This window comes from Mesocricetus auratus, unplaced genomic scaffold (genome assembly GCF_017639785.1).
Source record: "Mesocricetus auratus isolate SY011 unplaced genomic scaffold, BCM_Maur_2.0 Super-Scaffold_100042, whole genome shotgun sequence".
Taxonomy (NCBI): domain Eukaryota; kingdom Metazoa; phylum Chordata; class Mammalia; order Rodentia; family Cricetidae; genus Mesocricetus; species Mesocricetus auratus.
In genome coordinates, this window is record NW_024429219.1 from 6,614,016 (window position 1) to 6,755,578 (window position 141,563).

The window sequence follows — 141,563 nt, forward strand, 5'->3', positions numbered from 1 at the left end:
CCCCAAAGCTTCGTGAGTGTTAGGCAAGCATTTCGTCACTGCTACGACCACAGCCCTGTTTTTTTGTTTTTGTTTTTGTTTTTTTAGTGGCATCCATTCAGCTGCCTAGTTGTTCATTTTCTGCTTTGCTTTAGTGAGACACAGTGTACTTTTTTAGACATGGCTCACATTGTTCTAGCCTTGGCCACTGGAAGATTCTCCGTTCTGTCTCTCCCTCCCCATCCCTCTCGCTATCTCCAGCCTACTCACCCCTCCACTCGAGCTCACTGCCCTGGGGTCCTTCTCAGAGTCTGGGCTGCTGTAGACTTAAGCACCCTGGTGACCCCCATCTCACTGAGGCCATGGCCTCGATCTGAGGGTTCAGCAGGTAAAGACACCTCCCGCCAAGCTTGATAACCGAAGTTTGATCCTCAGGCCCCACATGATGGAGGGGGAGAGCTGACTCCCATAAGGCTGTCCTTTGACCTTTGCGTGTGCGCTGTGGCTCAGATAAATAAATAAACCCAATAAAACAGACAGCCAGGTACGGTGGCACACGCTTTCAAGTCCAGCTCTTGAGGGTCAGATGCACGCAAATCTCTGTTAGTTCAAAGCCAGCCTGAGCTACACAGAGAGAATTTTTAAAAAAGTTTAAAGGCGGTTTTGCTGTTGTTGTGTTTAGAGTCCTGAACTCAAGAGGACCCTCCCTGGCTTACGGTCAGATACTGTATCTTTTTAGTCTTTTCGCTCTTAGTGTGCACCCCAGCGTGGCTCAGAGTCAGTGTTACACATCCAGGGTCAGTCCGAGGGTATGAGGGTGGGAGCCTCCTGATTCTGGAACCCGACATCACCCTCTTACCTCACCCCAGAGGCCGCCCAACTAGGAAAACGGTTACCAGATTTTTCAAACCTGTTGATGCCTGACCTCAGAACCAAGAGCCAGACCATGGATTTAGGCCGCACTTGCCAAATCCTAGTACAATTTTAGTTCCCTGGACATAGATGGGGAAACTAAGGTTGAAGTGACTTCCCCAAGGTCACAGAGTGGTAAGTGGTGGCTGGGATTTGAACCTGCCAGCCTGGGATTTCGGAGCATGCATGGGTGTTTGTGAGAGGGTGTGGGGACCGGGCTGGGTATGTTAGGCAAGCATCTACCACAGCAATGCCCCCTAGGCCCCACCTTGTTCATTTATTCATTTATTTATTTATTTATTTTGGTTTTCCTTTTTTAAAAAAGATTTATTTATTTATTACATATACACCAGATTGAATTATAGATGGTTGTGAGCCACCACATGGTTGCTGGGAATTGAACCCAAGACCTCTGGAAGAGCAGTCAGTGCTCTTAACCTCTGAGCCATCTCTCCAGCTCCCTATTTTGGCTTTTCAAGACAGGGCTTCTCTATGTAGCCTTGGCTGTCCTGGAACTCGCTCTGTAGACCAGGCTGGCTTTGAAACTCACAGAGATCCGCCTGCCTCTACCTCCTGAGTGCTGGGATTAAAGGCGTGCGCCACCAACTCCCAAGTCACTGTCTTATTTTGAGATAGTCTCTTGCTCACTGCAGTGTACTGCATGCCAGCCGGCCCCTGAGCTTCTGCAATTCTCCTCCCTTTACCTCCTACCTCACCTTGTGAGCATGGAGAGTGCAGATGTGTCCTCCATTGTCTAGCTTTTATTTGGGTTCTGGGGATTTGAACTCAGATCCTCACACTTGCCCAGCAAGCTCTTTACCACAGAGCCAGCTCCCCAGCCCGCACTATAAATGTTCTATATGTATTAAAACTTAACCCTATGGATTATCAGCATTGCCTATTACTAGCATTGCCATATAACAGAAAGAAAAAGGAAGACACAGGGAGGTCAGGCCATTTGCCCAAAGTCACACAGCGCCACAGCTGCAGCCCTGGGCAGTCTTCCTCTTGACCCAAATCCAGCTGTGCTTCGACATATTATTCTTGCTCAAAGGGTAATGACCTGATCTGGGTAGTCTCTGCCCTGCCGGAAAGGATGGGGTCTGTAGCAAGATGGGTATCCTGACAGACTGGGGCATGAAAGACGGCTCATTCTTACCCCACCTCTGCACCCTGAGGTAACCCTGCCTTTGGGTGTGCGTGGGCGTCCGTGGTGAAGCCACTGGAGGTTGAGCAGAACAAAGCTGTTTGCTGGTTGCTACATCCGGGAGATGCTACGGACGTTGGTTGGCTTCAGAGGGGAAATTCTGCAGGAGAAGGTCCTGGGGACCCAAGGGTGCAGCCTGGAGACCTGTGCCAGCCGGCTCTCCACAGAGCAGCCCCACCCTCCAGGTTAGGACTTCCTTTTCTCTCCCGTCATGCAGGGCCAGAGCGCTGTCAGCTTTCATCACCAGAGAAAAGGACCCATGTGAGCTGGCAGCAGCACCCCTCCCAGGGCTAGAGTACCGACTTCTCTTAGGTCATCCACCATAGAAGTCCATGGAAGTTACAGTTGAGACAGCCTAGCTTCCTCACACACGAGTGACAGCCGTGAGACAGATCAGAAGCCAGAGAGGGGAAGGCAGGAGGCCGCGCTATCAGGAACTTGAGGAAAGAGGACGACTCTACTCAAAGGTCAACTTTAGTTTGAGTTTTCTGGCACCCCGAGAGAAAAGGGGGGACACCCTCGGTTCCTGTGGTTAGGCTCTCATTAAGAAGGGTGTTGGGCTTTTAGGAAGGTGGGGTTTTCTCAAGCAGGGAGACTGACAATGACAACAAGGCCAGTAGGGGGTGGGAAGATCTGGGCAAAGTTGGGTGTTTACTGACTGGCCACCTAAAGTGACCTAGTGTCCTTAGTGACAATGAGACTAATTGTCCTGGGCTGCTGTGGATTCAAAGAAGACAATAGAAATGCATGTGTCAGCACATGGCAGCATCTTGCATAGTGAAGGTGAAATTTAAATTCTCGTCACCCACACAGACCCACTTAAAATTTTTACTGTTTGTTTGCACATGTTTGTATGTGACAGAGAGGTGATGACGATGATGAGGACGATGATGAGGACGATGATGATGGTGATGATGATGACGATGATGGTGATGATGATGACGATGATGATGACGATGATGACGGTGATGATGATGACGATGATGATGAGGAGGAGGAGGAGGAGGACGATGATGATGGTGATGATGATGACGATGATGGTGATGATGATGACGATGATGACGGTGATGATGATGACGATGATGATGAGGAGGAGGAGGAGGACGATGATGATGGTGATGATGATGGTGATGATGATGACGATGATGGTGATGATGATGAGGACGATGATGATGGTGATGGTGAAGTTCAGAGGAAGATCTTAGGAGTCAGTTCTCTCTTTGCACCAGGTGAGTTTTGAGGATTGAACTCAGGTCATCAGGCTTGGTAGCAAATATCTTTATCCACGCCAATTGCTAGCCAGCTTTTTTTTTTTTTAAACAAGGTGTCCTGGCTAGCTTTATGTCAACTTGACACAAGCTAGAGTCATCAGACAGGAGGGAGCCTCAGTTAAGACACCACCTTCATAAAATCTGGCTGTAGGCAAGCCTGTGGGGTATTTTCTTAATCAGTGATCAGTTGGGGGAGGGCTCAGCTCATTGTGGGTGTGGCCTACCTTGGGCTGGTGGTCCTGGCTTCTATAAGGAAGCAGGCTGAGGAAGCCGTGTGAGCAGTACCTTTCCACTGCTTCTGTATCGGTTCCTACCTCCAGATTCCTGTCCTGACTTCCTGTGATGATGCTATGGTAGGTTAAAAAAATTAACCCTTCCCTCCCTAGCGTACTTCAGTCCTGGTGTCTCATCACAGCAATAGTAATGTAACTAAGGAAAGTTGGGGCATTGCTGTGACTGCGTTTTGGGGAGGATCGTGGAAGGACTTTGGAGCTTTGGGCTAGAAGAGCCATTGAGTGTTAGGAGCTCAGTGAGCTGTCCTGTGGGAACTTGGAAGATAAGACTGTGGAGAGCTGTCCTGGAGATGGGGGCCTGGCTTGCGAAGTTTTGAGGGAAACTTAAAGACTCTATCAGGGCTGTTTGCTATTTTGCATTAAGATTCTGTTGTTTGGGTCAGCTGGGGCTGAAGAGTCAGCCATGATTAACGAGAGACCAGCACCGTTGAAGTGAAGCCTTTGTGTAACTGGGACACTCGATGCTGGTCAGCTGGAACTAAGAAATTAAAGGTGGTTAAAGGGACCGGCATCCCTGAGATGAAGTCTTCCGGGAAGTATTTCCTGAGAATCACCACACAGAACTGAGCCTCAAAGGCACCATGGTCACACCTTGAACTTGGTGGTATAAGAGTCACCCAGATGGTTCTGGTTCTGAAGGCATGAAGGGTTCATGGAGAGCAGCTGAGGGTTGGCGCTGTAAGAGTCTGGGAGGGGCCATTGGCGAAGGCGTAGCCTTGGTAGCAGTTAGAGGCCTGGGATCGAAGGGGCCATGCAGAGAAACTGAGGCTTGGTACCAGGAGAAGCTATTGGTAAAAGTGCAGCCCAGTTGCAGTTGAAGACCCCGGTGTTTTGGAGATGCCAGCGAATTTGTAAGGCTATGGGACTTTTTTAGGTTTGTAAAATATTTTACATTGTGATGATTTATTAATGTTTAATCTTGGAGATAAGCAAGAAAGGAAAGGCTGAGAATTAATAGTGATGTGTTTGTATGTCCGCTTGAGAAGGCTGTCTTGGCTAGTTTCATGTCAACTTGACACAAACTACAGTCATCAGACAGGAGGGAGCCTCAGTTGAGAAAATGCCTCCATAAAATCTGGCTGTAGGCAAGCCTGTGAGGCATTTTCTTAATTAGTGATTGATGGGGAAGGGCTCAGCCCATTGTGGGGTGGCTTACTCCCCCCCCCCCGTCTGGTCTGGTGGTCCTGACTTCTACAAGAAAGCAGGCAGAGAGCAGGGCTGTGGTGGGGCACACCTTTAATCCCAACACTTGGGAGGCAGAGGCAGGCAAGTCTCTGTGAGTGTGAGGCCAGCCTGGTCTACAAAGCAAGTTCCAGGACAGCCATGACTGTTACATAGAGAGCTCTGTCTCAAAAAAAAAAAGAAAGAAAGAAAGAAAGAAAGAAAGAAAGAAAAACCAGGCTGAGCAAGCCAGTAAGCAGCACCCTCTGCATCAGCTCCTGCCTCCAGGTTCCTGTCCTGTTTGAGTTCCTGCCCTGACTTCTATGGTGACATGGAATGTAAGCCAATTAAAAACCCTTTCCTTCCCAAGTTGCTTTGGTCATGGTATTTCATTACAGCTATAGTAACCCTGACTAAGACACAAGGATGACTTTGTACTGTTTCTCCGGAGTGCTGGGATGGGAGGCATGTAGCGCCAAGTTTGGCTTATCTGGTGCTGGGGATCGCACCCAGGACTTTGTGTATTCAAGGCGAACACTCCACCAACTGGGCCACAGCTCCAGCTCCCGGGAAGTTGTAACTGTTTTCCTCACCTGACTGTCTCACAAAGATTTCTGTCGGGGAGCAGTGTTTAAATCGCAGCCTAGCCAAAAACAGGCCTAGGGACAGGTGTTGGCCTGGTCTCGGCTGGCACATTCCCTGCAGCATTCCTTCCTTCCTTCCCTGGCTTTGCCAGATTCTCCTCAGCTTGGGGTGGAAACCTCTGCCATCATCAGAGACTAGAGGGTATAAGTGAGGCTGTGAGCTTGGACGTCCTAGTGAGAAGGACATCAGCTGTATTCCTTAGAATAGACCTAACTCTCCCCTTAAAGGAACCTGTCCTTCCTCACGACTCCTCTGAAAGGCCCTAGTTTAAGTCCAGGGCCTACAGAATCCGTCTGAGACAGCGGGGCCCACACAGTAGCTTGCACCAAATCCTCTTTGCTTTCAGACAGAAATGGAGCAGTGTCAGATGGTCCAGACTGGTGCTGGCCCTGACTCTTCAATCTCAAGAGAGGCTGGGAGCGAGGACCGGCCAGCCTCCAACGGCACCACACTGTCTCAGTGGGGCTTCTGCACCGGCACCCGAAGAAGCCCACCCCAAGGACCTCCTGAGGCTTGGGGCCTCTGTCCTATTTGTTCACAGGAACAATCATAGCTACTTCACGGGAGCCGGCTTGCTTCATGGTAGAGCTGGTTCTTAGCACATTGAAAGCCCCAGGTTCCAACCCAGCACCAAAATAATTAATGAAAAGAATAAGAGTTTTCACTGGGCAAGGTGATAACGGCCTTTAAACCCATCATTCAGAAAGAAGCCAGACACAAGTGAATCTCTTGAGTTCAAGGCCATCCTGGTCTACAGAATGAGTTCCAGGTCAGTCAGAGCTATGCAGAGAAACCTGTCTAAAAAAAAAAGAAGGTGGCCGGGCGTTGGTGGCGCACGCCTTTGATCCCAGCACTCGGGAGGCAGAGGCAGGTAGATCTCTGTGAGTTCAAGGCCAGCCTGGTCTACAAGAGCTAGTTCCAGGACAGCCTCCAAAGCCACAGAGAAACCATGTCTCAAAAAAAACCAAAAAAAAAAAAAAAAAAAAAAAAAAGAAGGTGCTTTAGTTCCCAGCCTGAGTTGAATATCAAGTGAGTTATGCAGGCTCACCCTCCCGCATGACCCCAGGAAGGTGGAAAGTCATGGTCATATGAGAGGAGCCTAGATGTCCACTGCTTTCATCTGTTTCTTTATTGGAAACAGAGTCTCACTGTGTAGCTCTGGCTGGTCCGGAACTCATTATGTGAAACAGGCTGGCCTCAAACTCACAGAGATCTGCTTGCCTCTCTGCCTCCTGAATGCTGGGACTAAAGGCAAGCTCCACTATACCCAACCAACCATCTTTATTTTTAAGGCAGGTTCTCTTTATAGAACCTTGACTGTCCTGGAACTCACTATGTAGAGCAGGCTGGCTTTGAACTCAGAGACTCACTTGCCTTGGCCTCCCAAGTGCTGAGTTTAAAGGTGTGCTCGACCATGCCCAGCTACCTAATGTTCTGTTCTGATCTGTTTTGAGACAGGGATTCTTTGTGTGGCCTTGGGCAATCTGGAACTTTCTCTGTAGACCAGGCTGGCCTAGAACTCAGAGATCTGCCTGCCTCTGCCTCCCGAGTGCTGGAATTAAAGGCTTGCGCTGCCACTGCCTCGCTACCTAATGTTCTTCGAGGTTTCCAGGCTCTCTGTCACTCCTCTGCTTCTTCTTTCTTGTGTGGTCGCCTGTCGCCTGCACTAACTTCTTTGGGTGCCTACGACTGCAGTCAGTCATCCTACAGCGATCCCGACCTGTCACCGTTTGGTTTTTGTTTTCTGAGTGACTGTGGCGGTGTTCCTGGCTCTTGGGATCTTTATTTGGCGGTGTGCCTGTGCCATCAAGAGAAGACTTTGGTTTTGAACAGTGCGAGCTGCTGCATGGTTCAGAGGCACCTGCGACACTGCCCCTGCAGGGCCCGCTGCACTGGGGGCGGAGCTGGAGAGGCGCCTGCGAGAGGGGGTTAGGGGTAGGGGACCAGTTGTTTTTCCTGTTATCTGTAGAAAGGAAACAAAGTGGGAAGTGGAGTGTGCGGGCTGTCAGTGGGCGGGCCGTCCTGCCATGCGCCCCGCCTCCTGCTCACTTGCGCCCAGCCTCAGGGCTGCCAGCTGCGAGGGGCCCAGTTGCTCCGCTCCGGGACCGGTAAGTGCTCTCCACCGGTGGCATCACAGAGGAGGGAGGAAGACCGGGTTGGGGGTTCGGGAAGCGCGGGGCCAGCCCTCCCACTTGTCTGAGCTCGCACAGCCTGTGCTCCCTGACTTTGGGTGCCTCCTGGCGACTGGCAAGTGGACAGTGGATCCCTTCAGAGCTGGTCCGCCCGGACCTGGATCTGAGCTGTCCTCGGGGCTCCTGATGTCCGCTGTGCCAGCATCTCCCCTGCGCCAGCATCTCCCTTACACCTGTCCTTGCGCACCCCGATCGAGGGACCAGGGGCTCTCCGTCCCGGCCCCAGCCGTGTTGCGCTCTAAGTGTCGGCATAGTGCGGGTCTCCTGATCTTGGTCGCAGCAAGACTAAGCCCGACCGAGCAGGGTCACCCGGGTATGCCAGCCCAGGCGTGGGAACAGGGACGCGTCAAGATCCTCTACACCCTGGCCCTGAGGTCCTCCCAGCCTCTTCTCGGTGGGTCAAGGCTGCTTAGGGGGGCAGACACTGAAGTTTCTGGGCCCTCCTTCCCTCCCTCTCTCCTCCTCTGGTGCTGCTCCCCGCTGAGTTTTGGACCCAAGCGAGGGCGAGATCACTCTCCAGATCTGCGGCTGAGCAGGGGTTACGGCGGCAAAACCGCCTCCAGTTTTGCATTTCCGGACTTTTTTTTTTAATACTCTTGCCGGTAAATCAGCCTGAATGGGGCTCTTTTTTTTTTTTTTTAAGTTTCCTGTTCTTATTTAGGCTTCCTCCTCTGTACCTCATCCTTAAGAGATGGGGGAATGGGATGGCTTTTTGTGGACCCCAGGATGGAGGCGCTGCTAAGGCGGCTATGTGAGAGACGGCGACGCTGGAAGGGACTAACGGCAGGCGAGGACCTGCGTGCTCTGGGTTAGAAGCAGAGGCTGGAGATAGATAGACTTTCCAATGTCAGAGTGTGAAGCTCCCTTAAAACTACCCCAGTTTGCAGATGGAATCGGACACCCTCTGAGCTGTGCTCCCACTGGGTTTGGGCTCTGCCAGGAGCGGAGACCTGTCAATCTGCACCCTTACCAGACAGTCAGTGGAGTTTCTGCACCAGGACTCCAAGAAGCCCATGCCTGTCTCTGAGACTCTGGCATAGTCTTGCGTGTATGTGGTGGTGGGAGAGGGAGAGAGAGAGAGACAGAGAGAGAGACAGAGAGAGAGACAGAGAGAGAGAGAGAGAGAGAGAGAGAGAGAGAGAGACAGAGAGAGAGAGAGAGAGAGAGAGAGAGAGAGAGAGCTCTTCCCTAGTCACTCACTACTCTCTCCAAAGGGACTTGGAAAGTAAGGACCTATTCCACAGGTTCTTATCCCTGACACCACGGGTTCCTGCTAGTGCCCCTGGGTTCTTGACAGTTGAAGTCTACCATTGCGACTTTCCCCTACAAACTCGGCCGTTTTACATACAAGCACATGCCTGAGCATCCTGCTGTGGGCTCCGTCCCTTTCTCGGCCTGGGCTGCTTTGTACCGATGCGCACTAGTATCCATCAGCACTAGGACTGTGCTAAGCCAAGGCAGGTAGGGAGGCGCCGGCTTCTGGGGCTGGGGCTGGGCACGGGAGGGTGGGTCGTCACAGGACAGGGATCCGCAGCAGAGGAGCCAGAGTGGCTGCGCATGGGGAGCATTGCTTCCTGCTTGGTGTGTTTTTCTTCAACTGCACCGTAGGACAGGGAAGTGAATGTGCCGTGTATGAAGCAATTCCCCCTCTGGCTGCTTTTTTTAAAATTTATTTTTGTTTAGAGGGCAGTTCCCCAGCTGTTCTCTGTGGGTCCAGAGCCCTAGCACGTTTCATTAAGATGGGACCTTAGGAAAGCTTCCGCCACTCCCCAGGGAACCCGAGCTTCTCAAGAGGTCTGACTGTGGGGCTGATCCCTACGGCAAGTGCCCCTGGAGTACGGACAAGGAGAGCCCTGTAGCAGGGCACGTGTTGCAGTGATAATTGACTAGCCGCCGGCACGGAGGACAGCGGGAATCAGGCTAGTTTTTGGCACTGAGAAAAACACAATTTTGTTCTAGAAACAGGTCTCTGCTTGGTCCTGCCTTCAGCCCTCACACCGAATGGTCATTGAAGTGGCTGGTGGAAATCCCCAGCCATCATATCAGAAACGCTGCCAGTTTCAAGGTGGAAAAAAACATCAACCTGGGAACCTCCCTACTCTTCCTTTGCAGCCAAACACCGCGGGTGACTTTCTGTGAGGTGCACCAAAGCATGACCCACTCTGCGCCGCCTTGCACCCCTACCCCCCCCACCGCTCAGCGATGTCCCCTGGAGCCTAAGACAGTTCCCTTTCCGGTTGAATATGCATGCAAACCCTTTGAGGGAGGGTGAGGGGGGGTGCTTTAGAGGGGTTTCCTGGGCTGGGTGTGATCTGCCTCCTTGATGGATGTGGCAGCTCCAGCCAGGAGCTCTACCCCTGGTGGGGAGATTGCTTCCATTACAGAAGATTTGAGGGGGTGGGTAGAGAGCCGTGGGAGTGGGGAACAGAGGAGAGGCCCAGGGAGGGGCTGGGGGAGCAGCTGCTTGGGAATTTAGGTGCCCTCCGCATGCTGTGTTGGTTCAAGTTTTGCACCTTCAAACAGATTTCTATTGGAGGCCGGAGTTTGAAGTCAGGGTCTCGGTGTGCCCATTCCTGTCCTCCCCACCAATCTCGGGGAGACCTTGCTGCTTCTGGCTGCCAAAGACGCCAAGTGGCCCTTGTCTCGTGACTCGTCACTGCCATCTCTGCCTCTGTTCTCAGGGCCGTCTCCTCCCATCTGTGTGACCTTTTCTGTCTCTGAGAGCACTTGTCCCTGTGTAGGGCCACTCGGGTAACTCGAGAGGAAGTAGTTTTTAGGTCTTTAACTTATATATGCAAAGATCCTTTCTCGGGGTTGGGGAGATAGTTCAGTGGAGTACACTTTACCTGAGTTCAAGCCAAAGAACTGAACTCATGTTTAGAAACAAACCAGGAAGTGGTGGTGCACGCCTTTAATCCCAGCCCAGCATTCAGGAGGCAGAGGCAGGTGCATCTCTGCAAGTTCGAGGCCAGCCTGGTCTACAGAGTGAGTTCCAGGGCAGTCTCCAGAGCAATACAGAGAAACCCTGTGTGTGTGGAGGGGGCTCTTAACCCTATTAGAGGACCAGAGTGGTTCCCAGCCCACCATGGACAGCTCACAGCAGCTTATAACTCCAGGTCTCAAGCATCCATAAGCCCTTCTGGCTTTCACCACACCTGCACCCACAGCATATACTCACAGACACAGACATTTTTAAAAGTCAAAACTAATTTTTGTTTTGTTTTTCAAGACAGAGGTTCTCTGCATAGTCCTGGATGTCCTAGAACTCACTCTGTAGACCAAGGTGACCTCAAAAATTTACCTGCCCCTGCCTCCCAAGTGCTGATATTAAAGGTGTGCACCACCACTGCCTGGCAAAAAATTAAAAATGTTAATAATTTCCCATCTAAAACCAGGTGGTCGGCATTGCTGAGGAACAGCATGGAGGTCATTGTCTGACCTCCCCACACACGCACGCTCTCACACCCGCATGCATGTACACACATGCGCATTTACTCATACTCATGTGCTTCCAAACGCAAACTTTTTTTCAATCATTGGCAAGGTTCTAGGGTCAAGCGCCCATGGTACAGCTCTGGGTGGCCACCCAGCAGCTCACCAGAGCAAAGGGAGTGTTCTGGATGCATTTTCCAAGAAGGAAGCTGGTGTCTTCTTTCTATTCTGTCCTGCCTCTTCCGCAGGGTGACTTTAGGCTGATGTTTCAGTTTCCAGTGATCTCCGCTGAATGGCCGTCCCAAGCCTCCCTTCTGCTTCCCTTTCTCTGGCTTTGTGACCCACAGAAGCTTTCTTGTTTCTGGGACCCTGGGAGGAATGGGGGCCCTAGTACATCCCCTCTCTCCTGCACACCCTTCTCAGCAGCTGCTGGCTGGGACCTTCCTTACAATCTGAGGAGGTGACAACGGGAGCTTTGTTTTTCGTTTCTTTGAGACAGGGTTTCTCTGTGTAGCTGTGGTTGTCCTGAAACTCACTCTGTAGACCAGGCTGGCCTCAAACTCTCAGAGATCCGCCTGCCTCTGCTCCCCAGGGCTGGGATTAAAGGCGTGTGCCACCAGCGCCCGGCTTGTTTCAGTTTTTGTTTTTGTTTTGACCACTTGAGTCCCAATCCTCCTTGGGGACCATAACTTGTCTGACAGCTGAAAGAGTTCATGACATGGGGCTTGTGGCATTGGAAGGGACTTGGGGAGCCCCCATTACTGAAGCAAGAGGGAGAGCATGGCGGGTCATGGGTCCCAAGGGGCCTTGGCGGTGCTGGGCCACTCTGTTGTCTCTGCTCTAGATGGGACATTGCTTTTCTTTGTTGTGGATGGTTGGAGCAGTGTTCCTACAGGGAAGGGAGAGCTGAGCGGTGTTGAGACTCTGGGAAGGCCAGCGGGCAGGGCAGGATTAGCACGCTGCCGAGACAAAGGTGTGGTCTTTAGGGTCACAGATGGTTTTTTTTGTTTGTTTCAGTGTGGAACCCAGGCTCTTCTGCGAGACAGCGGCAGGCTGCCTCTCTGAGTAGCAACCCCAGAACTGGGTTTTTAGCTTCAGCTAGTTAAAAAAAAAACTTTTTGCTGAGTGTGGTGGCACACACCTTATTTCAGCACTCAGGAGGCAGAGGCAGGAGGATTGCTGAGTTCAAGGCCAACTTGTCTACATAGTGATTGTCAGTACAGCCAGGGCTACATAGACTATATGTCAAATTTATTTTTATTAGTTGAAAATGATTTGTGTGTGCCTGTAATGGCACACGGTCATTGTATCCCTTAGAGCTGAAGTTAAGGTGGTATGAGCCTCCCTGCATGGGTGCTGGAACCTAAGGGGTTCCTTCCAGGAGCAGTTCCCTTCCCCCACCTGCTGAGTGACCTTGGGTTAACTGCTTAACCTCTCTGAGCCTCAGAGGCAGTTGTTATGACAACGGTATAGCAATACCTATCAGATTCTAGAATGCCATGGATGGGTAGAAGGAGTAGACACAGCAAGACAGATGTCTGCAGAGTAGCTGAGTGAGGTCCCTTTACCCCAAGCATGAGCCTCCCACCCCCACCTCTAGCCCCTAACAACTGCTCTCTTGTTTTTATGACCTTGACACAACTCTAGGTGCCTTATGGAATGCAATAATATAGACTAGCATAGCCCCATCTTTTAGACAGGGTCTCAGGTAGCCCAGGTTGGCCTCAAATTTCACTTCACAGCTGATCTTGAACTCCTGGTGTCCTTGCCTGTGCCTCCCAAGAGCTGGGATGACAGGCTGGGCCCACCATGCCCAGATAGGCATATGCTTTTGTGTTTGACTCTGTGTGTGTGTGTGTGTGTGTGTGTGTGTGTGTGTGTGTGCGCGCGCGTGCGTGCACGTGTACCCGTGTGAACACATGGAGGCCAGAAGAGGACACAGCTTATCTTCCTCTATCATTTTTGCTTCCTTATTCACTTAAAACGGCGTCTCTAAAGCCAGGCCATGGTGGTGCGCGTCTTTAATCCTAGCATTCGGGAGGCAGGGGCTGGCAGATCTCTGAGTTCAAGGCTGACCTAAGGGAGACTGATTTATGCAGAAACATCAGCTGCCAAGGATGTCGATGACCTTGGAGGGAGTGCCAGTAAAGCCTTTCTGTCCAAATGGACCGTCCTCTTTATTAGCCGTGGCCATCCGGCCGGATTTGCATGGCGGTTGCCCCAAGGCACATGAATGGCCTGTGGCGTGGCAAGGTGCGTCTCACAGAGCGGATGAGGGGTTGATAGACTTTGGGCTGCTTCTCTGGGAACCTGGGTACCCAGTGATCTAGCAGCCTCTGAGTTGTGGAAAGTAGAAATAAAGGTTGTGAATGACTCCTGTCAAGAACAAAATTCATCTTGGGAGCTGTTCTGCTGTTAGCGTGCACACACACCTTTGCGCTGTTGGAGAAACTCAGGTCGGGGCTGGGATGTGGCACAGTTGATGGTGTTTGCCTAGCATGCCAGAAGCCCTGTTCATTCCCAATACCACCTGAACCTGGGTTAGTGGTTCTCTCCTACACTGCCAGAACCTGGGGCAAGGACACAGGAGGGTCAGAAGTTCAAGGTCGCCCTTGGCTACAAAACCAGTTCAAGGCCAGCCTAGGTTGCAGGGAACTCTGCCACACAATAAAAAGAAAACATAAACTGAGCCTGCCCTATGGATGACCCAGAGGGTTCGGACAGCGGAACCTGCCCTATGGATGACCCAGAGGGTTCGGACAGCGGAACCTGCCCTATGGATGACCCAGAGGGTTCGGACAGCGGAACCTGCCCTATGGATGACCCAGAGGGTTCGGACAGCGGAACCTGCCCTATGGATGACCCAGAGGGTTCGGACAGCGGAACCTGCCCTATGGATGACCCAGAGGGTTCGGACAGCGGAACCTGCCCTATGGATGACCCAGAGGGTTCGGACAGCGGAACCTGCCCTATGGATGACCCAGAGGGTTCGGACAGCGGAACCTGCCCTATGGATGACCCAGAGGGTTCGGACAGCGGAACCTGCCCTATGGATGACCCAGAGAGTTCGGACAGCGGAACCTGGGTCTTGGGCATCAGCCTGGCCTTTTGCCCGTGGTGTTAATTACTGAAGCCCTCCCCCACCTTTTTTTTCATTGCTAGGGACCTCAGGCTTTGTACATTCTAGGCAAGCTATCTTCTACTGAACCGTACTGCCAGCCTGACTAAAATCCTTTATTATTTTTTTAGATTTTTTAAATTTAAATTAGAAACAGTCTTGTTTCACATGTCAATCCCAGTTCCTTCCCCTCCTCCCCTGCCCCCACCGGCCTCCTATCCCAGCACCTTTCTGCTCCCCAAGTAGGGTGAGACCTTCCGTGGGGGATCTTCAAAGTCTGTCATATCATTTGGAGCAAGGCCTAGGGCCTAGGCCCTCCCCTCCCCGTGTCTAGGCTGAGAGAGTGTCACTCTATGTGGAATGGGCTCCCAAAGTCCATTACTGATCCACTACCAGAGGCTAGGCGTTGGTGGTGCACACCTTTACTCCCAGCACTCGGGGGGCAGAGGCAGGCGCGGATCTCCGTGAGTTTGAGGCCAGCCTGGTCTACAGAGTGAGTCCCAGGATAGGCTCTAAAGCTACACAAAGAAACCCTGCCTCGAAGGAAAAAAAAAGGCCCTTTATTTTTAAAAGATCTTTTTAATAGTGTGTGGGGGTGGGTAATGAGCTCTTAAAGGCCAGAGGCGTCAGGTCAGAGTTGGAGTTCCAGGACAGTTGTGCCGGGAACTGAACCCTGGTCCTCTGCAAAGGCAGTAGGCTCTCCAAGCTACCAAGCCCTCTCTCCTTAGCCTCATGGAATGAAGTGGCCCCTGCTTTCATCCCAGGTGGCCCAGGGCAGCCTTAAGTGAGGAGACAAAGCCAGGTGGGCGGTGTGTGCTACACAGGTGCTTCTCTCCCAGGCTGACCTGCTGCTGGCAAGGAATTACACAACCAGGAGATGGGTCTCAGATAATCTGCTTCATGAGAAACTTCCTCCTAGGGGGAGGACCACCAAAATCCCCTACTTTCCCCCTTACTTGTCTGTCTAGAAACAATTGAGAAATAAATAAACATCCGTCCCTTTCAGAGTCAACAAAAGCATAGCGCAGGACCCCTGCTTCTGAGGGCGAATACGACTCCCCACAAACCTCAGCTTTTCTCCCTGTGTGTGGTGTGACAAATATTTGAATGATGTGACTCCTCTGTCGTTTGGAAACCTGTGAAGGGTGGTCTGTTACTCAGCTAAGTGAGGCACGTTTAACAAGCGGCCATTGCCTGAGATGCTGCCGTTGCCCGAGGTTTCAGGTGCGAGCGGGCGGTGCTTGGAGAAAATGAATGGAGACAGCTTCAAGCTAGTGTCCAAACCACAGGCCTTCCCATTACACGATGAAGGCTAGCGACTAAGCTCCGGGGTAGGGCACTGGCTTCAGGTGCCTGGGGTCCTAGGCCTGATCCCCAGCATTGAAGAAGGAAAGAGTTAGAGCTGAGGCAGTGGCCCCCTGGGTAAAGGCGCTTGCTACCAAGTCTGACGACCTGCGTTTGTTCCCTAGAAATACGTGGTGGGAAGAGAGAGAACAGTTTCCCAAAGGTTGTCTGCGGATCTCCACCCTCTTCTGTGGCGTTCTTGTGCCTATACAAGTAAGTGTAATTTAAAATTTTTAAAAAGAAGCAGGGTGGTGGTGGCATACACATTTAATCTCGGCCCTTGGGAGGCAGAGACGGAGGCAGGCGAGTCACCATGAGTTCCCGGCCAGCCTGGTCTACAGAGATAGTCCAGGATGGGCCCCAAAGCTACACAGAAGCTTTGCCTCGAAAAAGCAAAAAAAAAAAAATTGTTTTTTTTTTTAAAGAATTGGACAGACGGGCTGGACATAGTGGCATACACCTGTAACTCTAGCACACAAGAGATAGAGTCTAGAGGAGCGTGAATTTGACGCTGACCTAGGCTACTTAGCAAGAAGCAGTGGTTTGTGTGTCCTGACACTTAACATGTATGTGGACTTGCTGAGTGCCCAAGCCAACAAGCTTCCATCTGAAAAACCAGAGCTGATGGTGTCTCACTGATTTGTGTTGATAGTCAGAAATAATTGAATCCCGTGGCAGCTTATGGCTCCGTGAAAAGCCCCAGTTTTCTGCCATTTGAAGTCTGAATTTTAGAGGCCCACAATCTGGGAGGGAATGACTTCCGAGTGGCAGGTGTCCAGGCCACAAGTCAGCATTTCAAACTGTGCCTGAGCCCTGTCTCTGTAGCTAAGACATAAGCCAGTGCCTCTGGGTGGGCAGGTAACTCCAAACACGGCCACCCAGGATCCCTGTGTGCTAGGTTTGTGGGGAAGAGGTTTGGGGAAATGGCTGAGTCTCCGTAGTAGTAACCTTGACCCCGATGGACCATTCTCCTCCAACTTTCCCACCCACTGCGCTGGCCAGAGAAGATGTGATGTATAACCCAGTCAGCAGCACCCCACCCCAACCGTGACCTTGCTTTGAAGATTCAAGCCCTATTTTTAAAGCTGACATCCATGATCTGTGCATGTTTATTTTACTATAAAGATTATTTCTTCTACTTTTGAGTCAAATTGCTGCTCCAGAAAGATGTTTGTTTTCTTCTGTGGCTTCTTCTACTCCCAGCAGTGACTCCAAGCTTAATTTGAAAGTAGGAAGATTATGAAAAAGATCAGATGAATGAGAGACAGAATTTTGACAAGGAATATATAGTTTTTTTCCCCTCTCATATGTGTGGTGTGTGTGTGTGTGTGTGTGTGTGTGTGTGTGTGTGTGTGTACAGGAGTTCTCATATTCAAGGATGGGGGAGGAGTGTGTGTGTGTGTGTATGTATATATAGGAGTTCTCATGTGAGGGAATGGGGGAGGCATGTGTGTGTACATGTGTGAGTGTGCCTGTGGAGACCTGAGGTCCATGTCAGCAGTCTTCCGTCTCCACCATGCTCCTTGAAGCAGGGTCTTGCAGTTGAACCCGGAGTTGTCTGTCAGGCAGTCTAGCTACCCAGCTTGCTCTCGGGAGCCCCTGTATTTACCTTTTGGCCTCCACCTCCAGAGTGCTGGGATTAAAGACGTGTGGCACCACTGCCCGGCCTTATTTATTTTTATTTACCTGTGTGTTCACGTGAATTTGTCTGCGTCATGCATGTGGCGGGGGCTGTAGGAAGACAGAGGGCATTGTGTCTCCTGAAACTGGAATTACACATGGAGTAAGCAGCCAGATATAACAGGCCCTGGTGATGATGAGGTTGCCCACCATGGCCCCAAGGCCTTGGGAAAGGGAGACAGAGACTGAGCTGATTTTACAAGTTCTGGGGCAGAAATGCCTGAGACCAAGCAGGAGGAAGGGAGCATGGAAGCCTTGCCAGGGAGAGACAGGCACACATGATAAATGATGGAATGGGGTATGCATGGGGTGGCCCATGTGTCCCCAAGGCCTTTCTTCCCTTGTCTCAGTGGGTGCAGAGTTATGTGAGATATGTGACCCCCCCACACCATACATACATACACACATACCTCCCACACATAACACACCCCCACACCATACACACATGCATACATACCTCCCACACATAACACACCCCCACACCATACACACATACATACCTCCCACATATAACACACACACACACACCCTATACCCCACACAGAATTGAGAATTTATGGTTTTTTAGGGGGGAAGAACACCAAGCCTGCCTTGAGAATTTGCAATTTAAATAAATCTTATTTTTAAAGATTTATTTATTATGTATAAAGTATTCTGTCTTCATGTATGCCTGCAGGCCAGAAGAGGACACCAGATCTCATTACAGATGGTTGTGAGCCACCATGTAGTTGCTGGGAATTGAACTCAGAGCCTCTGGAAGAGCAGTCAGTGCTCTTAACCTCTGAGTTATCTCTCCAGCCCACATCTTCTAAGAGACCGAGATGGTCTATATTGAATATTTAGATACTATATATGTATATAATGTTTATACATTATAATTATATAGTTAACAGTGACATTCGTACATATAGCATATGTTTTTATTACACAGATTTTAATGCAAGTTACTTATAAAATATAAAAGCTTGAAAAGTACAAATATAAGAGAAATTACAAAATGAAATAAACCTAGGCTTTATTTCCGGGGGGGGGGGGGTAAAGTGTGACCCACACAGGGAACGGCCCATGAGATGTCCTAGCAAACACCCGGCTTGCTCTGGCAGGGGCTACCCTGCTACTGCTGCACCCCTGGCCACCAACTTGGCGCGCCCTGTCTCCCCTTCTACTTTAAACCTGGGTGACTGACCCCTCTGTGTTTACAATCAGGGAGTTGAGGATGTGGGTGTACACAGCCTCGAACCTGTTTCCACAATGCACCCCTTCTACTAGCATGATCATTACGGGCATTGTGTGCCTCTCCAGATGTCTGTGGGTTTCATTTGCATTTCTACTGAGCCAAATAGCCAGTATGGACATTTCGTTGTTTTTTTTTTTAATTATTCGTTTATTGTGTATGCACTTGTCAGAAGAGGGCACCAGATCTCATTACATGTGGTTGCTGGGAAGTGAACTCAGGACCTCTGGAAGAGCAGCCAGTGCTCTTAACCTCCGAGCCATCTCTCCAGTCCCAGACATTTCGTTTTTGTTGCCAGTAATAATGTTCACAACAGGCCTTCCCAGCGGGTATGGAAGCTGGTAGTTCCTATTGCAGCCCTGGGTTGCTGTGAAATTGTGAAGTGTGTATTTGATCTTTTTTTCCCCCCTCCTTATGTGTTGTCACACAGCTCTTAAAAATCCTGGAACCTGGGGCTGGAGATATGGCTCAGTGGTTAAGAGCACTGGCTGCTCTTCCCAGAGGTCCTGAGTTCAATTCCCAGCAACTACATGGTGGCTCACAACCATCCATAATGAGATCTGGCGCCCTCTTCTGGCGTGTAGGCACACCTGCAGACAGAACACTGTATATATAATAAATAAAAAAGATCCTGGAACCTGCTAATTAATAAATGTCTTTTTGCATCTAATGAGTTGACCGATAGCTGCTCCCCCAGTAGATCCAGGAGTGGGCCTAATCACTGCAAAGACTAAGTGTAACCAGAGTTTTAGCAAAGCCTGGGCTGTGGCTGCCTCCACAAGCTAGGAGAGGCCGCCGTCCCCATTACACCGATTAAAGAGGAATGGTGAGATGCATCCAATGCAGTCACCCTGGGGAAAGGAATAGACAAAGTTCATCTTTTTTTTTTTTTTTCGAAACAGGGTTTCTCTGTGGCTTTGGAGGCTGTCCTGGAACTAGCTATTGTAGACCAGGCTGGTCTTGAACTCACAGAGATCCACCTGCCTCTGCCTCCCGAGTGCTGGGATTAAAGGCGTGCGCCACCAACGCCTGGCAAAGTTCATCTTTTTTATTAAAGTCTTTTTTTAAGCTAGTTTTATTTATTTATTATGTATACAGTGTTCTACCTGCATGTTTTGCCTGTACACCAGAAGAGGGCACCAGATCTCATTACAGATGGTTGTGAGCCATCATGTGGTTGCTGGGAATTGAACTCTTGACCTCTGGAAGAGCTGCTAGTGCTCTTAACCTCTGAGCCATCTCTCCAATCCCCCCCCCCCAAGTTCATCTTTAAGGCACAGATGTACGCTTTCTGTGTCAGCGGGGGAAGGGTTGCAGGAAGAGATAGGTGTGCATCTTGAGGAGTCGTGGTCCAGATTCATCTCCCTTGCTTCAGCTCTTGTTCTGCGTGGTGGTCTGAAAATGCTTTATTGCTTGAGGGGACAAGATGGCTTTCAAATGATGACTGTCCCTCTAGTGTGGTGACTGACCTCATCTAGGGGGTGTAGGGAGGATATGAGGGAATCTGTCTATGAGGCTTTGCTTCTCCCAACATCCAAGGTGGCTGCAGATGTAGATTTAGCTCTGTCTTCAGCCAAAGAAAAAGAGAGAGACACACCAGGGTTTCCTCCTGTCCTTATTCAGTGCTTTTTGGTTTTTTTTCCCCAAAAGCAGTTTCTAAATGCAAGTTCCAGGCTAATTGAGGGTATGAGTAAGACTATGTTGAAAAGAAAAAAACCTTCCAGGCGTTGGTGGCGCACGCCTTTAATCCCAGCACTCGGGAGGCAGAGGCAGGCGGATCACTGTGAGTTCGAGACCAGCCTGGTCTACAAGAGCTAGTTCCAGGACAGCCTCCAAACAATACAGAGAAACCCTGTCTCGAAAAACCAAAAAAAAAAAAAAAAAGAAAAAGAAAAAAGAAAAAACCCATAAACAAAAAATAAAGTCTAAAGTTCAGTGTTTGCTTCAGATGGCTGCACAGGACAGAGTCCTGGAGGGTGGCACCCCCACTCAAGTGTGACTTTTCACACCCCTCTCACCTCTGTCATTTCTCTGGCTCCTCAGAAGCCTCTGGGGTGTCACTTGTCATACACTGAGAAGTACAGTTAGCCATTTCCCAGAGTGCTGAAGCTACTCTAGGAGGGCCACAGCTCCAGGACAGGTCATAGAAACCCCTCTGTATGGTATGAGTAAAACAAGCTGGGCATTGTCATTGTCCCTGAAAGTGGAACATGGATCAGTCTTGTGCATCATGTCCAGATAGAGACTGTCATAGCTGACTTAGACAATGACCAGCTGGTGTCTGCCCACTACAGAATCCATCGGCTGCTTGGTGTATGGGCAAACTCATCACATCTTCTGCGTCAGCGTGGTGTAAAAGTGGAGTGGGGGGACAGTTTGTTCACCCCTTTAAACTCTGTCAACCTTGAAGTGGTTCTCACTATCCCACAGAGACTGCAGGAGCCATCTGCTTCCCTTGGGTGGTCTCTTAAGACCGTCTTGAGGAAGAGGATAAAGCTTCACTAAAGTGGCCATATATCATGCTTTAAAACTAGCACCTTGGACCTTGCTGATGCTTTGGTGATTGAGTTTCATGTTATTTGATTACTTACTATATTTTTTATGTGCATGTGTGTATGCCTGAGTGTGTGTATGTGTACCATGTGTGTGCAGATGACCACAGAGGCCAGAAGAGGGCACTAGAGCCCCTGAAACTAGAGTTACAGGCTGTTATGAGCCATTGTGTGGGTTGGGGAGGAGGGAGAAAAGAGAAGGTAGGGGAGAAAGAGGTATTTAGATTATACCACCAGGCTAGGGCCTGACCCATGGTACAGTCTCTCTGATATCTGGCCTTTTTTTTTGTTGTTGTTGTTTGTTTTGTTTTCCGAAACAGGGTTTCTCTGTAGCTTTGGAGCATGTCCTGGAACTCACTCTTGTAGACCAGGCTGGCCTCAAACTCACAGAGATCTTCCTGCCTCTGCCTCCTGAGTGCTGGGTGTTATAACAATACTCGTGGGGGACCTTGGCAGATTCCACGGTGAGGTAGAGCTTAAGTGAGAACTTTTATTAGAAGAGAAAAGTAAAGAGAGAGAGAGAGAGAGACAGAGAGAACAAGAGAAGAGGAAGATAGGAAAAGTCCTGTCTGCCCCAGAAAAGAGAGAGCATAAGTGGGCGGGGGTCTATCTTTTAAAGGATCCTTTGCATCTGCATGCAGAATAGTACTCCATGAACCCTGGGCTGACCAGGGTACTACCTGAGTGCATTCTGCCAGGTTACAGGGACAGGCCAGCATAATGCCTGAGTCCTCACACTGGGATTAAAGGCCTGCTCTACCACCGCCAGGATGATATCTGGCATTTAACACAGGCCACTTACTGTTATTACTTTGTGACCTGGGAAACTTGTCTGCTCTTTAAGGACAAATTTGTGACTGTTTATTTAGCTTAATGCTGCCAGGTTCATTTTCTTAAAACCATTTTCTCCGTCGGGCGTTGGTGCATGCCTTTAATCCCAGCACTGGGTCGGCAGAGGCAGGTGGATCTCTGTGAATTCAAAGCCAGCCTGGTCTACAGAGCGAGTTCTAGGACAACCTCCAAAACAATACAGAGAAACCCTGTAAGGTGATTCTAGAAAATTAGGTCAGAAAACACTGGTGCCTTTCCATTATTCTAACTTTTCCTTCAGTGAGCATTCACAGTAGGTCTTTTGCACAGACAGTGTGTACTTTTCCATTTGTGGAAGAAACAAGTCTTGTTGGGAACCTGAGACTCCCAGAAACCGTGACAGACACTCCCCGGTGAATACTTCCAGAAGCTGACCTTGTGGGCTGTCCGATTGATCCTTGCTTCTGAGCCAAGGTCAGCCCTGTGTGTGCTGTGCCGGTTTTCCCTTCCTAGACCAGGCAGTGAGGCGTAGAGAGCCTAGAGGGCCTCTCCAAAGCCAAAAATGTTCCAGAACTTTCTTCCTGGAAACACTAGTGCCTTTTTGGTAGACACCTGAAACAATGAACAATACCAATCCAAGCATCATTTTCCCTGGCCTGTCCACCCTTTCCAATGCTCAAAGTCACAAACTCACAAACTCTGGGAGCCTTGACTAAGACAGACGTGGAGTCAGAGCTCAGGGAATTGACCCCAGAGGAGAAGGAAGCTTCAGGTTCTGATTAACTTGGTTTTTTTTAACTACAGTTGAGTGACTTTTTTTTAGCTTACTGGAGGGTGCGAATTCAAAGATTAATAAAAACATTGAAGATGGCAGGAGAGAGACTGCTCTTGTAATTAGGCTCCCCATGAAATATCAGAAGAGCAGGCCAGCACAGGGACAGGCATGTACCTCTAATCCCAGCAACTCAGGCTGTAGCAGAATCACCGGCACTCAGAAGTCAGAAGACAACTCGAGCAGTGCTGCAAAGATCCTGTTTCTAAACAAAGCAAAACAGTGTGTCAAGGGGACAGAGCATTAGCGAGATTATGCAAATAAATACACAATCTTGTCCCTTTGGGGGGGGATAATTCTGCACTGCCCTCCTGTTTCCCAATTCGAGTTTAACATACACATTTGACGTGTTTTATTGTTAGCTGTATCTGATTTACCCACTGACTTTTGTCTCTGTTATACGTTCATTCTGTTGCTGTGACAAACACTGTGACCCATGTGGGGTTTGAATAAGAGTAACCCCACAGGCTCTTAGGTTTGAATGCTTGGCCACCAGAGAGGAGCATTATTGGGAGGGGTATTAGTCATGGTTCTCTAGATTAACAGAGTTTATAGAACAAATCTCTCTCTCTCTCTACACACACACACACACTCACACACACACATGTTATTTATTAAAATGACTTACAGGCTATAGTCCAGCTAATCCAACAATGGCTGCCTGTGAGCAGAAAGTCCAGGAATCTGGTAGTTGCTCAGTCTACAAGGAAGGCTTCAGTATCTGCTGGAATCCCGAAGAAGTAGACTCTGGTGCTAGTGACTGGATGACTATGCCAGCAAGGTGAGGACAAGCAGGCAAAAAGCAAAAGCTTCCTTCTTCCAAGTCCCCACACAGGTTTCCAACAGAGGGTGTGGCCCGGATTAGAGGTGGGTCTTCCTAACTCAAAGACCCAGATTAGAAGTGCATCACCCTGCTTCAAATAGGAAAAAGAATCCCTCGCAGTTGTGCCTTCCGTCTTATGTAGTCAAGCTGACAACCAAGAGTGTCCGTCACACAGTCCACCATTCGGGAAGCCAAGTAGGAAGTCAAGGGAGCCGTGGGGAAATGCTGCTTGCTGGTTTTCCCTCTCCGGTTGGCTTACTCACGGGCGCGTGCTTAGCTAGGTTTCTTATGTAACCCAGGACCACCTGCTCAGGGAATGGTGCCACCCGTAGTGGGCTGGCAATCCAGACAAGCCACCATGCGCATTACTGGTACTCTGGCAGTGCTGGTCTTCTTACCTGAGCGCTCCTAGGAATGCCATGGTGCTTCCAGAAGGAAGAAGCAAGCAGGGTTCCCGAAGGGAAGGCAGTTGGGATATGGGCAGGCATCTGGCAGACGTGGGGTTGCATCACAGAGGCCTGGAAGTGTCAGGGCAGGAGGGAGGGGGTGGAGCAAATAATCATCTTGAGTGGAACAAGGACTCCTATGAGTGGGAGTATTTGGTTTCCTGCTCTTAAGATAGAGTACTTACAGAGAATTGACTCCTTTTGGCAGTAGCAAACAGGGGAGGAAATCTAATTTCTCTATTTACGCTTGAGTTTTGGCAGTAGTGAAACCCCTGTGTGTGTGTGTGTGTATGTGTGTGTGTGTTCATGTGTGTGTGTGGATGCATGTGGAGGTCAGAGGTCAACAATGGGCACCTTCCTCCTCCTCTCAAGTTTTCCAGGCATGCACCTCCAAGCCTGGCTTCTCTCCAAATACTTTTTAACACTTTATTGTGTAATTGCTGTTGGGAGTGGGGCACATGCCACTGCGCATGTGTGGAGGTTGGGGAACCACTGTGTGGAGTTGGCTTTCTCCTTCCTTCCATCTTTACAAGGGTTCTGGAACAGACCAGGTTGTCAGGCCTGAGCGACAAACACCTCTACCCATTGAGCCATCTCTCTGGACTTTGCCATTTTTTTTTTAATGGTGTCTATCTTTCCCTTACTTGCCAGCACAGATGTGTCACCTTTTTGTGGGTTTGGCCATTTCAAAGAAATCCTCTTTTTCCCATGGACTCCAAGAGAAATTAGTACCTGACTGTTCAGTTTGTATCCCAAGCTGGTCACCGGGGCTTGTTGATGGGGTTCGTTGTTAATGCCTTTGATTGTGGAATTCACTCAAACCTGCGTTATCAGAAATTGGAGGGAAGGGTAACACTTTGCATGGCTCCTGTTGGGTGAGGGGAGCCTCCACACTTGGAGAAGAGGGTAAAGGACCTTGGAGTTGTTCTGCTTTGGGAAAATCTCTTTGGTGGCTGACACTGGGAGTCATGAACCTGTGATAGGCATCGCTCCTCTATACCCAGGTGGCTGTCTGAATTCCTCCCTTCCCTGTCTACTCAGTTAAGATAGAGCCATAACTTTTCTTGGGCTCTGGGGTCTGGGTGACCTAGGAGACCAGGCTTCACACTTTGGAGAACTTAGCTGGCCTCAGGATTGCCAGTTCTTCCTTAGAGGATGGCTCTGCTCCCAGACTAGCTTGCAGGCACAGAGGGCTCCTGGAGGCAGGACTCTGGGGTGGTCCCCATACTATCATTGGGCTGGCCACACCCAGTGGCCCTGGTTTCAACTGCTGAAGAGGTCAGCTTCTGAGCAACACAGCCAGCTACTCGAGCCCTAGAGGCAGGATGTTTGCATTAACAGCACCCGGGGAGATGTCTTCCTTTTGTTTTGTTGTTTTGAGACAGGGTCTCACTCTTAACTCTGACTGACCTGGAACTTCCTTTATAGACCAGGCTGGTCTTAAACAGAGATCTGCCTGCCTCTGCCTCCTGAGTGCTGGGATTGAAGGCCCAGTGCCACTATACCTGGCTTGTGGTGTCGTTTTCTGAGATGTCCATTCCTGGAAGTGAAGATGTTTGGGACATCTAGACGTGGTACTGAGAATGAATTGCACCTTGCCCTGTGTCACTCTCCTAGGGTGCTCCAGCACGAAGGCCCCAGGCAGTGCTGCTGGGGGCCGTGGGAAGCTTCTGGCCCGGGCTTTTTGAGTCTTGCCTAGGGACCTCCCACATCCTGGCTGTCTCAACAGCCTCGTCCTCCCATGCTGGGCTTAGCAATTCCTGGGAACGTTCTAGCCCAGCGTTTGTCTTTTCGCTTTTTGCTAACTCTAGGGACCTTCCTGGGATTCTTTTTTTTTTTTTTAAACTATTATTATTTCGAAATAGTCAAGGCTACACAGAGAAACCCTGTTTTGGAACCCTCTCTGTAGACCGAGTTGGTGTTGAACTCATAGAGATCTGCCTGCCTCTCCTGCCTCTGGGGTGCTGGGATTAAAGGTGTGCGCCACCACTGCCTGGCCGTTCCTAGGACTCATAACACTGAGAGCCGGTGATGAAACTGGCCTCATCCGGGGCAGTTGTGGGCCTGGATCCCCCTCCGCCTCTGAGCTCTCCGCCTTCCACAAAGGGTTAAGTCTAAGAACATGGTAAGAGGACAAGAGGTTCACGGGAAACCAAACTGGTTCCGCTGTGTGAGCTGGCCCTATAGTCTCAGCAGCTGAGGGAACTGAGGGTGGAGAATGCAGGGGCAGCCTGGGCAACTTATAAAGACTGTTTCAAAACTAGGGAGGCAGCAGCAAGCAGATTTCTGGGAGTTTGAGGCTAGCCTGGTCTACATAATGAGTTCCAGGTCAGCCAGAGCTACATGAGACCTTGTTTCAAAAATAAAAGATTTAAAAAGGGCTGAGGATACCGGGCATTGGTGGTGCACACCTTTAGTCCCAGCAATTGGGAGGCAGAGGCAGGTGGATCTCTGTGAGTTAAAGGACAGCCTGGTCTATAGAGCGAGTTTCAAGACAGCCTCCAAAACACTACAGAGAAACCCTGTCTCGAATCCCCCTCTGCCCCCCAAAAAAGGGCTGGGGACATAACTCGATACGAATGCTCACTCAGCACACTCAAGGTGCTAAATGCAACCCCCGCCAGTACTGAAAAAAAGCACAACAGAAAAGCTGTGAGGATTGTGTGTGCATGCCAGGGTACCTGGGTTTCCTCATTTATTGCCCCAGGGAGAACAATAACTAACTACCATATGGTTCCTGGATGGAACCCTGGCCCTAGTACAACATAGTTGTAGCAAAAGAACTTGAATGTATGAATGAAAGTCTTGGATAAATCACTTGTTTCTAAGTCCATGTGGGGGAATTCCCACCAACAGACACAACCAGCGTGCAGGATCTGAGCCCAGAGTCCAGACTCACGGAATGAATACTTGTGTGACAGCAGCTCCAGGTCTGACATGTTCTGCCCTTCCTGGTGATACCCTGAGAACCAAGGGGGCAGAGTCCTGTTAGTTGGGGGTTTTGTTGTTGTTTTGCTTTTGTCAACTTGACACAACCCACAATTATCTGGGCAGAGGAACCTTGATTGAGAAAACACCTCCCACATATTGCCGGTGGCTAAGTCTGTGGGGGTATTTTCTTGACTAATGATTGATGGGCTCAGCCACCCTTGGGCAGGTGTTCCTCACTGGTCCCTAGAAAGCAGGCTGGGCAAGATATGGGGAATAAGCCTGTGAGTAGCATTCCTCCCTGGCTTCAGTTCCTGCCTCAGTTTCCCTCAATAGACTGTGACCAGGGAGGGATGTGTAAGCCAAATAAACTCTTTCCTCCCCAAGTTGTTTTCTGTCATGCTGTTTTATCACAGCAATAGAAAAACAAACTCCAGAGGCAGGGTAGATCTCACTTTATAAATAGCGCCGCTGTCTGCTAATTGTAAGAGACCCTAGCCAGGACTGCCTATGCTCATCTCAGATCATTCTGCTGTTCTAGGGCTCCGTGGTAGGGAGATGCCTTAATCCCTGGCCTCCTGCGAGAGCAACCAAGGTGTCTCCACCTCAAAGCGTTCCAGCCGCTACTATTCCTTCCTCCTCCCCAGACCTGGGGTATTAACGCTTAGGGACTGTGCAGTGGTACAATGGCCCCGCCCCATCCCCGGGATGCTCCTCCTCCGACCGCGCCCCGCCCCGCCCCGCCCAGCCTGGTCGCCCTCTCCAGCCCGTTGTTCAGCCCCGCCCCGGACCGCGCCCCTCCGCCGATGCCGGGCTCGCTCGCTCACTCAACCGCTCACTCACCGCCACCCCGGGCGGGCTGCACACGGCCGCCAGGAGGCTGGCGCCCTCCGGTCACTCCGGGACCCTCCCGCTGTATCCCCTGGGCAACTGTCTCCAGGGAGACGGAGCCCGCCCCTGCCACCGACACCGGGTACGAAACCCACCTGTGCGGGCGTCTGTGGGGTCCCTGTGCCTCCCCACTCCCACTGGCCAGATGCTCTGCCCCGCCCAGAACTGGGCTTTGTCGGCCTGGCTTTGGGAGGGCAGGGTAGGAGGTCATCAGGACTCCAGGGTGGAGGGGCTTGGAGGCAGGAGCATCGGAGGCAACTGCACCCCACTGGAGAGGCCGACCCTTACGTAGGGTCGCGCCTGTCTGAGATTCCCTGGGGTGTGTGTGTGTGTGTGTGTATGTGTGTGTGTGTGTGTGTGTGTGTGTGTGTGTGTGTGTGGTGGATAGAGTACTGAGTTGCATCTTTTTGTGGCTCTCCGAGGCTGGAATCCTGGGTGTGTCTTCGGCTGCCCTTGATGGGATGAGCCGGACCCCCCCAGTGTGTTCCTGCGAAGACAAGGACGGGCTTGCTTAGGGCGAGCTGAGCTGTTTACTTCTCAGGAACCGAAGCAGTTCAGTGCGCGCTCCCGGTCATCCCCCCCCCCGCCCTCCCCCATCCCTGTCCCCGTTTCCCAACCTAGCAGTCAGTCCTTCCATAGCTTTGCCCTTGAGCCAAGAGGGGCTAACAGAAGTCATACCCAGGCCTGGAGATCCTGTTTATCTTCTGCCAAGAGACTTACTCCTTTCTACAAAACCCTGGTGCATTTTCTCCCTGGCTCCTTGTCTCCCGTCCTGAATTCCTGAAGATGCAATCCTGAGCTCCATCATGCTTTCTGCTCTGTGTTTCCCGTTTTCAAAGCGCTTTCTTTCCGTACTTTTCTTCAGGTTTCCCCGGGTCCCGTCCCATTACTGTTTGCTATTTTCACTGGTCAGCATGTTAAGTTATTTCTTCTTTTAGTCTTTGGCCAATGCTTCGGGTGGCTCTGCTGAGAGTTTCTTGGAAAGCCCCAGTGATCCTCCCTGGATGCTGAGCTGAAGGGAGGCTGTATCCACACCCACCCAGGCTCCAGCCTCCTGCAGCAGGGTCGCTGAGCATCCTTCCACGGTCTGTGCTGGCAGACTAGAGGACTTCCGCTTGGGCCCTACAGGACGCACTGCTTCTAGTGGACTCTTAAGGGCTTTGCTTTTGTCTTACGGAGAGGCCAGTAATTTGTGAGTTTGTTTTGTGTATCTGCACCAGCCCTTCCCTCTCAAGTCGCCCCACTGAACAAGGTGCCTGGGACGGGGTGTGTGTCGTTCCTCCTAGGTCAGGTTCTTGGTAGGGGTGCCTGCTCTTCTCACAGCCCTCCTCTTCATCTGTAACCCAATAGAGATGGCTTTTCCTTTAGGCTTGGCTTTGAAAACAGATTTACATGGGGAGTCAAGGTCTAAAGTTCAGGAGCCTACTTTTTTTTTTTTTTTTTTGCAACCATGAGATGACATTCAAACTCAGTCACGGCTCAGATCGGCTCTAAGAAAAGGCAATCCAAGTCACCTGTATGCACATCCCTACTTTAGGTTGGGAAATGCTTCCGTACCACCAAAGGGAGCTGGGGTGGCATCCCCATGGGCAGTGAGAAAGGCCATCCCAGCAAAGTGGGGTTGGTTTGAAGAAGGGAAACAGAGATGAAATGGCCCCCTTCAGTGCTGGGGGCTTTCTGCATGTTAGGCAAGCACTCCCACTGAGCTATATCCACTGCCCTGAGATACATCCCGGACTAGAATGCACTGGTTTCTGAAATTCTGAGTCTCAAATGCTCTTTCTCTTTTCAGTCTGGTCAGAGCATGAGTTGCTGAGAGTCCGGCAAAGGCGGGATGAACTTCACTGATGGCAAAGCAGCTTTAACCTCCCAGGCAGAAGGGCGGAGGCTACTCGTCTTTCTTGGCCCATCCCAACAAGGTAGGTTGGGGGGGGGTGATATGTAGAGGAAGGAAGAGATACTGTGTTACAGATAAGAATGTTGAAGAAAATCGGCCCTCTCTGACTTGTCCCTGGGACTAATGAGCGTTCTCATAGGAAGAGAATAGAATGGTGGCTGGGGTGTAGCTGGGTGGCAGCATTAAGGAGGGACTTCAGTGTCTACAGAGCCTTGGATGGTCACAAGATCAAGGTGTAGGATTCTCTTTTGAGTTTCTGGGCCATTGACTTGGGAGAAAAATGCTGTATGTTTCGGTCCTCAGTTTGTGGGACTGTTTGGGAAGGATTAGGAGATGTGGCCTTCTTGGAGGGGTGTGTCACTGGGAGCAGGCATTGAGGTTCCAGAAGACTCAGTTCATTCCTAGTGTCTCAAGATGTGTGCCCTCAGCTTTCCGAACACTGTGTCTGCCAGCCCACTGTCACGCTGCTCGCCATTGTGGTCATGGACTCTGCCCTCTGAAACCATGAGCCCCAAATCTACTCTCCTATAACTAGCCTTGGTTATGGGGTCTTGCCACAGCAATAGAAGAGTAGCTAAGACACCCGCCATCCAGGCAACAGGCGGCTGGGTGTGGTTACTGAGCTCTGTGATGGAGAAGTCTGGGGTCCCCTTGCAGTCTTTGTGGGTATATGATTATTCCTTGTGCACGGAGAATATCTGCCTGAGTAGTTGCTGTCATTAGATCAGTCAGGGCCCGTGCCATGGGGGAAGTTTCCCCCAGCCTCGACCTCATCATCTCTAGGTCTTTCTTGTTGCTTGCTAAACCTCTTTGTTGGCTGTGATCTCTTTCAAAATTAAACTATTAAGCAAAACTTTAAAGTTAGAAGTATGTAGAAACAGAACTCTCACGGTGAAAACTTAGTTTCCAAAATGCCTTAAATTTTTTTACACTTGTTATCATTGTGCCAGTTGGGCACACTTCTGCCATGATGGTGTATGTACAGAGGTATCAGAGGGCAATTTTTGGGAGTTGTTTTTCATTTCATCTTTATGTGGCTTGAGAGGGGTGAACTTGGGTGACTGGTCTTGGCACAGCAAATACTTTTACCCTTCATCTCCATGGCTCAGGAAATACCTTTAATAATAATTTTAGCACACGCCTTTAATTCCCAGCACTGGGGAGGCAGAGGCAGACAGATCTCTGTGAGTTTGAGGCCAGACTGGTCTACAGGGCAAGTTCCAGGACATCCGGGGCTACACAAAGAAACCCTGTCTCAAAAAACAATCATTAGCAACAAAAGCATTTTTTATGTGTACAAATGTTTGCCTGCATATATGTATGTGTACCATGTGATTGCAGTGGACATGGAGGCCAGAAGAGGGCAGTGGATTCCCTGAAACTGTAGTTCTACACCCTCGTGCAACTATGCAGCCATTCCAATATGAACTCTCACAGTGGCTGTGGTTACCCACAAGAGTAAGCCTGACAAACATGCTCCACCACACCTCGTTTATGCAGGGCTGGGGACCGAACCAGGGCTTCATGCTTCTAGTCAAGCACTCTGCTGACTGAGCTATATCGCCCCCTGCTACCTCAGTTTTAATTCGCAAGAGCACTTTGCCTCTCCTTTTAAAACAGCCATGTGGTAATTAACCCTGGTTTCCTTTGTCTGTCTGTCTGGGTGGTTCCGGCTAAGAACTTACCTGCACAGGACCATCCCAGGCTGCCAAGTCAAATGTAGGAGCAAGGCTCTGTACCGGCTCCTTTTGTTTTATTGTGACAAAGTATCTTGCAGAAATGGTTTAAGAAGGGAAGACTTACTTTGGCTCAGTTCCAGGGCGTCTCAGTCTCTGTGCCTCCATTTTATTCCTGTTTGGAGGTAGGGTCTCACTATGTAGCCCAGGCTGACCTTGAACTCATAACCCCCCTGCTTCTTTCTGCCTCTTGGGTGCTAGGATTATAGGTGTATGCCATCATGTCTGCCTAACTTAAGACATTTTTAGATAGGAATTTTCAGATATATGATGGAAGTGACGGAAGAAAGTCTTCCACTAATGTAAGGAAAACAAGGAGTGTCAATCAGGCGTCATTCCTGTCAGGCGTCATTCCTGTCAGGCGTCATTCCTGAATGTCAGTACTGGGAAGGCTGAGCCTAGAGGTCAGTCTGGGCTACAAAGCAAGAAGAAAAACTGAACGCAAATGGAAACAATGTACAAGTGTATCTATTTCTCATTAGGCTTGGCTGCCCAATGGCTTTCAGTGTTTCAAATGCTATTCTCTGTTTGAGAAAGACTGGAAAACATCACTGTTTTGTTTTCAGTCACTATGACTAAATACCTGTGGCAGGCTGCTTATATATAAAGGGTGTTTATTCTGTCTGTAGTCTTGAGGGGCAGAAGGTCCAAGGTCCAGTTGCTCAGTTGTTGGTTCAGACTCCAAGCCTGATGAGTGGCTTTGAGGCAGGAACAAGATCAGGAGAGGGAGATCCTGGCGCTGAAGTGGACTGGAGAGTGAGGGGCAGGGCTAAGCTCTCCTTTCCTGGCCGTTTCTCTGAGGATCTAGGATTTCCGGGTTTCCTACCATATTCCTAACACCTAGTCCCTGTTTTACCCATCATGCTGGCCCCTTCACTCAATGAGACTTCCCTTTAATGTGGCCTCACCCATGGATCATTCCATCCCGTCCTTCCATGCACAGGACACCTCCCTACAAGTCCCTTTTTGTTACAGTCCAGCTCTTTGGCTCTATGAAATCATCCCGTGGTGGTTTTCCATATAGGTTGGTCATGACTGAGAAATGGACACCTTGGTTTGAAGGGCTTTCTTGAGGTTGAGGGGCTCCTACAAATAGGCCGCTTGCCAGCATTGCCACACAAGTATCTTTGCGTGGTGGCTTCTCTGCTCATGGTTGAGGTGGATGCCAGTTTCAGATACATAGCTTATGCGTAGCCACCTTCTAGAAGTTTCTGTGACTCAGATCTTGAACTAATTAAATTGTTGTTTTGACTCTGAAATGCAGGCTTTGGACAGATGGCTTATCTGTGGGCTCAGTGTTCTGTCACTCCACAGACATGTAGGGATGGCTCCCTGGGGAGTCTTTACACCCTTGTTCTAGGGTGACTCTGAGCCCCTTTGCAGTGGCACTGAAGGAGCCCCATGTAGCTTTCCCAGGGCTCCCTGCCTCAGGGAGAAAGATGGTTATCACCCAGAGAAGCAGGATACTACTTCCCTTCTTTTCCATGTCGCCTGTCCCCAGTGTGGCCTGGTGAGGTGACTCATCCGTCCCAGCTCATGACTGCAGGACCCCAAAGATTGTCTTTATGTTGACAAAGACTGGGGAAAATCAGCCATATTTGTCATGGACTCCAGTAAGAGGTAGAATTTAATAGTTCAGAGATCTGGCACTGAGAGATCTGGGAGAGGTTCATAAGAGCGGCAATGAACGGAGTTCCCAGGGCAGCCAGTGCTGTTACACAGAGAAACCCTGTCTTGAAACCACCTCCTCAAAAGGCAGAGAACTCCCCAGGAGCAACAAGTTTGAGCCAAGACTCCAGCCATCTGGGCACTCCTTGCTTGTACGCTTCTCTAAAGTCTCCTGGGGTCCCTGAAGTATTCCTGGGTGCTGATGGCAGCCCAGGTATGTCTGTTAAAGTCTTTGTAGAAAATTCTCCTGCATCTGTTGTGTTCTCTGAAGTCTCCTGGGGTCCCTGAAGCGTCCCTGGATATTGATGGTAGCTCAGGTATGTCTGTTAAAGTCTTCTTTGTAGAAAATTCTCCTGGATCTATTGTGTTCTCTGAAGTCTCCTGGGGTCCCTGAAGCATTCCTGGGTGCTGATGGTAGGAGCCCAGGTATGTCTGTTGAAGTCTTTGTAGAAAATTCTCCTGGATCTATACATGTGTCCACATGCATGTACACAGATGTGTGTGGAAGTCAGAGGACAACCTCAGGTCTTTTCCTAGGAAGGCTTCCACCAACGGTTTCCCCAGATAGACTTCCCCAGCCGACCAGTGAGCTCAGGGTTCACAGTCTCCCCCTCCCATTCCATGTTGCCAGCTCTGGTATTATAAGTTTTCGCTATGCCCAGATTTTTATGTGGGGTCTGAGGAGGCCTCCGGTTCTCAAGGCAAGAGCCTTACAGGCTGTGCCTCTCCCCAAACCCCATTTCTGTTGGACCTTTAAGACTCAGAGGTCAGAGCACTGGCTGTTCTTCCAGAGGACCCAGGTTCAATCCCCAGCACCCACAGGGCAGCTCACAACTGTCTGTAACTCCAGTTCTAGAGGGGATCTGACACCTTCACACCAATGCACATAAAATAAAGTTAAAATAATAATAGTTATTACTTAATAATAATAATAATAAAGACTGTCCCTCTTGGGCCAGAGAAGACTGGTTGGGGACATCCAGGAAGTTGACAGGAGACTCGTAAGTCTACCACAGTGCTGTCTCATAGCTGATTTTGTGGCCCACGTGGCACAAGCTGGAGAGGTTGAAAGAACGGAACCAGTCCTGTCCTGTGACGTTTCCCTGACACTTCAGAATGACTTCGGTATAGACAGAGAAGCCAAGATGAGTGTCTGAGATTTGGGTATTGTTCATGCTGTCTCGCAGTGACACCTCCCCAAGTGACTTGGGACAGTCCTGACCCTCACTGACTCTCTGCCTAAACTGTTTCACCTGCCTTCCTGGCTCATCATCTGAGGGCCGCACGGGGCAGAACTCGTCTGTCAGAGGCAGCCGGCTTGCGAGGCGGGAACTTTCTAAACAGGAAGAGTGACAGGGGAAGGCTTCACTCGTGGAAAAAGATTCTTCTTGAGGGAGGTGTGGGAGAAACCAGCTGATGAGGTGTAGGGGTGGTCCACGGGTAAGGGAGTGAGAGCCGTGCAAGCCTGACGGCTTGAGTGCGGGTCCTCGGAAGCCGTGTACAATGTCGTGTGCAGTGGGAACCGGAGAGATGGGAAGGAGACGTCACTGGCCGCCAGCTCCATGGTGAGGAAGCTTGGAGCACTGCAGTGCAACAGACACAAAAGACAAATAAATAAATAATCGAACAAGTGTAATTAATTGTTTTAATGACGGGCTTCCCCGTGTCTAGCTGGCTGGCCTAGAGCTCGATATGTAGACCGGGCTCAGAGGTTCATCCATCTCTGCCTTCTAACTAATTAAAAAAATAAAACAAAAACAAAAACAAGCAAACAAACTCCAAAGCTATACAGAGAAACCCTGTCTCGGGGCCGGAGAGATGACTCAGTGGTTAAGAACATTGACCGGTCAATTCCCAGCACCCACATGGGAGCTCACAACTATCTAACTCCAAAATCCGACACTCTCACACAGACATATGTACAGGCAAAAACAATACACATAAGCTAAAAATAAATTAAAAATATAAAAGAAAAAGAAAAAAATCAAGCCCAATTCAAATGCTGTAAATTAAAACAAAACCCCTGAAAAGAGCAGAACTAGCTGTTTGTGTGGCTGAATCCAGGGCCACAAAGGTGTCCTGGGGTAGGGGTGGGGGTGGTGGCGGTGCTTGGAGGACAGAGAGCTGACTCAGCACTTAAGTGACTACTGTCTTACGGCAGGTCAAGTTCAGTCTCCAGCACCCATGTCAGATGATTCCTAATTGCCTGTAAGTCCAGGTCTGGGGGATCTAGGCCTCCAAGGACTCTGGCATTCATGTGTTCATACCCAGCACAGCCATGCGCACATACCCATACTTTAATATTCAGAGAGAGAGAGAGAGAGAGTCTCAGCTCACTCCCCAGCATTACAGAAGCGGGATGATGGTGCATGCCTCCAGACTCAGTGCTCAAGGGACAGAGATGGAGGATGAAACCCCATGGGAGCACACACACCGGGGCCGCAGAATGTCTTGTCTTTTGAGACAGTGCCTCATGCGTCCCAGGCTAGCCTTGAACTCGTATGTATTTGTTTTCATCCCCAGCTTCTGTAGCTCAGCTTTCTGCCCATGAGGTTCATTGTCGTCATTTTGTGTGTCCGTAGGTCTTCATTCGTCCTTGCTGCTACCCGATTGTCCGTTGGGAAAGGACAGGTTGCATTCTACACCAATCTGTACCCAAGAAGTGTCCTGTGGGGCGGCTATTCAGTGATGCTTCAAACTCTGTCATGTGTGTCTTTGGCAGTGTCTGTACTCGAGTTCTGTTGGGTGTGTGCCTGGGCATGGACTATGACTGGCTTGGTCCTGGGGCACAGGCGGGCTCTGCTCCAGTAGAGCCTGACAGTTTGCCTCGACGGCTGTACCACTGTGCATTCTTGGGATAGTTGTGGACCTGCTTTTCTTTTTGTCACATCCTCCTGGAAAGGGAAGGTTCTACACTTCTCCCAGGGAAGAGAGAAGGGGTTCCCCCTTTCTCCTGTCTCCATGATGGGCCGTGAGTACCACGGGGTCTTCCCCATGGTTGACTGAGGTTGTCGATGACTTCACTCCCTGGCACCAGCTGGGTAAATGCAGGTGAACCCTTCCTTTTCACGGAGCCGAGGGACAAGAGCATAAGGTGTTCGCTTTCCTCAGATCCAGACCTTTAGGAAGGCTCCTCAGAAACGCAGGCCTCTGTGTTCACGTGACCAGAAGCACCCTGATTCCTGACTGCACCCCTCCCCCGTTTTAACTAAAAAAAGGAAGACTCTGGCCTCAGAAAGAGGAACCCCAAGTAGGACGCGGTTTCACACTCAGAGGAAGTGGCTACCAGCAGCAGCGGGGGTGGCCCAGGAGGCAGCCTGATGCTGGAGCAGCTACTGTCCAGTGAGTTAGCCCAGCCCAGTCAGTACCGCCATCTAAAGGGTAACTCTCAGAAACCAGACGTGTCATTTAAGTCCGGAAGAATGTGACCTTGTGGTGGGCACGGAAATGTTCGGTTTTGTTTTGGTATTGGACTCTGGTTCATGGCCTCAGGCATGCTAAGCATGGTATTCTTACCCTCGGCCACACCCCCTCAACTCAGAAGTCTCTGTCTCTGTCTCTCTGTCTCTCTCTGTCTCTCTTGAGACATGGTCTCATGTAGTCCAGGCTGTCCTTGAACTTGCAATGTAGTAACTGAGCTCCCGATCTTCCTGCCTCTGTCTGCCAAGCACTAGGGTTACAGATGCCCATAACCAAGCCCAGTCTGTCCATATGGTGCTGGGGATTGAATGCAGGGCTTTGTGAATGCTGGGCAGGTACTCTACCAACGGAACCACACCTCAGCCTAGAATCTCGAGATCTCTAAGAGTAAGAATAGGCTGGGTGGCCGGGCGGTGGTGGCGCACGCCTTTAATCCCAGCACTCGGGAGGCAGAGGCAGGCGGATCTCTGTGAGTTGGAGGCCAGCCTGGTCTACAGAGCAAGTTCTAGGACGGGCTCCAAAGCCACAGAGAAACCCTGTCTCGAAAAACCATCTTGGAAAGTGGTGAATAAATTTTGCTTGTCGAAGCATTAACCCTTCTGCTTACTGTTTAGCCTGAAACTGGAAATCATGGCATCCCCCACCCCCACCCTAGACTGTGTGGTGGGGGCAGCAGAAAGAATGTGCAAACCCGAGGTGGGGCGCGGGGATGAGAAGTGCTGTGAAATGATGTTTTCTCGATATGACGTGGTTGCTGTATCTATGAACGCACAGCCACAGCCAGTTCCTTGCATGAGACCTGCACAAGACTGGGCCTGTCTGCATCCCATCACGCCGGGCAGCGAGGCCGGAAGACGCACTAACCTGGAAGTTTAAAGCACGTAGGAAGTCCCAGGGATTGCTTGTGGATACACACACACACCAGTGATGAGAGCCTGAGAACATGTATGCGAGTGATGAGTGGCTGGGTTCCAGACTGGTGACCTAGAAGGGGAGAGCTGGCAGTGGTGGGGAGGGATTTGGTGGCCAGGGGGGCAGGTGGCACACACACTCCTGTGTCCTGTTATGTGTAGTGTTTTGTTATTACTGTGGCGCTGTGGTGGGGGCAGGGGATTACAGAGGAGGTGGCATGACAGATATTGTGAGATCTTAGATAAAGTTGTTTATGCTCCCTGTCTCTCTCTCTCTGCCCCCCTGCCCCCCCTGTGTGTGTGTGTGTGAGATCTCACGGACCCCAAGCTTGAACTCCTCCTCATCAGCACCTTTTACCTCCTGAGTATTGGAATTGTAAGCAGGCCTGACTAGTTAAAACTGTTTTTAAGCTAATTGGTTCCTGGTTAGAAAGTTTCTAAGAGTTGCAGACTTTGGTCTTCATTTCTCAAATGTCTGGCCTTTTCTTCCTGTGTCCCCCTCTGGGTTATCTGTTGACTGTAATGTGGTCTTTTGGCCTATGGCAAGTCCACTTGTCATGAGAGTTACCTCAGCCCAGAGAGTGGTCTAAGGCAAGCTTTGTGTGCCCCCTGCAGCCCAGGTCTGGCCATCTCACTTTCCAAAGTCCCTGTCCCCCACAGCAGGGCCTGCTCATTCTGTCTGCCTTTCCCTCAGGACAGCGGGTCTCCGAGCAGTAAGGCAACAGAATGCCCCCTGGGGTGGACTGCCCCATGGAGTTCTGGACCAAAGAGGAGAACCAGAGCGTGGCTGTTGACTTCTTGCTGCCCACGGGGGTCTACCTGAACTTCCCGGTGTCCCGAAATGCCAACCTCAGCACCATCAAGCAGGTACGGCCTCCACCTTAGGTCAGTCCTCAGACTGTGATGTTTACACACAGAAACCCTGAGTGTAAACTGTGCATGTGTGTGTCAGTCAGAGGGTAGCCTGGGCTATTATTTCTCACATGCTGTACACCGTGTTTCTGTTTTCTTTGGGTTTTTGGTACAGGATCTCATTGGAGTAGGCTAGGCCATCTGGCCAGCGTGTCAAAAGGAGGAACCTTCTCGGCTTCTCAGCATTGGGATTACAGAAGAGTCTCTGCACACCCCACTGCTGTTTTGTTTTAAGACTTACTTATTTTGCTGGGTACATGCTTTTAATCCCAGTGCTCAAGAGGCAGAGGCAGGAGGATCTCTGTGAGTTCAAGGCCAGCCTGGTCTACAAAATGAGTTCCAGGACAGCCAAAGCTGTCACGCAGAGAAACCCTGTCTTGAAAAACAAAACAAGGCTGAATTGTTTTTATTTTATGTGTATCCACTGTGTGTGAGCCTGGTGCCTGCCACGGGCTAGAATAGGGGTTTGGATCCCCTGAAACTGAAGTCACAGATGGTTGTGAGCTGCCATGTGGGTGCTGGGAACTGAACCCAGGTCCTCTGGAAGAGCAGCCAGTGCTCCTAACCGCTGAGTCACCTCTCCACCCCCCCCCTTAATTGTGAATTCTGAGGAATTGACTCAGGTGAAGTGGTCGTCTTCACCCTCAGCCCTCAGATGTGAATTTTACAAGATAAAATTTCTAAGAATTGTTTAAAAACCCGTGGTTAAACTCCACTTATCATCCCAAAGCCAGCTTCCCCTTTGTCAGCAAGCATTTCCCGTCACTAGATTACTAGATTTCGAGCCAGTGTCGAGGCTGCCTCTCTCTGGCTGGGCTCTCATCCCACCCATGACTGTTTGGTCACTTTTGGAACCACTCTATTTACAGTGCTTAAGGCCTTGTGGCCTACCCCTAATTTGAGCTGTCACCACCACAGTGAGCACAGTTGTTAAAAAGGGTTTGGTTTTTTGTTTTGTTTTTGGTTTTTCAAGACAGGGTTTCTCTGTATTGTTTTGGAGACTGTCCTGGAACTTGCTCTGTAGATCAGGCTGGCCTCGAACTTACAGAGATCCGTCTGCCTCTGCCTCCCGAGTGCTGGGATTAAAGGCGTGTGCCACCAACGCCCGGCAGGGTTTGGGTTTTATTTAATCATTTTCAGGGTGATTTTTTTGAATCAAAGCACAGCACACACGTGGATTGCATTTGGTAGTTGCTGTCTGTGACTTGGAAAGGGCTTGTGTAACCCACTAAGTGTGGCATTTACTGGGTTAGGATTTCAGCTACCAAAGGTTGAGACCTTACCTCAGAATTTTTGTTTTGTTTTGTTTTTTAGACAGGACTTCTCTGTGTAACAGAGCCCTGGCTATCCTGGAACTGTCTGTAGACCAGGCTGGTCTTGAATTCACAGAGATTTCCTGCCTCAGCCTCCTAAGTGGTGGGATTGAAGGCTTGCACCACCACGTCCAACTCTTACCCCAGAATTTTAAAAGCCATGAGGGGAAAGCAGGAAAGCCAGCTAAGAAATAAGAATTATTTCTGCGATCTCCCTGCTTTCCCGAGCAATTTCCTTTAATAGTAATTTCTCCCACTAAGGAAACAATAGAGACACATTAAAATGTCGGAAAATAAGAAAAAGGACGTTGGTGCAGGCGTTGGTGGTGCATGCCTTTAATCCCAGCACTTGGGAGGCAGAGGCAGGTGGATCTCTGTGAGTTCGAGGCCAGCCTGGTCTACAGAGTGATTTCCAGGACAGCCTCCAAAACAATACAGAGAAACCCTGTCTCGAAAAACAAAACAAAACAAAGAAAAAGGACGTTGGGAGTGTAGCTCATTTAGTTAGGGAGCTTGCCTAAAATGCATGCTGTCCTGGCTTCAGTTCCCAGCACATCATAAACCAGGTGTGTTCATACACACCTGTACTCCCCAGCATTGGGAAACTGGTAGTTCAGAAGCTGTGGGTCGTCCTCAGCCACACAGTGAGTCTAAGGACATTCTGTCCTCCTGTCTCAAAAAAGGAAAGGCAGTCTGGCGAGATGGCTCCTCTAAATTATCCTCTGACCTCCACATATGTACCAGTATATGTGTTCTTAAAACATAATAAACAAACAAACAAATGATACCTACAAATAGGGAAAGAGGAGAAATAACAGTACCTATGACTGGGCCATATGAGTCAGTTACTGACAATATCCAGACTAGTTCCTGGTTTTGTCTTTTAATTAAAAATCTTAGGTTTTCTTATTTGTTTGTGTGTGTGTGTTGCATGTTTGTGTGTGCGCCATGGTATGCATTTGGAGATCAGAGGACAGCTTGCAGGAATCTGGCATCTTCTTCTATCATGTGTGTTCTGGGGACCAAGCTTGGGTTGTCAGGCTTGGTGACAAAGCGTGTGTGTTTACCTGCTGTGTCACCTCGCCGGCCCCCAACTCATGTTGTGCCTGTGCTCTGAGTCTTAGGACAGTTCTAGTGATAAGCTTTTGTATCTCTCTCTTTTTAAAAAGATTGTTTTAATGTGTATGGTTTTTTTGCATGTAAATATGTGTGTGTACCGTGTGTGTGCTTGGAGCCCACACAAGCCAGTGGAGGGTGTTGGGTCCCTTGGGACTGGAGTTGGGGGGTGTGAGCTGTCATGTGGTTGCTGGGAACTGAACCCAGGTCCTCTGCAAGAGCAACCAGAGCTCTTAACCTCGGAGCCGTCCCTCCAGCCCCTTGTATCTCCTTTTTTCCGAATGGACATTGTAGCACCTTGACGTTGGCTATAAACCTGATATAAATACACTCTAGTCTGGCAGTTCAGGCCTGTGGTCCCAGCACTTAGGAAGCAGAGGGAGGGGAATGACAAGTTGATGACTAGCCGGGTCTACAAAGTGAGTGATCGTAGTGATAGCCATAGTAATCATCTGGGGGTGTTCAAAAGTCACACCTGGTTGTCCCTCTGCATGGCCAAAGGTCATCCATGAACGCCACGGAGGAGATGTAGGACCCACTGCCCTGCCCCCAGTCTCGGCAAACGCAAACGCTGACACCCCGCGCAGAGAGCAGAGGCAGGAAGTTTCTTGGCATGTGTCCAATCCTCGGGGTGTGAGCCTTTGTCTTCTTGGGGTCTCCTTGTGTCTCCGGGGGTGTCTTGGAGAGGCTCACTGTGACCCTCTCTCGCAGGTGCTATGGCATCGTGCACAGTACGAACCTCTCTTCCACATGCTCAGTGACCCTGAGGCTTACGTGTTCACCTGTGTGAACCAGACTGCCGAGCAGCAGGAGTTGGAGGACGAGCAGCGGAGGCTGTGTGACATCCAGCCCTTCCTGCCAGTCCTGCGCCTGGTGGCCCGCGAGGGTGACCGTGTGAAGAAGCTTGTCAACTCCCAGATCAGCCTTCTCATCGGCAAAGGTATGCTTGCTGGGGGCTCGAGCTGCCTAGGCTGACCCCGGTGGCCTGGGGTCGCGCTGACATCCTCCTCCCCCCATGTCCCCGAAGGTCTCCATGAGTTCGACTCCCTGCGGGACCCAGAGGTGGATGACTTCCGCACTAAGATGCGCCAGTTTTGTGAGGAGGTCGCTGCTCACCGCCAGCAGCTGGGCTGGGAGGATTGGCTGCAGTACAGCTTCCCCCTGCAGCTGGAGCCCTCGGCACGGAGTTGGCGGGCTGGCATACTACGTGTCGCCAACCGAGCCCTGCTGGTCAATGTGAAGTTTGAGGGCAGTGAGGTGAGCCGTGCTTCAGAACCCTGGGGAGGCTGGCCTGGGTGCTTCACTCAGCCTGCCATGCCCCTGAGGGACTTTCTCCTGTAAATCCCCCAGCCATCCGAAACTCCCCAGTTCCTTCTCCCGGTAGCAGAAGATGGCATTCGCCAGGTCTCCAGGCATACCAAAGGACTTAGCTGGTTGTCTCACCAGGCAAATTTGGAGTTATTTTACTGGTCTGAATGATTTGTCTCATGTATGTAAGTGTACGGCATGCGTGTCTGGTGACTACAGAGGTCAGGAGACGGCATCATCAGATTCCCGAGAACTAGAGTTACAGATGCTCCTGAGCTACCAGTGGGTGCTGGGAACCAAGCCCAGCTTCTCTGCGAGAGCAGCAGATACTCAACAAGAACTGTCCCTCACCAGGCAGATTTGACAGTGCAGAGTGACCCGATTGTGTCAGACACACACACATACACACACACACACACACACACACACACACACACACCAACCCAGTGTTTTCTGGGATGGCTGATCGGTGAAAACCTAGACATGTTTTAGGGGTGGGGCGCTCTCACAGGCAGGCCTGCCTCTGTGCCCCCAGAAGCCACAGGGACTACAGCGCAGAAGGCTGACACCCTTCTCCCTACAGGAGAGCTTCACCTTCCAGGTATCCACCAAGGACATGCCCCTGGCACTGATGGCCTGCGCCCTCCGGAAGAAGGCCACGGTGTTCCGGCAGCCTCTGGTGGAGCAGCCTGAAGACTATGCACTTCGGGTGAACGGGAGGCACGAGTACCTCTATGGCAACTATCCACTCTGTCAGTTTCAGGTGAGTCCTCTGTGCGGCTAATCCTTGCCACCTCATGTGGCCCCCGGGAGCATCGGGGAACTGGCTTTTGGCCTCTCTGACCACACTGATGTAGTCGCCATGACAGCATTCCCTTCCTAACCTGGTCCTCTGTGAGCACGAGGAGGGACCGCCATCTTTAGGGGGAACCAATAGGAGGCCCCTCCTGGGGTTTGGGATAGGCAGTATCAGCTTGGGGAAGTTTCTGGAGCCATTTGTCCAGGAAATGGGTAAGGGCCACCCACCACCACCTTCCCCTGCGCCTCCATCCTAGTACATCTGCAGCTGCCTGCACAGCGGACTGACCCCCCACCTGACCATGGTCCACTCCTCCTCCATCCTTGCCATGCGGGATGAGCAGAGCAACCCTGCCCCCCAAGTCCAGAAACCACGCACCAAGCCTCCCCCAATCCCTGCTAAGAAGGTGAGACAATGTACTTCCTTCCCTGTGGTCCCCCAGTCAGCTGGGAGGCACAGCAGGAGGGCCTGGGCTCAGGGGCCCTTGGTGGGTGGTCAGTGTCCTGTTGGGATGTGTGTGACCTGCAGGACAGCCTCCTCCGTTGTCCTCTTGTGGATCTTGGGGGCACGGGGGGCCCTTGTGCGTCTTGCGCAGTGGTCATTTTGGTAAAAGACAGTGCTGGGGACAGGTGTCTGAGATTGCCACCAACCCTGCCTCCCTCCTTCCCCAGCCATCTTCTGTGTCCCTGTGGTCCCTAGAGCAGCCATTCTGCATTGAGCTGATGGAGGGCAGCAAGGTGAATGCGGACGAGAGGATGAAGGTAGGGCTCCCGGGCCAGGTGACAGACGGACGGACGGAGCCACTGTTTGCTGCACAAACAAGGTGGTTGTGGCCGGGAGGGGTGGCAGCGGAAGAGGAGTGGGAAGATGTCACACGAAAGCCACCTGACCACATTACCCAGCATCCCTGACTGGAGTGGTTGTAAGCCGCTTCAAAACAGGAAGAGGGGAGTGGGGTGGGCCAGCCAGCCAGAGACTGATTCGTGGAAACCGGGCAGAGCCGATTTCTGTGTATTTGACTTTGGTGGAGGTTGTGGGGATGAAAGAGGTGTCTGGGGAGGTGAGCTGGGAAGAGCTGGCTGTGTCTGGTCAGGGTCTGCCTGCAGCGTGGACGGGCAGTGGCCTCATCCCCTGGGGCCTGAGCTCCCTCTGGGCTGTGAAGATAGTGTAGGGGCTCTGTGCTCTTTGGCTTTAAAAAAAACACAGCCACAATCTTCACATCCCCTTTTCTCACCGCTGCCCTTCCAGGCGGAGGAGTTATTGTTCCATTTGTGGAACGGGAAGCCCACAGAAAGGCTGGGATTCCCTTCTGAGCGCGGTAGTTTTACAAGTCTGGAGGGCTGGCTACCTGTGTCTGGAGTTGATGGAATGGTGGCGCTCCTGGATAAGAGCCCCAAGATAACAAAAAGGCAGGCAGGCAGGCAGCCTCAGGATGACAGAGCCAGGGAGCCCTGAGGCCTGGAGTGGGACAGGACAGGCCTTGAGGTGTCGGTGCACAGTCTGTGTGGCCTCCCCTGTCCCATGATTCCTCGTCCTACTTGGCCAGTGGCTTTCCCTCTGAGGAGCAGCCGTCTCCCCGCCCTCCACGAGGAAGTAGATTCGGACCTACTTTAGAATGAGGACATTTGAGGAGAACATTGGTGGGAGAAGCAGGCGAGGGAAGGGGTGGCGCAGGGCCCCGCCCCCCTTACTCTGTGTCTGGCACCCCCACCCCAGCTGGTTGTGCAGGCGGGGCTCTTCCACGGCAATGAGATGCTATGCAAGACGGTGTCCAGCTCAGAGGTGAGCGTATGCTCGGAGCCCGTGTGGAAACAGCGGCTGGAGTTCGACATCAGCATCTGCGATCTGCCGCGCATGGCCCGGCTCTGCTTTGCGCTCTATGCCGTTGTGGAGAAGGCCAAGAAGGCGCGGTCTACGAAGAAGAAGTCCAAGAAGGCGGTAGGTAGCGCTGGCTGGGAGGAGCCCAGGCCTCCCTGCAGTGCCCCACAGGCAGGTAGTCCTGGGGGGGGGTGAAACCCTAAGCCTCTCCACCACCGCAGTCTGCAACCATACCCACTGTAGGAAGGGGTAACTTGTGAGCAGCCTGCTTGGGACTATCCATCCGCTCTGGACCTGTAGCCCCTTGGGCTTTTGCAAGCAGCTCCCCTGGGTAGAGAGTGTCCTCAGTGGGACTAAAGGGCCTGGAGCAGCTGTGGCCTTGAGTGGCTGTGCCCCCTCACCCCCGTGGCACTTCTAGAGTATCAGCTGACCCTTGCCCTGCTAGTGCACCCTGGGAGCTGAGCCAAGTGCTGGGATCTGGTTTCCATTTCTCTGGCAGCCAGGAGCAGGGATGCAGGCCTTGCTGGGTTTGCAACTAGGACAAGGCCGTTGGCTCTCCTGCTTCTCAAACAGGGTCTTTCCTTGAGTCCTCCTGGGAGTCCTCCCGTGGAGCCCAGACCCCTTCCCCCACTTCAGGTTTGTCTACTCTGAGGTGAGCAAAAGGGGCTTTCGTGACTGGCCGTAACTCACTGATGTCATTCTGCCAGGACTGCCCCATCGCCTGGGCCAACCTCATGCTATTCGACTACAAAGACCAGCTCAAGACTGGCGAGCGCCGCCTTTACATGTGGCCCTCAGTCCCAGGTGGGCCCAGCCCCAGGGGATCAGCTAGTGGCAGGGGAGGTCCCAAAGCCAGTGACCTCACGCATACAACTCCGTCTGTCCCCGTGCTCAGATGAGAAGGGAGAGCTGTTGAACCCTGCGGGGACAGTGCGTAGTAACCCCAACACGGAGAGTGCCGCAGCCCTGGTCATCTTCCTGCCTGAGGTGGCTCCCCACCCAGTGTACTTCCCTGCTCTGGAGAAGGTCAGTGACAGCCCTGCCCTCTTTCCAGACCAGTGGTTCGCAGCCTCCCTAACGCCACGACGCCTTAATACAGTTCCTCGTGTGGTGGTGACCCCCCCAACCATACAATTATTTTCATTGCTACTTTATAAAAGCTGTAGTTTTACTGCTGTTATGAATCATAATGTAAACAACTGTGTTTTCCGACAGTCTTGGGTGACCCCCGTGAAAGGGTCATTCGACTCCCAAAGGGGTTGCGACCCCTGAGTTGAGGACCATTGTTCTAGACCTCTCTCAGTCCAGTTCTACAGTTCTTCAAAGAGCAGACCCTGGCCACCCTGGGATTTGCCCCTTGCTAGGGCGTATGTCATTATGCCAATTCAGGAGTTTCCTAGAGCCATTTTGGCCGCCGTTGGGTAAAGTCTGGTGTGGGAAAGCTGCCTCTGCATTGCCAGGCCGGGCAGTGCCCAAATCGGTTTCCATGAGTGACAATGACAAGCACTAGTCTGAGGTGTAGATGTCCTGCCTCGGGGCCCTGCCAAGGGCTGCCCCAGACCCAGGATATTGAGAGCCAGACGCTTGTTACAGATCCTGGAACTGGGGCGTCACGGGGAGCGTGGACACATCACGGAGGAGGAGGTGAGCTCGGGTCCCGGAAGTGGGGAGCTGGAATCAGGTACAGGGCGGAAGGCCTCACCCTGTCTTCCCTTCAGCAGCTACAGCTGCGGGAGATCCTGGAGCGGAGGGGGTCTGGGGAGCTGTACGAACACGAGAAGGACCTGGTGTGGAAAATGCGTCACGAAGTCCAGGAGCGCTTCCCGGAGGCGCTGGCCCGCCTGCTGCTGGTCACCAAGTGGAATAAACACGAGGACGTGGCCCAGGTGAGTAGAGATGGGAGTCTGGGGAAGGAGCCGCGCGTGGATGGACGGCTGCCGCCCACCCCCACCTGACCACCAAGCTATCCCAGATGCTCTATTTGCTGTGCTCCTGGCCCGAGCTGCCCGTGCTGAGCGCCCTGGAACTGCTGGACTTCAGCTTCCCCGACAGCTACGTGGGCTCCTTCGCCATCAAGTCCCTGCGGAAGCTGACGTGAGTCCTGGCCGGGTGCTACCTCTGGGGACACAGACTTCTTCTCTTCCAGAAGGCGGCTCTGCCCCAACTGCCGGGAAGTGGGTTCTGGGTTGGGATGAACCTGGCCTCTGCCTCCCACTCTGCTGTAGACCATCAGCCCTCTTTTCTCCACAGGGATGACGAACTTTTCCAGTACCTTCTGCAGCTTGTGCAGGTGCTCAAATACGAGTCCTACCTGGACTGCGAGTTGACCAAATTCTTGTTGGACCGAGCCCTGGCTAACCGCAAGATCGGCCACTTCCTCTTCTGGCACCTCCGGTAGCTGGATGCACCCCAGCCTGTTCCTTGGGAACCCCATGAGGGCCACGGGGAAGGGAGATCTCAGGCTTACTGACCTCATGTTTCTAGCAAGCCCAGATGTTCTGGGTGTCCTGGGTCTCACCCCGGCTGGGGTGTGTGGCAAGGTACTGGGCAAGACTCATGCCGTATTTTTTTTCCAGCTCTGAGATGCACGTACCATCCGTGGCCCTGCGCTTTGGCCTCATCATGGAGGCCTACTGCAGAGGCAGCACCCACCACATGAAGGTGCTGATGAAACAGGTAAGGCTTGGGCCAGGCTCTACGTCTAGACTTTAGAATGCTATGTGTGCCCCTGTCCCCCGCTACACCTCTCTCTCTCTCTCTCTCTCTCTCTCTCTCTCTCTCTCTCTCTCTCTCTCTCTCTCTCTCTCTCTCTCTCTCTCTCTCTCTCTCTCTCTCTCTCTCTCTCTCTCTCTCTCTCTCTCCCCCCCCCACCTGAGGCTGGCACTGGCCACTGCCTTGCCTTTTTTGCTGTCACCACCAGGGGGAGGCACTGAGCAAGCTTAAGGCGCTGAATGACTTTGTGAAGGTGAGCTCTCAGAAGACCACCAAGCCCCAAACCAAGGAGATGATGCATATGTGCATGCGTCAGGAGACCTACATGGAGGCCCTGTCCCACCTGCAGTCTCCACTCGACCCCAGCACCCTCCTGGAGGAAGTCTGGTGAGCCCTATGCCTGTCCCCCGCCCAGGGCTCCTCCCACCCCTCCGGCCTGCGGAGGAGCACCGGTTGACCCCAGTCTCTGGCCTGCAGTGTGGAGCAGTGCACCTTTATGGACTCCAAGATGAAGCCACTGTGGATCATGTACAGCAGCGAGGAGGCGGGCAGGGCTGGCAGCGTGGGCATCATGTTTAAGAACGGAGACGGTGAGCAGGCGGGGCTGGGGAGCCTGCCAAGGCCCTGCCCGTCCCCATGCTATCTCGAGGGGGGTGGTCCTGGAGATGGGAGTTGAAAAATTACCCTGGGACCTAAGGGCCTACACACCCGGGAATGCAGAACCCGCCAGACGCTTGCGGTCTCCTTCCCTCCCTGCAGACCTCCGCCAGGACACGCTGACCCTGCAGATGATCCAGCTCATGGACGTCCTGTGGAAGCAGGAGGGCCTGGACCTGAGGTGGGAGCCCGTCCCGAAGGCTGCCATATCATTACCGTGTCAGCTGGGAAAAGGAGGGGCTGTTCTCAGTACAGCGAGACGACAAAGCTAGGAGGGAGGGGGGGCGGGGAAGGCGCCCAGGCGGCCACCTGGCCCCGTCTGCACCCCCTGGCTTCCTGCCTGTCCTAGGAAGCAGCAGTCTTCTCCTAAGTCCTCATCATCTTGGGTGCCAGCGGTGGAGACTCCCGAGTTCCCCTCCTCAGCAACCTGAGTGTGGCATCATCCCCTGGGGCTATTTGGAATGTTGTCCCCAGGGAGAGCCTCTGGTCATGACATTTTCTCGGTTCACCTCCCCTTCATGTAGGATGACCCCCTATGGCTGCCTCCCCACTGGAGACCGCACAGGCCTCATTGAGGTGGTCCTGCACTCAGACACCATCGCCAACATCCAGCTGAACAAGAGCAACATGGCGGCCACGGCTGCCTTCAACAAGGATGCCCTGCTCAACTGGCTCAAGTCCAAGAACCCCGGGTAGGGTTCAGGCCTTCTCCTTCCTGGGAGGCGTGATGTGGGAGGAGTCGGCCTGTCAGAGACGAGGCAGGAGGGAGGGCTGTAGGTAGGAGGGGCCAGTCTGAGTCAGCCAGGCTGTTCTTATGTGTCTGTCAATGCCACTCAAAGCATAAGGCTGCAGGAAATCCACCATTCTGAGCGGGCTCGAGTGAGCTCACCTGGGATAACCTAGGATAGCCTGCATGTGTTGCTTGGGACAACTCAAACCATCTAGGGCTTTCGCCAAGCCTGGTAGGTCTAAGATGGATTCGATTGAATGCCTGGAGCCTTGGTACTGCCTCTGAGCCTTACCTCTCCTCCTGGATTCTGCTCACGGCCCCAGCTTCTTCCCCATGATGCTCACGGGGACAGGTTCGAGGCCAGGGAGGTACCCTAGGCTGAGGCTCTGGAACAGGGTGTACTCTGTGTTCTGTTGAGTAGAGCAAGCCAAAGGGGCTAGACTCAAGGAGGGGGAAGAGCAGCCCTAGACTCAGGAGGGGAAGAACAGCCCCTACCTCCAGTAGAAGGAGCCGCAGTATTGGTGTGGCCGTGACCTTTGTCTTCCCTTTCCCACTCAGGGAGGCCCTGGAAAGAGCCATCGAGGAGTTCACCCTCTCCTGTGCTGGCTACTGTGTGGCCACATACGTGCTGGGCATCGGTGACCGACACAGTGACAACATCATGATCCGAGAGAGTGGGCAGGTAGGGAGGTGTAGGCGGGTGGGTTCCCCATGGCAGCCTGACCTCCAGTCCTGGCCTGCTGGCCCCTCTGCCCTGGATTCAGTATCCCAGGCGATGCTATGAGCCCTGCCAGTGTCATCTTTGCCTGGGGCTCTTAGAAACTGCAGCCCCGTGTTCTCTATAGCATCTTTTCCCTCCTCCCAGGGTTCCCCGGGGCTCGGATCCATCTCACACCGAGGCTAGGGCTCCGCTCTTGAGCCACACCCCCTTGAGCCACACCCACACACACTGCCACCCCACCCCCGCCCCTCCTTTGGGGCTTCTCACGGTGTGCCCTCCCCTCCCCTCAGCTGTTCCACATTGATTTTGGCCACTTCCTGGGGAACTTCAAGACCAAGTTTGGAATCAACCGTGAACGGGTCCCCTTCATTCTCACCTACGACTTCGTCCACGTGATTCAGCAGGGGAAGACCAATAACAGTGAGAAATTTGAACGGTGAGGGTGCCGCCACCGATTATCCGCCCCGGACAACCGGGGACCCCGGGTGAAGGATGAGGACGGAGACCGCTGTCTCCCGGCCCCTCCCGGGGGTGTGTCCTTCTGTAGGGGGCAGGGCGAACAGGTCCGCCCGAGGAACTCTAGGGGGCTTTTGTACACCACCCATCAGTGGAGCAGCAGCTCAGAGGAAAGAGCAAACGTGCCCTCTGGCCCTTGGGCTGGGGGTGGCAGAGAAAGTCCAGAACCTCACCCGGCCACGCCCCTGCAGGTTCCGCGGCTACTGTGAACGAGCCTACACCATCCTGCGGCGCCACGGGCAGCTCTTCCTCCATCTCTTCGCCCTGATGCGAGCCGCGGGTCTGCCTGAGCTCAGCTGCTCCAAGGACATCCAGTACCTCAAGGTGGGTGTCCTTGTGAGGTCGCCGTGGCTGCGATAAAGACCCTGACCAAAAGCAACTTGGGGAGGAAGCGGGGGTTTATTTCAGCGTACAGGTGTAGTCCACCATGATGGGGAAGCCGAAGCCAAGGTTTGCTCCACTCGGCTTGCTCAGCCTGCTTTCTTAGACAATCTGAGACCACCTGCCCAGGGGGGGGGTGGCACCATTCACGGTGGGCTGGGCCATCTCACATTGGACATCGAACTTAACTACAGGCAGCCTAATTGGAGGCAGTTCCTCGATTTTGAGGCGTCTCAGTCCCAGGTGACTCTAGTTTGTGTCGAGTTGACAAAACTAACCAACAACTCAAGACAGGGTTTGAATCTACCTACTCTAGGGCTGTCTGCTTCCCAAGGCCTGCCTGCCTGGGCAGTCTGGGTCCTCGAAGGGCCCCATTGGTGGGCTTGGTGGTGGTACTGATGCTGTCCTAGCAACGGGGTATGGATGGTGGGAAGTGGGCAGAGTGGTCCAGCTCACGGGGCTTGGTCGTGCTGGGTTGAGATGTGGTAACCTCCTTAATCCACATGTGCCTCACAGGTGTCTACACACACACACACACACACACACACACACGCACGCACACACGCACGCACACACGCACGCACGCACGCTCATGCACGTGCACACACACACACGCATGCAAGCACGCTCACGCACGCACGCACGCACGCATGGGATCTGTGTGAGCTAAGGCTTCTCCTACATCTTACAGAATGCTTCCTTCCCACACTGTTTGTGGTAAGCGGAGCAGAGTGAGGTGGCGACAGACCCCAGAGCTAGCCAGGGTATTTCATTCCCTGAAGGCCACCTAGCACTCCAGGGCTTCTGGCTCCAGACACTTTTGGCATCTGAGTCAATGGGTGGGCTGGGTGGGCCACCGGGGGCCTGGGGTCTGAGAAAAGAGCTTTCCCTTTGAGAGAGGATTTAACAGCCCATTGGGCGTCAGCAGAGAGAGAGAGAGCAGGATCCCTCAATGTTGCCCTGCTGTGATGTTTGCCCAGGACTCTCTGGCACTAGGGAAGACAGAGGAGGAGGCGCTCAAACACTTCCGGGTGAAGTTCAATGAAGCCCTACGGGAGAGCTGGAAAACCAAAGTCAACTGGCTGGCGCACAATGTGTCCAAGGATAACAGGCAATAAGGGGCCTCCCCTCCTGGTGCCACACATCCTTCCTTCTCAGCCCTAGAGGTAAACAGTCGGTCCTGGGGACCGGGCACGCTTAGTGGTCATCAAAGAGGCCCCAACGCCTGAACAGCTCCTCTAGGGGAAGAACCACACAGTTGCCTCGTTTATACTGGTTATTTATTTATGACTCAATGTTTAAGGGACAAAACAGCCATAAACAGAACTGTCTTTGTGGAGGGGAGGGGTGCTGTCCTCTTGAGACACCCCTAACCCTGCCCCAGTCAGCACTGTAAGCAGCGCCTTGAGGATTGCACCCCTAGTCTTCCAACCTATGGATCTAGGCCCAGAAAAGACCGTTCTTCTCGGGGCCTTCTCCCCAGCAGGCTGCCTGGAGCCTCCCCTCCAGACAGGACACTTCAATCCTCAGCTCACCTCAGTCACCTTTGTGTGGCCCACCTTTGGCAACCTCTACCAACCAAGCTTCCAGCAGCTTCCAAGGAAACCAGAAGCCAGGGCGCCCTCTAGACTCAGGCACACTCGCTCGGCCCTGCTCAAGTGACCTCTTGGATAATGGGGACAGCCTCACCTTTTATTTTCGGGTAAGAAAACGGCAGCCAAACTATGTACAGAACTCTACAGCTGGGGACAAGGACCCCGCCCCTGCTATGTCTTGTTACGTGCTAGGCCTCAAAACACTCCCGAAACTGGCGGCTGATTTAGCTCGGTCACAAGACAAAAGCAGGTCAGAGTGCAGTCCTGTGCAGTGAGTGTGAACCACACCCAGAGGCAGCTTTGTGAAAGGGCAGGATTGGTCTCTCCTAGAGCTGTCCCCCCAGGAGGCAGCTGGGGAGCCAGGTCTGCAGGGAGAGCAAGAGTTGAGGGTTCGAGAACCCAAAGTTGTCAGGGCTTTTATCCTTGAAAAGGAATGGATCAGAGCGACTCTAGAAACGCAGGTCTGACCCTCTTCCCGAGCTTCCCGAAGCCATGCTGGCAATGGAGCTAGACACCTGGGCTTTCAGAAGCTAAGTGATCCGGGGACACAGCTCAGTGGCACAGCGTGTGCCTGGTGTGCCATCCCAAGCACATCTCGCTCCGTGTATCAAGTGCAACCTCAGGTAGCATTCTGAGACTTGTAACCATCACTGCCGTGTTGCCAGCAGCCCAGACCATGGCTCAAGGAGGCCAAGTGCCGGCTCCCCCATGGTGGCGAGCTGAGCGACCAGCAGCAGACTGTTCCTCCTCAAAGTACCTGCTTAGTCCATAGTAGCTGAAACCCTCTGCCTGCCCCAGCAATTCTGATAGGAAATGAGCGTGTGTGTATGTGTGTGGCATGCGCGTGTGCCTGTGCTCTTGTGAGTGCGCGTGTGTGCGTGTGTGTGTGTGTGTGTGTGTGTGCGCGCGTCAAGTTATTTATTGAAATGAGTCTAGGTGCTCTCGTGTGGCTGCAGACTGTATACACTCAGCCTTCAGAGAGTTAGGCATATGGTCTGTGCACCTGGCTGTAAGAATATTTTCTATTTTTTTAAGTAATTTCGTGTTTGTGTGGGGAAAGTGGATTTCCTTTCACTGATGTGGGCTGAGTCATTTGTGCGACCTTGACATAACAGGTAAAGACGGGTGAAAAGAAATAAAGGCCTTTTTACGTTCTTACATTCTCGGCTCAGAAAGCAGCAGCAGGGGAGGGGCGGCTGGGAATTCGGTACAGCGCTTGCCTGGAATGGGTGTGGTAGTCGTCCCCCCCCCCGCCCCTCCCCCCCGCCCCCCCTCCCCCCCCGTAATCCCAGCACTGATCAGGAGGAGGCAGGAGGATTGCTTTAAGTTTGAGAGAAGCCTGGTCTAGCAGGAAGCTCCACACCAGCTTGCCAGGGCTACAGAGCAGACCTTGTCTCAACCATCACCCCCTCCCCAAAAGTGACAGAACAGACCCCACTCAGGCTAGAGTTAGAACCAGACTTTATTATAGTGCATACACTTCCTGGCCTAGCGTCAATATACACATCTTAAAGGAGACAGACACATGAAAACGTCCCTCTCCGCACTAGCCTCTTTCCATCATCTAATAAAAGAGCTACAGGGACAGGACATGGGAGGGTGGCCACAGACAGCACAGCCGTCAGCATCCTTAAAACTAGCAGCGAGGGCCGGAGGTTCCCTGCTGGAGAAGCCTCAACTGTGATTATAAGTGACAAGCTGAGTGCTGTGTGGGTTTAGACTACTGTGTCCTACCTTGCCGCCACCAAGCAGCAAGACTTCCTGGCTCCTGGGGCTTGGTCTTACCCCACACCCTGACAGCAAGGGGGGGCATCCCATGGGGCTTCTGGGGAGGGGGAGAAAGCAGACTGTTTTGGAACATTCTAGCACTTTGTCTTGGGGCCTCAGGCTCTCCTTTTGGATGCTGTAGTGTAGACGTGCTCAGGCCTGTTGTCTTCAAATCAAAGGAGCCTGACTGTCTCACAGAATTGCTGTCAGTTCCCATGAGCTACACGTTTTTAGCATCAGGGAGACAGTGAGGCTGCAGAGCGAGGAGGCTGCCAGTCACAGGGGACAGAGGACAGAGATGTAGCAACCACCTGGCCGTCCCCAGCCTCCAGTGTGGTGGGGTGCTCGGGTCTGGTCTCCCAAGCGGCGCTGGGAGCCACGTGGCTGTACAGAGACCCCCCAGCAAGGGCCACAGTGCCTTGGGCTTCTCCAGCCTGATTTCTTGGGAGAAGAGAGGGGAGCAGAGTCCCTCCCGGGCCTGTGTTCAGGCTCCACTTTCCATCCCTGTCCTGGACTATACTAGCACAGAGGACACAGAGAATCCCGATTTATTTACAAAATATTAAAAAGTCAGTTGGTCATCTACATATTATCCCATTCTCCCACTTTATACATGCACTAGTTCGGAAAAAAAAATAAAAACTTTTAAAAATAAAGAAAAATGATTACCAGGTGGGAGTAATTTTTTTTTTTTACCCTTTGTCAGCAAGTCCACGGCAACTTCTGGAGGTGTCCTCTCCCGGACCAACGGGGGACTACAGCCACATGTGGGGTCCGAGGTGTTGTGGGGCTGCCGTGCCCAAATGTGGCCAGGGAGGAAGTGCCAGCTCCTAGCAAGGCTGCACGAGTGATGGGCAGGGAGGGCAGAGGGCGGAGCCTATGGTCCCACACACCAAGCACAGGCGATGTTCAGCGAAGGGGGAGGGGTCTGCAGACCTGCTGGCCAAAATGGTTTTGTACATCGTGGACCCGTGGGGCTGGGAGACGGCGAGGAGGGAGCTCTGGAGAGCGGTTGCCGAGGCGTGTTTAGTAGCTGAGCGTGGAGTCGTCCCATTCCAGCTGCTGCTGTCGGGTGGCGTTCTGGCCGTCCCCGGGGCCGCCCTCCTCCTCCTCACTGCTCTCTGACTCGGCACTGGTGATCTCCTCCTCCTCCTCGCCGTCTTCACTCTCCTCCTCTTCCTCCTCCTCTTCCTCCTCCTCACTGCTGTGCTGGTCCTCATACGTCTGGGGAGGAGAAGATGGTGTGAGTCTTGCTGGCTGGCCCCATCACCTTCTAGAGGCCACAGTGGCCTAGGAGCTGAGCAGCCCTAGAGCCGCCCACGCGAAGTGCCAGGGGCAGGTGAACAGCTCATCAGGGACCCGAACCCACGCACAGGGAGGGGCGCTCGATGCTGAGGGAGGGGTGGAGCCTCGTCCTGTTACACCAGAACCATCTTGGGGTAAAGAAGCAGAAAGCACCAATTGCCTACTTAGGCTTACCGGAGTGACCTTCAGCGAGGGCTCTGAGCCTGGGTTTCCTCAACTGAGGATGACCCCCCCCCATGTCACAGACCCAATGTACAAGGACACGAGGGACCATGGCGCCACAGGTCTCATCTGGGGCCCCTCTGCACCTACCTCCATGGGGTTCACGGTGATGGTCAAGGCAGAGTCATCCCAATCCATCTCATTTTCCTTCCCCGTGTCCTGGTCCCGCATGGTTCGCTGGTGTGCAGCTCGGATTCGAAACACCCCCAGGATGACCATGAAAACCAGGAAGCTGACACACACCACGATCACCACGGTCGCCGTGCTGGGGACAACTGCCGAGAGATTTGGAGTCCGGACTCGGCTTCTGTGACACTGCTTACCCGGACACAGCCATCCCAGCCTTGGCCTCCCAAACCACTGAGGTCAGAATGAGTGTGTCCGAGTGCTTCGCCCAACTCCAAAGGCCAGGAGGAAACGCTGCGGCAGCCGGGCTGTCGCTAGCTGACAGGCAGTGGTTGTGAGCTGTGCTTACAGCCAGGTTTCGTTGTGTGTGTGGGGGGACCCATCTGGACCCTTCCCGGACACACCATAGCATTGTGACCTGTGTACATCCCAATAGTCCTACCTGCGAATGGGTGAGGGTTGGCCAGGTTGTGACCAGACAGGTCAACAAAGGAGCGATGTTCGGGGTGGACAAACTGTGGCTGGGCAGCCATGTGGTTAGCGTGCTCCACAGGGTTGGCTGTGTGGATCACATTCACCTGCAGTGGATGAGGAGAAACCACTAAGGCTGGCGTCCCACGTGTACCTGGCAGGTAGACGTGGAGTCAGTCGCTGGCAAAGCCACGCTGCTCCCGGTGACCAGAAAAAAACCAGATGTAGGAACCTGTCAACTGGTGTCACGGTGTGACACTGTCACACATCGCAGAAACAGTGCTTGTCTAATGATTTATTTATAGTGAAGCATACAAAAGAGCACAATTACATCAGCGAAGAAAACAAACCCAGATCACTTGGGAAATGCTCGGCATAGACCGCTTTCCCAACCTGGCCGCAGGGGACGGCAAAGTCAGACCCTTGTTAGCTTTCTGCACTCGGCCCACCATGGTGGGCTGCTCAGGACAGCTGAGTCCGTGTCTCCAGGGCACAGAGGTCCTGGTTGATAAAGTCGGCTGCAGCGGAGGCTGCTGGAGCTCTCAGAGCAGAGTGTCCTCAAGCTGCTGTGACCTCAGAGTGACCGTGGCCATGTCAGCACTCACCCAACTTCACTCTCAACAGTCAGTGACCCAACACAGCTTCTTCCACATATGGAACTCAAGAACAACCTTGTCCCTCCTAACCACACACACTCACTCTCTACTGCTCTCCAAGCTCTCCAAGCCACCCCAAGCCTGCATGTCTATCCTGCGGGCTGACCACAGTGTGAACAAAGCCGCCCCTGGCCTGAGCCTACATAGTTGCTACCACAAACGTCTGAAACCTTGGGACCGGGAATCGGGACACTGGATTACTCCTACCGTTGGCTCTTTGGGGTGGGGGCCCTAGACTCACCTCCACCTTGAATTCATTGCTGAGGTAGCGACCATTTAGTTCTGAACAAATGAGCTTGAACTTCCGGTCAAGCAGGGACCTGGTGTGCCAATTCCGGTATCGCAGGAGGTGCAAAACCTCCTCATAGCTTGCCATGGTGTCCACACCTGTAGGGCGTTGAAGGTGAGTGGCCTAAGTCTGGAGCATAGGTGGGTCCAGGTAGCTAAAGTCACACACTTGGGTCAGCTGAGCCAATGGCCACAACTTGGTGGCTTTCTGTTTTTTGGGGGTGGGAGGGTTCCAGGCAGGGTTTCTCTATGGCTTTGGAGCCTGTCCTGGAACTAGCTCTTATACATCAGGCTGGCCTCGAACTCACAGAGATCCACCTGCCTCTGCCTCCCAAGTGCTGGGATTGAAGGTGTGTACCACCACTGTCTGGTTTTCTGAGACAAATCGGATAATGTCTCCATCCAGGGACTGTGCCCAGCCCACCCTGAATGGCCCAGGTCGGTCTGTGCCCACTCCCCTCCCCTACCCCCGCCTGGTGCGGAAGGGCACCCGTGTGAAGTGAATGTGTTACTCCACATCTGCAGGCAGGCCAGAGCCTCACCTTCCCTTCTTACCCCTTCTTACCCTCTGCTCAGTCCCTGCCCCTCACCTGTAAAGACCACGCCCAGGTCGGAGTGGCTCGCTTCGATGCCCTTCTGCTGGAGGCGGGCCATATCCACCTCCAGGCTCTCCTGCTCTGGGTTCAGCTCCTCCCCTTCCACTGTGACCTCGCAGGTGTCCAGGTCATGCACAATTTCTTCTGACACCAGGGACTCTTGAACTGCAGAGATGGCCGACCAGAAATAGCAGAGGCTATGGGGCGGGCAACGCCAGTCAACTCCAACCCCCAGCCTCATCCCGGGCTCACAGCCAAGAGTCTAAGGGCTGAGACTAAATCAAGGTGTCACCGTCCAGACTCAGCAGCCGGGAGCGTACTTGGTGGCGGTGTATACGGCTAGCATTCTGAAGGCCCAGGTCCCAGGCCCAGAAACAGCCCAGTCAATAAACAGCACCTAGTGAGTCCCCAGTAAGAATGGTGGGGACATTGTCCTCCTGCGGGCCGACCCTCAAGCCGCATCTTATGTCTGACCAAAAAGATGTAAAGACTCCATCCATGGCCAAGTTGCAGAAACAGACCCAAGTACTAAAACATTAAAACCCCCAGAACCACACAGACAAAGGGCCCACGAGGGGGCTGGCAGGCCAGGTACAGCTGTTACCTGTGGGGTCCTCTGCCCCGTCCCCCTCAGGTTCCACTTCTCTGGTGATGGTGCTGATGATTCGAAGTTCAGGGAAGAGGGAAACACCCTCTGGACTCTCAAACTCAGAAGCAGCCCGGGCAAAGTGGTGGACCCCACTCAAGCTGATCTTGGGTTCTTCTGGCTGCAAAACCATCACGTAGCCTTCAACTGGGGGCACCTCGATGCAAGCGGCCTCGTTAAAACACCTATCAGAGAAGCAGGAAGGGGGGGGCTGAAGGCTTTTAGAGCTGTGAGGCTGTCACCCATCAAAGGCTTGTGTAAGGAGACAGAAGGTGGCCACTCCAGGAAAGCACTTCCCATTGTGGTCAGATGAAATTTCATCCCTCACTCAGGTTTTGCAAGCTCAAGTGGTGAGTCACCTTCCCTTAGAGGGGAAGGCTAATCTAAGGGGCGCACACACTGTGTGCCCGAGACACACACTGTGTGCCCGAGGGTCAACGAGTGGAAACACGTCCATTGCCACAGATCAGGACATACTTGACTGTGCTGGTGATTTTGAGCCTGCGGATGCCGGGTGTGGGGAACTGTCTTGAGTTCAGGTAGGAAACACGCTGCATGGCCTTATCCAGCTCTCCAACATCGTCTCCCTCCAAGGTCAACACTGCGTGACTGGAGCTTGCATGGATCTGAAATCATCATACTAGAATTGGGAACAAGGCTCCAACCAGGAAGAACCAAGGCCGAGGGAGATGGTGGAGGGATCAGCCCAGACTGCATGGCTGAGCTCTTTGGTCTCCATGAAGAAGACTCTCTACATAGTAGAATAAAATCCGTCCACCCCACACCCAGGTGGTGGCGGTGCACGCCTTTAATTCTAGCACTCAAGAGGCAGATGGATCTCTAAAGCCAGCCTGGTCTACAGAGCCAGGACAGCCAGGGCTACGCAGAGAAACTCTGTCTCGAATAACAGAAACAAAACTCCCTTCACCCCATCTCCGCCTTACCCTGCGTCCCCGCTCTTAGCAGGCCGGGCTAAGAGTGAAGTCAGCGAGCCCTTACCTGCACACCTCTGCTGCCGCCCTCGGGGACCTGCAGGTCCAGCCCCTCCTTGCACGTGTAGAGACAGTCAATCACTTTCTTATCTGCTAGTTTCCCAGAGCGGACGGTGAGGCCAGCCAGGTTTCCTCGGAAAAACTGTGTCATGTGCAGGTCACCACCTTCGGAACAGGAGGAGTAAGAAGTTAGGCTTGCAGCCAACAGGTTCCTGGTTATTTCTCATGGCTGTGTTACCAGTGGTGGCAGCTTCATGGATGGACATGCAAGTTAGTTCAGACCAGACCCTGTTAGCCTTGCAAGCTACATGGAAGCGTAATGGAAAAATTAAATTGTTTATGATCATGCACATGGCCTGAAGAGAGGAGCTTGGGGTGGGTGGGTTCCCTGACCCACAGCCTGGCTGCCCAGGGACCCCTCCTTACACATCTGGCCACTCCCTGATGATGGTGGCCAGCCCAGCACTATCACCAAGGTGCACAGGGACACTGCCTCCTTAGCCCTAGCCTGCTCAGTCACTACCATGTACTCTGCTGAGCACACAGTGGGATGCTTTCCCTGACTCTGAGCACACAGTGGGATGCTTTCCCTGACTCTGAGCACACAGGAGTGGGGGCCTGTTTGGGGGCGGATGACGACTGGACCATAAGCATGAACTCTGGGATGCTCCGAGTTCCCACATAAAAAGCCTTTAAGGCCTTCTAGGGAGATCCGTGTGAGCACATGCATGTGTACAGAATTCACGTGTACACGCATGTTCACATATGTTTGGGCATGTGTGTGGGTAGACCGAGGCGGATGCCGGAAAGCTTCTGTTACTGCTCTCCACCTTACTCATTGAGGCGGGCCTCGTGGTGGAGCCAGAGCTTGCCCGTATAGCTAGTCTAACGAGCTAGCTTGCTCAGGCCGTCCCTGTCTGCCTTCCAATCACTGGAATTACCAGTGGGTGCCTGCCAGGCTCGCTTGGCGTTTACGGAGGTGCTAGGGAATCTGGGGTCTCATCTCCACGCCTGCAAGGCAGGCACTTCACACGTGGAGTCACATCTGCTCTCGGGAGGGAGGACAGGCAGGGACGGTGTAACAAAGAAAGGAAAACCTGAGGGGGCCCTGACAGACCACAGCAAAGCCGCAGACTACAGCTGGCGTTTGCATTAGTGAAGAGCAGGACCCTGGCAGGGCAAGCCATCCCGAGGACTGCCATTTCTGCTTAGACTTCAGGCTCCATCGGGACAGGTGAGCACCATCAAGTGTCCCCCAAACCCGGCTTGAGGAACTGCAGAGGGTGCCTCATGCAGTGGACTGGGGGGGGCTGGAGGCACTAAAATCCCCATGAGTGCAGCGCCTGGGGGTGTGCAGGGTCGACAGGGTCAGGGAGGGAAGCCCCGGGGGGCAATGGGAAGCTCAGTGCAGGCAAGCAGCTGAAACAGCGTCCAGGACCAAAAAAACAAAACCCAAATGCAATCCGTTCATCTCATGCGACACGTGGGATGAATCAATGTCTCATCTTTAAAGGAAACGCTATAGTGAACGGGAGGTGGGGGAGGGGACAGCCAGCAACCTGCGGAGGCCACAGTCACAGGTTCAGTCTCATTGCCACTTTCGACTCCTGAATACTCTGGAAGGCAAGACAGACAGCACACAGGATGGAGAGGTTAGGGCTTCACACTGGACCAAACCCGAGTCCCAGGAAACAGAGTCCCTCCTGAGACCCGGGACGAGATTCACCCGGGTGCGGGCTTGTACTTGACGCCCACGGCCCAGAAGCGACCCCTCCAACGCCTCACTTGAGGGTTTGTTTTCTACACACCACCACCTAGTCTGCTTCCCGGAACACAAATCAGATTCAAGTTAAGACAGGAGTGGGCACTCCGAATTCATTATCTGTTTAGCTGATGCTACAATGCGCTCCCAGGAGGTCTGGCCAAGCGTGGCGCTGGAGCAGACGTAAGGAAACATTCAGCTCCCGGACCACTAGCCTCTTCCCCCCAAACAGACAAACGGGAGGGCCCGTGCCAGGGTCCAGAGTGTGGCCCATGAAAACATGTGTCTGTACTAATTTTAAATGACAGAGGAAAGGACGTTAAGAGGGAGGGCTAAGGGTCTCACCCAGATGAACGGCCCACAGCAGGCTGGGCGCTCACCAGGCACAGTCTCTACAGCTGCAGGTCAGGGCCCACAATCTGAAGCCCCTGCTGGTGGGCACACACCCATGGCTGTGTGCAGGCCCACACATTCCGTACTGCATGGTGGAGGAGATGCCTCCCCTTGCAACCTGCCACTGCAGTCTGCGTGGGCATCTCCTGTGCAAAAGTGTGGGGTGTGTCTTGGGGTGAAACCAGACCTGTGAAGCCGTTTTGCACCTCCACACCCACCCACTGTGATGTCTCCTCTCCTCAGTGAGAGGAGATGCTGCTGCCTGTGCCCTCTCTCCACTGGGAGTTAGCAGGGAGAGGGCTTCTGCATTCACTGAAAGGGCACCTTCGTCTGTGTGAACTGAATCTTAAACAACTTGTGTTGCTAGTAGGTTCCGTGGTTAAGAGCACTGGCTGCTCTTCCAGGGGACCAGGGGTCAGTTCCCAGTGCCCCCCTGGTGGCTCACGACCCTCATGACGCTGACTCCAGGCGATCTGACCTCTTCTTGCTTCCACAGGTACGCACCGCGTGCAAACACAGGTCAGAACATCCATGCACATAAGATGTTAAAAATTAGTAAAAAGATGGGCATCGGTGGCGCTGCCTTTAATCCCAGCACTGGGGAGGCAGAGGCAGGCGGATCTCTGTGAGTTCGAGGCCAGCCTGGTCTACAGAGCGAGTTCCAGGACAGCCTCCAAAACAATACAGAGAAGCTCTGTCTCGAAAAACCAAAATAAAAAAATAAATAAATAAATAAAAATAGGAAAAAACGGAATTTGTGTTGGTCTGGTATGGAAATTGCTGAGAGACGCTGTGATGCTGTGACCAGAGGGCAGGGCGGTGCAGGGCGGCCTACTTAACCAAAGCAACGGAGCTGCCAGGTGTCTGGCAACCCAGACTTTGGCTTCACATCTCATTTCTCACAGGCAGTTGTGCAAACCAACAGCGACCCTGGGGGCCCGCTAAAGAGGGTCGCCTCTATGAGCTAGCTTATTCCTTTGCACCTGAAAGAATCTAGAAACTATGAAATTCAAAGTCTCCTAAAATAAACAAGTCTATCTTGGGAATTAGATTCATCTACACTTTTCTAACCGAAGCCAAGGTACTGTCTTCGGAGAAAGACGTATTTGAAGTCTGGTCACCCAGCAGGGTGCGGTGTATTGAAATAGTAATGTTGGGGTCCAAGGGTCAGAGGAGGGCACATGACCCTCCAAGGCAGACCGACACTCCATGAACTTGGACAAGAACGGTTAACGTCTATTTCCACTAACTTATTTCCTTTGGCTATAAATATAGGCTCTAAACCACAGCGGTGGGTGGTAACTGTGACCCTGCCACCAGCAGAATCATGGTGTTTTTTCGTTACTGCACAGCAGAATGGGGACCCTCATACTGTCCCCAAAGCTCTTCGCCACTTTCAAATTAGTCTTTTCTAGCCCTGACCTTAAAGCTGTTCACTGGGTCAACCCTTCCGTATGCTAGCCACTATTTCAATTTAACTGGCTACCTAAGATCCCACAGATAACCAATATATTGTTTAAGGCAATGATTTTTCTGCCTGGCCTCTCCAAATGTCCCTCACTCACCAGGTTCCTGCCAAGCTATCCAGGTCTGAGTACTGTAGAAGAGGCCCATAGGCCAGATACTTCGGTGTCCTTTACATTTCTGTATCTTGGTTCGCTCTTGCCTCTGGCTTCAGAGACATCAATGATTAATAAACAGATGATTTATATGCTAGTTTCCTAATCATACTTTCCCTCGGTGTGTCACTATTCTCAGGTTCAGAAAAGGTGACGGTGGGCTGTTGTCTATAACACACCTCTCATAAACAACCACCTATGGCGTCAGCCGAGTCCTCTAAAAGGCCGCACACAGAATAAGGACTCATGGGCAAAGACAGAGAGCTACCGAGCGTCTGATTCCCTCCACAGTGACGATAAAGCAAGGATGTGCGTGTCAGTTCCCGAGGCCAGGGGAGGGGAGGCCAGTGACTGTTACCTTGCCAGCAAGCTCCGACCACAAGCTGAGTCTCTATCGCGGTGGGGTGCAGAGGGTAGTCCTCTGTCACGGAGAAAGGCTCATGAGAAACGCCGTCCACAAAGAGTGTCACACTTGGGAATTCCACGTTAAGGACAAAGTGGTGCCAGTCCTCATCGCAGACCTAGGCAAGGCAAAGGAAGCGTGACACGTCACCCAGCTGCTCAGTCAAAGACACAGCCCTGAGCAGCGGCGGGACATGGAAAGTGAGTCATGCACGAGGAATGACTTCCTAAGAAGAAAAGGAGTTTTAAAAATCCAACAAGAAAGTTTTTCCCAAACACGTCCCGCCAGAGAGGGGTAGGTCAGTTTCATCACTGCTGGGACATTTCAAACCAGCACCATCACCAACAGGCCAGAGACTGCGAACAAAGGGCTGCACAATTCTCCACCATTAGCAAGGCATCCACAAGGCTCTAGTAGCAGGCTGGACAGTCATCTCCTAAAAACCGGGTTAGGGCTGGAGAGATGGCTCATAGGTTAAGAGCACTAACTGCTCTGCCAGGGGTCCTGAGTTCAGTTCCCAGCAACCACATGGTGGCTCACAACCACCTACAATTCAATCCAGTGTCCTCTTCTAGCATATAGGCAGACCAGTATATATGTAATAAACAATAAATCTTTAAAAAAAAACCGGGTTAGGCTGTCAGCTTGCTATTCCTTCCCTGTACGCGAACCAATACAGTGTGGAATCAAATGTTTTTATTAATGGGAGAAAACACTTACACACAGCTGGGAGATTAGAGATGTGGCTGGTTTCCAAGAGAGCGAGGCTTTCCTTTTCCTTTCCTTAAAGATCTCACTGTGCCCATCCCCTGTCCCTGCCACTTTGGGCATGGACAGTATTGTGGGCTCACCCCTACAGTCCCCCCCCTTTTTAAAAAAGATTTATTTATCACATATACAGTGTTCTGCCTACACGCCAGAAGAGAGCACCAGATTGAATTGTAGATGATTGTGCGCCACCATGTGGTTGATGGGAATTGAACTCAGGACCCCTGGAAGAATAGTCAGTGCTCTTAACCTCTGAGCCACCTCTCCAGCCCCCAGTTGCCCCTTTTTAAAGCAGGGTTTCACTATGTAGCCCTGACTGTCCTGGAACTAGACTGGGACTCCGTGACATCTGCCTCTGCTCCCAAGTACGAGTCATTCACTTCTGGGCCCAAATAATAATTATCATCAGTCTCGGGAAAGGCATGACAGTGAGCGTGCATGTCCTCTGTCAACTGCTCATCCAAACAGGAACATGCAGGCTGAGGGTGTGGCCCTGGGAGCAATCTCCAGAACCACACAATGGCCCTGCTGAAAGCCCATGGGAGGAAAAGCAGGAAGATCAGGAGTTCCAGGTCACCCTTGGCTTCACAGCGAACAAGAGGGGGGAGGGAAGGGGAGGGAGGGGGGGGAGAAGGAAGGAGAGGGAGTGGGGAGGGGAACAAGCAAAGGGGCGGATCTCTGAGTTTGGGGCTAGACGGGTCTACATAGCAAGTTCAGCCAAACTACAAAGCCAGAGCTACAGAGATCCTGTCTCAAGAAACGACTAAGTAGCCGGCGTTGGTGGCGCACGCCTTTAGTCCCAGCACTTGGGAGGCAGAGGCAGGCGGATCTCTGTGAGTTCAAGACCAGCCTGGTCTACAAGAGCTAGTTCCAGGACAGCCTCCAAAGCCACAGAGAAACCCTGTCTCGAAAAAAAACCAAAAAGAGAAGAAATGACTAAGTAAACGAGTAAGGACATGTAACGGAACTGCACGCCGAAGCACACTGAGTTCTTTCACAGTGGTGAATGGGCATTTCGAATACACCACCCTGATGCAGCCTGGTTCCTTATGCATCCAGATTTCAAACAAACTGGAGAGACTCTCTCTGACCCCAATACAAAGTGCTTTTGAAGCAACTTGAGATTTGAACATTTATCAAATATGTGAGTATATTAAGAACTGCTGTTCTCTTTACTTTTCTCTTTTTTTGGGGGGCGGGATGGGGAGATGAGGGTTCTGGTTATTGAACTCAGGGTCCCAGGTATGCTGAGCGTGTATGATCACTAACCTACCCTACCAACGCCACTGTTAATTATGTGAGACTATATTATGACTATGGTGTAACTTGGAGGCAACATGTCTACATTGAATGAAACACTATGTCTGGGATGGGGAGTTATTGAGTAATTCGGAGGTAGGCATACAAATTATTAACAATGAAACAAAACTGACCAGGGCTGTCACTGCAGACGCTGGCCGTGTCCTTGACACTCGCCTGTCTTCTTCCTTATATATCTGAAGTTTTCCACTATGAAGTTTTAACAAACGTGTGACCATAAAACCCTAAACGTGTCACCACTGCAGGAACATGCCTGCAGTGTCCACCTATGTTACTAAGTATTTTTTTTCCTACAGCATACTTTTCTTTAAATCCTTGGGAAAAAAGCTTTTGAGAAAGGATTGTTTACATAAAAACCACACCAGAAAGAAAGGCGTGTCACAGGCTCCCTTCCCGTCTCATTTATGCCTTGGCCTTTTGTGGGTCTCAAACTGTTTTAGACGGTGTCAGCAAACCCAGGCCCGTCTAACAACGTGCCAACCGTTGCCTCTGACTCCACGAAGGCCAGAGCTTCCCTTGTCACCGTCCTTGGCAAGCTGTTCTGCCTCAGTTTACAGCATGCACTGGCACCGTTGCCTAATTTTCACAGCAGCTCTCCTCCCGAGTGCTTAGCACAGGGATGCTGGAAGATCAGTCAGCTCCCCACGGGCACAGCATCACCAAGAGGACGCCATAAACTACCCTGAGCTAGCAGTTTGTGTGGCATCTGAAAGATTGTAGCTGCTTGAGTATTTAAGGCATCTGCTGACTCAACTTAGCAGTCTTTGGTGCAGCCTTAAACAGTGCTGAGTAAGTCACACATGAGGGTTTCAATGCCGTCACTCCAGGTGGCACTCTTTCAATAGATTATCAGTGTATTTTAAGTTGAAAGCACATTCTTTTTTTTTTTTTTTTTTTTTTTTTTTTTGGTTTTTCGAGACAGGGTTTCTCTGTGGCTTTGGAGGCTGTCCTGGAACTCGCTCTGTAGACCAGGCTGGCCTCGAACTCACAGAGATCCGCCTGCCTCTGCCTCCCGAGTGCTGGGATTAAAGGCGTGCGCCACCAACGCCCGGCAAAAGCATATTCTTTTTCACAGTTAATTTTGAAAGTGTGTGTGTGTGCGCGCGCACACGCACACACGTGCACACATGCTATACACGTGTGTACATCAGAGATAACCTGTGGGAGGTATTCTCTCCTTCCGTCATGTGCGTGTGTCCTGGGAATCAAACTCAGGTTGTCAGGCCTGGCAGCAAGACCCTTTATCTGGTGAGCCCTCTTTCTGGCCCAAAAAGGAAGACAATATTTATGCTATCATTTTGTTTGTGGTAGGAAGGAGTCACGTGGATCTGATTTGCTATCCTATGACCAACAGATGCACAAACCATGATGTCTGCAGGTTGTCACATGCAGGGAAATGACACCTGGCGAGGTTTCTATTTACTTGCCTGGTTCAACTTCCAATGGAACTCTGCCGGCCTGTATTTCTTCTCCTCAGACGGGTCCTGACGGAGGAGGAAGATGAGTCTGCACCCGTGGACATAGAGTGAATAATGGTGCCGGTTCATATCTGCAAAGACAGCGTCTATGGTAAATTGCCAGCTTCAGGCCTCAGGGAGAGTTAAGGACTGTTTCCTTAATGGATTTAAAGACATAATTTTATCTGCATAAATGAACCTTCTAGTTGTGCCAAGACAGGGTTTAGGAACAAACACACAGGAGTTTTACTGAGAACTCATGATAATTCAACTGAGGAAAACTACCCCCAGGCTGGTGTCGTCTCTCTTAGGACAAAGTGTCCCCAGCATAAAATAGGGAGCGATATCAATGGAGGAGCTAGTCCCTATGAGGGGACGTTGAGGACACCAGCTGGCCCAGGGACACACCAACCTGTTTTGTCTGAACTGCAGAGAATCGTCTCCTTCTTGCGGCCAAAAGGCCCATGCCGCATCCACACGGAAATTGTAAAGGGCTCTTTGGGGTCAAGGGACACAACACCGTCTGGGATCCTCACCGCCTGAGTGCCATTGAACTCAAAGACCTGGTCGCTGTCGTGGCCATTGTCGGTGGGGAGTCCAACAGTCCAGTTTAAGGAACCGCTTGGGGAAGGGAGCAGCTCGGAGGTGCCGGCAGCAGCCCCTGAAACCACAGGGACATGAGGGTCACTTCCAGGGAAAGCGGCAAACTTGGGAGTGGTTCAGGGCCACGCTAAGAGGTGGCTCTCAACTTAGGGTTAGAATGCTCGATGGTTTCATTTTGCTCTTCCTGAAAAATAAGGGAATTTTTTTCTTAACAAAAATGTAATAATACACACATCAGTAATCCCAGCACTTGGGAAGTTGAGGCAGGAGGATTGCCAAGTTCAAAGCCCGCCTGGGTTATAAGTGGCTGTTTTGGCTACAGAATAAGACAAAAACAAAACAGTAACAACAACACACATACAAACTGTGGATTCTTGTTATAAGGAGAAGGGATGAAGAAGATACAACATAGCGGGGTACAGTGCATATGTCTTTAATCCCAGCACCCGAGGCAGAGGCAGAGGCAGAGGCAGAGGCAGAGGCAGAGGCAGAGAGGCAGAGGCAGATCTTTGTGAGTTCCAAGTCAGCCTGTTCTACATATTGAGTTCCAGGCTAGCCAGAGCTATGTAGTGAGACCTTGCAAACAAGCAACAATAACAAAGTAACTTTTTATACTACCATCCAAATATACACCATTTTTGTATGCAAACATTTCTAGTTCTTTTTTAATGAATATAAAGTTCTTTCTTCATTTTCATATGTTAGTGGCGTGTGCATATGTGTTCATGCATGCTTGCATGTATCTGGGCAAACGTGTATTGGTGCACACCCTTGTGGAGGAATCATTCTCAGTTACCTCTACCTTATTCAATGAGGCAGGGTCTCTCAATCAAACCCAGAGCTACCAATATGACTAGTCTCAACAGCTGGCTTGCCTCAGTGGATCACCTGTCTCTTCTAAGCCAGAACTGCAGGTGGGCCACGACACCCACTTGGCATTTAGTGGGTTCTGGGGATCTAAACCCTGGTCCACACACTTGCACATCAAGTGCTTTACCCACTGAGCTGTCTCTCTGGCCCATTGTTTATCTTGATTTTACGTGATGTACAAGTGTTTTTTTCTGCGTGTCTGTCTGCGCGCTACCTGCATGCCTTATGCCAAGGAGTTTCAGATCTCCTGGGACTGGAGTTGCAGACGCTTGTGACTGCCGTGTGGGTGCTGGGAACTGAACCTGGAACAGCCAGTGCTCTTAGCCAGAGTCCTCACCAGCTCACAGAGTACGTTTTAATTAACTAGAGTCCTACTGTGCCCGCAGTGCGCAGATACAATGTAACTGACTTAGTCCTTCTTCTGGCGGACACTGTCCCAAATTCCTTCCGGTTACACACCTCCCCTTCACAAGCATCTACCTGTGCGACTGTGACTCTGATCTTAGGACAAACATCTACAATAGGAATCACTGAGTCAGAGAGCAGGGAGAGAGAGGCAGAGAGATGGCTCAGGGTTAGTGAAGGACCTGACACCGACCCTGAGTTTGATCCCCATAACCTGTGCTGCGAGGGAGAAAAGTGAAGACCACGTCACCTACCCTCTGACTTCCTCAGAACACTGTGGCACACACGTACACAAACAAACAAACAAATGCAATTTAAGATTTTACATCTGCCATGATAAGTTTTGTTTTTTGTTTTGTTTTTGCTGTTGTTCTTTCTTCCTGTTACTGGAGATCGAACTCAGAGCCTCATGCATTAGGAAAAGTGTGTGCCTTTGAGACAGTGTACCCTGTGTTGCCCAGGCTAGACCAGAACTCCTGAGTTTAAATGATCTCCTGCCTCAACTTTCTGAGGAGCCTGGCTCCTTAGTCTTACTTCATCCATACTTGGATGACTCTTCACAGTGCAGGCTCTTCAGGACGTGCGCGCACACACACACACACACACACACACACACACACACACACACACACACACACACACACACACCACTGAATGAAAAGCAGCCAGCAAGGCAGCAAAGGCCACCTCAGAACATCGCGCGCACACACACACACACACATACACACACACACACACACACACACACACACACACACACACACACACACACCACTGAATGAAAAGCAGCCAGCAAGGCAGCAAAGGCCACCTCAGAACATCGTGTCTGTCCTACTTATCATTTTACAGAGCAAGACACAGGGGCTCGGGTCCTATGGGCTCCTGTCTTCCCAGACACCAGACCTCCTTACCACAGAGCCGGTGAAGAGACTTCTCAGAGTAGGTGTCCCGGTCACAGCCTTTCCCTATGTGGCTGGTCTCCAGCTCTACTGTGGCCCGCACGGAGGCGACAGGCTCGTCACAGGTCTCCAAATGGATGCTTGGGAAGACAGCCAAAGCCCCTGTGCCGGGTTCGTACTCAATCCTGTTGCTCCAGCCTGTGTGGGCCCGTGGACGGGTGCGGGAGAAAGAAAGAAAGCTCACAGTTAGGTTTTTACGGCACGTGCGTTTGCGTTGTCAGAACGGCCGTAGGAGCAGAGAGACTGCAGCTCACCTTGCCACCCAGGGCTGCAGGCGGGCTTAATGCTGATCTTCACCAGGGCGTCTTCCGTGGCTCTCTTCTTCCCACAGTCATAGGCCGTGACCGTGAGCTTGTACTGATGCTCTTTGTCATAGTTCAGCTTCTCTGTGTTTTTAATATAACCTGGCAGAACAGCAAAACAATGACGAGAACCAGCTTACTTGTAATGTGCGAGACTGCCACAACCTGAAATAAACTCCGTCCTGAGATCACAATACCCCTCTGTCCTCCCTTAGCTGAGACACATACACACACGCACGCACGCACGCACGCACGCACGCACGCAGGGATTAAAGGCGTGATCACCGCCCGGCTCAAAGGACATCTTTCAATTAGGTTTCTTGCACCATCGTTTTAGGACTGAAGTCGGGTCATCATTGGGTTTATGTAGCAAGTGCTTTTAGTAAAGCCACCTCACCTGTCCTAATTTTATATTAATATTTACTACTTTGCATGTAATAATAATAAAAAAGACAAATGCCTTTAACCCCAGCACTTGTGAAGCAGAGGCAGGTGGATCTCTCTGAGTTCGAGTCCAGCCTGGTCTACAGAGCGAGTGTCAGGAAAGGCTCCAAAGCTACACAGAGAAACCTTGTCTTGAAAAACAAACAAAAAAGACAAATAGTTTAAATACCTTAAATACTAACAGTAAGACCAAGCTTCACTAGATACTTCTGCTGGAAGGTGAATTTTGTTAAAGGAAAAGATGAGGGCTGGGGATACAATTCCATGGCAGAGTGAAGGCACGAGTTCTGACCCCAGCACTCCCTACAAAAGGAGTGGTGGTCCACGCCTGTCATCCCAGCACTTGGGAGCGGAGGCAGGAAGATTAAAAGTTCCGGGTCATCCTGGTCTGCATGCTAAATTCAAAGAAATTCTGTCTTCCCTCCTACAAACAACTAAGGTTGGGCTGGGTAAAAGGTTCTAATCAAATGGAGAACAAGCCGGGCATTGGTGGCGCACGCCTTTAATCCCAGCGCTCGGGAGGCAGAGGCAGGCGGATCTCTGTGAGTTCGAGGCCGGGCTGGACCGACAGCCTCCAAAACAATACAACAACAACAAATAGTCTAACTAAAGGAACAGCACACTCCGCTGCACATGGATGAAAATGAGACGCTTCATGTCAGTGGGGCCTTTGCCTGACATGGGAAGAAAGGAGGAGAGTCCCAAAGAGCACGGGCTTCCAGAGAAGCTGTCAGGCCAGGGGGTTAAGTCAAATACGGGTCACAGGCACTAGGCAGGACTCCGGCAGCCTGCAGTTCGCCGATGCTCCTCGAGCACTGGGAAGCCAAGGTGACCAGCTGACCCGATCAGAAGGACCAGGCCACAGAGGCCACCACAGAGGCCACCACAGAGGCCACCCGCCCTCGCTGAGGCACTGGGCTCCTCCGCTCTTACCGTCTTTGTCCACAGTGAACGGCACATCTGGGGTGAGAATCTCATAGCTGCAGATCTGGCTGAACTGCGGGGAGCAGTCTGCGTCCACGGCCTCCACCCTCAGGATGCTGCCATGCTGCTTGCCCTCCACCACGGCCGCCTTGTAGGATTTCTCCTTGAACACGGGTGCGTACTCATTGACGTCGTTGACCTGGATGTGGACGGTTGCTCTACACAAGAGGGGGGAAAGCTGTGGTGGGGGTTTGTTCTGTCTTTTACCCAAAAACAACAATTCTGCCGATTTCTAAGTTTCCTTTTCTTGATACTGTTTCATGAGCTTTCTACAATGAAGCAAAATATAAATCAAGTTACTTTCCTTTTAGTTTAGCACAGAGCCTTGGGAGGTTAAAACAGGGACTTGGGCCGATTTCTCTGTGCCGTAAAATTAAGGAAACAGACTTAGAAAATCAATGACGTAACCAAAGAGACTGAATTTTCCTTCAAAATGGGGGCAGGAGCCGGGCGTTGGTGGCGCACGCCTTTAATCCCAGCACTTGGGAGGCAGAGGCAGGCGGATCTCTGTGAGTTCGAGGCCAGCCTGGTCTACAGAGCTAGTTCCAGGACAGTCTCCAAAACAATACAGAGAAACCCTGTCTCGAAAAAAAAAAAAACGAAAAAAAAAAAAATGGGGGCAGGACGCGAAGAAGGGAGATTAATCCATCAAACACAAACTTACTCTCAGTTCATAAAGGTAAGGGGTTAGGAATAGAGGAAGAGTCTCATTATATGAATTAAAATAAATTCTCAGTAGAAGGAGCACTTGCTGCACAGGCCTAAGGAGGGAGCTCTGAGCCCCAGAACCCACAGGAAGGTGAGACCAGTATAGTGGCTTTTCTGTGGTCTCAGAGCTCAGAGGCTGAAACAGGACCTCAGAGCAAGCTGGCTAGCCAGACTCACTGAACTGGTGAGGTCCAGGTGCAGGGAGAGACCTGCCTCTGCACATGGAGAGCAATTGAGGAATGCACCCCAGGACATCCGCACGTAAGCATACATGTGTTCCCATATATGCGTGAACACATGCAAGCACATCTCTCTCTCTCTCTCTCTCTCTCTCACACACACACACACACACACACAATCTGGGAAGAGACATCATCCTGGTTTCACAAATGAAGGTGCATAGGAGACACCCCGAGCTGCCACTCTACAAGTCCGTAACTGGGTACCACAGAACCAGCCTCCAAATAATGATACTTGCAGGCTTCAAGGGCTACCTACTGATCAGGTTTTTTTGGGGGGGTTGTTGTTGTTTTTTTAATCAAAACACAAACTTTTGGTCATACAGGCCTGGAGCAAAGTATTTGTCTAACACGCTCAGGCCCAGACTTCGTCCTGAGTGCATTGCACACACAATCTTTTCAAATGAGTTCAGCTGTGTCACACAGTGAGAAATGAGAAGTTGTTCAATAGCCCATCACACCCTGCTCTCCTCAGAGCATCCCGATCAGGCTCACCCATGCGGTGTCCTGACGGCATGCTGCCCACACATTCCTCCCTCCTTAGCACTGTCCTGAGGAGCTGAGGCTGAGCAGTATGAAACCTGCCTGGTGTTGAAGGGCTAACGAGAAAAGTCTAGAACTCTGTGTCTTCCAGCACCCTCTCTGTTAGAGCAAAGCTCTCAGCTGGCAGGAGGCATTCTGACTCGGCACAGGATGATCGTGGAGGCCTGTCAGCTTCCTCCACACGTGACCTAGCTTATACACTTCCAGTTTACAGGGAAAGCTGAGAATAACAAAACCAGCCAGGCAGTGGTGGCGCACCCCCATAATCCCACCATGCAGGAGGATCATCACTGAGTTCGAGGCCAGCCTGGTCTACAGAGTAAGTTCCAGGACAGCCAGAGCTGTTACACAGAGAAAGCCTGTCTCAAAAAGACAAGCAAAAATAAAAAAAATCATTTTCCTCAGGAAAAGTTCAATATAAAGCTGTGTGTGTGTGTCTGTCTGTCTGTCTGTCTCTGTCCCTGCCCCCTCCCCCCCCCAGACAGGGTCTTGCTCTGCTACCCAGGCTGTCCTTGACTTTGTGATCTTCCCACCGCAGCCTCCCAAGGGCCTCGGTAACCGGCATGTGCCACCGTTACAGTGGGGCTTTTACTTTCTTTACCAAGAATACTCGGTGGGGCAAAACCGTTCCTTCCTTTTTGAAAACCTGTTACCCATCAGGCCCTTCCTAGGAACTAGACACAAAAGAGGACACACAGGCTGGAGTCCCACCCTCAAAGACCCTCACACCCCGTCTGTGACCCCGCAGAATGCTTCCGCCACCACTCGGAAACACGGAGCACCCGGGGGCCAGGTCCCGTGCGCACTCATCTCCTGGGCGGTTGGTTCTTTGCTCTCTTCCGGTCCACTTACTTGTGCGATTTCTTCACACCAGTGCCATCAGGTCCCTTCCCGCAGTCGTAGGCCTGGATGGTGAACGTGTAGTCTTTCTGAAGCTCGCAGTCCAGTTTCTCTTTTGAGCGGATTACTCCCTCACCCGTGGACTTGTCCACTACCACTGCGTCAAACGGGACATTCTGCCCGTGAATTTTAAAGCCACAAATCTCACCTGGGGAGGGAAGCAGGGCAGGTTAGTGCGGTCGCCACATGACCCTTCGTCTGCGCGTTGCCCTCCTCTGCCCCCAAGGAAAATAGACGACAACCATTCAGCAGCCAGAGGGGTTGGAGGGTCCGTGGACAAAGCGGGGGGCACTGTGCTGTAACACGGGTGAGTTCCGGGGCTTTAGTAGAAGCGGATTCTGGCTTTCCAAGCAACTGGTTTACTTTGCATCCATTCATGCAGGGGTACAAGAGAGCAGAGGCAGGCATTCCACAGGAGCACTTAGATGGCTCGAGGGCAAAGGGATCTCAAAGCAACAGCCAAGGCCTGGGCACGCCAGGCTCCCAGGCCACCCGAGCGCCGGGCAGCATTTTGGGTTTGGACCAGAGAGAGGATAAAATGCACAGTTAAGCGCTGAGAGAAGAAGTGTGACATGTGAGACCAGCATCTTAATTACAGAAATTCTGTCAAGAAAAAAAAATCAAGTCTTCCTGTGCAATGAGCCTGGCTAAAATTAGGGAATCAGACAAACTGCTAAAGAAGAGTGGTAGAAATACCAAGTTTTCAGGCATCCATTTCAACAGCTGACATCCACTGTGCTACGGGAGGGGCTGGCTAGGATTCCTTGGTGCCAGGCTTCACCAAACCTAGGAGGGATACCAGCCTGGAACTTCACTATAGCTAAAATGTCCTGATTAGAAGGATCCATGGATCCGTGCCTGCCCGTGGGAGAACAAGTTTAATGTTTTGATGCACATATGAAGCCACAAATTTATTCCACATAAAAATAAGACTCCACACTTCCCCCAGTCCCCAAGAAAAATGGTACCACGCAAGCTGAAGTAAAACAAGAACATGTGATCCTGTCCACGTAGTTCAAATGGATGTCTGAGTTCTGGGTATTTCTAACCAAGGGTCTGATTACATACAATTTCCATAAATACACTTAGAAAAATAAACCCAAACTAGGAGAATAAATGGGAGGGGGGAACGGCATGGCAGTTGCTTCTGTTTAATGGCTGATTCCCAATTTTATAAACAAGTTAGTGGGTTAATATTCATGAGAGGGAGACAAAGAACCCTTCATCACCTTCTTTGGTGACTGTCACCTCAAAACTCTCTAAAGGGAGAAAAGATAAACCCATGTCAGTAATTCAGGAAAGACTGAAGACGGAACAAGGAAATCGTCAAAGCTGCAACACATTACGTAGAAAAGCTCAACACGTCACTAACACACACTCAGGAGACAGCTGCCAAACTGTTACCGAGGAGAAACCCCATCCTTACGCCCACGGCCACTGTGAGCCCTACTTACCAGAAGCTATTACGTAACTCTGCACCTGAACTCGGGTGAAACCTGGTGGAACGTGGTCATGGTTGCCCAACACCCCAGGTGTCATTAGGACTTTTCCTTTGATGACAGTAAGTAAATCTAAGCCTTCTCATTTGTTTGTCTCCCTCTGTAGACCAGGCTGGCCTGGAACTCACAGAGATCCACCTGCCGCTGCCTCCTGAGTGCCAGGATTAAAGACGTGTAACACCATGACTGACCTGTATTCCTATTTTTAAATCAAGTTCTCTAAACAAGATTCTAGAGACATTCAACTCACCATTAGAGTCACTGAAACAAAAATCTGGAGTTAAAGGGCTTGAACTTTGCTCCCGCTGATAAACCGTGTCTAAAGCGCATGACCAGAGATGAGACAGAAGTGCCTCTCGAGGGAACAGATGCTGGGTCACAACCATGCAGTGATGACCACTGTGCTGGCCAGATGTCACCCAGTCAGCACCAAACCAGCTGGCCACCCTGTGCCCACCTCAGAGAAAGATGCCACTTCTGGGACCGCAGCATTACAGAAACTCCCCCTCTTTGAGTGGTTTTACATGTTTTCCCTGGGGGGGAAAATACTGCTTGTTTTTAAGGTTTGAAACATAGCATTAACATGGAATGCAGTTTTTGTGCCTTGAATTTCACACAACCTCATGACCTAAAAGCTCAGATGTCCCCACTGGTGAATGAGACTGTGGGTTATCCGGGGTTGTTTTGTTTTTGTTTTTGTTTTTTTGATGGACACTAAGAATCTAGTGAGCTGAAACGTGTAAAGTGCTTAAAACCTTACTTGGGTTGGGCGGTGGTGGTGCACGCCTTTAATCCCAGCACTCGGGAGGCAGAGGCAGGCGGATCTCTGTGAGTTCGAGGCCGGGCTAGACCGACAGCCTCCAAAACAATACAGAGAAACCCTGTCTCGTAAAACAAAAAACAAAAAAACCACCTTACTTGGCCTAGAGAAAGCTCCCAGCCAACTTGGCTGTTAGTAAACCCACTCTCCACCCCACACACTCCGCACACGGCACAGTTTCAGGTCTTTTGCTGCCGGTGAACATGAGGCAGGAAACATTTCCGCCCATGTCTCCTGCAGGACGATACTTCCATGATGAGTGCCGCCCCAACATGGTAGATGCTGGCCACAGGGGATGTTCAAATTTAAACTAAAATCCACACTAAAATGAAGTAACATTAAACCTTCAGTTTCTCAGTCACACGGGCCACACAAGGCTGACCACACTTTATGGGGAATGCAATCCAGAACACCACCACAGCAGGTTCTCCTACGTGGCTACTGTGGGGCCAGGGTCCTGTGGGGCTGGGGTACTGTGGGGTCAGGCTCTGTAGGCCATGGAGTCTGGGCCAGACTCAGGCTGCCCCTCTTTTTGAAAGGTCTGTGTGCTAAAATAATGGCTTTTCCTTTTTGAAAGTACTTCACCAAGCTGTGACAGGATTTCACTATGAGCCCAGGCTAGCCTTGAACTACTTTATAGCCCAGGCCAGCCCATGATCCCCCTGGGTGCTTGGATCACAGCAGCACCCAAACCGGCTACACCCAGCTGATTCTTACCATTTTGAAACATGAGAAAATTATACTAAAATTCAAACATCCGTCTTCATAAATGACGTTTGCCTGGACCTCAAACATGCTCATTTACGTAGGTCTCAGGCCATTTCCTCACTGTAATGGCTAAGGTCACTGTCAATTTACACCATTGCCAAGAGGCCCTATGGACCCCAGAGCCTAAATATTCCCCGTCGAGGTCTTCAAGGGAAAGTGCATTGGTTCCTACTGTAGAGACACAGCCCTGTGAGGGCTGCTAAGTGGCATGAGACGCCAAACAGCATCCTAGGAGGTGCTAACGAGCTGTAATGAATATAATTTGATTACCAGCATTATCTGTATGAAGATTTACTTCCATTACTTTTACTTATGTGTGTATGCACAATGGTGCCATGGAAGGTGGAGCCGTCAGATCCCAAGGGAAATGGAGCTACAAGTCGTGCGTCACCCCACATAAGTTCTGGGAACTGTGTGTGCTCTTAACCAATGAGCCATCTCTCCGGCCCCTCGGGGGTGTTTTAGATGAGATCAGGCACGGTCAAGGCGCTACAGCTGTAGGCTTTGGGGGGGGGGGTTTAAAGACAAGGTCAGTGGGGTTGGAGTGTAACTGAGAAACTAAGCCTGAAGTTGCCTTTTACTGACCTGGGAAAGAGCACGGAGGGAAGGTCTGTCTACAAGACTGGGAATGAGTGTGTTTGCTTTAAACACGAGCGTGTTCTGCAATGTGGTGGGTGGGGTTATTCCATAAGAGAGCCTTCAAAGGCACAGCTAACCCACAGGAACAGAAGCGACTGTGAGCACATCATGATGTCCCCCAAGGACTGATCCAGCTGAGCATTTATAACGAGGCCAGCAAAAGTACGTATCTGTCTTCCCCATAGATCCCCACTGACCCTGAGTATTGCAGCTGGCTCCTTCAATGGGTTCCACCCACGGGGCTTATTCAAAGCTAATCTGCTGGCTCCTTAGCCTGCAATGACCTGAAGCCTCAGCAGCTGGCTGGCTGGTGCAGCAGGGAAGGGATTTACCCTTGCACGGGCGGGCTTTCCAGGGGCCTTCAGCAGAGGCAGCCAGCAAATGACCTCACGTGTTATCTGTTCATGTAGTCCACAGCTGTGACGTTTATGAGACAGCTGAGTTCATCTGATGGGCACAAGGTGGGACAAGTGGGCAGTAAGAGCCACGGCAGCCTTGGAGGTGGGAGGTCAGAAGGCAGGAATGACAAAGGAATAATGAAGGCAGTGTCAGCAGGAAGTGCTAGGACATTCGGGGAAGACCAACGGCGGCGAGAAATGGAAGCTAAGACTGGGCGAGGACCTTGGCTTTAGCTAATGGGGCTTGTGTGTGTGTGCGCGCCTGTGTGTGGTGTGTGTGTGTGTGTGTATCTCTGTCTCTCTGTATATATGTGAGTCTCTGTGTATGTGTTGTGTCTGGGTATGTGTGTCCCTCTTTGTTGTGTATATGTGTGGGTATGGTGTGTGTGTGTGTGTGGTGTGTCTCTTATGTGCTGTGTATATGTGTGTGTGTGTGTGTGTCTCTGTTGTGTGTATGATGTGTATGTGTATTGGCTGATGTCATTTTTCCTTACCATCTTCGGGCTTGCATGGAGAATTTCACAGCCAATCCCAGGCATGACAGTTTCCTCCACAACACTTCTATCTATCGGTGTAACACGCCACAGAAGTCTGTCATAGCCAACTGAACGGTAACAGCTACCGTACCCCAAACTCCATGATCTTCCTTCCCTGACTCAGACTATGTCACTCACGTTCCGCTCTCCCAGGAGCTAACATTTGTTTGTTTCAGTGGTTCTCAGCCTTCCTAATGTTGTGACCCTTTAATACAGTTCCTCATGTTGTGTTGACCGCCCCCAACCATAAAATTATTTTGTTGCTACTTCATAACTATATTAATTTTGCTTGTACAAATCGCAGTGTAAATATCTGTGTTTTCCAACTGTCCTTCGACCCCTAAAGGAGTGGCGACCCACAGACTGAGAACCACTGGTTTGTTGTTTGTTTGTTTGTTTGCCTGGTTGACACTGACTCTCCCTGATTCCCTTCCTCCCTCCATTTGACGCACAATCCACACAAGTCTCGGGCACCGCGTGGAGTCACACTGGCACCTCCACCCTTGCGCCACTCCCTGGACCTCATACTGCAACAAAGAACCTCTCAGAATTAATTACCTCACGTGCCACCTCCTCTCTGCCTGGCCCCTCCTGCTCCTCCTCGAATCCTGTCTTCCTTGTGGAGAATCAGATTCCCAGCTACGCCAGCCGAGGGCCCAGTCTGAACTGCCTCACCTCACGGTTCTCCTAAAGTTACTTCTAGCCAACCATCCCTCTCGCTCCTTTTATTCTACTCTAAGTTTACCTAAAACTGCCAAGGGGAATTTGTTTTCCCTAAAGAATGACTTAAAGGCAAAATATAAAAAGAGGACAAATCCAACAGAGTCTAGAGTTGACTTCCGGTGACCCAGAGTTATGTGGTAGTCCAGCGTCAAGCTAGCCCCGCCCCCTGTCCTTCCGTGACCCCTCTCTGTCTGGAGCAGACACTCACCCTGTTCTCTCCATGGGAGTCTCCAAGCCTTGGGGACTCCTGCTCTCACACTCCAACTGTCCCTCCACTCTTCCTGAAAGTCACTGATCCCAGCCTTGGGCTTCAACGGAATCCATTCTAGCATCTTCAAGAGGGTTGGTTGAAATGCCACAGGGAACCCATGGATTTGACTGTACACCAAAGAAGGAGACTTGAGAACAGACAGAAACCATGGCAGCTCAGAGTGAGGATGAAGGCCCCCAATCAGGTGGGAAAGGACCACAATTCCTATCTTCTTTGTCACCCTGCTCATCACTAGCTCAACTGTGCACACACTCATGGAGAAGGTGTCTGACTGGCTAGGGACCACTGCTCTGCAGGGGGTCGGAGGAGACAGTAAAAGACCGCTTAAAATGGACATGGGGGTGAGGACGCCACACCTGTCTTCTCTCTCAGCAAGGGCTTCTGCTCCACACAGCTTGCCTTCCACCCGGCTATGAGCCCTGCCTGGACTGGCAGCCAGACAGCCAGCAGTCACAGGATCCACGCAACCTTGAGGCACCCAGTCTCCCTGCAGGAGATGCGAACCGCCTGAGGTCTGAACCGCCTGAGGTCTGAACCGCCTGAGGTCTGAACCGCCTGAGGTCTGAACCGCCTGAGGTCTGAACCGCCTGAGGTCTGAACCGCCTGAGGTCTGAACCGCCTGAGGTCTGAACAGCCTGAGGTCTGAACAGCCTGAGGTCTGAACAGCCTGAGGTCTGAACCGCCTGAGGTCTGAACCGCCTGAGGTCTGAACCGCCTGAGGTCTGAACCGCCTGAGGTCTGAACCGCCTGAGGTCTGAACCGCCTGAGGTCTGAACAGCCTGAGGTCTGAACAGCCTGAGGTCTGAACAGCCTGAGGTCTGAACTGCCTGAGGTCTGAACAGCCTGAGGTCTGAACAGCCTGAGGTCTGAACAGCCTGAGGTCTGAACTGCCTGAGGTCTGAACAGCCTGAGGTCTGAACTGCCTGAGGTCTGAACAGCCTGAGGTCTGAACAGCCTGAGGTCTGAACTGCCTGAGGTCTGAACTGCCTGAGGTCTGAACAGCCTGAGGTCTGAACAGCCTGAGGTCTGAACTGCCTGAGGTCTGAACTGCCTGAGGTCTGAACAGCCTGAGGTCTGAACTGCCTGAGGTCTGAACTGCCTGAGGTCTGAACTGTGGAGACACCAGACCTTGAACAGAGACCCACTTCCCCTTCGGCCTGGGAGTAGGCAGCTGTGAGATAATGTTTACTGAAAACAATTCAGTGCTATAAAGCTCTTGATAGGGCTCAGATAAGGGCTCGCTCACTGAAAAACCATGACTTTGATCCCCCCCTACAGCTAGATGCTTCTTCCTGTTCCCCCTGCTGTTTCTCCCGAATCTGGGGCTGGAGATTAAACCACCAGCCAGGAGGGTGAGAAGTCTGGGAAGAATTGTATGTAGATGGATGGCAGAAGTCCTTAAAAAGGGAAGCGTTTTTTCTTGGGGAAGTTCTCCTAAGCTGACTTGGGGAGCATAAAGTTTTCTTAAAGCAACCGACCGGTCTCTGTGTCATCTATCCCGACCACCTCCCTACATTCTCGGATACAGGCTGCTCAGCAGGTGCGACACTGAACTGCCTGAGGTCTGGTCGTACCGGCCCTAGGACCAGCTGGTTGTCATCACAGCTCCACGGGACTATGGCTCCATTCCCTACTTCTTCTCCTATAACTCTGTTCCATCGGCACAGACTAGAGAACGGGGACTTACAAGCAGCAATCTGGAACGCCACCCCCCACACCTCCCCTCATGTTTGGGATCGAACCCAGGGCCTGGTCTTGCTAGACACCAAGTGCTAGGTGCCTTTACCTGCTAGACCATCTTGCTGACCCATGAAAACGTATTTTTTAAATATGTTAAATATGACTCCATTGGCCGGGCGTTGGTGGCGCACGCCTTTAATCCCAGCACTCGGGAGGCAGAGGCAGGCGGATCTCTGTGAGTTCGAGGCCAGCCTGGTCTACAGAGCGAGTTCCAGGACAGCCTCCAAAGCGAGTTCCAGGACAGCCTCCAAAGCCACAGAGAAACCCTGTCTCGAAAAACCAAAAAAAAAAAAAAAAAATATGACTCCATTGTTAACACTGAAGCAGCATCCATTTCATAACACTCAGAACAAGGCACGGCTTCACTGGTTTAGATGGGGTTTTGTTTTTATTATCACTGGGTGGAGGGGGAGGCTAGGATTGACCCTTATGCATACTAGGTGAGTAGTTCATCCCCGAGCAACAGCAACACCCTGCTCCTCGGGTGTCAATATGGGGTTTGTTTTTTTGAGTTTTTTTTTTAAGTTTTTTTTTTTCGTTTTTTTGGCACAGGATTTTTCTGTGTAGCCCTGGCTGTACTGGAACTCACTCGTAGAGCAGGCTAGCCTCAAACTCACTGAGATCCTCTTGCCTCTGCTTCCCAAGAGCTGGATTAAAGGCGTGCGCGCCACCACTGCCTTGGCTCAAATGTGAATTTAATCTTCCAACATATATAGACAAACCCAAACGGAAGGGTGTTAAATTTTGTTTTGTTTTTTCTTTTTTGGGGTTTTTGTTTTTTGAGACAGAGTTAAATGCTGGGTGTTAAACTTCTGTCTGTGTGCAGATGATGAAAATGCTGGAGTAAATGATTGGCGGGAGCTAACAGAACCACCTGCAGCATGGCCAGGGTTCGAGCGCTGCCTACTGGCTCTAAAGTCCACGTTCCTCATGTGTCTGTCTGCTCAGCCTCCCCAGGGCAACATCCTGTGATCTGATGGAAAGGCACAAGGCTACCAAAGAGGGAGACTGGCTGGGCAGGGGCGCCCTTCCACACACCCGCGTAGGCCCCAGGCACAGGCCAACGCCCATGCTACAGTCAAGAGTGCAATCCACGTAAGAGCCAAACTGAAAAACGCAAATGTCTACCACGGATGAGGGAACAAACAGAATACGGCCTGTCCACACAAGGGAACGTTCCCAGGCAATTGAAAGGAACACGACGGGCGGATGCCACCACATGGATGACCCTGAAATCAACAGCATTACTAAACAACAGAGACAACTTCATGGGAAACCTAGAACAGGCAAACCCATGGCCGTTGCCAGGGGCCAAGAGGACACTGGGGAGGACTGTTAACTGCACACTGGGGAGCACTGATAACTGGACACTGTGGAGGACTGTTAACTGCACACTGTGGAGGACTGTTAACTGCACACTGTGGAGGACTGTTAACTGCACACTGGAGGACTGTTAACTGCACACTGGAGGACTGTTAACTGCACACTGGGGAGGACTGTTAACTGCACACTGTGGAGGACTGTTAACTGGACACTGGAGGGCTGTTAACTGCACACTGGAGGACTGTTAACTGCACACTGCAGGACTGTTAACTGCACACTGGAGGACTGTTAACTGCACACTGTGGAGGACTGTTAACTGCACACTGTGGAGGACTGTTAACTGCACACTGGAGGACTGTTAACTGCACACTGTGGAGGACTGTTAACTGCACACTGGAGGACTGTTAACTGCACACTGGAGGACTGTTAACTGCACACTGGAGGACTGTTAACTGCACACTGTGGAGGACTGTTAACTGCACACTGGAGGACTGTTAACTGCACACTGGAGGACTGTTAACTGCACACTGTGGAGGACTGTTAACTGCACACTGGAGGACTGTTAACTGCACACTGTGGAGGACTGTTAACTGCACACTGGAGGACTGTTAACTGCACACTGGAGGACTGTTAACTGCACACTGGGGAGGACTGTTAACTGCACACTGGGGAGCACTGATAACTGGACACTGTGGAGGACTGTTAACTGCACACTGTGGAGGACTGTTAACTGCACACTGTGGAGGACTGTTAACTGCACACTGGAGGACTGTTAACTGCACACTGGAGGACTGTTAACTGCACACTGGAGGACTGTTAACTGCACACTGGAGGATTGTTAACTGCACACTGTGGAGGACTGTTAACTGCACACTGTGGAGGACTGTTAACTGCACACTGTGGAGGACTGTTAACTGCACACTGGAGGACTGTTAACTGCACACTGGAGGACTGTTAACTGCACACTGGGGAGGACTGTTAACTGCACACTGGAGGACTGTTAACTGCACATTGGAGGACTGTTAACTGCACACTGGAGGACTGTTAACTGCACACTGGGGAGGACTGTTAACTGCACACTGTGGAGGACTGTTAACTGCACACTGGAGGACTGTTAACTGCACACTGGGGAGGACTGTTAACTGCACACTGGAGGACTGTTAACTGCACACTGGAGGACTGTTAACTGCACACTGGGGAGGACTGTTAACTGCACACTGGGGAGGACTGTTAACTGCACACTGGAAGACTGTTAACTGCACACTGGAGGAGGACTGCTAACTGCACACTGGGGAGGACTGTTAACTGCACACTGGGGAGGACTGCTAACTGCACACTGGGGAGGACTGTTAACTGGGACAACGGTTGCTTCTTGGAGTGATGAAAATGTTCTAGCAGGAGATGGGGGTCCATGATTGCACAGTCTTATGAACACAGCATTTTAAAATTCAGTGAATCACAAAGGGTGATTTTTGTGGTATATGAATTATGTGTTTAAAAAAAGAAAAAGAGCCGGGCGGTGGTGGCGCACGCCTTTAATCCCAGCACTCGGGAGGCAGAGGCAGGCGGATCTCTGTGAGTTCGATGCCAGCCTGATCTACAAAGTGAGTTCCAGGACAGCTTCCAAAGCTACAGAGAAACCCTGTCTCGGAAAACCAAAAAAAAAAAAAAAAAAAAAAAAAAAAGAAAAAAGAAAAAAAAAGCACATGCCTTTAATCCCAACACTCAGGAGGCAGAGGCAGGTGGATCTCTGTGAGTTCAAGACCAGCCTGGTCGACACCGTCTCCTGCAGAAGGTCAGCCCAATTACATCGTGGTTTAGTTCTAAACTGCTTCTCTGAATGGTTTATCTCAATTTATAATTTTTACATCAATAAAAAAGAACCGAGGACCCCTAAAACCATGAAATATTATAAGTATTGCTTCATTCCAAATACATTTGATAAATGCTACAATAAATTTTTTTAAATTGTGTTTTTCAAGACAGGGTTTCTCTGTCACCTGGCAGAATGCACTCAGGCAGTACTCTGGTCAGCCCAGGGTTCTATGAGTACTAGTCTGCACCCAGTTGCAAAAGATCCCTTTAAAAGAAAGACACCCCGCCAACTTATGTTCTCTTTCTAGCTCTGCTCTTTCTGGCTCTTCTCACAACACCCCCCCCCCTTCTCTTTCTGCTCTTTTCCAGTTCTCTTCCTGCTGTCTCTTTCACGCTTTCCCCCTGGAACACACAGGACTTTCCTGTCTCCCTCTTCTCTCCTGTCCTCTCTCTGTGTCTCTGTCTCTGTCTCTCTGTCTCTGTGTCTCTTTACCTCTGTTCTCTTCCCTTCCCCCTTCCATCTCTGTTCCCAGTTGGCCAACACCTACGCCTCCCTTCGCTCCCTTCCCAATAAACTCCATGTGGGTTTGTTGAGTTTTGTCTTTCATCGCCTGCAGCTGCAGCAAACAACACACCTGCCTCTGCCTCCCGAATGCTGGGATTAAAGGCATGTGCCACCACCTGGCAGTAAAACTAAAGTTTGCTGGGCATGGTGGCACACACTTGTAATCCCAGCAGAGGCAGGCAAATTTTTCTGTGAGTTTGAGACCAGCTTGGTCTACACAGAGAAACCCTATCTCAAAAAAAAAAAAAAAAACACCCCAAACACCCAAATACTGCTACTACTACTAATGATGATGATGATGATGATAAAAAGAAGGCATATATGTCTGTGTGACACATGTGTGCCTGGTACCCACAGAGGCCAGAACCAGAGTTACAGACGGTGGTCCTGAGCTGCCATGTGGGCACCGGGAATAAGCCTGGGCCTCTGGAACAGCAGCCTGTGCTCTTAACCACTGTGCCGTCTCTCCAGCCCCTGAGCTTCTGCTCTTTAAAATGAGGCTGGCAGAAGACATTCTAACTTCAAGTGGTGGAGAATTAAATACGAATTTTTATTTATAAAGCATTTGGAGTAGTGCCTGGGATCTATTCTGGATGCTGAGGCGCAAATGTAGTATTAGCTGTGTAGTAGGGCTGAGCCCACAAACAGACCACACACAGCTGGCACACGGTAAACCAAGGCCGGAGGCGGTGAACACAGAACCCAGGGCTGCAGTTGTTTCTTTGTTCTTTGCTTTTTGAGAGAGGTATAAGCTACCACGTGTACGGCTGGTGTCCTCAGAGGCTATAAGAGGGCATTGTATTCCCTGGATCTGGAGTTCAGTTGTAAGCCACCACATGGGTGCTGGCATGAGTCTGGTCTTCAACAAGGGCAGCAGATGCTCTGAACCACTGAGCCATCTCCCCAAGCCTCTAAACCACTTCTTAAAATGCAGCAGTGTGTATAAATGCAGGAGTAAATGCAGGAGTGTATATACATGTAGGAGTGTGTATACATGCAGGAGTGTGTATACATGCAGCAGTGTGTATACATGCAGGAGTGTGTATACATGCAGCAGTGTGTATACATGCAGCAGTGTGTATACATGCAGCAGTGTGTATACATGCAGCAGTGTGTATACATGCAGCAGTGCGTATACATGCAGCAGTGCGTATACATGCAGCAGTGCGTATACATGCAGCAGTGTGTATACATGCAGGAGTGTGTATACATGCAGGAGTGTGTATACATGCAGGAGTGTGTATAAACGCAGCATTGTGTATAAATGCAGGAGTGTGTATACATGCAAGAGTGTATATGAATGGAGGAGTGTGTATAAACACAGGAGTGCAGGAGTGTGTATAAATGCAGCATTGTGTATACATGCAGGAGTGTGTATACATGCAGCAGTGCGTATACATGCAGCAGTGCGTATACATGCAGCAGTGTGTATACATGCAGCAGTGTGTATACATGCAGGAGTGTGTATACATGCAGGAGTGTGTATACATGCAGGAGTGTGTATAAACGCAGCATTGTGTATAAATGCAGGAGTGTGTATACATGCAAGAGTGTATATGAATGGAGGAGTGTGTATAAACACAGGAGTGCAGGAGTGTGTATACATGCAGCAGTGTGTATACATGCAGGAGTGTGTATACATGCACTCAACACACAACCTAGGCAACCACACTCAGACTGTGATATAGCTCCAAATGTCACACACAGAAGAAGCAACTATAATTACTTAGACACAGTGGAGCTGGGTGCCTAGAACTCTGGCTTCAAAATGCAACCCTCTCTCCTGGCCTCTGCAGATACCTACACTCCTGTGCGAAGGGTTGTTTGGGGCTGGGAAATGGTTCCTTGGGTAAAGAGCTTGATGAAGCCTGACGACCTGAGGTTTGGATTCCCAGAATCCACACATAGGGCTAGAGAGATGGCTCAGTGGTTAAGAGCTCTTGCAACTCTTGAAGAGGACCCAGCTTCAATTTCTAGTACCCACCGGGCATCAGAACCATCTGTAACCACAGTTCCAGGGGACCTGACACCCTCTTCTGGCCTAACACACTTGCATAAGCAGGCAAAACACACACACACACACACACACACACACACACACACACACACACACATAGTTCTAGAAAACTGAAAAGAAAAAAGAAGACTTTAGCCAGGCAGTGGTGGCGCACACCTTTAATCCCAGCACCGGGGAGGAAGTGGCAGGTGGATCGCTGTGAGTTCCAGACCAGCCTGGTCTACAGAGCCAGTTCCAGGACAGCCTCCAAAGCCATATAGAAACCCTGTCTCAAAAAACCAAAACCAAACCAAACAAACAAAAAGTGGGGCTGGAAAAGTGACTCGATGGTTACGAGCACTGACTGCTCTTCCAGAGGACTTCGGTTTAATACCCAGCATCCGTAGCTCCAGTTCCAGAGGCTGTGATGCCCTCTTCTGACCTCTGTGGGCACCAGGCATGCACATGGTACACACACATACATACAGGCAAACATTCATACACATAAATAAATCCATAGAAAAAGATTTTATTTAAATAAAATTGTAAAAAAAAAAAAAAGTAAATCTAGGCGGAAAGCATTTCCCCAGAAAGACTTTCCTTAGGTCTGTAGATGAAGGGAACAGAGAGCGTGTGCAGTGAAGCCGCGCTGGCGTTTGAGCCCCTGGGTGCAGGGGAAGCCGCAGCACCAGGCCCTGGGCCCAGCAGGTCGACTCTGTACTGACAGTGTTCCTGCGCTCTGTGTGTGCTCGACTGACTGCGCTTGTCTAGACGGTATCTGCCTGTCTGCACAAGGCAGAGCATGTAATGATGCAATTAAGTTAAATTCCCCCCTTGAACCAGCAGAGCAGTTCTGTGTCAGCTACCCCGACTATTAAAAGAGCATGTGGTGCCTAGAGCCGCAGGCAGCGCTCAGCTACCGAAACACTTCCTGAGAGGTCCAGCCATCCAGCCAGATGTACGCGGTTTCCTATCTAGGCCAAGCTCGCGACAGCGAAGAGCTGGCCGCCGTACCTGCAAACCGAAGCGGTGAATCTTTATCCAGGGCGATGAGGGGGGGGTCCAGCAGCACCGCGTTATCGTTCTCGGTGACTATCCCGTGGTAGGTGGGCTCTAGCCATGGCTTGTGCTTGTTCACTGCATTGGGAGAAAGAAGAGACGTGCAGGTAAGATTAGGACTGATGCTCTTCACTCTTCCGCCTTTGAAGACCAGCATGCGTCTGGCTTCCGCGCATGTGCGTGTGCACACACAAAGAAAGGCCACGGGCACATCAGTCAATGAGGTCAAAGGACACTGACCCTCTGTGGTTTGACTACGGGAAGAGCCCACGTGAAATCTAACCCAGATCGCGGAGACAAAAACCGACTCCTTCCCTCCACAAGCCACTCCTGGAGCAGGAGCTCTGGCACAGAGGAGGAGTCAGGGTAACCCACCCTCCTCCTCCATGGCAGCGGCAGGAAGGGCTGGCCGTTGGCGTTGATGGAACCGAGGAGGGCTCACAAGCGGCTTGGGCCAACCTTCTATCAAAGGGTTCATGGAACAGAGGGCAACCCTACTATGCATGGGCTGGGTCACTGAGAGCCCAGTATGTTCTCCAGAAGCTTTTTTTTACATAAGCCATACTAGGAAGGAAGCTGGGACACATGGGGGTTGGGGGGGGGGGCGGGCGCAAATGGCACTGTAAATTACTCACAGCCTCTGAACACACCATCACTTCTTAACAACCTCTAAGTTAGTGTTCTCCCCTCCTCACACCCCCACTAGGCTATGTAGCCCAGGCTTGACCTCAAATTCAATCCTCCTGCCTCCGCTTTCCAAATTGCTGGGATTACAGTTGTACACCACTGAGTCACACCCCAACCTTTCATTTTACCAGGCAAACTATTAGTTTGGCTTGCAATTAATAGTAACATCTGATACTAACTTATATTAATACTTTGTTTTACCAATAAAATTACAAGCATAATATGATAAAAATTGAATTTTATTCTAATGTTTGAGTCCATAAAACTCCTAGCTTAAGATGAGAACACCGCATTGTTTTTTCCCAACACAACAGAATGCAAAACTATTAAGCAAAGCCAAGTGCAGGGCGCCTGCCATGTCCTAACAGTGGACAGATGGGTTGCTACCTTAATGGAAAGGCTGCAGGGGAAAATGGTTAACAAGTTTCAGACTAGAAAATAACTTGGTGGTGATTAATTCCACCACCATCCCAGCATTCCTATTTTATAATTCAGCATTTCTCAATTGCTCCTCTAAGCTGGCCTATAATGAGAGGTAGGGCCATTTCCAGAGACTGAACTTTTCAATAATTAATGAATGATATTTTTAATATTTCATCATATTCAATTTGCATTATAAAACATTTATAGAAACAAGTGACTGATGTTTCTGCAATCATTCTCTCTCCAAAACCACCAGAAGATTATGGGCTGTAGGTCCAGAACCAAATCCCATCAGCCATAACACAGACCCACACACTACAGGTTGCAAATCCAGAAATGCATCAGCTATGACACAGTTCCATACACTGTGGGCAGCAAGGCCAGGAACACACCAGCCACGACACACACTGCGGGCAGCAAGGCCAGGAACACACTAGCCACGACACACACTGCGGGCAGCAAGACCAGGAACACACTAGCCACGACACAGTTCAAACACTGTGGGCAGCAAGGCCAGGAAGACACCAGCCACGACGCAGTTCACACACTGTGGGCAGCAAGGCCAGGAACACACCAGCCACGACGCCGTCCTACACCCCACTCACTCCACTGTACGCCAGAGCATCAAAGCCAGCTACGTACAAACAGCAGAGCTAGCAATCAAACCTGTAAGTGTAGGGGTTTTCTGGAGCTACTTTCAGACAAAAACAATGTGTGTGATTTCAGATTTTAATCATTAGGAACTTGTTTTTAAAAATCAATGAAGAGGCTGGAGAGATGGCTCAGTGGTTAAGAGCACCGACTGCTCTTCCGGAGGACCTGGGTTCAATTCCCAGCACCCACATGGCAGCTCACAACTGTCTGTAACTCCAAGATCTGACACCCTCACACAGACATACATGCAGGCAAAACATGCACCAATGCACATAAAATAACAATAAATCAGTATGAACAGTGAACCTCTGGGTTAATTTCAAATATGAAAGTTGTGTCCCAGGCACACCCCAATCCTGTGGGCAAACGAAGGCTACTCTCCTGCCTCAGTTACAGAAGCAAGAGGTGTTGGCAGGTCAGTTTGGGATCCCCGTACTACAGAGCTCCTGCCTCAGACTTTTCTTCTGCTTCACATCTAAGTAGAAACCCAGTATTTGCAAGTAAGACTTTGACTTATGCTTCCTATTTCCAAATACCTAGGCTGGCCATACTGCACATTTCAAGAATCTGTAATGAATGCACTGACTACAAATTGAACCTGTAAAACCTGAGACAGACTGAATTTTGCTTCATCAAAACACCCTGCAATCCTGGGATACTGCCACCAGGTGGCAGCAGGTGCTTGGGTGTGCATGCTTCAAATTACATTTTGATTTAAAAAAAAAAAAAAAAAGGTTCTCTGCTCCTCCCTGTTCTAGAGACAGCGGCCCGCATCTCTTAGTGCAGTGCCAGCCTCATTCCTGAGACACAATGGTGAAAGTCGGAGCAAACGGATTTGGCCGTACTGGACGCCTGGTTACCGGGGCTGCCTTCACTTCTGGCAAAGTGGACATTGTTGCCATCAATGACCCCCTTCATTGACCTCAACTACATGGTCTACATGTTCCAGTATGACTCTACCCATGACAAACTCAAAGGCACAGTCAAGGCTGAGAATGGGAAGCTTGTCATCAACGGGAAGGCCATCACCATCTTCCAGGAGCAAGATCTCACCAATGTCAAATGGGGTGATGCTGGCACCGAGTATGTCGTGGAGTCTACTGGTATCTTCACCATCATGAAGAAGGCTGGGGCCCACTTGAAAGGTGGGGCCAAGGGGGTCATTATCTCCGTCCCTCTCTGCCCCCATGTTTGTGATAGGTGTGAACCATTACAAGCACAGGTCCCTCAAGATTGCCAGCAATGCGTCCTGCACCACAAACTGCTTAGCCCTCTTGGCCAAGGTTATCCATGACAACCTAGTTATTGTGGAAGGACTCATGATCATAGTCCATGCCATCATGGCCACCCAGAAGACTGTGGATGGCCCCTCCAGGAAGTTGTGGTGTGATGGCCGTGGGGCTGCCCAGAACATCATCCCTGCATCCACTGGTGCTGCCAAGGCTGTGGGCAAGGTCATCCCAGAGCTGAACGGGAGGCTCACGGGCATGGCCTTCCGTGTTCCTACCCCCAACGTGTCCGTCGTGGATCTGACATGTCGCCTGGAGAAAGCTGCCAAGTATGAAGACATCAAGAAGGTGGTGAAGCCAGGCGGTGGTGGCACATGCCTTTAATCCCAGCACTCGGGAGGCAGAGGCAGGTGGATCTCTGTGAGTTCCAGGCCAGCCTGGTCTACTGAGAAAGTTCCAGGACAGCCTCCAAAACAATACAGAGAAACCGTGTCTCAAAAAAGAAGAAGGAGGAGGAGAAGGAGGAGGAGGAGGAGGAGGAGGAGGAAGAAGAAGAAGAAGAAGAAGAAGAAGAAGAAGAAGAAGAAGAAGAAGAAGAAGAAGAAGAAGAAGAAGAAGAAGGTGGAGCAGGCGTCCGAGGGCCCACTGAAGGGCATCCTGGGCTACACCGAGGACCAGGTTGTCTCCTGCAACTTCAACAGTGACTCCCATTCTTCCACCTTTGATGCTGGGGCCGGCATTGCTCTCAATGACAACTTTGTAAAGCTCATTTCCTGGTATGACAATGAATTCGGCTACAGCAACAGAGTGGTGGACCTCATGGCTTACATGGCCTCCGAGGAGAAAGAAACCCACCCTGGACCATCCACCCCCAGCAAAGACTCGAGCAAGAGAGAGGCCCTGGCTGCTGAGCAGTCCCTGTCCAACAACCCCACACTGATCCCTCACTGTTTCCATCCCAGACCCCAGTATAAAATAAGGAGGGGCTTACGAGCCCTGCTCTCTGGAATACCATCAATAAAGTTCACTGTACCCATTAAAAAAATAACCTCTACATAATGTGAAAGCCACAAAGAATAAATAAAAAGTTAAAATAAAAAAATAACCTCTAGTTCACCCCCTGGTTACTAAGGTGTAGCAACAGCTCCCGATTAAGACATTGGGTGTGGCAAGTGCAGCTGTTTTAAATCCCTAATTAGTCACATGCCCACCCACTTCTGCAAACTCAGGAGGCAGAGGCAAGAGGATCACAAGATCGAGGTCAGTCAGCCTGGACGACACAGTGAGTTCCAGGCCAGCAAGAGCACAGTGAGACTTGTCAAAAATAAATCAGTAAACGGGAGAGGCCGGAGAGATGGCCCAGGAGTCAGGAGCCTTTGCTGAGGACCCGGGTCTGGTTCTCAGCACCCACACGGTGGCTCAAAGCCACCCATAGCTTCAGTTCCAGGACCGACACCCTTTCTGACCTCTGTGTGAACACCAGGCACACACATGGTACACAGAATCATGCAAGCAACACTCATTCACAAAGAATAAAATACAATCCAGAACACTGAACAGGTTGGGACAGTCTGGATGCTCTAACTTGCTCACCAACCTGAGGTGCTATTGGGAGGTGGTGGAACCTTTGGGAGGTAGGACCAGATGAAGGAAGTTAGGCCACTTGGGGGTGTGGCCAGGATAGGGGGCCACGCCCTCTCTCTCCTGTGCACTATCTCCTCTCTCTGCTTCCCATCACTGAGAGGCCTCCGTTACACACACCATGCTCTGGTGTACGTGTCTCCACAGGCCCAGAACAAAGAGCTGACAGACCACAGGCTGCAGCCGACACACCCTTCCTCCTTTAAGGTGATTTTCTCATGCATTTTTCACAGCAACAGAAAGCTGACAGGAAGACATCTGCATAGCTGCAAACTGGAAATGCAGAAGGTGCGCTCTCAGGGCTGGAGACTCACCAATGACTCACCATTAAGAGCAGGAACTGCTTTTGCAGAGGACCTGGGTTTGGTTCCCAGCACTTATGCCAAGCAGCTCACAAGTCTGAATTCCAGTTCCAGGGTGATCCGACACCTCTGGCTCCCATGGGCACCTGTACTCATGTGTGCATACTCACACACATACTCATAATTTAAAATAAAAAATAAGTTGGGCAGTGGTGGCACACGCCTTTAATCCCAGCACTCGGGAAGCAGAGGCAGGCGGATCTCTGTGAGTTCAAGGATGGCCTGTTTTAAAGAACAAGTTCCAGGACAGTCAGGACTGTTATACAGTGTTATACAGAGAAACATTGCCTTGAAAAAGCACAGATAGATAGACAGACAGACAGACAGACAGACAAGGGACACAAGCCAGCTGCCGAGCCCGACAGCCTGACTTTCTGCCCAGGAACCACAGCAGCAGAGAACCGACTCGAGCCTCTGATGGTCATGTTGTCCTCTGACCTCCACATGTACACTGTGGTACACACAAACACACACACACACACATGCCGGTAATAATATTAACAATAAAATGTAAAACTAAAAGGCACACCCTCAGACTGAGTACTGTCTCCAATGACCAGGTCTGTTCAGCTCAGCCCATGTGTGGTCCTTCTAACGTCACAGGCCTCTAACTTCTCAGATCTGTGAGTTCCAAGCAATCTCCTGCCTCCTGTGCAGCAGGCAGGCTGTGGGGCTCTCAGGACACCCGGGCAGAACACAAACATGAAACCACATCTGCACTCCAAAACTCTTCAGTTCTGCTGACAGTGCCCTCCAAGTGTGGCTGGTAGTGAGCCAGCGCTGAGTGAGGCCAGCTTCATAATGAGGACCAACATGCCAAGGCAGCCGCCGACGCCAATGTGCCCACTCCCCTGCCAAAGGTCAAGCGAGAGCAATGCAAGTCATTGCTTCCCAGAGCTTCTCAGAGCCAGTCGAGAGTCTGAGGAACTGTAATTCCACCAGGCATCTGGACCCAGAAGTAAAAAGAGACCTCTAAACACATGTTCACACACACAAAGAAAGGACCACCGAGTCACTGAGTCAAAGTTCATATAAACTAGACATGGTGACAAACAACTTCAACCCCAGCACTTGGGAGACAGAGGCGGGTGGGTCTCTGTGGGTCTGAGACCAGCCTGGTCAACACAGTGAGCTACATAGTGAACACTGGGATTAAATGCGCATGCCCCACCCCATGCCTGACCTACAGTAAAGTTTTAAAAAGAGCAAGAGGGCAGAAGAGGCAGGAGGCCTGGAATAGGAATGAATGAGGTTACTGTGCAAACTCAGCTCTGCCTGGCAGAACTGCATGGGGTGGGCTGGGGAGGGGCAAAAGGGACTTTCTTTAGTTTCTTTCTTTTTGCAGACGTGGTTTGGTACCCAGGGCCTCACACGTGCTAGGCAAGTGTTGGGCGTGCATGACTGAACCATCTCACTTAGGTAACACCATAAACCTCCAAAGGCTGTAAGCCAGATCAATGTCTCAGAGTAGCTGTGAAGGCAGGACCAGACTTTTTTGGTTTTTCAAGACAAGATTTTCTCTATGTAACAGCCCTGGCTGTCCTGGAACTCACTCTGTAGACCAGGCTGGCCTCAAACTCACAGAGATCCAACTGCCTCCGCCTCCCAAATGCTGGGATTAAAGGTATGTGCCACCAAGGCCTCTGGGCAGGACCACACTTCTTTGGCCTTCTCCCAGGCTGGGGGACATGCCCAGGGCCACCCCTCAGTTAGCAATTCCTGAAACTCTCATTAGCACGGCTCATGCTAAAGTGAACCCCCAGACGCAAATCTTCAGAACAGTGGTTCTCAACGCCCCCCACAGTGGTTGCTTATCCAATGATGACATTACGATTTGGAAGAGTAGCAAGATTACAGCTATAAGTAAGAAAAGAAAATAACGTTGTGGTTGGGGTCATCACAACGTGAGGAACTGTATTAAAGGATCACGGCATTAGGGAGGCTGAGAACCGATGCTCTGGAGGAACTCTTATTCTCTTTATTCAACAAAGGAAGAGCGTGTCGCGCACGGTGACAGTGCTGAAGTTAAACCCTGCTAAGCGTCAAACCGAAGAACCCGTACTGCTCCTCATCTGCTCCCAGGCACAGGCTCGGTCAACACATCAGCTCTCTCTGACTCTGTTAGACGCTTTCAAATTATTCAGAGTGACTTCCCCCCAGCACTAAACACTGCGGCTGGGGAAGCAGCTCTGCATGTCACACTTTTGGCCTCTGTGGGCACCAGCACACGCCTGGTGCACTTATTACACACACGCAGGCGAAACATTCATAAAATGAAAACAGACAAACGTGAAAAAGAAAGGAGCTAACTAATTAAACACACAGGGCTAGCCCCTAGCATCTTCCCTGGTTAAATCAACCACAGTTTGTCTCCAGCTGGTGTCAAAAGTTCTCTAGGGCAAATCCCAGCCCTGTTCCCCAGAGAGGTGACATGGATCTACATCATTAAGAGCAATGTTTTCCACATTAAAATCACTTGTACACCTTAAAACATCCACCTGTGTCATTTATGAGTGTAAAATCGGTGCGGATTGTAGCAATAAGGACACGAAATGTACAATAAAGTCTTAAACCAGGCAAATCTGCACTTGGTTTTCTTAGTAAACAGCAGAGAAGGGGCTGGGAGACGGTTCCGTGGTCAAAGCACTTGTCATACAGGCATGAGGCATGGAGTTCAGGTCCCCAGCAACCAGATAAAAAGCAGGACAGAGCCACCTGCACCCCAGCCCTGGGAGGTGCAGACAAGGGATCCCTGGGTCCTAAGAGGCTCAATTTTCTACAAGATGATAGTAACTTTAAACAGAGCAGAGTCAGATCTGGCCCTTTAGGGGCTCACGGGCTTGAATCCTATCACCAGGGGTTGGTTGACTCTGTGACAGACTGGCTCACAGGGACAGAAAGAGTTGCACTGTGTCCCTCGTGTCAGGAAACGGCACTGCAAGGGAGAGCACGGAGACTGGAGTACGCGTGTGCGCGCATGCGCGCGCAATGCTAGCGCGAGTCCCCGGGACTCGAGGGTGATGAGGACAGAAGCAAGGAGTGCCCCGCCTGGCCCTGCAGTTTGCCAGGGCTGAGGGGCAGGAGACGAGACGCAGAGACATGGCAGGGGAAGATGGGAAACAAGGAGCTGAATTCAGCCTAGGCTCGTGCGGCACGCAGCCAGGGAGGCGGCGGAACTGGAGGGATGGCTCAGCGGCTCAAACAGTTGTGTGCAGACCCAAGTTCACAGCGTAGACCAGGCTGGCCCTGAACACACAGAGCTCTGCCTGCCTCTGCCTCTCAGATGCTGGGGTTGAAAGCACGTGCCACCACGCCCGGCTTCACACGCTCTCTTTCAGTGCTTACAGTGTGGTGAGATCGTGGACGGACACCGGCCTCTATCCCAGGAGACAACAATGGCAGCAGCAGCAGCAGAAGTTGCCCATTAGCTCAATTTTCTATCACTGAGATAGAAAATTCCTATCTTCACAAAAGGTCGCGTTCAGTTTTCCAAAGCGCCTTCCTATCACATGCGCACACGTTTCCAGGGGCACGGAAGCCATCTCAGTGACATTAACTGAAGATGTTATGTTTCTAACCTAACTCCATTTCTCTCAATATTAGATTCGTCCAATTAAAAAGCAGGGCAGGAGGCCACTCAAACCATCTGATGGCCTGCGTCCCTGTGTCTCCTGAGCTTCCCACAAAGCCCACCATGTCCTGAGGACTCTTCAATCTCTTCAGTGTGCTGCAGCGGGTGGGGCGCCCAGCAGAGGAAACTCTTACCCTGCTCTGGCTGCAGCTGGACCAAGCACTGCAAAGAAAACAAAGATCCCTGACCCAGTCTCCAGAAGCGGCCAAAGGTGACAGGCGGGAGTGCAGGGAAGGCCGGTCCTAAGTATTGAGGGAATCAGAAATCTCCCTCTGAGTTTGGCTGTAGGCTGGGACAGCCCAGGTAAAGGTGCCCCTGGGGTCACAGGAGTCCTTGGCCTTGGCTCTCCTTGTGTCCTGGGGATGGGGGGGGGGACTCGAGCAGAGATTCAGGGGCCACAGTCTGAGCTAATCTCTAGGAACCACAGAACAGGCTCTCATCTGAGAAGGTACATAAGATATTGCCTGGTGTTTGCAGGTCACATCCAGGGCAACTGGGATGTCTCTGACTCAGGTGGGCGGAGTCCAGCTTCCTCTAAGCTCTCCTCCAGCCTGCCTCAGGCAGTGACTGTTCACTGTATCTGCTGAGAAAAGGAGTCAAGGAGGCTGGCGTGGAGGCCAGAACGGCTCTGCTCGGGTGTCTGCCTCTGGAGCTAGCAAAGAGCCGCCCTGGAAAACCCTCACTCCTGAGGAAGAGGGCAGGACACCCCACACCTCAGAGAGCAAAGAGCCGCCCTGGAAAACCCTCACTCCTGAGGAAGAGGGCAGGACACCCCACACCTCAGAGAGCAAAGAGCCGCCCTGGAAAACCCTCACTCCTGAGGAAGAGGGCAGGACACCCCACACCTCAGAGAGCAAAGAGCCGCCCTGGAAAACCCTCACTCCTGAGGAAGAGGGCAGGACACCCCACACCTCAGAGAGCAAAGAGCCGCCCTGGAAAACCCTCACTCCTGAGGAAGAGGGCAGAACACCCCACACCTCAGAGAGCAAAGAGCCGCCCTGGAAAACCCTCACTCCTGAGGAAGAGGGCAGGACACCCCACACCTCAGAGAGCAAAGAGCCGCCCTGGAAAACCCTCACTCCTGAGGAAGAGGGCAGGACACCCCACACCTCAGAGAGCAAAGAGCCGCCCTGGAAAACCCTCACTCCTGAGGAAGAGGGCAGGACACTCCACACCTCAGAGAGCAAAGAGCCGCCCTGGAAAACCCTCACTCCTGAGGAAGAGGGCAGAACACCCCACACCTCAGAGAGCAAAGAGCCGCCCTGGAAAACCCTCACTCCTGAGGAAGAGGGCAGGACACCCCATACCTCAGAGAGCAAAGAGCTGCCCTGGAAAACCCTCACTCCTGAGGAAGAGGGCAGGACACCCCACACCTCAGAGAGCAAAGAGCTGCCCTGCTAGGGACACACAGAGTGGCAGGTGCCCCGCCTGGGACAGCTCCCGACCCAACCCTGGAGGCTCCTTTCTGCGCTTTAGGGCAGGCCAGGGTTTCCAATGCAAACCCCGCAACCAGGCCATGTTTCCAAATGTCCGAACTGCTTCCTCAGAACATTATCTGTCCCAGCTTTCCATCCCCTGGCTACCCGGTGCCCAGGCCAGCCGGGCCACATACTCATTTGACTGGGATGCCAATGGTGCTGATGAACTAAGGGACCTATCTTGCAAAGAGTTTCAACGAGTTCACGTGAGAGTTCAAACCACAGCAGGGGGCGTGTACTCCACAACCTGGTGGATGGAAGAGCAGGGCCCTTCAAACAGCCTATCATCCGGCATGTGTCCGGCCACTTCCATCAGACAGCCACCATATGAACTATTCAGACTACGCATGTCTGTGCAGCTGCCTTTTCTTTTCGGAGAGAGGATCTCACTTTGTAGCCCAGCCTGACCTGGAGTTTTTACTATGCAGACCAGGCTGGCTTCAAACTCACAGAGATCCTTCTGCCTCTGCCTCCCGAGTGCTGGGATCAATGGTATGCACCACTGTATCTGTCTATAAGCAGCTTCCTTTTTCTTGTATTTTTTAACTTTTTTTTTAATGTGTATGAGTGTTTTACCTGCACGTATGGATGTGTACCATGTGCATGCCTGGTGCCCTTGGAGGTCAGAAGAGGGCATCAGATCCCCTGGAACTGGAGTTACAGAAGATGGCTGTGAGCTACCATGTGGGTACTGGAAACCAAACCCAGGTTCTCTGCAAAAGCAGCTCCTAACTGCTGAGCCATCTCTCCAGCAACTACGTGCAGTTTTCTGCAGGACTGAACGCACAGCACATGGGAGCAGGATCCCCGACAGTAACTGCACAGGAGCAGCTCGGTGGTGTTGGGTGGGCTCAAGCTCTTACCAACAGCCGGCGATTACGGTGCTGACTACAAACCTAGTTGCTCCTCAGAGCACAGGCTAGGAGCCCCTTCCATTTCCTGCCTTGCTGTTATCAGAAAACGCAGGCCAGGCTTGCCCTTTCCCAGCTCCATCATCATTGTCACACGTGTCTTGGATTTAATTAGGGCAGGGCCCTGTCTTGAGTCAGTAGCTAGCAGTCCAGCAGCATTCCCAAGTCCTGCCTGTGTGTTCTGAGTCTCCTGACCTTCACACACAATGGAAAACTTTATCACACATGGTTCCAAAAAGGCCACACGGTATTTGAAAACCTGCTGACATTCATTATCGATGCAAAACCCTTCCCAGCTGCTTCCCTTGGTTCTGTCAAAGGCTGGTGATGACCGTCTATAAATGCGTAAGTCCTGCTCAGGAAAACCAGCATTCTGTCCTAATTCCTGGCTTTTCTCTTTGTTACCCATGCTCCTTCCTACGATACAAATGGCAACAAGACCGATGCTCTGACAAGTCCTCGTATTATTTACAAAATAAGAGTCGACACTCTTACGGTGAACAGAAAAGGACACTGCCCACACACCCAGCGCGCTCACTTTTACTGGGCAGCACAGAAGGTAAAGATGAGACACCTAGACTCCCGGGTAGGGAGAACACGAAGAAGAAACGGACTCACTTTGCCCGAGTTATTCTGGGTGTTCCAAATCCCAGGACACCAAGCTATGCCACCGCTGCTCCTCAAGGGAACGACCCTGCTCACAAAGATGAAACCGCACAGCCAGAGGGAGGGGGTATCCATCTGACAGGCGTTGCTGCAGAGGAACCATGTCCTAGGCTGGTTCCCGTGCCTTCAGGAAACTGCCAGAGCCAGCGACGGGATTGCCATGAACCTTCCAAAGGCTCTGTCCTCACTGGGCTCTCTCCAACCTATTATTTGTCAAATTGGAGCCAACAAGAAGCCAGAATGGATGGATGGAATGTGTGGTGATTAATCAGCAAATTCGAGGGAGGGTCACAGGCAGCAGCAAGATGAATGAAATGAGGAGAGACAAAGGCTGCCCCAGAACAAAGCGCCCTGCTGAGAGGAAGGCTGAGCACAGAAGGGTTAGCTGGCCATACCAGGACCGTCCCTGCTAGGGACCTCCACTGAACCTGAAAGGTGACATCCACAGAGAGATGAAATCAGGCTAGCTGGAGGGAACTTGAGAAACAAAGTCACATGAAGGGCAGCTAAGGAGACAGAGGGTGCTTGGTTTGGAGACGTCAAAAGCTGACCTGCTGGGAAAGGGAAGGGCAAAGGTTCCCTTTGTGGGCACTTCTGCCACGGCTGGAGACGGCTCAGTGCTCAAGGGCACTCGAGTTCAGTATCCAGCAGCCACACGAGGCAGCTCACAACCGCTGTAACTTCAGCTCCTTAGGATCCAGTGCCCTCTTCTGGCCTCCTCCAGTACCCACATGCACATGGTACACACACACACATACATACACACACATACATACACACACACACATGTACACACACATACACATGTACACACACATACATACACACATATACACACATACACACATATACACACATACACACATATACACACATACACACATATACACACATACACACATATATATACACACATAAACACATATATATACACACATACAAATACACACACATACATACACACATACACACATATACACACGTACACATATACACACATAAACACATACATATACACACATACACACATACACACATACAAATACACACACATACATATACACATATACATACACATACACACATATACACACATACATACACACATACACACACATACATACATACATGCACACATGTACACACATACAAACACACATACAGATTTTTTCAAAATCTTGAGAAAACAAAGAAAAAAGAAAAAAATGTTTCTGCCACTGCTGGCACTTTCTCAATAAACTAACAAACACAGCACCATTCCTAGTGTCAAAGAACCGAAAAAATGTAGTCAAATAAATATGAATCCTCACAGCAGCTCTGTAGAAAATATAACAGATGAGTGGACAAGGCGTGACTTACTCTTTATTGCTATTCTCTCAAGATCCTCCTTTCCGTCAACATGAGATAGCATGGGAGCCTGTTAACCGCCCTAACGACCTGAGGGATGAGATGTGGAGATGGGAAAGGAACATCGGCCACCTCCGTCCTGTGCAGATACAGGCTCATGTGCATTTTAGAGTCCCAGTGAAGTTTAAAAACAAAACGAAAAACCCAAAACATAAAAACACACAGGACCGGCACGTGATGGGCTTTGCGTCTAAGCTCGTGCCGGCGCAGTCTATGCTTACTTACATAGTGACAAGACCGCCTTAGCCACACGCTCCTTGTCATCCCGCTCATCACTAAACAACACATGACTATATTAGAAAAGAAAAACAAGATCTAAGCCAGGGCCAGCAACACAAGCCTACAGTTCCTACAGCTCAGCAGCCAGAGGCTGGGGGATCATCTGAGCCTGAGAATCTAAGACCAGCCTCGTGAGTACCCTGAACAAAACAGAGGGAGCCCCTAAAGCTGTGGTTCTCAACCTGTGGGGCACTACCCCACAATGGCTGCATATCAGGTATTTTTATAGCACAGTGGCAAGAGTACTGCTATAAAGAAGCAATTAAATGATTTTATGGTTGGGGGGTCACCACAACATGAAGAACTGCAAAGGCTTGCAGCCTTAGGAAGGTTGCGAACCACTACAAAGCAATAAAATTATATAAAAGCAGTTATTTAAGCGGGGCAGTGATGGCGCACACCTTTAATCCCAGTACTTCTGAGGCGGAGGTAGGCAGATCTCTGCGTTCAAGGTCAGCCTGGTCTACAGAGTCAGTTTCAGGACAGTTAGGGCTACATAGAAAAACCCTGTCTCAAACAAAACAAAACAAAAGTAGTTATTTAGGAACCAAAATAAAATTAGGACTATCATCAGCAAACCAACAGAAAACTCACAATCAAAGCTGGTTCTTTGAAAAGATGGAAAAAGATAAACCTCGAGCCAGGCTAAGAAAAAGATTCCTGATGGTATCAGAAATGAAAGAGAAGGGGCTGGAGAGATGGCTCAGAGGTTAAGAGCACTGGCTGCTCTTCCAGAGGACCTGAGTTCAATTCCCAGCACCTACATCACAGTTACACTGTCCAGGGACTGTAAAACCCTCTCACAAACACCAATACACATAAAATACAAATAAATAATTTTTTAAAAGAAGAATAAAGGAAGCCGGGCGGTGGTGGTGCACACCTTTAATCCCAGCACTCGGGAGGCAGAGGCAGGTGGATCTCTGTGAGTGTGAGACCAGGACAGAGAAACCCTGTCTCAAAAGACAAACAAACAAATAAAAACAGAATACAGGAATAACCCAAACAATTCCATGCGCACAATTTGGTGAACTAAATGAAACAGATCAATTCCTTGAAAGGCAAAGTCTGCCAAAACTCACACAATAAAGATGCACAAGGCAAACAGATGACAAAGGAGGAAAATCCGATGGTTTGTACACAGCGATAAGCTGCTAAAACTCACAACTCTGCCCTGCAAAAAGACACAGGAAGATAGTACGACAAGCTACAGGCCAGCAAAGCACATCTGTGAAATATGTTCTTCATAAAGGACTGTCACCCAAGAGATGCAACAGACTCATGTCTCCGTGAACAGCCAAGTGCAGCTGGCCATGATGTACACCTTTAATCCCAGGACTAGGGAGACAGAGGTGGGAGGATCTGTGAGTTCAAGGCCAGCCTATTCTACAGAGGTAGTTCCAGGGCAGCCAGGGCTATTCAGTGAGACCCTGTGTCTGGATGTCTGGATGGACGGAAGGATGGACAGGCGGACGGACAAGCCAGGTGCACCTGTAGCCAGAGCTCCTCAAGACACTGAGGTAGAAGGATCATCAAGCTCACAAGTTTGAGACCAGCCTGGGCAACAAAATAAAGGCCTCACCTCAAAGGGAAGCAGGGGTGAGAGCATGAGAGAGGACAGCTCTTCGAGAAAATGAACACTCTTAGTGCGGGCAAAGACCTGACCCACCCGAATCTTCCAGAGATGGCAAGGTGAGTGTGTGAACAGATGTTCCCATGCTGTCTTCAGGAAACTGCCCATCTGAATGACAGTGAGACACCAGCTATTCGAACAGTCCAAACACAGAACACCGAAGACATCAAATCCTGGGGCAGATACAGACAGAGATTCTCCAACACTGTGGGTGGGAAGGCAAAACGCTACAGACATCCAGAAAGACACTGGCAGTTGGAGACAAGAGATGCCTTACCTACTGTTTCTGGTATCTGCCCACATGAACTCAAACACCAGGACCTTATTTTCAAGACTTTTGTCATCTGCACACATGTATGTGAGTTTACATGCACCATAAGCATGCAGGAGTCAGTGGAGACCAAGAGAGGGAGTCAGATCTCCTGAAACTGGAGTTGTGAGCCATGTGTGGGTACTGGAAATGGAACCCCAGGTCTATAGCAAGAGCAGCGCTCTAAACCTCTGGGTCATTTCTCCGGCCACCTCCACCGTTCATTCTTCTCCTGAGCTACAAAAACCACTGGAAGTACTTCCCCTTTGGTAAAATGTGTGTCACGTGATGTTTTACTCTTTTGGCTCTTTAGTCTTTTGGGGGAGTCCACCACCCAGCTCCCAATTAAATCACACGGAGGATCATTCTTAGTTATGAATACCTTAGCTTGGCTTGTTTCTTGCCAGCTTTTCTTAACTTACATTATCCCATCTATCTTTGGCCTCGGAACTTTTATCTTTCTCTATTCCTGTGTACCTTTTCTTTTCTCCTTACTGAGTCTGGCTGTGTAGGGGGGTGGCTGGGTGGCTGCCCCTGAAGCCCTCCCCCTTCCTCTCTTGTTCCCAGATCTTCTTCTCCCAGATCCCTTCCCATATTTATCCTCTCTGCCTGCCAGCCCCGCCTATTTCTCCAGCCTAGCTATTGGTCGTTCAGCTCTTTATCAGAGCATCAGGTGTTTTAGACAGGCAAAGCAACACAGCCTCACAGAGTTAAGCAAATGCAACGCACCTTAAAATAATATTCCCCACCGTGTAAGCAACAGGGTTTTTGAAGTTCCTTTTACTTCTAGGATTCTAGTACCATGAGTCAGAGGCTGAGGGTTTGGTTTTTGTTTGTTTGTTTTAGATAATAGTAATTTTTTAAGCTTAAGGGTTTTAAGTACCTAACATCCTAATGCAACACAATCCAAAGCACCACAGTCCGTTTAAGTGGCCAAGCAAGTTGCCAGCTTTCCAAGTAAAGGGCTCTCACACAAAGGGGAGAGAAGACTGGAGTGGAGCACTAGTCAGGCGAGCCAGACGCAGGCAATGTTGTCTAAGCAAAAACAAGTCACGGGTCTTGTCAAGGCTAAGGCCAAAACAAAATGCCCAGAGCTAGTAGTTCACGGCCTTTCCCGTGAGCACCCAGGCAGGCTCCTGAGGACGGAACTGTCCCCGGGGAAAGCCAGATGCTGAGAAATCCCAGCAGATTTCTCAGAAAATAAAGCAAAGAGCAAACACAGGCTCCATTCATCACAGTGGCTGCTTTACAATGAAAAGCACCCACTTAAAGGCTTCCAGAGGGCTGTCTTGGGCAGTGAACTAAGGTGATAATTTGTTATTGTTAACTAAGGTTCAAAACAGGAGGCTAACTCAGTATTCTTGAGAGGTTCAATCCCCAATGTCAAGGCTTCCCAAGAGAAAGGGAAGTGCATTGGAGAAACTCGGTCTTCTTACAGAGGACCCAGGTTTAGTTCCCAGCACCCACATGGTGGTCACTACCTTCTGTAATTATGTTCCAGAGGGCCCGGCAACGCCCTCTTCTGGCCTCTATAGGCATTACATACATACATACATACATACATACATGCATGCATGCATGCATGCATGCATGCATACATACAAAACACCTACCTATAAAATAAAAATTAATAGATCCTAATAGATGAAGGTAGGAAAGACAGGAATTCATGAATTCAAGGTCATCCTCAAGTCTACAATTTAGTTTGAGGTCAGCATTGGCTTCATGAGATCTACAATCCAACTCATAAGCACGGTGCCATCCCATCTGTGAGAGTTCACTGAGGCATGGTGGCATGAATTATGCCACAAGCAATGTCAGGGCTGAGAGTCAGAACTCCGCTCTCTTCTCCACTACAGGGGGCCCCTCGTGGCTAATGGGGGGGGAGGGCACAGTAAGAGGAGGCCAGCCAGCTAAAGCCTCTGTGCCACAGAAAAGCCTCTGCAGCCTCCGCCCTGCACTGTCAACTAGCATTTAGAGGCAAATTACAGGTGACTTACCCCAGAGTGACAGCTGCTGGAGCGTGCCCTGGGCAGTACGCTCCTGGCTCTTGGGGGGGAGGGTCTCCTTGGTCTTTTCGGGAGGTCTATACCTTTGCATCTGTGTGAGGCTGAACTTCCCTCAACTGTTCCAAACAGAACGCACTGGATATAGAATTCAGTGCACTTCATAGTCAGAGGCCAGAAAACAACCGGGACCTCTCCCCTGACTAAATGTGAATTGCTTCGTTTTGGGTGCTGGGCATCCAAGGACTCCTGCATGTTAGCAGGCGGTTTCTCCTTCTACATCTGAGTCAACCCCGGCCCTCTAAACTCTTTTTGTTTCAGAAAAAAATTAATGTGTTAAATGACCGTGTCGTGGGGGTTATTGTTACTCTCTGAAATAACTATCAATTTGCTTAATTGGTCTTACTTTTGATTCCTTCTTTTTTCCTTTTCCTTGGTTTTTTGAGACAGGCTGTGTAGCCCTGGCTGTCCTGGAACTCGCTCTGTAGTCCAGGCTGGCCTTAAACTCTCAGAGACCCACCTGCCTCTGCCTCTGCTGGGATTAAAGGCGTGCGCCACCACCAGCCTTACCTTTGAATTCTAAAGTAGTAAATATGCACAGAAACAAAACCATGTTAAATTTTGGGAACCAAGTTCCTTAAAATCTTCAATTAAAGTCAGTAATGGCCTGGAGTGTATTCCTAGCACTAGGAAGGTCAGCTGTTAATGGTCACAGAGACCAACTTGAGCCATATGAGACAGGGTCTCAAAACATAACCACACCAAGTTCTGAGGAGGGGGGTTATAAGACCTCACAGTGCTGAACCCTGAAGTCGCAGGCTCTGCACATCCCCAGGGTGATTATTACGCATGTGGTTTGGTCTGGTGTGGTACCAGGTCTACCCGGTCTGGTCTCAAACTCCTGGGCTGAAATGATCCCCCTTGCCTCAGTCTCTGAAGTGCCAGAACTACAGGCTTTCCCACCACACCTAACTCTGGCTCAAACAGCAAAACGAGCCGCCCGTCGCTGCCTCCCAAGTGCTAGGTTAAAGAGGGAGCCACGGTGTCCTGCACCTCATCGTGTTTTCAGGACGCATGGAGCCCCAGGTTAGATCCCAGCACGACATAAAACCCTCAAAAAGACACTGTAAGCCCAGCACCAGGGAAGAAGAGGCAGGAAGACCAGGGGTTCAAGGCCATCCTCAACTACACCCTAAGTTCAAGACCAGCCTTGGACACAGACTCTGTCTCCAAAAAAGGTACAAATTATGTAAAACACACTCTAAAACATTTTTTTAAGCCAGGTGGTAGTGGCCTTTAATCCTAGCACTTGGGAGGCAGAGGCAGGTGGATCTCTGTGAGTTTGAGGTCTACAAACTGAATTCCAGGATCCAGAGAAACCCTATCTCAAAAAAATGAAAACAAAATTTTTTTAGATCTTCTGGAATTGGAGTTACAGACAGCTGTGAGCTGCTATGTGGGTTCTGGGAATCAAGCCTGCATCCTCTGGAAGAGAAGCCAGTGCTCTTAACCCCTGAGCCATCTCTCCAGCCCACGCTTTAAGTTGTTTGTGAAGGTTTATTTTTATTTTATTCGCATGTGTCTTGCCTGCATGTACCTCTGAGTAGCACAGGCATGCGGTGCCTGCAGAGGGTGCTGGATCCCCTGAAACTGGAGCTGCACACAGTTCTTAGCACAGAGTGGGTCCTGGGAACTAAGCTCAGGTCCTTCTGCAGCAAGAGCATGTCAGTGTGCACGTGTGCACGGTTCATGTCTGAGTGTGGGCATATGCGTGCCACGGTCCATGTGTGGTCACAGCCCGTGTGTGGTCAGGGCAGAGTCTGTGGGGCTGCAGCTGCTTCTCTCCTTGCAGCGTCATGTGAAGAGTTGGGGATCCTTCCGGAATCAGAATCCGCTCACCAGGCATCCACACCAAGCCCTTAGCCTGCCGAGCTACCTGGCTGCATCTAAAACACACTTTTAATCTTTACTTCTACAAAAGGGGGAGTCTGATTCTTACAGATTAAGCAATTCTGAAAACCCAAGAGCCAGTTTGGAACAGCCATTGTTAAGTCAAATTCTTTAATACCGATGATTGGGTACATTTGACCAGTTACTGCTGCGTATAATGTACATTAGTAACTATTTCCTGAAAGGCAAGTGAAGTGGCCCCTGGCCTACGATGCCAGCACTGGCCAAGTGGCTGACAGCCTGGGCTCTATACAGCGAGTCAGGAGGGGTCACAGAGTCCCTGTGGCGGGCTGAACCGGGGGTTCTTCCTCTGTCTCTCGCCATCTCCCTCCTTGAGACCACAACTGACAGGCTATCGTCCCGCCTTCCATCCACCCCTGTGCAGTCACTCAAAACTCACAGAGCTGGGACTCTCCCTCCACCTTCTCAGCTCTTCCCCCATCCCCCACCCCCATCATCCCCTGTGACGGGAGTTACCACCGTGATTGCCCATGTGGTGGTGTCTGTGTGTGACTTCAATGTTTTCCCACAAATCTAGCCCACTACAGGCTGAGTACATTTCAGTGGTCACTTAGGAAACTCCAAGGGTTTCTTTCTAATGTTTCCAGGGAGAAAATAGAATTTGGGTTTCAAGTTGCTGTCCTCACAGATCAACAAACGACTGAACGAGTGACCTGGGTCATCTTAGAATCACACGGAACTGTGGTCCCAGGAAACAGGCCAGAACAAAGCTGGCTCTCAGCAGAGGGCGGGGCACTAAGGGTCGGTTTACAGCAACAGAATCAGATCAAGGAGAAATAAAATACGCTCCCAGCATCCAGGAGGAAAGATTTCAATCAGTGCCAGACTAGACATGGCTTAACTTTGTCAACATCCGGTTATTCCAGCCAAGGTCTCATCACTGCCCTCTGCCCTGACTGCCTCAGTTTACCAGCCTGTACTCAGAATTCTAACGCACAAAAAAATTCAATAGGCTTGTAGTTCCAGTTTCTCAAGAGGCTCAGGCAGGAGGATTGCTTGGGCCTAAGAGTTCAAGTTCAACCTCAGGCAACACAGTGAGACTCCATCTTAAAATAAAGTCAGGACTATTGGACTGGGTGCCTAGGGCATCCAATTCCTGGAACTGGAATTACAGATGGTTGTGAGTCTCCATGTGGGTGCTGGAAATTGAACCTGGGACCTCTATAAGAGCAATAAATACTCTTAACCACGAACCACCTCTCCAGCCCCACTTTTTTTTATAGTGGTAAGAAGTTTGACACTTTTTCTTTATGACAGGGTTTCTCTGTATTGTTTTGGAGGCTGTCTTGGAACTGGCTCTGTAGACCAGGCTGGCCTCGAACTCACAGAGATCTGCCTTCCTCTGCCTCCCGAGTGCTGGGATTAAAGGTGTGCACCACCAACACCACCAATACCACCGCCCAGGAAGTTTAACACTTTTAAAAATAGTCAGGATAGTTTTGTGTTTTAAATGGTCAATAAACTCAACAAGTTAAATGAGCAACTATGTATCACTGACCACTAAAACAAATATTGATACTACAGCCTTGTTATTAAAGTCTCAGAAGGGGAGTCCTGCAGGGCTGGGGACAGCCCAATGGTAGTGTGGTTACCTAATACATCCCAAGCCAAATTTAATCCCCAGAAAATGAGGGGACAGAAAGGAAAGGAGGGGAGAGGAAGGGAGGGAAGGGGAAAGAAAAACAGAAGAGGAGTAAAGAAGGGGGGGTCAGAAGGGATCAGGAGGGAGGGCAACAGAGAGAGGGGGGGAGGAGGAAGAGGGAAAAGGAAAGAAAATGCATCCCAATGATGGAGTTAAAAGACGTGTTGGGAGGGGTGGTTGGAGCAGAGTTTCTGTGTAGTTCTGGCTGTCCTGGAACTGGCTTTATAAATCAGGCTTTGAATTCAGAGATCCGCCTGCCCCAGCCTCCCCAGTTTCAGGATTAAAGACATGAGCCTCAAGGCCTAATGAAGTTTTTTTTTAATAATTTATAAACTTTATTTTGTGTGCATTGGTATGAAGATGTCAGATCCCCTGGAACTGGAGTTGTGGGTGTGATGGGGGAAGTCCTGTACATTTGTCAATAAAGTACTGTTGAGCCAATAGGAATCTAGATGGGTGGGACTAGGAGTCCAGGAGGATTCTGGGAAGGAGAAACACAAGAGAGTCAACATGTAACGCCATGGGGTAGCAGCCCGGAACTATTCTCCAGTAAGAGACATACTTAGATTAACGATTATGGGGTAATTACTTAAAGCAGAGCTAGCCAGTAAGAGACAAGCAAGGCCAACAGCTTCATAATTAATATAGCCTCCTGTGTGTTTATTTGGGACTGATGCGGATCTGGAACCAGGCGGGCGGGAAGGCTCCTCTCAAGGAAAGCTTCTCTTAACATGGGTGCCTGGGATTGAACCTGGGTCCTCTGGAAGAGCAGCCAGTGCTCTTAACCTCTAAGCCATCTTTCCAGTCCTGACTTAAAAGAGGCTTAAATATAACCAATTCACACATAAATGGCATTTAGGGCTTGTTTTCATATTATGTGTGCATACACAGGAGTATGGGAGCATCCAATGGCAGTATGTGGAGGTTATTAGTATTCAGGCATCTGTACTGGCCTGTCCTTGGGGTTCTGACAGGATACGCCCTCAGCTGCAGCCACTAAGAGCACCACCTGTGCACATTCACTATGTTCCCTTTTAAAGGGCCCTGCCCATCTCCCATCCTCATCTCTCCCTCCCTCCTCCCTCCCTCTCTCTCTCCCCTCTCTTCTGCTGCCACTGTCCCGAGGCTGGTCTCCCCCGCTCCCCTTTCCCCTTTTTTTATGATCCCTTTCCCTAATAATAATAATTTTTTTAAAACCCTCTGCTTGAACCCTGTCTCGTGGCATCTTTCTGTCGAGCATTGCTTTTCTCAAGTTACAACAGAGGCCAGAGAACAACTTTCAGAACTTGGTTCTCTCCTTCCACCACCTCTCTGGTCTCCAGGCTTGTGTGGAGGTTGCCTTTACCTGCTGAGCGGTCTTGCTAGCCTAACAGTTAAGGTTTTTGCTTTTGCATTCTACTTTAATATTATTTTATTTTACATGTGTGACATTTGCCTGTATGAATGTGTGCACCCCTGGAGCTGGAGTTATGCATGGCCATGAGCTGCCATGTTAGCACTGGGAACCAAACCTGGGTCCTCTGCAAGAACAGCCAATGCTCTTAGCCCCTGAGCCATCTCTCCAGCCCCTGAATTCTGTTTTGCAATACTGGGGATCAAGTTCAGGCCCTCACACACACACAGCATGTGTTCTAGCACAAAGCCACACTTGTAGCCACAATGTTTATCTTATTTTTATGTGTGTATGTGTATGCCACATGTGTGCCTGTGCCTGAGGGAGGTCAGAAGAGGGCATCTAATCACCTGAAGCTGGTGGTTGTGAGCTGCCTGGTAAGAATGCTGAGAAACGAGCCAGGCGTTGATGGCGCACACCTTTAATCCCAGCACTTGGGAGGCAGAGACAGGCAGATCTCTGTGAGTTCGAGACCAGCCTGGTCTACAGAATGAGTTCCAGGACAGTCTGCAAAACAATACAGAGAAACCCTGTCTCGAAAAACCAAAAAAAAAAAAAAAAAAAAAAAAAAAAAGAATGCTGAGAAACGAAATCAGCTTCGCTGGAGGAGCAGCAGAAAGGCATCTTCACTGCCAACCACACGTCCGGCCCCAGGGTGTTTATTTATTTGAGACTTTGAAGTACAGCCAAAGCATCCTAGTTACTCCAGGGCTAAGCAAGAGCAGGCACCTATACACTGGGCACAGCCTTTTTAAAATCTTGCCAAGCGAAGACGCTTTACTTGGGAATCACACACAAGTGTCGGTGGCTATTTACAGAATCTCATAAGGTCAACCCTTACCAACTCAGGGCTTATAATTCACTCTGAGGATTTCCGAGCTATCCTGCCATTAATGCAGAGCCGTAACTGGGGGCTCAGGCACAAAGCCGCCAGCCCCCACCGCCAGACCCCACCCCACTGTTCTTGCACGAATTTTACCCAGAGGAGACCAGGAAAAAATTAGAGACAAGGCAGCAGCTCACTGTTCTTTCTTTGATAAACGTTTGAAATGCATGGCAGGAAAACAGGATTAGCTGTGAATTTTAATTACTGTCATCCTAGGTGCTAATCCCATATGCAATTTGAAACTGGCAGGAATTAGCCATCTTACTCAAAGGTAAACACAATCTGTTTGACACAGGGTTTTAATCCCCCAAATCACCCATCAACCCTGCCTGCTCTCACTGTCTCTGGTGAACTTAGAATGACATGTCTCTGGCAAGGTGGTATGCACACAAAGAAGGGGCAGCCTGCATCCCGAGGCTACTAATGAATAAAAGACCAGAGTTTCCCCACAGGGCTGGAGGGGAGCATCAGCTGGGAAGCTACGAAGTGGCTGGTTCAGCTGAAAGGCTGAGGCAGGAGGATTGCTCAAAGTTAAAGGCCAGTCTGGGTGATACACACACACTTGACCTATAGCGTACTTGCCTAGCATGTAGGAATACGAAGGGTGGGCATCTCTCTCTCTCTCTCTTTCTTTCTCTCTCTCTCTCTCTCTCTCTCTCTCTCTCTCTCTCTCTCTCTCTCTCTCTCTCTCTCTGTGTGTGTGTGTGTGTGTGTGCGCGCGCTAGAGTGACCATGTGCCTGTGCTATCCCCAACACCCACAGCTGGGCATGGTAGCACATGCCTGTGGTCCCTGAGCCCGAGGTATAGGCAGAAGGATAGGAAGTTCAAAGATGAGCTGGAGACTAGTCTAGGCTACAAGAGACCCTGTCTTGGAATATTGTTAAGTATTGGGAAGAACTTAGAATAAATATTTCTTTTCTTTCATCTTAAGGAAGTATAGAGGATGACATTTATTCTTACTAAGTTTTAAAGCACATTTGACTCTAAGAATACGTCTCTGAAAGTTTTGTGCTAGGGTTAAAGACTGGGTAAATAACGGCCACTAAAGAATAAAATCAAAGGACCAGACAAAATAATTGTCTCCTAAAACCCCAGTCTTCGAATGGCACAACAAAAATACAATGAATTTGCAACTGTCATTTTCTAAGCCAGCGGCAGCCTAGGAACTGATGTGTCATTTCCGACCCCTTCATGAAGCTCAGCTCTGCTCGGGAGCCTAGCCCCACATTCTGCAGTGTCCCTCAGCTCTGCTCAGGAGCCTAGCCCCACATTCTGCAGTGTCCCTCAGCTCTGCTCGGGAGCCTAGCCCCACATTCTGCAGTGTCCCTCAGCTCTGCTCGGGAGCCTAGCCCCACATTCTACACTGTCCCTCACATGAGCTGGCTCCATCTCAGATCACCAAACATGAGAACCTGGTAGATACTGGGCCACAAAATGTTGTGGGCCTCAGAGTGCAAAGTGACAAAGAGAGCCTCAGGCTGAGATGACGCCAAGATAGGGGAGATAGGACCCAGTCCAGAGCAAAGCAGAAGAGAGAGAGAGGCTTTGTATCCAGAGCCCCAAGGTCCGCACAAGCCTGTCTGGGGGGGGGGGGAGCAGGCTGCAAAGCAAAGGGCAGCATCTTCAAAGTCCTCCCAACTGTGTTCAAAACCCCGGGACACAGATACCAAGGAAGGAACTGGTTAGGCGAAGCGTTCCTGTGCCCTATGGGCATAGGTGGCGCATGCCTTTAATCCCAGCATGTCTGTGAGTTCAAGGCCAGCCTGGTCTACAGAGCGTGTTCCAGAACAGGCTCCAAAGCAATACAGAGAAACCCTGTCGAAGGGAGGGAGGAAGGAAGGAAGGAAGGAAGGAAGGAAGGAAGGAAGGAAGGAAGGAAGGAAGGAAGGAAACAGCAAAACCTACAACTTAACAGACAACTGGGAATGTCTTGTTTGAGTAGAAAAAAATGCTCCCTTGAGTGACTGTGGAGGCCGCAGGATGTCACAGCCTCTGAGGTTAAACACAAGGTTAAAAGAAAAGTAGCCAGGTGTGGTGGCACAAGCCTGTAATCTCACTGCTGGACAGTAGGATCTGAGAATCCATGTCACAGCCTCAGCTATGCATGAGTTCAAGCTAGCCTGGGCTACATGAGACTCTGATGGAAAAACAATTATCCTAAGACCCAGAAATGCCACTCCTAAGTATATACTCAAGAGATCTTAAGACGCATCCTCACAAAATCTTGTTCATAGTATAAAAAAAAGGTACCAAACGCCTACCAGCTGGTGAGTAAACAAGATGTAGCCAATGGCCAAAACTCGAATGAAGTTCTGACACATGCTAGGGTACTGATAAATCCTGAAAATATACTATGTGGCCGAGTGCACTCCGGAGGCAAGAGTTGGAGGCCAGCCTGGTCTACAGAGTGAGTTCCAGGACACCCAGGGCTACACAGGGAAACCCTGTCTCAGAAAAGGAAAAAAAAAGAAAATGGAAGATGGAGGAAATAGAGAAAGATACCAGACACCAACCTCTGATGCACACAGACTTTACGGCATGTGAATTCTATCTCCACCGGACTGTTGCAAAGGGAGTGTTTGTGTAGCTCAGTGGTAGAGCACTTCCCCACTAGGTTCCATGACAGCATAATTACCAGGTAATGAATTTTTAAATGGCTGTGGGAAACAGTGGCCTTCTTTTGACCTCAACTCTGTTCAGAGGTCGAGTGGTGACCCAGCAAGCATGGGGCCCGGGGTTCAGTTCCCAAAACCAAAGGTAAAAGACGAGGAAAAAGGAAGAGTTAAACGGGAAATCAGAACAGCCTCACCGGGAGCTCTGGGGACAGGAGGATCAGACTGATCTGAAGCCGGTGATGGGGACAATGCCCACCCTGACCGAAAAGGCAAGCACAGGCCTTTTTTCCGTCCGTGCCCGCCACTAGCCTCCTGCTGGGGTTTGGAGTGGAAGGAAGTTGACCTTCAATGCGTTTTACAGGCTTTTAAGATACTTTATATTCAGTTACTTTGAAATAATTGAATCTTTGCCGAGAACCTTTATAAAAAAAAAAAACCACTCAGCAAGGCATCCTGTGAAAATGTCTAATCTAATAATATCATCCTAAAGCTAAATGATAAAACGAGCAAAACCACACCTAAAACACTGGAGACAAAGGGCAGGCCAATTCTGTGACACCGTGGTGGCAGGTCTTCAGGGCACCTGTCCCGGGAGAGGGCTGTCACAGTGTGAGGCGCCCACCTGTGTGTGTCCTTTTCATAGCCTCTGCTGTGTCTAAAGGACACTTGGGTTCGGGTTTAAATAACGAAAGAACATGACTTTGTGTAAATCGTCTCCACCAGTCTAGAGCACACATCCCTCACCCTCTACCTAAGGCGAAAAGTTGTATTTTATAGGCAAATGGACATCTCAAGTTTCCATTTGCAAACATGAATTTCTTTTCCCAAAGTCTGCTTCTACCAAGTCAAGACCACAGGAAAAGCAAGATAGAGTGTTCAGAAGCCTCAACTAGAATACACGAGGACCAGGCTCCTGGTGGCTGGCCTGAAACTCACTACATGGCCCAGGTTTGCTTCAAACTTGTGGCAATCCTCCTGCTTCACCTTCCTTTGGATTATATTACAGGCATAATAAATCATCCTGCCTGGTTTGTTTCAATTTTTAAAAAGATTTATTTACCTTTATTTTTTTATTTTTATTTTTTTAAGGATTTATTATGTTTACAACGTTCTGCCTGCACATATGCCTTCAGGCTAGAAGAGGGCATCAGATCTCATTACAGATGGTTGTAAGCCACCATGTGGTTGCTGGGAATTAAACTCAGGACTTATGGAAGATCAGTCAGTCCTCTTAACCTCTGAGCCATCTCTCCAGCCCCTACCTTTATTTTTCTAGCGTGTCTTTTACTTGCATGTATGTCTGGGCACCACACGTGTGCAGTGCCCTTGGAGACCAGAAAAGGGCACCAGATCCACCAGAACTGGAATTACAGATGGTTATGAGCCACCACCATGGGGGTACTGGGAACCAGTCCTAGGTCTCTCTGCAAGAGCAGTAAGCAGCCTTAACCACTGAGCCATCTCTCCAGCTCCAGTTCTATTTTTAAGGGGATATATATATATACATATATGTATGTATATATGTATGTATATATATATTTTGGTGGGGAAGTTTGCATGTGTCATGACACATACATGGCAGTCAGAGGACAACTTGAGGGAGTTGGTTCTCCTTCTACCATGTAAGGTCCAGAGACAGAATTTACGATCCGTCTTAATGAAAAACACCTTCACTCATTTAAACCATCTCACCAGCCGGGCGTTGGTGGCGCACGCCTTTAATCCCAGCACTCGGGAGGCAGAGGCAGGCGGATCTCTGTGAGTTTGAGACCAGCCTGGACTACCAATCGAGTTCCAGGACAGCCTCCAAAGCCACAGAGAAACCCTGTCTCGAAAAACCAAAAAAAAAAAAAAAAAAAAAAAAACCATCTCACCAATTCTTTTACACGAAATAAAATTCTATCCAAAGGAAAAAAAATCACATTTTCCTGTCTTACAAAGCAATAATGAAAATAATGCAATCCGTTTTTGTTTGCAGCAGAAATCTCACAAGGCCCAAACTCACCTGTAATTTTCTGTGCAGCCAAGAATGACCTCAAACCTCTGATCCTCCTGCCTCTACCTCCCAAGTGCTAGGTTATAGGTGCCAGGTGGGAACTACGGCAACTGAGCTGCAATAATCTTTTTCAGTCCTGTAAAATTTTCACACTTGGGTTTTTTGTTGTTGTTTTGGTTTTTCGAGACAGAGTTTCTCTGTAGCTTTAGAGCCTGTCCTGGAACTCCCTCTGTAGACCAGGCTGGCCTTGAACTCACAGAGATCTGCCTGCCTCTCCCTCCCGAGTACTGGCATTAAAGGTGAGTGCCTCCATTGCCTGGGTCCAAAATGAACTTCTAATCACCCTACAGAAAAAGAATTTCTATGAAAACTGCTTGGTTTTGTTTTTTTCTCCTAAAGTATATGGCTAAAGCATGAATTCAATACTCCAAATATCAAGTTAAAGACTTTTGAACTACAACACACCAAGAATTAGTAATATTAGCCTGGCAGTGATGGTGCACGCCTTTAATCCCAGCACCCAGAAGGCAGAGGCAGGTGGATCTCTGTGAGCTGAAGGCCAGCCTGGTCTACAGAGGGAGTTCCAGGACAGCCTCCAAACCTACAGAGAAACCCTGTCTCGAAAAATAAAAAAAATAATTAGTAATAATTAGTAATATTTTATTAATTCTTCTGCATCTACAGATCCAAATAACTAAGTGTTAGACTAAAGATAATAAATTCTATATTGAAATGACTCCCCTGCTTCAAAGTTATTTCTAAAAACCTATTAACAGGAGCTATGATCCCTCTTCCCAAATAAGAAACAAATAATGTAAAGAAAATTAATGAGGTAAATGCTATGCAAAAAAATGAACAAGTAATAAAAATAAAGGAAAATTCAGGGGTTCAGAGAGAGAATGTATCTCAAGAGAAAATTCAGCTGTCAAACAGGACAATGAGGAAGCTAAGGCATTCCTATCATGTTTTACTATTGGTATCTGATTTTGAAGACAAAAACAAAAACAAAAAACCCAACTAATACTTCAGTTTTAGACTGTGAGAATTCTGTGTGAAAATTTTGTCAGGCAGTGGTGATGCACACCTTTAATCCCAGCACTCAGGAGGCAGAGGCAGGTGGATCTCTGTGAATTCAAAGCCAGCCTGGTCTACAAGAGTGAATTCCAGGACAGTCAGGGCTACACAGGGAGACCCCGCCTCAAAAGCAAAAGAGAAAAAGAAAATTGGGGGAGAAAAATAACAGTGATTATAACATGTAGCTTCCTATTTTCCCTACTTGCCCCAGATCTCCTTGGCTAGAAGATAATCCACATCCAGGCCAGGCAGAGGAGATCAGACTCTAGTCTTCTGACTTACTTGATTTTTTTTTTTTTTTTTTTTTTTACGAGACAGGGTTTCTCTGTATTGTTTTGGAGGCTGTTGGTTCAGCCTGGCCTCGAACTCACAGAGATCCGCCTGCCTCTGCCTCCCCAGTGCTGGGATTAAAGGCGTGCGCCACCAACGCCTGGCTTACTTGATTTTTTTTAATTAAAGTGAAATTCTATAGTATAAAACAAGTAATTAGTCAGACAGGAGGTACATGCTTTTAACCTCAACGGTGAGGAAAAGAGCCAGGTGGAATCTCCATGAGTTCAAGCCAGCCTAGTCTACACAGCAAGCTTCAGGCTACTGAGTGAGACTATGTCAAAAATGGGGAACAAAAGTAAAAATTTTCAAAAGATAATTATTAATGATCCACTGCAACTTATATTAGGGTAGCTATCATTTCCGCTCCACGTCTGCAAGTGAACTTTATTCCACTAACAATTGTTCAAGGTACATCAGCTTACACCATTCTATCACATAACACGAAACAAACTGGAATTCCGAGGAGGAAGTGGGCTCAGTAGCGGGGCACTTGCCTGCCCGGCCTAAGCAAGGCCCTGGGCTCCGTCCCCAGCACCAACGTCCCCGGGAGGACTCAGATGCCTCCACAAGCTGCATATTTACATAGAAAACTCATCTGTAGCATTTCAAGCTGAAACTGTTTTATTAGCATGTCATGGAATATTCATGAATGTGCAAGCTGGAAAAAAAAGAAACAACAAATGCAAAAGAAAAACTGATGTTCAAATGCTTTTATTTTGAAGAATAAGAACCCCAATGGGCCTTAACTGCACCAGGGAAAAACCAGAGAAATCAGATTACAAATGACTCAAACACTCAACCCACGGGAGGAAATTTCCCGTTCCTCTCTGCCACTCTGGCATGATAACCAGGTAATACTGACAACATAATTAAAGTAATTAAATGATGAACAAACTTAAAACCATGGATACAATGCTATTATCAACTAAACTAAATGTTATTTGAACTGTTTCTAAAATACCCAACCCAAACACTTTTTTTTTTTTTAATGTATGGGGTTTTTTTCCCCAAAAAACTGACTTTTTTTCCCTCTTGGATATATCAGGCTTCAAATCTCAATTTCAAAGTTGGCTTGATTAAACTTTTAAAAAATCAAATGCAGACTAATTAGATACTTAGTGCCGAGGAGGAGCTAACTTTGACAAGAATGGACAGAATGTTCTAAATGAAATAAAAGAAGTTTTCACGGTTTATCACCCTCTGTGTGGCACACTGGAACAAAGGATGCCTTGGCCTCTCTTGCCCTTTAATTTGTGAACACAACTTCCCTACGTCAGGCTAAGGAGAAAAGGCCACCCTTTTTTAAAGCTTGAAAAGTTATAATGTGACCGTCTTATCCAGACTTCTGTTAATCCTTCTCCCCCAAAGTTCTTTTGAATACCAAAATATACACTCGAAGAAAATAGATTCGAGCAGTCTATAGAAGATATACCTAGAATACGTTAAGATCAGGGAAAATGTTACGATTTCAAGTTCCATCCAAAAGCCTTTATCTGCAATGCGCAAGCTTTTTGGTGGTAAGCTCAGTCAATATCAGAAGGCAGGTAAAATGTTTAGTTGAAGTGGATGAATATGTAAAACAATTAGTTAGCAAATATTATTTGCCACCTACAATCCTAAGGAATTAGCGCAGCTTCTAGTTTCTGTGGTGGTCATACAAGCCTTGCACATTAATTACTGTGACTTAAGCTGCAGGAGATGAACACTTTGCTCATACCCTGTGGGTGAGAAGTGTTCACAAACACCTTCTCAAATTTTGCCTTTGGGTAAAAGGGTAGGAAGAAAGCGGAGTTTTCGCCTCTGCTACTTAGGAGGACACGTTTAAAGGACTTGGAGAAGAGGCGGAAAGGGACGAAGTCGTGGTGTCCACCTAGCCGCAGTAGAGAACCGAGATCTTGGGAAAGGGATGCGGAGGAGTGGATTCTTATGTAAGCACACACCAAAATCCGTGCGTGCACCCCCAGGCTGATGCATTTCTGAGCACCCAACACATGTACACTGCATCCCACCCAGGAGCGCACCCCCAGGCTGAGTGCGCTACTGGAAACTGGGCTGACCCCTCCGCGCGTCCCCTGATCTCCCCAGATCAGCGCCTCCACCACTCTGGGGCTGCAACCCGGCCGGTGAAGGCCCAGGTGCCCCGCCCGGAAATAAAATTGGCTTCCCCAGGCAACTGCAACGCAGCGCCTAGGTTCTCCGGAGCTCAGTGCCCGGCTCGGCACGCCTGAACCTGAGCCTCACCGAGTGAGCCGATTCTGTGCTCCGCACTCAGCCCGGAGCCCCGCGTACAATCAATCAGTCCCACACTGGACCGGAACCCCGCACCCCAGTAACACTACCTCGCTGGGCACCGATCCCTGTGCGCTGACACCATTCCCGCACTGGGTCCTGCACCTGTGCACCTGATACGGTCTCCGCGCCGGGGCCAGAACCTTGCAGGATAACGACTTGCGCATTCGGATCCGTACCTCGCCCAACACAACGCGTGCACTCGGACCTGGCACTGGACCTGGGCCCCGGCACAATTCCTACACTCGGACCCTAACCCTGCAGCCCCACACGACTCCTACCTACACTCTGCCCCCACCTTGCACCCAGTTACTATTCCCGAACTCGGACCCAAACCTTGCTCAATACGATTCGGGCACTCGGATCCGAACCCTGGGCCTTGGCACGATTCCTACACTCGGACCCGAACCTTGCCTGATACAATGCGCGCACTAGGACCCGAACCCTGGGCTCTGGCGCGATTCCCGCACTCGGCCCAGCACCCCGAGGCCCTGCCTGACTCCAGCGCGGCACCCACCTTACCCACAACCCAGCCGCCCCGCAGGACGCCCGCACTCGGGCCCCCACCTTGAACCGGGGGCACGGTTCCCGCACCCGGCCCCGATCCGAACCCCGCGGCCCCGCGGGACTCCCGCCCTCGGCCCAGCCTTGCACCCCGTTACGCTTCCCGCACCCGGCTCACCGCGCCCCGCCGCTTACCTCGCGCGGCCCAGACCCCGCCGCCGCACAGCAGCCCGGCCAGCAGCAGCCGGACGGCCGGGGCCAGCGCGGGCGCAGGGCGGCGCAGCATCGCTCGGGCTCGGGGCGCCGCGGCCGGCCCGACGCGGAAGCGACAGGAAGGCGCGCGGGACGCTAAGAGGGGCGCAGGCAGCCGGGAGCTCCGCGGCTGGGCGGCGCGGCGAGCACCGGGATGGGAGCGGCGGCCGCCGTGCTGCTGGGCCGCGCGCGCCCTCCCCGAGTCACCAGCGCTGCGCTGGAGGCGGCGGCGGCGGCGGCTAAGATGGCGGCGGCGCTCTCTCTCGGGTCCGGCGAGGGTACCCGGCCGGGGGCGGGGTGGCGGCGGGCGGGCGGGGCGGGGAGGGAGGGAGGGAGGGCGCGCGCGCACGCTCCCCGCTCCGCGGGTGCGCGAGCCCACAGGCTGAGCTCGCCGTGCGCTCCTGCGGGCACGCGCCGAGGAGGACTGGCCCGGGAGCAGCCCGGAGGGACCCGCGAGGACCCGCAGGACGCGCCCCCTGCCCGCGGCAGCCCCAGAGCATCCGCTCCTCCTCCCCGCGCGCGCCTCTGGACGCCGCACCTGGAAGCCCCGCAAAGCTCCTGGGGACCCGCGCCTCTTCGGCTCTCGAACCTAAGGACTTGCCCTTCCAGCCCTTAGGACTGCAGATCCCAGGGCCTCGGAGCTCCAGCACCCGGTTCCTTGGGCCCAGCGGTGTCTCCTCCAAGAACCGCAGTGACCTCCTCTGCCAAGTGGAGGTGATGAGCGGAGCTTGTGGGTCAGGAAAAGGTTTCAGGGACACAGCTCACCCCATTGAGTTTGGTAAACAGCCCAAGGTGGCTGTGCTTGTTCTCCAGCTCCGGGCTGGGGATTTGGAAAGGGACTGTCTCCAGGGAGTCCTGATTTACCAAAGAAACCTTTTGTGGTTTGTGAACTTGTAGCGAGCTGACTACGATGTCAAGTATCCTTTAGGAAAACAGAGGACCAGAAGGGTCCCTTCTGTAGGTCTCTACCGGGTTCAATGGGGTCCACCCTTTTCCTTGTGCCCTAATCTGCCTCCAAAGAGAGAGAGAGAGAGAGAGAGAGAGAGAGAGAGAGAGAGAGAGAGAGAGAGAGAGAGAGAGAGAGAGAGAGAGAGAGAGAGAGAGAGAGATGCCCACCCCACACTAGAGGACAGGGCTAACAGAGTCATGGTGGGCTCCAGTGGGCACTGCGCTTTGGGAGACTTGATCGGTTCCACTTAACTGACGGGAAAGTCTGTAAAGTCTCTGCCTGAGACAACTAACGGATGGTAGAAAAGTCATCCTCAGCCCTCGAGGGCAGGGTGGCCTCTATAGGGAAACACCCACAACAGAAAGCTCATTGGCAACCAAACAGTTATTCAACCAAAGCTGGAATTCACCAACAATGCCAAGGGCCACTGCGGGAGGGTGGGGTTGTGCGGGCCAGCTTGGGGTGAGGGTGGAGGGGTGTGGCAGTGATGAGGTCGGGTGGGATGGTTGGCCTGTGGAGAGAGGGGATGGCTTAGGACAGTTTGGGCAAGAAGCCCATAAGGGTAGGCTGAGGTGCCCAGACATGACAGGATGGGGGATTAGGACTTGCTGCTACAGGAAGGCCTCCGACAGCTGTGGAGAGATGTGCCATGACCCAACCGTGTGTCAACACAAACTGTAATGGAAATTCTCTCTATCCTTCGTTTCCCCGCATAGCCTGAAGGTTCCACACTGGTAATGTCTGACATGTTCCTGGTGCTGGATCCCTCCCAAGGTTCCTGCTGCCCGTCCCGGCCTCTGGACCACGCCCCAGCACTCCTTCCAGCCAAAGATGTCATCAGCCGAGCGGTGACCAAGGCTGCAACTGCCAGCATTGTTGTTGACTCAGGAGACTTCCTATTGCCACCTGGACAGCAGTTGAGGACCTCCTGGGAAGGCTCTCCCACCTCTCAGCCTCGGCCCTACACAGCTATGGCTGTGTTGTCTCTGTCTTCACTCAAAGGCATCCCTACCCAGGGCCAGCATCCTAACCCAACCTCCCTCACCCCCATCCTGGGAGTGGCAGGGCTGCCTCTCTCAGGAAGTCCTCCTAGCAGTCCCTGCCCCACCTGGAGTGGTCATACAGTCCCAGTCATGATGACTGCTGCCACCAGCTCTTCAGTCACTAATCCAAGGCCTTTTCTTCTTCTTTTTTCTTTCTTTTTTTTTTTTTCCTTTTTAGTTTTTTCGAGACAGGGTTTCTCTGTATTGCTTTGGAGTCAGTCCTGGAACTCGCTCTGTAGACCAGGCTGGCCTCGAACTCACAGAGATCCACCTGCCTCTGCCTCTGGAGTGCTGGGACTAAAGGCGTGTGCCACCACCGCCTGGCATTCAACTCCTTTTCTTTCCTCCCACTGCAGCCTAGTGGAAAGGACCAAAATAGATAGAGCAGGCAGACAGGACTGGACTGGAATTCTCTCGCTCTGCAAGCGGTTGTGAGCAAATCATGAAACTTTCCGACTCTTTTTCCTCACCTGTGAAATGCAATAACAATATCCACACGGTTAGAGCCCAGAGATTTATGCCAGATGGCGCAATCAAAGTGTCTCATAGGGGACTGGGGTTGTAGCTCAGTCAAGCAGGGTGCTTGCCTAGCATTCCTGAGATCCTGGGTTCCATCTCTAGCACTCTATAGTGGCTGGATGGCATATGCTTGTACTCCCAGTACTCGTGAGATGGAAGCCAGAAGATCAGAGATGTAGAACAAGCTCAGCATCGTGGGGCACTTGAGGCCAGCAGGGTCTATATTTGATCCTGTCTCAAACAAGCAAACATACCAGGCCTGATGACTTGAGTTCCCGTCCCAGGACTCACGTACTAGAAGGAGAGAACTAACTCCTGCAAGTTGTCCTCTGACCTCCAGATGTGTGTTGTGTCCTTACTACACATGCACAAACACACAAAATAGTAAATACGTGAAATGTAAGTTAAATCTTTGGGTTTTGGGGGGGTGTGGTTGTTTTATTTTGAGACAGGGTTTCTCTGTGTAACCATGGCTATCTTGGAACTCCCTCTGTAGACCAGGCTGGCCTTGGACTCACAGAGATCCACCTGCGTCTGCCTCCCAAGTAGTGTGGTTGAAGGCGTGCGCCATCACCACCTGGCTTTTTGTTAAATTATTTTATTATTTTATTATTTTATGTACATGGGTATTGGCCTGCATGTATGTTTATGCACCATGAGGAGGTACCCAAGGAGGCCAGAAGAAGGCTTTGGATCCCCTAGAACTGGAATTACAGAGGGTTGTGAGCTGCCATGTGGGCACTGGGAATTGAACCCAGGTCCTCTGCAAGAGCAGCCAGTGCTCTTAACCATCGATACAGTCCCTAAAAAAATTAAAGTGCTTCATCGAGCCTGGCATAACAATACATGTAAATAGATGATAACACGAATTTTCCCTTGGGAATAGAAAGGTTCTGAGCTCCTGACACACTGCCAAGCACATAGTAGGTAGGCAGTAAATATCCCAGTGGTGAATGAATGAACTTCTGCGTCCATTTTATTAGCAGTAGTAGTGTTAGTGTGGAACTCACCATTCAGTTTTTAAGAAAGAAAAGTTCTCTGCAGGTTTCTCGGGGCCCTTTGAGATTTGGGAAGCATAAAATCAAGATCTCAGCTAAGAACTGGTTGGTGTCAACAGACTGGTGCCTGTCGGGAAATTTCAGGTATTCAGTTCTGTGAAAAACAGAAACAAAGGTCTTCCCTGTCTGCAACCCTGAGCCTGTTATCTCCCATCCCCACCGTCCCTTGAGAGACAAAGAGGTAGGCTGGAAAGGGCTGGCAGCAGGTGGTGTGGCCGGTGAGCTTGGGCAACCAGCCCGCTCTAGACTCTGCCCATAGAAGAGTCTGTGGAGCTGCAAAGGTCAATTGAGAGCCTTGGGAGGCAGTAAACTTGACTTCTGGTCGGCCTGACCAGAGCCTCAGCCAGAATGGCACTTTTCAAAGGGATTGTTAGCTGTCAAATAGATCTGGATTAGGACAGCAGAGTCAGTCAACAGAGTCCGGGTTCTGGGAGGAACCGAGGAGCAGTGGGAGGGAGCCATCCCCCAGGCCAGCCTTCTGGATGAGAATAAACCAAGCTTTGTTAGTTGGTCAAGGAAGATGAGCTCCATATGTGAGGCGGTGAGTGCCAAGGACAGAGTTTCCCAGTCACTGAGTTCCTGGAGACTAGTCTTGATAATAAGAGCCTCTGTCCCAAGCTCTCACCTGCCAATGACACTTATGTCATGTCTCCAGCAACGCTTTCCAGAAGGTACTGTCGTCGTTCCTGGTTCACAGAGAAAGAGAGGAAATGTCAGATTTGCTTAAAGGTACATTGCTAGAGAGTAGGACTCCTGGGACTGGATTTTGTGAATGAGTCTAAAACAAAGCCTATATATATATATATGAAGTTCTCTCTCTCTCTCTCTCTCTCTCTCTCTCTCTCTCTCTCTCTCTCTCTCTCTCTCTCTCTCTCTCTCTCTCTCTCATCTCTAGGATCCACAGTTGGCTCCCTTGCAGCAGAGATGTCATGGTGGCGCACACATAAACCTAGCACTTGGGAGGCAGAGGCAGGTGGATCTCTGGGTTTGAGGCCAGCTTGGTCTATAGAGTGAGTTCAGGATGGCCATAGATACATAGAGAAACCTTGTCTCAAAAACCCAAAACCAAACAAAAAAAAAAACAGCACTTTAGAGCCGGTGGCAAGCAGATCTCTGTGGATTCAAGGCCAGCCTGGTCTACGTATTAGATTCTAGGCCAGTTATAGTTACATGGTGATACCCTGTCTCAAAAAATTAAAAAAGGAAGGAAGGAAAGAAGGAAGGAAGGAGGGAGAGCCCCCAGCTGTAGAGTTCTACCCTTCATCTGTGGAAGGGCAGATCTCGAGGAGCCTGGGCTTCCTGGCATGGGTGTGTGTGAATCTGTGTGTGTGTGTGTGTGTGTGTGTGTGTGTGAATCCTAAGTCCAGAACTGCGGTGAGGATCAAATGAGGTCACCTGAAAGAAGGCCCTTGGCCAGCAATGCAGAGCCGACTCACAGGTAGGCACATTATTACTGGTTTGCACAGTGTGTACTAGGCAAGTGTCTGTGGAAGGGAGTCAAGGCAGTTATTATGGGCACTCACCTAAGAATGTACCGGGGAAACAACCACTCATGGGCTGCAACCAGAGCTTAGGAGAATCTCCATGCTGGCTATAACAGCCAAGAAGCCAGAGTACAAGTCTAGCCTAATCTCTGCCTTTTGATAGCTTGACCAGATCACTTTCTTACTGTTATAAGGTTTTTTCCCCCTTAACATAAGGTCTCTATGTTTCTCATGCTTGTCTTGAACTTTCTTTCTGCAAACTACAGTGTGTGTGTGTGTGTGTGTGTGTGTGTGTGTGTGTGTGTGTGTGTGTGTGTGTGTGTTTGGTTTTTCCAGACAGGGTTTCTCTGTGGCTTTGGAGGCTGTCCTGGAACCAGCTCTTGTAGACTGGTCTGGAACTCACAGAGAGCCGCCTGCCTCTGCCTCCCGAGTGCTGGGACTAAAGGCATGCACCACCACTGCCCAGCAACGAGAGGGGATGCTTTTCAAGACATATTTTCTGTGTGTAACTGTCCTGGCTATCTTGAGACCCAGTCTGTATACCATGCTGACCTCAAACTCAGAGATCCACCTGCCTCTGCCTCCTGAGTATTGGGACTAAAGGCATGCACTATCAGCTAAAGCAATTTTTTGTTTTTGTTTCTGTTTTTTTGAGACACAGTTTCTCTGTGTAGCTTTGGTGCCTGTCCTGGAACTGGATTTGTAGACCAGACTGGCCTTGAACTCACAGTGATCTGTCTGCCTCTGCCTCCTGAGTGCTGGGATTAATGAGATTAAAGGCATGTGCCACCACCGCCCCAGCCAAAGCAAATTATTTTTTAAAATTCTCTCCTGCTACTTTTTTACGCTCTGTCCCTCCTTTCTTTTACAGACATTTACCATTTTGTCTACTTTTGATTATCTTTCTACTTTGATGTTGTTTGTCTTTTGTTGTTTGAGACAGAGGTCACGTGGCTCAGACTGACCTCAAACTCGCTATATATCAGAAAGCGGCCGTGAACTCCCCATCCTCCTCCATCTCCCCAGTGCTGGGATTCCACCCCCATGCCCAGCCTGGTTTCTATTTTGATTTTGCTATTTTTCTCCTCTTTCCGAGATGAAAGGCAGTGGATCACACCTGCTGTGATGCATTTTTCTTTTTCTTTCTTTCTTTCTTTTTTTTTTTCACTTTAAGAAAACATCCCAGGGCTGGGTGCAGCTCAGCTGAGGAGCGCTTGCATAGCACATATGAAGCCCTGAGGAAAGAGACACAGAGAATGAGACTTCCATAGCACAGCGGCGTATCCATTTTCTCAGCCGTATAGTGCTCGCTTGGGTGAACATGTGAACATACAAGAACTTCCTTAAAAGGCCCTCTTAGGGAACGCTTCCCCCATTAGAAAGTTTGTGAGGAATGCTTTGGGGTCTCGTCTACCTCTAGGACCTCTGGCCTGCCTGGGGGCGAGGGCCTGAGCTAGCACTGTCACTGGGAGGTTACCCTGTGGTTTGTTATGAAGATCGGCTGACCCACAGAGCCACACAGACGTACAGGGGGTGCCGACTGCGGCTACAAGAGTGAGACAGTATTTACTGTTAGTTACCATTATTTATGTTTATTTTGTTCATGACTTTGACTTTTGTTGTTTTTGTTTTTGTTTGGGTTTTTTTTTTTTTTTGAGACAGGGTTTCTCTGTTCTGTGTAACCCCTGGCTGTCCTAGAACTCACAGAGATCAACCTGTCTGCCTCCTGAGTGCTTGGGAGTGTGCCACCACTACCCAGATTTTTTTTTTTTTGATACAAGGTCTCATATCCTAGGCTGACCTGGAACTCTAAACAAAAGATGACCTTGACCTTTGCCTCCAGAGTTCTGAGATGACAGGCTTATGCCCCTAGCCTGGGGAACTGGATCCAAGGCCTTGTGCATGCTAGACAAGCACTTTACCCACTGGTCTACACTCTCCTTTTCTTCTTTTCTCCTTTTCTTCTTTTCTCCTTTTCTTCTTTTCTTCTTCTTTTTTTTTTTTTTTTTTGAGCCGGTCTCATACAGCCCAGGCTGGCCTCCAGTTTGATGCCTTGAGTCTCCAATCCTTGCATTTTCACTTCAGTGCCAGAATTACTGGCCTCTTGTTTCTGACTCTTTCTAGTACTTTCTGTGGCTCTGCATGAGTGTGGGATAAGAAAATCCCCAGGTAGCCGGGCGTTGGTGGCGCGTGCCTTTAATCCCAGCACTTGGGAGGCAGAGGCAGGCAGATCTCTGTGAGTTCGAGGCCAGCCTGGTCTACCGAGCGAGTTCCAGGACAGCCTCCAAAACAATACAGAGAAACCCTGTCTTGAAAAAAACCAAAAAAAAAAAAAAAGAAAGAAAAAAGAAAAAGAAAATCCCCAGGTATGAAGCAGCAACCACCACTTCGGTGATCAAATGTGCCAGAAAAGAAAATCTCACTTTCTTGCCGTCCGCCCCTGTCCTCCTCTCACCCCAAACCAAGGCGGTGAGCAGCAGAGCCCCTCCCGCCCTTGGATGGGCATCTGTGAGGGTGGGGGGGTGACGGGACACACTTCTTATTGTCTTAAAACTGGACTCAAGTTGTCAGCTTGCTCATCCAGCTCGTGTACCGACTGAGCTAAGTGCCCAGCTCCTCTTTGGTCTTTTTATCCCCCCCCCCCTTGTGATTCTTTTTCCTTGGCCTTGAAGCTCAGCCATCAGTTTCCAGCCATTGGGGGGGGGGACCAAGAGCCAATCCCTGGGCTTTCCAAGTCTGCAGCTTACTCTGTTGCTTGGGGCCACCTCCTCCCTCCTTCCGCCTCTGTGCACAGGGATTAATCGCCCCTGGAGAGATGGAGACCTAACCAGCTCGCTCCCACATTGTTTTCAGTGGGCCAGGCTTTCTCAAAGGATGCCATGAACCTTGTCTGAGTCCCCGCTGGCAGTGATCCCACACAATTCACACAATCATGACCCCTCTTTCTTATACAGGAGAGGACACTGGTATTCAGAGAAGTGAATCGGTTTGCCCAAAATCACACAGCTGAGTCAGCCGGTCCCTGAGGTCAAAGTGTGTATGCTGAGAGGGACAGAGAAGGGAAGGACAGAGTGTGATCTACGCCACCTCTCTTCACCAGTCAGCCACCTGTCCCTAGATGCCAACCGCAGGGCCAACACTGCTGCCCCCACTATGACTACTCTAGCACTGAAGGTCTGCAGGGCCACGATCATCTCCCTGCCTCTGTCCGGCTCACCTGCTTCCCATGCCAGCTCTGAGGGTGCGTGGTGTTACCGTGTCAGGATGGAGCCAAAAGCTGGGATACAGCAATAGGAGAGGTCTGCCTGTGCCCTTCCAGACCACACCCCTCCCCAGGCTGCAGAGGGTCTCCTTGTTGGCACACGGCATCTGGCATGCTTCCAAACACATCTTGGGTCTCTTCTCATATAACCCTGGCTCTGCCACGTCCTTTAGTTCTGTGCTGTCCGAATTCCATTTTCTCATCTACAAAAGTAGGGTGATAAGGATGTGTGCCTGCCTGTCTCGGGACAGTGTGTAAGTGTGGCCCTCGAGAGTGCTCCATGAATGATGCTTGTTATTCCGGGGAGGGACGTTAGCATTCAGTTTACACCCCACAAGTACCTGCGTCCCCCACCCTCCAGCTGGCTAATTTTGTTTACTGTTTGTGACAGAACCTTCCTATGTAGTCCAGGCTGGCCTAAACTCACGATCCTCCCGTCTTAGTCTCCTGAATGGGCATCACGTGCATGCATGTTTGACCATGCCTGCGTCTGCTGGTTTCCAAAGAGTCCCTTAAGTTCTAGGCCTGGTGATGCTTGTCTTTTTAATCTTAGCACTTAAGAGCCAGAGGCAGATCTCCTTGAGACTAGCCTGGTCTACATAGTGATTTCAGGCCAATCAGGACTAACTACATAGAGACCCAGCGCCCAGCTACCACCAACCCCCGCCCCCCGAAAAAAAAATCCATGCAAACAGGTGGAGTCTAAGCCAAGTGCCTTCCTCCAGGGCCCCAGACTCCCATGGGCCTGACATCCATGGGTACTGGAGCCTGGAGCCTAGCACATACTTGCAAGCCTTGCTGGTAGGGTCCAGTACTTGTGTCCCTGCTTCCTCGACAGCCCGTGAGGAAAGGCAAGGAAAGGGAGCACCTGGGGAAGGGGCTTGTGTGCACTGATCCCTCGTGCTCACACGGGGGGGGGGGCTGTCCCTGCTCCTCTCCTATCCTGAGTTCACTCAGTGCCTCGCTCACGCTCACCTCAGTCCAGCTGCAGTGCTGCTCATTGACTTAGAGGACACAAGTGATAAGGCTGCCTGTCTGGGGGTGACCATCATCTCCAACAGCCAGCCGCAGAGCTCAGAGAATTTCCCATGAGTCTTGATGAGCAGGAGCCAGGAGGAGGCCCAGGAGAGACGGCCAGCTAGCAAGACAGGGCCTGACTGCCTTTGAAACTGGGGCGGGCAGGGAAAAACAGACTTAGAGGCCCATGAGAGAGAGGAGGGCCGCTGAGGAGTCGGTGATGACGCTCCCCGATAGCCAACACAGCCCCAGCCAGGAGCTGTGATAGGTGGGAGCATTAAGACTGCCTGAACCACAGGCTAGAGACACAGTTCTTCCCTGGTGTGTTCTGATGACTTCGAGGACGAGGGAGCAGGGAGGCCAGAGCACAGAGTCCCAGATATGTGAAGGCAGAGGGTGAGGCCCTGCCTGGCCCAGCACTGTGCAGGTGGGGCCTCCTGTCAAGTCTCTCTCTCTCTCTCTCTCTCTCTCTCTCTCTCTCTCTCTCTCTCTCTCTCTCTCTCTCTCTCTGTCTCTCTCTCTCTCTCTCTCTCTCTCTCTCTCTCTCTCTGTGTGTGTGTGTGTGTGTGTGTGTGTGTGTGTGTCTCGCTTGAGGGGGGCTGAGGTAGGTGAGCAGGGCACCTCACTCAGTCTCTGTCATTGTCTCTCTGTTCTCTCTCTCTGACTCTCTCTGTCTCTGTCACTGTCTCTCTCTCTCTCTCTCTGTGTCTCACTTGAGGGGGGGTGAGGTGGAGGAGCAGGGCTGCAGGGCTGTCTCCAGACAGCCTGTCCCAAGGTCTTTTTTTGTTTGTTTGTTTGTTTTTTCGAGACAGGGTTTCTCTGTTTTGTTTTGGAGCCTATCCTGGAACTCACTGGGTAGACCAGGCTGGCCTCGAACTCACAGAGATCCGCCTGCCTCTGCCTCCCGAGTGCTGGGATTAAAGGCGTGCACAACCACCGCCTGGCTTGTCCCCAGCAGAATGCTGTGTGTGCTAAGGGGAACAGAGGAGGAAGAAACGGGAGTCCTGAGCCTTGTCTGGGAGTGTGGGGGCTTGCCAGCCCTCCTCACGGGCCAGCCACCTGCCTCTAGACTGGACCTCTCCTTGAGAGATGACCTCTACTCAGAGGCTGCAGCCCCAAGCTTCAGATTTCTGAATGCCTCTCAGAACTGTCTCAGGACCCCAGTGGCCCTCACCTGTGTGTGAGTTCCCCAAATACAGCAGAGAGCAGCGTACACTTTTCCAGTCACCCGACTCTCCAGGCCTCGATGCCTGCAGACAGGTGCCAAAGCCCATGTTGTGGTTTGTGATGGCATCGGGACTCATGGAGGGGCCTGGATACATCTTCCCACCGACCCGAGGCTGGGTCTAGGCGCCTGACTCTGTATAGGATCCAGCTAGGCTGTCCATCAGCAGCTCCGCCCCGAGGTGCCCCTGTGGCTCCCCCGGAGCAGGGTGAAGGGGAAGAGGGTGTTAATTTGTTCATCTCTGCTAATTTGAAAAGAAGCACAAACAGCAGAGCTCAGCCGCACGGCTGTGCAGAGGGTGTAGCTGAAGTCCAATTATGCGCCATTAGTGTGTTTGCTCTTTGTTCTAACAGCATATTAATTGCAGATGTGGTTTTTGTGGCAATTAACATGATTATGGGCTCGCTTTCTCTTCCAGCAGGCCACAAGTCATGAGCTTTTGGCTGAGGTAGGGAATGGGGATGCCCATTGCAGAAAATGCCCACTACTGTGTTCGACCCAAATGTGTACGTTGAATTCCTAATCTCCAGGATGTCAGAATGTGACCTTAACTGGGTCTCTACAGAGGTCCTCAACTTAAAATGAGGTCATCAGGGTGAGACGCCTACCTAATTCAGTTATGTCCAACATCTAAAGATGAGAATTCAAAGCCTGCCTAAGCATCTTACTTAGCAAGATTTTGTCTCTAAACTAAAAAGTTTAAGCCGGGCAGTGGCTGTGCACAACTTTAATCCCAGCAGGGAGGCAGAGGCAGGTGGATCTCTGTGAGTTTGAGGCCAGCCTGGTCTACAAAACAAGTTCCAGGACAGACTCCAAAGAAACCTCGTCTGACCTCCCCCCCAAAAAAAACAAAGAAAGAAAAAAAAGAAAAGTTTAAAAAAATAAAAAAGCAGAGGACGGATAGGGGTTGGTTCAAGCCATAAGTGGTAGCCCACACCTGTAATCCCAGGTAAGGCAGTGACAGGAGGATCAGTGTCCGCGGCCAGCACCAGTTACAGAGTGAGTGGGAGGCCATCATGGGCTAAGCAAATAAACAAAGGAGCAAATCTGTGTTAAAGAAAACAAGAAACAAGAGTTCTGTGGCCAGGTAGATAGGAAAGGGTGTCAAGGATGCCTTAAAGTTGCTGGGCTTTTGTTTCTGTTTTACATGTCATTGCTGTAGGTTTCTCAAGACCCTCACTATACAGTGTGTCTACATCACAGTCCCTAGTCATTTATTTACTAGGTGCCCAGCACGACAAGCAAGGACACATGCCACTCCAGTACCACTCTGATGAAACAAGCAGATCTACATGTAAAAGATGGCATTTTTCCTTTCATTTATTCATTGATAATTTCTTACATGTATACAATGTATCCACCCCCAATCCTAGCTCCCACTCCCACAAGGCAAGCCCTCCTTCAGTCTCATCTTTTTTTTGTTTTTTGTTTTTTGTTTTTGAGACAGGGTTTGTCTGTGTAGGCCTGGCTGTCCTAGAACCGGCTCTGTAGGCCAGGCTGGCTTTGAACTCACAGAGATCAGCTTGCCTCTGCCTCCTGAGTGCTGGGTTTAAAGGTGTGTGTCACCATGCCGGACTATCTCCCATTAGTCGGTGCTGCCTGCCGGAATGTTGTCGGGGCTTGCTGGCTTAATCTTGTTCAGGTCTTGTGCAGGTAACCATGTCTGCAGTAAGTTCATGGATACAACGAGCATGTCACACCCAGAGGACCCCTCCCCACTCTCTGTCACTTCCATTCTTTCCTGCCTTCCTTCCCTGGGCTTTGGAGGTGTCAGTAGACAGATACTATTTAGGACTGAGCACGCAATAATCATGTACCCTCAGCACCCTGACTGTTAGGAGTCTGCGTTAACTGCCGCCCACTCAGAAGCAGCTTCTCTGACCAAGGCTGAGAGCAGCACAACCCATGGGAGCTCACATAAACCCTTAGAAGACAGTTTGCCAACATGGAGGACTTTGGTCTTAATCTCGTACACGGAGAAGAAGGGGACTCCGCCAGGACCAGGCTGAGGGGGCAGCCACCTCTGGAACGAACGCTCAGAGTGGTTTGCAAAGCTGCCACCCAGAAGGATCCTTCATTGTACTGCATACATGTCATTATCTGAGGCAAGTTAGGGCCACACTTGAGGGGAGCAAAGGAACACAATGGATGTATCTGGAAGGTTCCTAAACAGGCTTGCTTAGGAACCAACACTGGGTGGTGGTGGCACACGCCTTCAATCCTGGCACTCAGGAGGCAGAGGCAGATGAATCTCTGTGAGTTCCAGGCCAGCCTGGTCTACAGAGTGAGTTCCAGGACAGCCAGGGCTGTTACACAGAGAAACCCTGTCACAAGAAAAAGGGGGGGTCGCTCAGCAATGAGTCCTACAGGCTCTCTCTGAGGCTCAGACACATGGAGCAGTTACTCAAGGAGGTGGGGAGCACCCTGGCTCCAGGTGGGTCTGTTGCTCTCCTTGGTGCTCCCTACCCTTCCCCATGTGACCCCCTGGTGACCTACAGACAGTAATCCTCTAAGCCTCTCTACCTCCTCACACGTAAGCCTCAGCTCCTCTGAGGGAGGGAGGACTGGGTAAATCCTCAGAGCCAGCAGGACAGCTGGGTGGGACAGCCCCCCCCAGGGGCCCCAGAGTAGGCAACACAGCTTAGGGAGGGGTGGAAAATCGAGCCCAGAACTGGCGCTGGCTGTTGCTCTCCAACATATTGGGGAACCCCAGCCCAGGACTGGGGTGCTGAAGGAGTAGAGCTAGCTCTCCCCAAAAGCTTCCAGACTAGTCCAGACGAATCAGCCCTGGGTTTTCCATGCCTGAAGCTTTCTGGACCAGGGGACTAGCAGACCCAATCAGCCATACGGCAAAGCAGAAAGTCCCCACGGGCACGATGTGCAGGAGTTCCAAAGGGACAGTGTCCCTCCCTGCTGGCAAGCCTGTTGCGACTCGTCCTCCTCTGGGCGATGAGGATTTTTCCGAGTCTGTCTCCAGAAACCTCTGCAACTCGAGGGCAGGGCTAAGTTCTGCATCTCTGCCTGCCCAGCCTAGCCCAGCAGGTCCTGACCAGCTGAGATCTGGCTGCAGCCCAGTTGGCTCAGGGTGGGTTAGACTAACTCTCTAGGAGCCCAGAGGATCCCTGGGTGCCTGCCAAAGGCTTGGGGCTCACCTTGGTAGACAGCTGTATGCTTTGGGGATCTCTGAAAGATCTAGAGAAAGGGTCTAGACAGAACTCCTAAGACAGACTCCAGGCTGCCCCTACCAGTCACTGCCTCTTGGCAGATAGCTTCAGCCCTTCTGATGGGCAGGTGGGTCAGCATTAGAAGAGTTCACAGGCCCTATGGCCACAGAGTCCCCTAGGATGATGTAATATCCCTGGGAACAAACTCCCAAAGGGGCAGCTGGTAGGAGCAGCCCAGGCCAAGAAGGGGGAAATAAAATAGAGCAGCCAGGGTGGGCCCCACAGATTTCAGGGCTGGGATGGAGCAAGGCCTTTCTAAGGAGCCACAGCAATAACCACACAAGAGGCCTTGCCTGTCAAGATAGTCTGGGAGGCTACTTGGGACCCTGCGGGGTGGATGTCCCCGCTCTGGTCCAGCCAGGCCCTTCTGCACTGGAAGCTGAACTCGGTCCTTCAAGGCTCATCTTGGGTCTTGTTGCTGTGGTTTCTGTTTCATGCAAGGACATCAAGGATGTGCACTACGTAAACAAAGGGCTATTTTTACCACCTCATTGTTTTCTCACTGGGCTTCCTAGCTCCTCAGCCAAGGTACACCCCAGCGCTGTCTGGGGCACACCGTGTATATCCCATATCTGCCGGCTCTGCCCCGCGGGTTACAGCAACACCAGCCACCACCATCAGGTGCTGCCCCCAAGCCCATGGAGGTCCAAGGAGAGAAGTGAGGCCTCCACCCGACCCCAGTTCTGCGGCTGGGTGGGGCACTGGCCACCATGGAGGGAAATTTCACCCACTTGTCTCCAGCCCCGACCCACCTAGGCCCAGGGAGGAGGCTGCATGAGCAGAGTCAGCAGCCAGGCTTGGGCCCCTAAAGGGAAAAGAGGAGGCAGAGGCTGGGGTGGGTCTCTCAGGCTCCTAGGCAGAGCAGTCCCTGAATGGAGCAGGGGTGGGGGAGTGGGAGTGGGGGAGAAAGGAGTAAACCTTCTCCGTGTCTCGCCATTTTGAAATTCTCTTCAGTCAGCATAGACCCTTATCTGAGGCCCAAGCAGACTGTTTCCCATACCACAGCACACCAGATACACCACACCACACATCATCATACCACATCAGACACGCCATACCACACACCACACTACACACCACACCACACCACAGCACAGTACACCACACCATAGACACCACACCACACACACCACACCACACACACCACATGATCCTACCCTTGGCACACCATGGCTATGAATGCAGAAAGCAGTCGATGAGGTAAGCGCCACTGCTGTTCTTACATCCCAGATGTAAGAAACAGGGACTCAGAGACCTTCTATGGCCTCTCACAATACACAGCAGTCTGGATTTGAACCCTGACCCACAGTGCTGGAACCCCAAGCCCAGAACCCATCTTCTTGGGTAAAGTATTGGAGGTCGCCCTGGGCAGCTACCTTTAGCGTGAGTTCCCAGCCCCAGTAAGCCATAGCTCAACATTTAGGAACAGGGTGGCAGCCTGGGCACTGAGTCCCCATTGGGTGACAGAAGAAAGCAGGGTGTGATTCTCCTCTTCCTCCTCCTCCCGCCTGCTGAGAGCAGAGCCGGCTGCAGTGGGAGGGATCCTCTGGCTGTGATGGCTTTTTTTAACCACTTGATCATGATCAAGGGTTTAATTTTATCCCCTTCCTTGCCTGGCTGTGATTGGGTTTGGAGTTTCAAGCACAAGGCGCCCAGGAGGCCCCAAAGCAGAGATGCTTGCACAGGCTCTGCTTGCTTTGTCATCCGGGGGACACCTCGCAGCGCCACAGGCCGGAGAAGGCCAAGGGACACTGCTCCAGTTAACACCCTTCCCCCACGGGCAACTAAGCTTCTTAGGTGAGGCAGAGGCTCTGTGGCGATGGGGAAGAAAGCCTGGCCTTCGCTTCTGCTTGGCAGCAGAGATCATCCCTGTTTCTTTGGCCTCATCAGAGAGCATTCAATAATCATCTAATTGGACCTGGGGCTGGGCTCCTCCCCAAGCACTGCAGATAAATCTGTGCTCCGTGTGACTTATGAGCAGGTGGGGGAGAAGGGACACCCCCTGGGGTGACTTCACGGTGACCATATGTCGTGACCACCCAGTGTCATAGGTCACACTGCCTAGCGTGTCCTACACATCGCCATTATTCCTCTGCAGCAGCCTCATGGCATGGATGCCCCCCAGTTCCCGGCGTTCAGTCCGGGTGGTTGGTCTCCAGGGCTCTCACTCTCAGACCTGTCTCCCCAGACCCTGGCCATGTGGACACTGCCTCAAACCTTGGGACAAAAGGAGGTGTCTATTTAACATGCCAAAGTGGATGCTGGCTGCTAGCCGGGTTCTCCCAGCATCCCTCCGTCCCCACCTGTCACAGGGTACGGCTGGCATACCCGCCCTCTACCCTGAACTCTCCAGCCCAGGGCCTGGGCTGCCCCTCCCCCAGAGGCTCTCCCCTATAAATCTAGCATTTTGGTTACCCTCCCCCTTTACCTTTGGTCCTCCTGGCTGCTGCACCCGGTTCCCCTCTCTGTCCTCTTCCTTTCCCTCCCCATCGACTCCCATGGCTCAGGGTCATGTCCACTCTGGACTCTCCCAGGTGTCCCTGCCTCTGGCTACGCTCTCCTTTCTATTTAGAGCAAACTCTCTTTCTCCAGACCTAAGAGCAGTGATATCCTTCCTTTTCTTCATTCAGACATAAGGATTCATTCTGCGGGAGCAAACAATGATCTAAGCCCAAGAGTAGAAGAGAAGTTTCTAGACAAACCAGCTTAGCTTAGCAGTGAGCTGCCATGTCTACACGGTATGTAGGCAGGAAAGCAGAGTCGAGACGGCAGACCAAGAACACACTGACATCACCCTTTCCTGGGGCCGGCAGGTGAAAGAGGGTCACACACAAAGCATTAGCATCTGACCCCTACCAGCTGTGGTATCAAGACTGGGCCCTGGGCCGTGTCTTGGACCGTTTTTTGTTCCTGTATTGAAATATCTGAGACTGGGCAAGCCACAAAGTTTATGTGGCGCATGGCTTTGGAGGCTGTGAAGTACAAGGGCATGGGTGGCATGGGTGTCCAGTGGAGGCTTTCCTGCTGCGCTGTGGCATGACGGACAGCAGCACTCGGGGTTATGACACCATCCAACCCTAGCGACCCAGATCCACAGATCATGGAAATAGGAATGTAGGGATTAAGGTTTCAGCACATGAACTTTAGGGGCCACACTTAAGGAATAAAAAGGTATTTGTGAGTGCTCACCTCCCCCCCCTGGAAGCAAGGCCCGGAAGAGGCTCTGTGTCTGATGCTCCCTCCTGGGGCTGTGCAGGGTGGGTGGGGCTCCCACAGGTGAGTAAACAGAAGTTCCTTCCCCAGAGCCTAAGGAAGAGCCCAGGCAGAGGCAGAAAGGGTGGGACTTGGCAGTGGCTGATAGCTCTCCTGACTTCCCCTGCCCAGAAGGATGGGTACCAGTGGCTATCTGCAAAGTGTGCAGACAAGACCCTAGCTGGTGCTAAACGACACTTGTGAGGGCTGAGAATGAGGCTTAATTGGCAGCGTGCTTACCTAGCATGTATAACACTGTGGTTTCACACCTAGTGCTGTATAAACTTGACCCACACTTGTAATCCCAATACTCAGGATATTGAGGCAGGAGGATCAGAAACACAAGGGCATCCTTGGATACATATTGTGAAGCCAGCCTGGGATACAGCAGAACCTGTTTTTTTGTTTGTTTTTCTTGACAGGGTTTCTCTGTGTGACCCTGGCTGTCCTGGAACTCACTCTGTAGACCTGGCTGGTCTTGTACTCAGAGATCCAGTTTCCTCGGCCTCCCAAGTGCAGGGTTAAAGGCATGTGCCACCACTGCCCAGCTGTATGTATGTGTATATATATATATATATATATATATATATATATATATATATATATTTCATTGATTTCACCTCCCAAACACCCAGCTGTCTCCAGAATGTCAAATTATTTCAAAGGGCAGCATAGAGGATAAATGGTTTCTAAATGGGACTCCCCTGGTTAGTTGGAGCCTGGTTCACACTGTGGGTGAGGGGCAGGAGGCTGCTCATAGGACTGGTGGGGGTGTAGGATGGGGCTGAGGTCCTTGGGGTCCACAGCTACCCCTTCAGGAAGCTGGCTCCTGCTTCCATCGACTAGACCAGGTGCCGACCAAGGGAAGGATTTCTCTGAGACAAAGGATCCTGTTTAAGGTTGAGAGTAGCCTGGAATACTCACAGCTGCTACTCACCTACAGGGACAGAGGAACACTCCATCCTCAACTGTCTCAGGCCCTGGGAATGGAAACACTTGCCCTCCAGCTCCCCAGGCACCCCCCAGGCTGTCTGCACACCCCATTGCATCTTTATCCCAATCTTGCCCTCCAAGCTCATTATCAGCTGCGAGCATCTGCGGCCAGGAAGGCAGACATGAGGGTCCTGCTGTGTGGGCCAGGGGACCCTGGAGACCCTTCCCTTCATCTGCTGAGTGTCCAGCCTCGTTTTAAGTGATCTACTTCCTTTAACAGACTCAGCGTGTTCGGCAGCTCAAGGTGAATGACTCCCAGCTCCACCCAAGCGCTGCTAGAGGCTGGACCAGGGCCAGCCAGCCCCTCCCTCGGTGATTAACTGGATAAACTACCAGGTTTGCCCTGGGGTTTAGAACCGCAGGGAGAGGGCAGATTCTAGACACATCTTTCTTTTATTTATTTATTTTTTAATGCCTGAGCCCTTGAATATCTTATGTAAGTTTGGTTAACTGGGCTTATCTGTCTCTTGCTACTATGACAAACTCCTTTCTGGAATTCCAGGGAAGGACAGACCAAGTCAAAGTAAGGATAACAAGTCACTTCCAGAGGGAAAGGGCTCACTTGTGGGGAGGTTAGCTCCCAGATATAGCAGGACAAATATTTTCCTGAGTCTGGCCACAACATAGGCTATGGGACTCCAAAATTAAGTCTTTCAACCAGGTGGTGGTGGCACACGCCTTTAGACCCAGCACTTGGGAGGCAGAAGCAGACATGAGTTGAAGGTCTCCAGAGTGAGTTCCAGGACAGTCAATTCTGTTACACAGAGAAGGTGAGGTAACTGTTATTTTGCCTTGAAATCCTGGGCTTCAATGATTTTCTTGTTTCAGCCTCCTGAGTGGCTGGGAATACATGGTCTCAGCTCAACACCAAGATTCAATGTTATCTAAAAACTCCAAAGCACTGGGTGTGGTAGAATATACAAGTAATCCCAGCACTCAGGAGGCAGAGGCAGGGGGATTCTCAGTTTGAGTTCAGTGTGGTCTACATAGTGAGTTCAGGTCAGCCAGAGTTATATAGTGAGATGCTGTCTAAAACCAAACCAAAACAAACACAAAACAAACTCACAGCATCAAGAGTCCAGAGAAATTCTTTAAAATATATTTATAAATATATTTATTTTAGATTGTGTGTGTGTGTGTGTGAGAGAGAGAGAGAGAGAGAGAGAGAGAGAGAGAGAGAGAGAGAGAGAGAGAGAGAGAGAGAGAGAGAGAGAGAGAGAGAGAGAGGGAGGGAGGGAGGCCCTGGGTCCCCTGGAGCTGCAGTTGTTGCAGTACGCTGTTTGATGTGGATGCTGCCAACTGTTCGGGTCCACTGGAGGAGCAAGTGATGTCAACCGCCACACCATCTCTCCAGTCCTTCAAGCAAAGGCTTTGAAAAGGAAATGGAAGCAGCGAGGTATGTAAATAGTGTGGGGAAAAGAACCTAAAGGGGTTATGGAGGAAGGAGATGAAAAGTTCCACGAAGTGCTTCCACTGGACACATGGCTAAATAGTAAATCTTCATCAAGTGTGGTGGCATATGTCTGAAATCCCAACATTGCGAAAGTAGAGGGGTATGGGTCAGGAACCCAGCTACACAGCGAGTCCAAGGCCAGCACGGACCACACAAGACTTCTTCCATCTCCCACACTTCTGCTGGGGCGATGGGAGGATGCTCGGTGCAGCCGTCACAAGAGATGGGCACTCTGAAGCAGGGCGTTGGTGGCGCACGCCTTTAATCCCAGCACTCGGGAGACAGAGGCAGGCAGATCTCTGTGAGTTCGAGGCCAGCCTGGTCTACAGAGCGAGTTCCAGGACAGCCTCCAAAACAACACAGAGAAACCCTGTCTCGAAAAAACAAAAACAAAAACAAAAACAAACAAAAAAAAGAGATGGGCACTCTGACGTGCTACCCGGAGTCAGCGTGAAATGGGGAGGTCCCAGAGCATCACCGCCTCAGTGGGACAGGACGCAGGGTCGTGTGGAGGATCTCCATGATCAGATGGGCTCCCCTTCCTGAGGGCCATGAGTTAGACACATGTGGGGACCCTTGAAACACTGAGCACCGATCCAGGCCAGACCCAAGCTGTCTGCTGTTTTCTGAGCCAGTGACTCATGTAGCCCAGCTTGGCCTCAAACTTCCTGCTGGCCCAGGATGACCTTGACCTCCTGGTCCTCCTTCATCAGAAGCCTGAGTGCTGGGATTATGGGTATGTGCCATCCCACCTGCCGTATATGCTGCTGGGTGAGACAAACACAGTGTCAATTGAGTTACATCTCAGGAGCTCCCTCCCCTTAATAACCCCCGTTTTCTGAGACCGGGTTTCACTGTGTGCTTTGGCAGACTTGAAACTGTCTTTATAGATCAGGTTGGCCTCAAACAGAGATCCACCACACCCCTCTCCCCTTCTGAGGAGAGGTCTTGTGTAGTTCAGACTGGCCTGGAGCTAACTACATAGCCAAAGATGACTGAACTCCTGATTCTCCTACTTCTGTCTTACAAGAGCTGAGACCACAGAGATGTGTGAACGTACCCAGCTTTTTCTTTTCTTTTTTGAGACAGAGTATCATTGTAGCCCAGGATGACCCAGAACCCACCTCAATCCTCCTGCTTCAGCCTCATGATTACTGGAACTACAGGTGTGTGTCACTACAATTGGTCCATGTGATACTGAGGCTCAGACCCAGGGCTCTGGTAAGCTTAGTACTACTAACCGAGCTACATCCCCAGGCCAGGCCATAAACACTTAGGAAACTTCATGCTCCCCTCCCTCCTCCTCCTGTCTCCTGGGAAGGGCCCCAGCAATGCCAGCTTTGAGAGAGAAACCAGCTCAACTCACCCACCAAGCTATGAAAAATCTTTATTGTTTTCTTTTTCTCCATTAGATAGACTCTCCGTTAGAATAAGAAGCCACAGGACACTTGCACTTCCTCAGAGGGAGAGCCCGGCCGGTGCTTAAGAGTGGGCTGAGAACCACTGCTAGGACAGAGGCCACGCCACCACCGGGGCTTGGCTTTGAGGGAATCACAGGAACAACCGAAGGCGTTGAGAGTCGACTTTATACACTCTCCCGAGTGAGGGGAGACCGCAAAACCCCATTTCTGCCCAGGAGCTCAGCCACACTTCCAGGCCATGCTGAGTTGGTAGAGTTTGTCTGTGTGATCTCACACTGTGCCTGCGTGTGTGTGTGCGTGCGCAAACACACACACACACACACACACACACACACACACACACACACACACACTGCTGCTCTCCAGGAATGATGCCCCCGGACCTTGCTGGCCAGGCAGGAATCTGTGGGTGATTCTCCACTGTCCTCGACAGTCTTGGCATGTTACTGTCAGCTAACAGTGACCAGTGCTGGAGGACATGGGCCTTACCGGAAACAATTGAATTCTGGAACAAGGCTGGTCAGTCCAAA

General features: G+C 50.9%; 2 protein-coding genes, 1 long non-coding RNA gene and 1 pseudogene across 17 annotated transcripts; 2 read left to right on the forward strand and 2 right to left on the reverse strand.

The window, feature by feature from the left end:
* The first annotated feature begins 3,601 nt into the window (after positions 1–3,601).
* Pik3cd (phosphatidylinositol-4,5-bisphosphate 3-kinase catalytic subunit delta) lies at positions 3,602–53,118 on the forward strand. 12 transcript variants are annotated; one of them, XM_021232614.2, is made up of 25 exons: positions 3,602–3,722; positions 15,680–15,767; positions 29,543–29,669; positions 38,077–38,249; positions 41,435–41,663; positions 41,751–41,980; positions 42,615–42,794; positions 43,087–43,236; positions 43,502–43,591; positions 44,547–44,768; positions 45,356–45,452; positions 45,544–45,674; positions 46,242–46,292; positions 46,367–46,534; positions 46,612–46,742; positions 46,899–47,042; positions 47,225–47,324; positions 47,569–47,747; positions 47,838–47,950; positions 48,120–48,198; positions 48,542–48,709; positions 49,306–49,429; positions 49,759–49,904; positions 50,176–50,308; positions 51,346–53,118. In XM_021232614.2, exons 4-25 carry the CDS (start codon positions 38,109–38,111, stop codon positions 51,481–51,483), a joined length of 3,144 nt encoding a protein of 1,047 aa, XP_021088273.1. In that variant the 5' UTR covers positions 3,602–3,722; positions 15,680–15,767; positions 29,543–29,669; positions 38,077–38,108; the 3' UTR covers positions 51,484–53,118. The 12 variants fall into 12 exon arrangements, with proteins under 12 accessions (XP_021088273.1, XP_021088274.1, XP_021088275.1 ...); XM_021232615.2 differs by lacking the exon at positions 3,602–3,722 and adding an exon at positions 4,434–4,536; XM_021232616.2 differs by lacking the exon at positions 3,602–3,722 and adding an exon at positions 7,447–7,576.
* Positions 21,497–27,774, reverse strand: LOC121135779. Its single transcript, XR_005872889.1, has 5 exons — positions 27,703–27,774; positions 26,831–26,893; positions 24,664–24,753; positions 23,291–24,003; positions 21,497–22,867 (listed from the first exon to the last, which is right to left on the reverse strand). It is a non-coding gene; the product is annotated as an uncharacterized LOC121135779 (long non-coding RNA).
* Positions 53,119–53,404: 286 nt separating the features above from the next.
* Clstn1 (calsyntenin 1) lies at positions 53,405–120,425 on the reverse strand. Of its 4 annotated transcripts, XM_040735007.1 has the most exons (19): positions 120,077–120,425; positions 87,816–87,938; positions 74,938–74,967; positions 73,661–73,856; positions 71,268–71,476; positions 69,843–69,992; positions 69,541–69,726; positions 67,164–67,412; positions 66,722–66,843; positions 63,162–63,324; positions 60,589–60,645; positions 59,037–59,194; positions 58,515–58,663; positions 57,996–58,222; positions 57,386–57,556; positions 56,749–56,894; positions 55,823–55,958; positions 55,345–55,529; positions 53,405–54,951 (listed from the first exon to the last, which is right to left on the reverse strand). In XM_040735007.1, the coding sequence occupies exons 1-19, from the start codon at positions 120,165–120,167 to the stop codon at positions 54,754–54,756; spliced, it is 2,946 nt and encodes a 981-aa protein (XP_040590941.1). In that variant the 5' UTR covers positions 120,168–120,425; the 3' UTR covers positions 53,405–54,753. The 4 variants fall into 4 exon arrangements, with proteins under 4 accessions (XP_040590941.1, XP_040590942.1, XP_040590943.1 ...); XM_040735008.1 differs by lacking the exon at positions 74,938–74,967; XM_040735009.1 differs by lacking the exon at positions 60,589–60,645.
* On the forward strand, positions 90,435–97,888 carry LOC106021880 (annotated as a pseudogene).
* Positions 120,426–141,563: the final 21,138 nt, after the last annotated feature.

What these genes read in the sequence shown, in the direction of transcription:
- Pik3cd (XM_021232614.2), top strand. Translation starts at nt 38,109, where the DNA reads ATGCCCCCTGGGGTGGACTGCCCCATGGAGTTCTGGACCAAAGAGGAG. An exon ending in CATGTGGCCCTCAGTCCCAG is followed by an intron (nt 45,453 to 45,543) that starts GTGGGCCCAGCC and finishes CCCCGTGCTCAG; the next exon opens with ATGAGAAGGGAGAGCTGTTG. An exon ending in CTCAAGTCCAAGAACCCCGG is followed by an intron (nt 48,710 to 49,305) that starts GTAGGGTTCAGG and finishes TTTCCCACTCAG; the next exon opens with GGAGGCCCTGGAAAGAGCCA.
- Clstn1 (XM_040735007.1), bottom strand. Translation starts at nt 120,167, where the DNA reads ATGCTGCGCCGCCCTGCGCCCGCGCTGGCCCCGGCCGTCCGGCTGCTG. An exon ending in CTGCAGCCCTGGGTGGCAAG is followed by an intron (nt 69,727 to 69,842) that starts GTGAGCTGCAGT and finishes GGGCCCACACAG; the next exon opens with GCTGGAGCAACAGGATTGAG. An exon ending in TGTGACTGTGGCCTCCGCAG is followed by an intron (nt 59,195 to 60,588) that starts GTTGCTGGCTGT and finishes CCTGTTCCGAAG; the next exon opens with GTGGTGACCTGCACATGACA.